The sequence below is a fragment of the Epinephelus fuscoguttatus genome, linkage group LG20 (assembly GCF_011397635.1).
Source record: "Epinephelus fuscoguttatus linkage group LG20, E.fuscoguttatus.final_Chr_v1".
Taxonomy (NCBI): Eukaryota; Metazoa; Chordata; class Actinopteri; order Perciformes; family Serranidae; genus Epinephelus; species Epinephelus fuscoguttatus.
Window position 1 is genome coordinate 24,380,486 of NC_064771.1, and position 111,138 is coordinate 24,491,623.

The 111,138-nt window shown below is 41.7% G+C and overlaps 2 protein-coding genes across 2 annotated transcripts; one reads left to right on the forward strand and one right to left on the reverse strand.

Moving 5' to 3' along the window:
• Positions 1–2,652: 2,652 nt before the first annotated feature.
• On the forward strand, positions 2,653–15,456 carry star2 (steroidogenic acute regulatory protein 2). The gene is made up of 7 exons (XM_049564333.1): positions 2,653–2,768; positions 2,895–3,002; positions 3,080–3,216; positions 3,332–3,490; positions 6,497–6,681; positions 10,278–10,371; positions 14,290–15,456. Exons 1-7 carry the CDS (start codon positions 2,705–2,707, stop codon positions 14,392–14,394), a joined length of 852 nt encoding a protein of 283 aa, XP_049420290.1. The 5' UTR covers positions 2,653–2,704; the 3' UTR covers positions 14,395–15,456.
• A 2,112-nt stretch (positions 15,457–17,568) lies between these two features.
• Positions 17,569–103,150, reverse strand: LOC125881243 (A disintegrin and metalloproteinase with thrombospondin motifs 14). The gene is made up of 22 exons (XM_049564322.1): positions 101,967–103,150; positions 101,195–101,616; positions 83,757–83,913; positions 78,831–79,027; positions 60,832–60,915; positions 54,166–54,322; positions 50,552–50,657; positions 39,782–39,925; positions 39,504–39,636; positions 37,407–37,520; positions 36,921–37,069; positions 34,397–34,569; positions 34,063–34,196; positions 30,397–30,520; positions 29,782–29,862; positions 28,703–28,866; positions 25,854–26,019; positions 25,194–25,326; positions 24,818–25,025; positions 23,313–23,442; positions 19,129–19,236; positions 17,569–19,033 (listed from the first exon to the last, which is right to left on the reverse strand). Exons 1-22 carry the CDS (start codon positions 102,043–102,045, stop codon positions 18,447–18,449), a joined length of 3,750 nt encoding a protein of 1,249 aa, XP_049420279.1. The 5' UTR covers positions 102,046–103,150; the 3' UTR covers positions 17,569–18,446.
• Between the last annotated feature and the right edge of the window lie 7,988 nt (positions 103,151–111,138).

Consider the following 111,138-nt stretch of genomic DNA (forward strand, 5'->3'; position numbering starts at 1 on the left):
ACAGCTGAATCAGGCTTTCATCTTAGGGACGTGCGCATGTATATGCATTTTTCGAACAGCCAATAGCAATGAAATGACTCTCTGAAATGACCTTTATTGGCCAAAGTCTCCCATCATGGCTAGATTGAAAACTGAGCCAAGAGGAGGTGCAGACGTCTATTGTTCTCAGTCCAGCTGAATTATAATATGTTCAAAAGGTTATGGGATTTTTGCCCAATGAAGCCAAAATTAAACTGCCTACTGTGTGTCACATTCAGAGCATTAATATAACATCAAACAACTTGCTATATAAAGATACAGTGGAGTCGTGGCATCCTGAGCGGAGAATGAGGTCACACAACATCTTGGTGTTGAACTCCAAGCTTCTCTGTTTTTTGTTGTGGTAGACTGTCTAGCCATGCATACATGTTAACGCATGTCTACACTGCACTCATTAAATGTCATTGAATCTTAGGTGTTTTGGACTAAAACCATTCAAAGGCATGTCAGTGAGTCTATTTTCATCATGCAGCAGGATCTCCCAGCCATATTTATTGATAAAAATGATTCAAAGGTAACATACTTTCAACTTGGATTCATTTATCGACTACACACGCTTCTGCCAACACAAGTTATTAAGATTTTGGCCACATTTTCACCATTCATCCCACAAACTTTGACAATTTTTCATAATATCTGACATATAAACATATTTGGCTGAAAACTAAATACATTATTAAAGTAATCATGGGATCCTTAGTTACAAAGTACCACTTAACTTGAGGGGACTCCAAAATTTAGTACAGTAATTCACAAAAAAGAAAGTGTTAATTAGATATAATTATGATAAGTGTACAATTAAACGAAAAGAGTGCCACAAATCTTGGATTCATGTCATTCATAACTGGAATTTAACAGTATTAATTTTGTCTGTAAACTGCACAACTGCACACATACTAGGAAATAAATAACACAATTAAAACAGCAAAAAAAAAACCCCATTTAACTATTAACTTATGACAGAAGCACAAATATCAAGAAAAAATGACTGAGAACATTTTAGGCAAGAAATGGGCGATGCAGTAACAGAGTTCTGAGTCATATTTGAACAGCGTTGCCAGTTTAGACAGTTTAATCTGAGTTTCACATTGCATTTGACGGGCCACATTTGCTAAAAGTTTAGGTTGAGTCTTGATTATCCAAATTCAGATACGTCAGTCAACTTGCTGTGCTGTATGCATCACGCAACGTGCGACCGGATTCTCGACCCTCCATAGAAAATGAAGACTTCATATAAGGGCGGCACAGTAATGCAGTGGTTGGCATTGTCACCACACAGCAAGAGGGTTGCTAGTTTCATATAAGTCAATGGCTCCAGTGTATTTCAACCTGGTGAGGTATGACACCATGTAATGGACGAAAAAGATGGCAGCCAGAATGAAAAATTAGCTCCCTTACAGTCACTATGGCAGCGAAGATAACAAAAATGGGGATTTATTTATCTTTAAATTGTGTCTGATTTTTGTAGATCATAACAAACTGGGTATGGAATTAATCTGCAGATGCTCCACTTCAAAACGAGACCAAACTTTTCTATGCATGTCGATTTTAAAGCCACACTAACGCCCAAAATGTGAACTGCAATGGAGGGTAAAGCTCATTGTTTTTGCCTGAGCCACTTTCCGGAAAACTTACAGCCACTATCAGCTGGTTAAAAGGAGTGAGGAGTCAGTGATGAGTGTATAAGACACTCACTCACACAATCAGGCAGGTGTTTTGTAACAATTGCTAGTCACACAGAGATCCTTGAGCATACAGTCATAAATAGGCACACAAAACATTAGGCTGATTGGTCTAGTAGTTCGTAAGATCAGCTGTGGACAGGCAGATACGAACACTCACACGACACAGTCTATGAGGCACAGGGCCATACACATGATCCCCTCTAGGCTTACAACTGACGGAGATAATAAGCAAGAATATATGAATTCAATTCATTGTTGGCTGGGGCTGAAGAGGTTGAGAGGGTCATCCAATATTCACAAGGCTGGCGGCACAATCCCTGTCTCCTGCTGTCTTCCTTCAGCAAGACCCTGACCCCCAATTTTCTCCCGATGGTTATTAATAGATAAATGAGAGGTAAATTGTAAAGCACATTGTCTGCTAAAATAAAAAGGGGCCTTACACATAGATAAAGTCCATTTATGACTGTGCACATTTACAGGAACTAGTCAAATCAAAAGGTAAAAGTAAATCATTCCAAATTACAGTATATGAATAAATATAGCAGTCTGTTGTGAAGTAGTTAATCATCATTCTACTTCATATGTCAGACACTAGATAACTGCAGAAAAATTACAGATATAACAATTTCACTCACCCTGGTTACACTTCCTACAGTTTTTGTGATTATATGTAAATCTAAAGGAGGACTGCTTTAATTTTAGGAGCGTGAGAGTCTCTTTATTTTGGAAATTTGAATCTCCCATGGAGTTTTCACTTCCCTACATGCAGCAGATAATCATAGCGCTTACTGTTAGATTTTCCTCTCTGCCTTGTGTCTGATCCTGTCGTTCAGTTGAAACTCTTGTGGCCTTCGGAAAAGAATTCAGAACAGGTCCTATCTTCCTCTCTGGCCCCTTATCTCTTGAGGCGTCCTTCACAGGCCATATAAAGACCAGAGACTCACCCTGTTACTTTGCTGTCACTGCCAAAAACGGACAACATGCTGCCTGCTGTTGTAAAGCTCTGCTGTGGAATCTCCTACCCACACCTGAGAAGTCTGGCGGGTAAATACGCTCAGTAACCCGAGAAAAGATGTTTCGTTTTATTCCTTTTAATGCAAATGCTGCATTCTGGATAAGGCTGCTGAGCTTTTGTTTCTTTTTGTGTCTCCTAACTGCTCTATCATGCAGGACTTCAACGCACAGCTGTGGCAGTGATAGGCCAGGAGCTAACACACCTGCAGAGATGGGGACAGGTCCAACATCCCACGAGGACACATGCTCCATCAAGGCATTACGGTAAAAACTAAAAACATAATTCTGATCTGGTTTCAGAGTGCAGCTGGTGACAGATTATTGATGAGAATCTTTTGCAGAGCCCAAATCCGAAGACATAAAGCCTGCACCACTGCAAGAAGATCAGCTGTTCTTTGTACAACAAGGCCAAGAAGCAATGAGGAAGGCTCTCTGTATGCTGGAGGACGAACAAGGATGGAAGGTCGAGATCGCAGAGGTAACGCTTGATTGATTTAAGTGCTGTGCTGACTTGAGTGACTGAAGTGCCCAAGTTGATTTGCCTCCAATTTCCACCAGCCTAAGTGATCACTGTCTTCTCCTCTCCATTAAAGAGCAACGGGGATGTGATTTGCAGCAAAGTGATGCCAGGAGCTAGGAAGGTCTTCAGGCTGGAGGCAGTGCTGGAGGCCAGCGTGGATGAGCTCTACGACCTCCTGTTTGTCAGAGTGGAGGAGATGCACCAGTGGAATCCGAGCATACATCATATTAAAGTGAGCAGCTGAATATCTGAATATATTTTATTAACTGCGAAACTAATGATTGACTGGTTATTACTGATTTTATTTGACTGATTAAAAACACAGTACATAATGTGCATACAGTACTAAAATTCATCAGGATACTGCAATAATGTCACGTGACTAGTTTCCATTGCGGCACTGACGTGCAGGCTAGGAGGCAGGTAGGAACAACGTGTCTACAGGTATCAGTTAAATTTAATGCTTTTAAAGACCCTTTCAAGACGTCTTTTAATTTAGGACGAATCATGTTTAACTTATTTAAGCATTGCAGGTCAGTAGTATATGTGGTCTTGTGCAGAGGTAAATGTTATGTATGAATATCATCACTAGAGTGAGTTAAGTCAATCTCCATTTTGCCAATAGGGCAGTGAAAGTATGAAGTAAAATGACAGTATTACATTTTCTTAAAGACTTTACATAGAAAGGCTTCACTCACTTTTGCAAAAAGAAATTAAATGATATATAAATGAAATTAGACACAATGTTTGTAGTATAGTTCAGACCTCACAACTTCAAATTTAAGACGATGTAATGACTTTTAAGGCCTTATTGTTATAAATTTTAAGAAATTTTAAGACCTTTTAAGGACCTGTAGACACCCTGATGAAAAGGGAACATGTATATGCTACTAGTATGACATTTGTTTAAAGGGATAGTGCACCCAAAAATGAAAATTCAGCCATTATCTACTCACCCATATGCCGATGGAGGCTCAGGTGAAGTTTTAGAGTCCTCACATCACTTGTGGAGATCCAAGGGGAGAGGGGGTAGCAGCACAACTCCACCTAATGGAGGCTTACGGCGCCCCAGATTCAAACGTCCAAAAACACATAATTGAAACCACAAAATATCTCCATACTGCTCGTCCATAGTGATCCAAGTGTCCTGAAGCCCCGACATAAAAAGTTGTTTGGAAAAACGTCATTTGAACTCTGTCTCAGTACACTGCATTTTGTGGTTTCAATTATGTGTTTTTGGACGCTTGAATCTGGGGCGCCGTAAGCCTCCATTAGGTGGAGTTGTGTTGCTACCTCCTTTCCCCTTGGATGACCGCAAGTGTTGTGAGGACTCTAAAACTTCACCTGAGCCTCCATCGGCATATGGGTGAGTAGATAATGGCTGAATTTTCATTTTTGGGTGCACTATCTCTTTAAGTAACACATCAAATTAAAAATGAAAAAAGCATAAATGTTTGCTTTTATTTGGTGCATAAGAAGAATCAATACTATAGCCATACAAAACAATTACAAAAACAACATTCAAACTCAGAAACACTAACTTCCTCAGTATCTATTTTTCCAACTGCTTTTTAAAACTATTAAGAGAAAGGGCAGGTTCAGAGGGATAGTCTGGATATTGTATTAGGGATCTTAAGTGCTACATCGTAGGCAACTGGACTTGCTTGAGTACCTCTCATCCAAGAGGCTTCTTCCGCCTTTAAAGCGTGCGTAGGTGTGACACACTGTTGAAAGCCTGTGAATATGCATCAGTCCATTAGAACTGAAGAAACCTCTTGGATTAGAGGTGACATGTCTTCAATAAACTCAAGCATGACCAGTTGCCTACAATATAGCACTGAACATTAACATGACCTGGATGACTGAGAATCTTCACCAAGGCACTACGTCTTCTCAAGCGTCTAATTTCCGTATTCCTACCCATCTCTTTCCTTGCGCCTGTTTAGTCACACTCTGTACAAGTTCTAATGCAAACTCTGTCCTAATCATTTTTTTTTGTGCCATGTACTAAAGGTAATACGCCAACTATGGACCCCACTTCGAAAAATCTCTCCCAATATTTATCCCAATATTTTATTCAACTGCTCCCCTGCGTAGAGAAATGTGCCTGAATATTCTTAAAATACAAAATAGAATAATTTGGCACATACCTTGTAAAATCTTAGATCACAATACGTTTTTTAACTGTTGAGTTGAATCTTCTAAGGGTACAGTTCAACTCTTTCAAATTGTTTCAACTATTGCATGTTCTTATATTGAGATTAAACAGCCCAGTCGCCAGAAATGTTGTACGTTTCTGCAGACCACAAATAGGAGGCTGTGGCTCGAACATAGAGTGGGTTGTCCACTTATCGGAAGATCTGCGGTTTGATTCTCGGCTCCTGTATCCTTGGAAAAGATACTGAACCCCAAATTGCCTTCGATGGCTGTTCCATCAGTGTGTGAGAGTATGTGAATGGTCTAGGTATACTTACCAAATACATTACATTTGCCTGTTTCATTCATACCATATCAAGGTTTCTGAAGTGACGTACAGTAGCATATGAGCTAACTTTGTCATAAGGAGGTGGAGGGGATTGTGGATGACGTGTCACCTAGGCAACATGCCTGCCAAGCTGCAGACCACTGTTTGAGACCATCAAACAACAAAACTGATTGTGATTTAGACACGAAAAGACATTGCTGCTTTTTCAGCTGGGATCGTGCCCCCGAAAGCAGGTATTATAAGCAAAAACATGATCTTTACCTAAACATATCCAAGTGTTATTTGTTCCTTTACTAAACCACACATAACCACAGAACCGTTGTTTCAAAATATCCACTACATAATAACGTACAAATGTAACGTATCCATGATTTGCAGAAAGTACCATGCCAACTTTTTTTTGTCTAGTGACTGCATTGGATTAAGAACAACCCTTATTAGTTTGTTGTGATCATTGTTGCATTGAACCAATGACGTAGTTGATGTCCCTAAAGAAGAAACTTCAGGCAATATTCTTGCCAAAAATAAAGGACCTAAAAAATACCATACAAATACAGTTTAAGCAACCTGGGTTTAATGGAGATTTGTATTTTTTGGAGACGTTCCGAACCATATATTCAGTTAAGCTCTAGCCGTTTGTGTAGTTTGTTCTTATAGCCATAATTTATTGATGTCATGTTATATATTTGCACTTCAGTCCTGCAGTCCATGTAGTGTTTTGCAAACTAAATTTGATATTCGTGTCTCTCCTAGATTCTGAAGCATGTTGGACCCGAAACGATCATCACTCATGAAGTTTCAACCCAGACAGCGGGAAACATGATTGGCCAGAGGGACTTCCTGAGTGTCAGACACAGTTGCAGACAAAAGTCGAGCGTTTATCTTGGAGGAGCAGCGATTCAGCTGGAGTCCTTCCCACCTCAAGCAGGCTACGTAAGGTAAGATCACACGCAGACCAGGCCCAACTCATTAATCATCAGGTGTTCGAATATATTCTTAGACTTCAGAGCATCGTATGAGTATCTGAGTGGGGTAATTTTAGTTTCCCACAATAAGATGTACAAAGCGGAAAAACATCTTCAGCTCCATAGTAATGAATTTCTATTTGTTCTGTGATAATATGCTCAGCGATGACGTATATCAGTGTACGTAACTGTCTGCAGTGATATCTTTTCCATCTAAAAAAAAAAAAAGTTTTATCAGTGGGATGTCAAAAGATTCTGAAGAATGTGAGGACAGAGGAACAGAACAAAAAAGTTAAGAATAAAAGCATGTTTTTATGCCATAATATTTTAATGATACTGAGCAGAGTAAATGTTTATTTTTTCCCAAAACAAGACTTTTGGCTCTATTAAAAGGATTTGTAGCGCATGGCCTAAAGCGCATGGCGCAAGTGTTATCTTCCAATCCCTTTAAAAGCCAGATACGTTGTTTCCTGCTGAGGGTAATGCAGTGAGAGTAGTAATGTCACTACAGCAAATATCACGGGACAATTAAGCAACGAACCTAAAAGCTGTAGCCATGAACTTGGCAGCGGCAACAGAACTAAACCCTGAGCTTCTTAAAATAACTGAGTAAGTTGCATTGCTGCTCCTGTGTAAATGCACACAGAGTCTCTCTTAACAGGGAGTCAGACAGCAGCACCACAGCTCTGCTCTGCTCTCTGCTATGTTCAGATTTTAGAGAATTTCATTCATCTTTTTCCTCATTAATGATTTATTATTTAAGCCAACTGCAAACCATGTGCTAGTCTCCGTGTGTAACAAGCAGAGTGTATGTGTATTGTCAACGCGCCTATGCAGGTGCATCTTACTATTTGAAAAATGCACCCTTTAAATAGCAGGAAGATACTCTGCCATTGACTTCAGACCAGTGCTGTGTCTCAAATCGCGTACTTCTGTACTTGCACTTAATATTTTGAGTGTATAAGTGCATTCACACTAAGAAGTATGGAAAAATGCAGTGCACTATGAGTACCCTGATGGTGCATTCAAAACGGTCAAAAAGTTGAGTGTGGAATTATGGACACTTCTCGCCCTCAACGGTCGCCATCTTGGCTACGTAGCGGAAGGGGAGGAACTACTTTTCAAACTGGAAATGGCGGCCAAGGACTGTGCGACCGTGAACGGCGTTGCATTGTACAAATACATGTGTTTTTTGCACTAAGCACCACTATACTGTTGTTGGGCATAAGCCAGCCAGACGTTGCGCTAGACTTTTTCCTCGCCGGTCATTCTGACCGACAGGGTCATAAAAATCCGGTCATAATCTATTTTTAACGGCCATTTAAATTTTCGTTTTTAAATGATAATAAAGATATTCAAAGACATTTAGTTTTCATTTGTTCATTTTTAATAAATCCAACAAGCAAGTTATAAAGTGTGCATTAATAAGGACATAAACGAAAAGATGAACAGACATCCACACACCCGTGCCATTAGGCTTCGCCCTGGACACACCGGACAGCACTAACGCGTCACTAACACATCCAGTGTGTCCAGGGCGTTATGTAGTTATGACTGCAGGCTCGGTGACACAAAATTAAAATTGTAATGAAGTGAATAGGGTATTGAAAAATGTGTTCGTTTATGCACTGTTGTGTTATTTTAAATTATAAACACGGTATTTTCTCCTCACATTCCTCAGTGCGTGCTGTTATTTTATTTTCAAAATTGGCCGGATTCTCTCGTCTTTTCTGTGTCCGACTTCCTGTTTGGTAAGATCCGCTCGATCCAGCTTGACAGAAGCACTCGCGGCTCGCATGAAAATAGACCAGACGCCGAACTGAAGCGCTGCCCCGCGGGCGCTCCGCTCTGCTCAGCAGCCTGTGTGGACAGTCAGATAGGTTAACATGGGCGCCGATTGAAAACTGCGTCCGCTGCTGGACGCTGCGCTTCGGTTCCGCATCTGGTTTGTCCAGGGCGTTATGTCAATAATGCTACATGAAAGAGATGAATGACTTTTTCTCTGCAGTGTGAAAATGGCAGCCACTTAATCCACTGACTGTGCACTCTGCCGCCAAGTGGGCAGGGGTAGTAATTGCAACCAGTCAAAATGACCGACAGCCTTCAGATTTTCCGGTCACTGTTGTAAAAAACTGGTCAATGACCGAGAAAATCCGGTTAACGCAACCCCTGAAGCCAGCAGTATGTCTATTGGGTTAACGATAACGCGAATACTAATGCTAGTTTGCTAACCAGCTAATTTGCGGAAGTCATTTCTGGTGAGTGCACAACGGCCGTGTTTGGTTTGAGACAACACTACCCTGTCGAAATTTGCACACTACGCCAATGAGTACATAGTGCACATAGTATACTACGTAGAAGTGTACTAACGGAAGTATGTGATTTGAGACACACCTCAGGTTTTTGTTGGTTAATGGCGAAATCACTGTTTGCTGCCTCAAAATAGCATTTCACCAACAATGCCCCTGACCATGGGTGCACACATCGACACATTTGGTACTTCCACAACTTGGGCGCTTGCTGTGAAAATGACAACTGCATTTGTCTGAAACTAGCAATGACAGTTGAGCTGTGTGATGCTTTGCAGCAGGTGTAAGATAGGCCACAGCCATGCTAGGAGCTCTGTGAGACTGTGTTTATGAGCTCCCAGCCATGCTAGGAGCTCTGTGAGACTGTGTTTATGAGCGAAATGCTAACTTTAGCTCAACCTGAACCTTTCTTCCATGTTTTGTGTCTTAGTGACTAATGGGAACAACAATTTTTTGAAACTGGTCCAGTATTGAGCGAGAGGGCTGCAGCCTTATTTTTGCCACTGACAGGCTCAGATTATTATTCCTACTGTATTAGTGTCTGACAACTTATTAAAATGATCACTACTAAGATACATCTTTTGTTTCAGAGTCAGAGCCTTTTTGTTTAACCAGAAACAGCTCTGAAACAGCCTTTACCAAACCCAACAGATGAACCACACCAGTGATTGTAGCATGTATAGAGCCAGATTTTTTCACATCTAACTGGGTGAATTAAGGGTTTATTTTAACCTAACCAGAGTTAGTGATAGTTGGAACAGCAAAATGATAAACCAAGATGTTTTTGAGTTTTAATTTGCTTCTTTTCACTTTGTGTTTTGTCTGTTATGATAATATAATTACTGTTTATTTAAATGGAGTCTGGTGGCAGTAGCCATTTTAGGGCTGTTTATGGTTAAACAAAAAGGACCTTACTCTTAAACAACAATGTCTATCTCTGTAGGATTCCTTAAGAACAATCTGAACCTGACAGTGGCAAAAACAAGCACTTTTAGTGGAGTTACTTAGAGGCTGCGCACATGGCCTAAATAGTTACACAGACAGCTGTGGTGTCACTCAATACTGGACCAATGTCAATAATTGTTGTCTGTTAGTCACTAAGACACAAAATTATGGAAAAATAGGGTCCAGGTTGAAAAATACTGTCCCTTCCCTTTAAGTTTCAACATGAAAATATACATAGTGGACAAGCACAACATCCATCATAAACCCTGGATGAATTCTAATGAGTTTCTAATGACTTTTTTTGCGTGCTCATAGAGCTGAGGATGGACCAACCTGCATCGTCATTCAGCCTCTGGACGAGGATTCAGGAAAAAGCCGCATCACATGGCTTCTTAACATGGACGTAAAGGTAAATTCTTACGTACTGCAGTTGCCATTTTGTGAAGCATAATAGAAAAAACATCTGCAGACTCCAGTATGTGCTATATCCATTTATCACAACATTTCTTTATATGATGGCATTCAGCTTCTTAGATTGGCCATTTTCCGCTGTGCTGTTATCGAGAAACAGCTCAAAAACAAAATAATACCACGCACAACCCATCTGTTTCAAGAAAGCAATATGCAAAAATGATGCGCCCGTTTCAGTGTGGAGCAGGCATTTGTAATTCAGGTCAGAATCCGCTCTATAAGATGTTCACGGTAACTCGTGTTCTCCAGGGATAAATAGTACACACCACAGCAAACAATAATCACTGTGATAGGAGATACACAATTTTGACACAATGACAACTGAGTACTGGCGTGTGAGACGGCCGGCGGCGGTGGGGAGAGCCAACAGCGCAATCAATCAACAGCGAGCTGGGCTGCTCTACAGGGTCACAAGATAAGTTCTGCCACAAATATTTATATTCATATTAAGCCTTTTTTAAAGTTACTTTAAAGGTGTCAAAGGGCTCGAACTACACACAGTTTTTATGTTCAGGGTCAGAAGCCAAAAACGTCAAGAACCACTGGATTTGAACAACGTACTGAATTTATAAGCTTACCGTATGTTTCAGGTAAAATATTCACCTGAAAAGAAAGTAGTAACCTAATAAATAAAGTAAATGTAAAAATGAAGTGGACTAAAATTTACAATATTTTTCTCTAAAACGTAGCAGAGAAGCAGTATTAAGTAGCCAACAGGAATAAAAAGAGCAGTTACTAGAATATTTAAAATTTGATTGGTTAAAATGTACACAGAGTAAACTTTACTGCAGAAAATTTCAATTAGGCTATCTAATAATAAACAAAATAAGGAACTAAATTCAATTTTAATGATTTAAATGTGTAATGGTGTTAATCAGTGTAGCTGTAGTGGAATTAATCTGAAAAGACAGACAGTTAGCCTCAACAAAAATGGCCAACAATAAAAAAGGAAACATTGACACTACAAAAATTCCACTGAAATATAAAACACAGGTATTATATATATATATTTTTTTTTTTTTAATTGTTTTTATTTTTTTTTGCATTCTGTGTTTTTCAGTGACACTATCTGATGTCATATTTTTTAGTGTCCTTTTTTTCCCACGTCAAAAAGCAATAGAGACTGAGAAAAATGATTGAAAAAAGTGTCAGTAAAATAAATAAATTAAATACATTAAATCAAATTAAATTAAATAAATGACACTGAAAAAAGGAGTGGCATGGGGGGGGGGGGGGGGGGGATCAAAAGATTGTCATTGAAAAACACACCAGAATGTGGGAAAAAAAATAAATAAAATAAAATATATAAATAATCTAAATAAAATATAAATATAATAAATAAAATGCTTATTTTTTTTTCACTGCAAATTTGTTTTCAACGCCAAAATGAACTGCCTCTATTAGCTCTCCATATCTTTGGACACTGGGGCGGATGCACCACTATAAAGCCACATAAATCAAACATCTCCTTTAAATTCAAAAGCAGAATAAAACATCACCAATTCTTACAACACATAATAGACCTTCCAAATATGACGAGACATAAAACCAGTAAGGGTGAATCTTTTTTTTAGCCATGACACGGTGTTACTCAAAGCTAGCTATCCTTCTTAACACTACCATAACATTACATAACGTTACATGAATACTGAAATACCACCTCACAAAGTACCCTACGCTCATGTATTGCCACATGTTGCAAAAATGAATTCACCACTCTACCACAAAAGATTCAGAACGTGACAAAGACATGGCTGCATCGGTCTGTGCACTCCACCAGGAAATATGCATGGGTTTCATTACAATATTTGGGGGTGACACTTGTGAAATTGGGGTTTGGGGACCTCCGACAAAACAATGTTAAGCCTCAGACTCAGACATCCTGGTGACGTCTTATTCACCAGTTTGTGCCAATTCTGCATCAAATTATGGTGTAAAAGTCATTTATTTTCTAAAAAATAAATGTCCTCTGCTACCTTCATGTTTTTAGTGGAGGACACCACCATGCTGTAAATACTGAGGGCAATGTGCCCCCTGCTTCCCCCCTAAAATCTACACCACTGGCAGGTGGTGCAACAAACCGGAAACCACTTGCTTCGAGCAACAGCGGTGTGATAACGTGAATGAAACAGAGGAGGAGGAAGGAGTGCGACATCTAGTGGTCAATATTATCAACAGCACCTTTGACAGTTCTTGTACAATGCCACGTTCCCATCCATTACAACCGTCACAGCTATCGTGTTGTCATTACTCACCAGTGTGAACAACTGTGTGTGAGTCTTGGGCACCACGAAGTAACCTCAGTCTGCTCCAGGTCCAGTCCACTTGGCCTCTCTGTCCCAGTATAACCAGACCACTCTTCCTCTGTGCGCCCACTGCGCTGCTCAGACGTCTCCAACATTTTCAGTCACAGTCACAAGTATCCATCACTAGCATTAGCATGTTAGCTACACACCGCGTGCACCTGTTAGTGACGCAGTTACGCAGGTGTGTTCGATTTGCGTCACGTCGCGTGCTCGCCATATGGCGCATTGAATCAAAGCGTAATTAAAGTAGATGCACAAGTACAAAGATGCTAATTTAAACCCATAATGAGTAATAATTCATCATATTGCATTGCTTACTCTTCATTAACTGCTGGCCTGTTGGTAAACATTTATTATTTCCGGTGTGTCACCTAAGTGCAGCTAAGCTCCGCCCTCCTGCGGCCGGCAGCTGCTGATTAAGGGATTGTTCGTTACTTGTGAGGGGTGATGGGGTGGTGCAAAGTGAGGGAGGGATGTCAGAAAACAAATCACTGAGAGGGGTTTTTATTTTGTTTTAGAGGAGGGACATGAAGCTCTGAATGGCTGTCGGGAAATGCATCAGAAGCATGCTGACTGTTGTTAAAAATCCTTTATTGATTCACGCATACACCAGCAGGGTTGGGAGAGAGTTACTGCCCAAAGCAAGGGACTTCAAGTATCTCGAGGTCTTGTTCACGAGTGAGGGTAGAATGGAGTGTGAGATGGATCGGCAGTTTGGCGGATCGTCGTGGTGAAGAGGGAGCTGAGCCAGAAGGCAATGCTTTTGATTTCCTGGTCCATCTACGTCCCAGCCCTCACCTATGGTCATGAGCTCTGGGTAGTGACCGACAGATGAGGTTGGGGGACACATGTGGGGTGGCTGGGCTCAGCCTTAGAGACAGGGTAAGGAGCTTGAACATCCAGAGGGAGCTCGGAGTAGAGCCAATGCTCCTTCACGTCGAAAGGGGTCAGTTGAGATGGTTCGGGCATTTGATCAGGATGCCTCCTGGGCGCCTCCCATTAGAGGTGTTTCAGGCACATCCCATTGGTAGGAGGCCCCAGGGCAGACGTCTGGATGTCTGGAATACGTTGTTTAGCCCTTTAGATGAGTGGTTGAAAATGGATAGATGGATAAACCAATGCGTTTATTTTATACCTTGATATAGATTTTCTAGTTGAAACGCATTGGTTTATCGGTGAATCAATAAAGGACTTTTAGCTACAGTCAGTGCCTCAAATGTATTTTACCATGGACTTTTACCCTTTGCTAAATGGTGCTTCAACCCAGTGCAGCACTCCCTTTTCCTCTTTCAATGATTGTATTTTGTGTTTATTCCTCTTTAATTCGTGCAGTTATTTAAAAATGCGGAATATGAAACCAGGCATTGTGTAACTGATAGAAATATTGCACACTACTTATTTGCTAAATGCCTTTTTTCAATAAACGTATTTGCATATGGCTGGTACATATTAATTGTGCAGCAGCAGTCACATTAGCCAGTTTGTTTCACAAGACTGACAGCCTTCGAAATACAACTCAGGGGATTAACAAAGTTTATTGTTGTTCTCAGGGGTGGCTGCCAAAGTCCATTGTCAATCAGGCTTTGCCCAGAGCACAGCTGGATTTCACCAAACACCTGCGAAGACGCCTCACAGCGGGCACCACCCTGAGCTGAGTGTGAAGCAGCACTCTGTCATCACTCACAGGGGAACACTGGGAGATGGAGGAACTGTGACAGCCCGGCCGCTTGGCAGACGGCTGCCCTTTCAGCGAGAACAGAAACGCTGCTCGGAGGAGACGCTGGCAGACACCATTGTCAGCAGCCCAGTGTCGGCCTGCCAGAAGGACGCTGGCTTATAATAGGAATTAATATCACAGTGTGCCACTCAGACCTCAAGATTCCCTGATTGAGAGTCAGCGCTCGTCTGTTGACACATGGCTCACTGAATATGACTGGAGAACATTAATAAAATCTTTGAATGTGCCTTTTTCTTGCCTGAGTCATTTTCATCCATCATACTGTAAAGACATCTTGAATAGCACATTGATAGCAATACATGAATAGATGCATCCTGTCAGGTTATATACACTAAATCTACATGACTCAATTCAGACTGAATGCATCAGTGATTATGGGGTTTTGCTTCAATGGACCACTCATTTAAAAAGATGTACTCAGTTAAGTTGTGCTTGTCAACCTCCTAATGGAATAATAAGATAAACACAACAAGAGTCAGTGGAGGCTAAATAGAGGAAAGTGAATTGACAAGAATCTCAGTTCTTTCAAACGTGTTTTACTTTGTTCTCCATACCACTTAAAAATTCAATAAATATTAACATTTAAAGCTTTCATTCACGTACGTATATACAAGAACTATACAATACACATAATGATGTTATGAACTGCAATGCCGGAATGGTGTAACAGTATAACCAACCACAGTCTGTAGACTTACAGCATCGCCTGGACTTTTCTTTTTTTTTTTTTTAACAATTGCGACAAACTTTCCATTCAATTCTTGGCTGTTAATTTCTTTCCATAACTTGAAATTTACATTATATACATTATTATCTGAAAAATATATCAGTTACAAAAAGATAATGAGTTTTTTTCTTGAATCTTTTTTTTTGTTTTTAAAGCGTTATGTGACTGACTTCCACAAAGGCAGACAGAAGGCATGCTACAGTGGGGTTGGTTTGCAGACAGTCATGATTTTTTTTTTTTTTTTTTTGTTTTACCAGTGAGGAAAATCACCGATACGTTGGAACAAACAACAAAATAAGAGCACCGGAGACAGAGAAGCGACGAGGCTCCCTGCCAGGAGTGATGACTATGGAGTGTGGAGTGTGCCATGGGAATAATTATAGATTATTATAATCAGTTAGATAGATTTCGTGCATTTCTATAATGAATAAAGCTGTCTCTCCCTGCTTCCAGACTTCATGCTACGCTAACAACCTCCTGTCTGTAGCTCCACAGTTATTGCACAAATATAAGGCTGGTACTGATTTTCTCATCTAACTCTCAGCAAGGAAGCTGATAGCACGTGTCATGTTACGTAATTGCCACCCTCTGCTGAGCCCACGAGTTCCTGTTATTGTTCTGTGGGTTGGATCTCAATGGACAATGGACTGTGAGAGACCTAAGTACAGGGAACAACAGAAAGTTAAATATATTTTTCCATTCTACTTTCAATTTATATCAGTTCTTAAAATCAGAAATTATATTTCTAATCTATAATAATCATCTAAATTTTCAAATTAACCCAGTTAAAGCTGTTGTTGGTTCACATTATCTGTGTAAAACATCACATTCCATTGCCTCCTCCTAGTGCTGCCAATGGCATTTGCATGGTTCCACCACAGCTGGACAAAAAATCAGAGCTGAGGAGTCAGTCATGTCAATCACTGCAGTCAAAGCATCAAACTAGGCGGCGCTGATCAAATATGAACCAAGATTCTGTTTCTGAAACATATTTTAGTGTACTGTTTAGCTGTAAAATGAGAAAGTTTAGCCCCGTTTCCACCAAGCACTATGGTACGATAGGATACAGTTCAGTTTGGTACGCTTTTGTTCCGGTTCCATTTTAGTCCGACCGCCGGCAACTTTTAAGGTGGAAAGTTTACTTGTTATGTTGCTCAATGTATGAGTTGACGACGTGAATTCATCAACGCGCCTAAATTTCACTATGACAACTTCGACCATTGCTCTAGTTTTTATTGTCTCTCTTGGATGACTTACACTTTTAGTAATGAGTGGATCTTCAAGCATTTAAAAAACATATATATCAATTTTGACCAGATTATGTGAACTAAACTAAACTAAGAAGGGCTAAATGCACAGACATGCTATTTTTAAATATCCCATGGAGAGAGACTCTCACTGCAGCCTCTTCTATTTTGCTCGGAAAATGTCGGCGTGCAACCCGTTGTGTGGACGATAAACGGGAAAGAGTTTGCGGTGGAAACACTAAACGGACCTAAGGTCTAGGTACCATGTCTGAAGGGTTACCTTTGTCTCCAAAGGTACCATACCGAAAGAATTGGAAACAGGGCTTTTGTGACCAGGCCGCCATGTTGACAACAGTCGAGCCGAAGATTCAGCACTGCCCACCAGTTGGAGATTGTTGCATATGCCATGAGAGGAACCAGGAGGAGGAGGAGGAACATGTTTTATCACAGAATATCTGTCTCATGCACTACTGTCAGGATTAGGGATGTCAATGGTTAACTGTTAATCGGTTAACTGCCAAAAATATCTCTTCAGTTTACTACACTGCAAACCATCCAGATCTGGTGGGAGATAGACAGCCGCCTAGCCACGTTAACCAGCGTAAATATAGTGCCCAACGCTCACCTTTAGGTCGCCACTGGTTAGCTAACCTTGGCCACTCTGTATAGTGCACCAGCTTAGCTAGAGGTGCCGCTCATTCGGTGATTACTGCTAGTAATGCTGTGGAGACATTGTGCCCACCCTCCGGTCTCCCCCAGAACGCCATGGTGAGTAAGTGGCCCAAATTTTTAGCCGCAAATCTCTTTTAGGAATGTTAACTATTTTATTGCTGTTAGCACTGTAAGCAGTGTCAGCATCGCTAGTGGTGCTAACATAGTTGACAATGTTAACGTGGTTTGCTGCTCAAAATGAAGCCACTTTTTTGACTGGGGCTACCTGTGGGGTGACCAGAGGGTGGTCACCATGTTTTTACAGCAACATAGCGGTTGCCAGCTAGCTCCCACCCAACCTGGCCGGTGCACAGTGTCGAGCGGCTAAAGCTAATGTTAGCTAACCAGTGGAGACCAGAGGTGAAGTGGGCACTTTGTTTTCCTCATGTTAAAGCAATTGGCTGTCTGTCTGTTAACACAGCCAACACAAAATAAAATAAAAGGTAAGACATTTACATCATTTTTTTTTTTTAATTTTACCACCTCTAAATGGATGGCGCTTTGAAATGCAGTGCTAAAGCTAGCTAAAACTAGCTCCAAACTAAAAGGAAGGTCTCCTTGTATTTCACGTCATTCTGCATTTTCTTCTCAGAAATTACCAGATTAATTACCAGCTGATGGGTGTTGGGCTATCAAAAGCAAAATATACTGAAAATGAAGTCCCTAGTCGGGATATAGGGACACTTTCATTAAATATGAGGAATGGTTATTTTATAAACGTTACTAACTATATCTTAAATAACTTAGCACTGTAACACTGAATTATTATTTAACAAACGGCAGGGTCTATAATTATTCAGGTGGCACACTCTAGCCTCCACAGCTGACACGTGCACCTCCAAAACCATGGCCTTTGACCTCTCCTCACATGTTCACAATACAAGTTCAATAGTAGTTCTAATGCACTTGAAAAAAAAACAGGATTACACAACTGTACACAGATAAAAACATGAATGTAGCAATGCAGTCATCACATTTTGAACACGTCTTGTAGTCATTTTAGTTTACAGCACCTGACAACTTTTTTTTTTTCTTCCATTTCATATTTGAAGCACAGAGGGCAGAGCGACACTGTGCACAGATCACTCTGGAGTTTTGATGAGGTAACCATCGCTGGTCTGGTCTAAGTTCACTGGCATGGAAAAAAAAAAAATCTTTGTAAAAAAAAAAGAGAGAGAAAGAAAATATCCGCAGCCTGACTGCGAGTCTATGAGATGCTGCAAAGGGTGAGCTGATGTACGAGACCGTCTCACTGAGCAGCACGTTCACAACATCGCTCACTGTTCATTTCTGAGCTGACAGGGTTCTGTGACTCGAGTCCCTCTCAGATCCTAAATCGTCCCTTCTTGACCTGGCAGCGACTGGGCCTAAAGTGCTGTTTGGACTGTGCTCTTTAGAGGCACCTCCACTGGAGTCTGCTGTGGGCCGTGGAGGCCCTGGAGGTAGAAGAGGCCCCGGGTCTGAGTCTCCTTTCCCAGCTGTGAGGAGGGAGTCGCTGGTGGGACCCTGGGGCGGAGCAGCACCTGTGGATGGCGAGGCTTCAGCTTCAGCTTCAGCTTCAGCAGCAGCAGCAGCTGTGGTTGGCACCGGGGCAGTGGAGCGCAGCCATCTGCCAATGGCTTTAGTGGTTTGCGGCGGGCTCTTGGTCGTAGCAGGTGGAGGAGCCTTGGGTGATGCAGGGTGAGAAGGAGTGGAGGTCTCGTGTTCAACTGAGGCCAATGGGGTGCTATGGAGGTCAGGAGCATGTGTGGCGAGGTTTTCTTTCTTGTTGCAAGACTCACAGCAAAGCTTATTATATCCAGGGATGGAGCAATATCGGGCAAGAACCTCCATCTGACAGAAAATTGATTTATCCCCCAGACATGGCTCATCTGGTGACAAGAGGGGAGAGGACATCACTCAGAGGACTGAAACACAAAAACATTTCTATTGTGGAGGTTTAGATTCATATTACATATTGACTTACTTGAAGAGATTTTGTGAACAGGGTTTTCAGGAGCCCTTTGGTGTACGGCTTCGTCTTTTATTGTGGAGTTTTCCATTGTTTCGACAGTGAGAGGAGACACTGGCTGCCCTGGAGCGGAGGACAAAAGAAGGTAAAAAAAAATCCTACGTATGAACCAGTGTTGTAGACAAGAACACCAGACCAGTGCGAGTCCCTCACTGCATTACACATTTATAATAAAACGTGGAGTATACATACCAGAAAACAAATTCTAGAAAACAGATTCCTCTTAATTCACCAATTTTAGATCAGGACAACACTCCAGTTTGACTTTTTGATATTGGCACATGGACGCTTCGGACAAGACGTCCTTCTTCAGTGTGTTGTGGCAATGTGAGGTTGATTATAGTACCCCTCTTCGACAGTCATGGGCTGGCTTGGCTTGGTTTTGGCCATTGTATTTCCATTACAACAGGGCTACCTTCTTGAAGGTGTGCTCTAACTGATGATGGTTTGTCTCGAGTGATCAGGTTTGAAAGCAGTGGGCTGATCCACGGCTGAAGTCCCCTGTTACTTTTATTACATGTGTTTTTTTCCACAGCATTGCAGGTAAAAGAAGTTTTAAACCACTGTGAGAGGTCTCTGAATGATGATTCAAATCTCCAACTTTCAGGGGGCAGCATGGACACTTACAAACACACAGTGTTGGCACATATTGAAAGGTGACCCTCAAATTACAAGTTCATTTCAGACTCTCAGACTTAACTCACCTCCGTCTGCAGGAGACCAGAAAGAAAGGCACTTTTAAAAGCATCTGTGTGTGTTAAGCTCTGTCGACGGAGGTTATTTCATGTTCTGGGGCCTCATTTATAAAAGAGTGCTTAGGATTCATACTAAAAGTTGGCGTGCGCCCAAAAGCTGAAAATGGCGTGCGCCAAAAAATAATCTGATTCATAAAACCGTGCGCACACACACTTGCACGCAATGTTCTCTTTATAAATGACAGACCTCCTGGAATTGTGCGCACCCAGATCCGCCTCATATTCCCCCCTCTACACGCCCTAGTTCAACCATAAATGGTCATGCAAATCACCTCATGAATGCGATCTGCATATAAATAAGCCGGCATGCGAGTGTTCTCTCGTTGTGTGAGTCACAGCGACATGTGTGAGAAATAAACCAAAAAACGGAATTTCTCCGAGACTGAGCTAGAGACCCTTTAACGGGAGGTGGAGGACTGAAGAAAGATTTTATTTGGTGGCCACAGCAGCGGGATCACTAATACAAAAAAGCGAAATAAAGTGGCAACACATCAACGCTGCTGATGCTGTCAGCTGTGTCTGTGGGACTGCATGGACAGTGCCATCTTGCGCAATTTCACACGAGGGTCACTGCAGTATTTATATGTTTATGGCAATTAGTCTCATCAGACACCCGGCCTGAATTACAGCATGAACTAGTGGTATCCCTGTCCCAAAATACAACGTGTAATTTGAAATACAATTCAAAGATGAAAGTGTAATAGGCGAACACGTTTCTTCATGCCGGTTTTGTCATGAACAGCACATGTCTAAGTAGGGCTGATGAAATGAGTGTAACAGTTGTGCTTAATGGCTGTATTTCGAGACATGATAAACGCACTGGAAATATTTAGCTAAATAAATAAATATATTCCATGCAGTCACGCCATCCTCTCCCCCTCCTGCGCTCACAGAGTGGACAATGAGACGTTAGAGGCAGTGCAGATTAAATAAGTATTTAGAAAGAATTTCAATTCAGGATTTGAGTTGGATTTTACAACGGTTTTATGAAACAATTAAAACTCACTCCAAGTGCAAAATTAGGCTGCTGGATTTAATTTCAATGATGGCGTGGATCTAAGGTGGATATAGCGTGACATTAAATTTGTGTGAGACATCAATAAAAATCTGACTCCACTTCTCCACCTCGCTGTCTGCGGCGCCACTTCCCAGTGTCCTCCAAAATGTGCGCTGAGTTTGCTTACAGGTGCGCACATTCTCCCGCCAAGTTTATTTTTATAAATCCCAACCTTTGCGTGGTAAGTGGCGTACGCCACTTTCAAGCCCCGTTTTGTGGGTAAGCAAGCTTTATAAATGAGGCCCCAGGTCCCCAGATTTTGCTGCAGATTGAGCGCTCTTGTCTCTCACAATACTCTATGCAGAGGCTGCAGCAGACACGATGCAACGTACAGCACAAAGGAGATTTTCCGAGATGACATTATCTTCTCTCTTCTGCTTAGAAGTGGTGAATTTACAATGCAATTTCAGTGCAGTCTTTGGTTTGAAATCTAGTGTAAGCAAAAAATGTTGCACATTCCTGATCCGTTATTAACACAGTTAGATTGTTTACGATATTGAGTAATGCTGCTGTCACACTGAACTTCTCACTGAGCACGTTCAAACTTTAAAACTTCATATGAAGAACTGATTTGACTGGCATAATTCTTAGTCGGGTGCAGCCCTAGTAAGTGTGCTATACAAAATGTCTTGATAGAATAATCAAAAGGCATTACAGAGATGGATTTTATCTGTGGGAATTTCCCTTTGTTTTCTATGAGCAAACAAATACAAGCAAACACTAAGGGGCTTAAATCAACTGAGCCATTTATTCAACACTCCTTTTCTGCAGGCGATGTAGTCATATTCCCACAGCTGTTCTCTTGACTCATTGTGAAATAAAATCCTGAGTCCTCTTTGTCCGTCACTGAGACAAGACTGAGTACAAATGTAGTTAAGTCAGAGATGAGACTAAAGCACCGTTTCCAAGGAGCAGTACTGTTCAGTTCAGTATGCTTTTTATTCACTGTGAAAAGTTGTGGATGATACCAATGGAACCATTCGTACCATCCCCATTTTTGGTCCCCCCTCTGTTGGGGTACCTAGCACACAGATCTGGTACTAAAAGGTGGAGCTGTGAACACTGCAGTCTGATTGGTCAATAGAGGACGGTCACTCTGCTCAGGGCTGAGTTGTGGCTGGTTTTGAGGCTCATGTAACCACTGTTCATACTGTGGAGAGTTTTATTAGTAAACTATAACTATAAAATGAAAGGATGTTTTGCTGCCTCTTGCAGCAGCTGGAGTCTGAGAAAAAATAACTTAATTCACAGAGCTGAAAGCCGGCAACTTTTAAGGTGGAACATTTGTTACTCAATACATAAGCTGATTACGTGAACACCATCGACACACCTTATATTTCACTCTAATAACTTTGACCATTACTTTAGTTTGTATATGACATATACTTTTAGTAATGAGTGGAGAAAAAAAAAGTGTCGTGGAGCATTGTTCCTGTGGGCTCCAGCAACACTAAATCCCTGACCTTGCCTGTGAAGGACTAAATGCACAAACATGCTATTTTTTAATATCCCATCTCGACAGACTCTCACTGCATCCTGTTTTATTTTGTTCTGAAAATGTCGGCATGCGCCTCGTTTATAGATGATAAACGAGGCGCAGACTTGCATCTGTGTCATCGATAACTAGGAAATACAGTGAGTGCTGCACGGAGCAGTGAGTGACAACAACCCCGCCCACATGAAAGACTGCTGTTTGTGCTGGAAACTCTAGGGTCTAGGTACCATGTCTGAAGGGTTACTGTTGGTTCCAAAGGTACCATGCTGAAAGTGTTTGGTGGAAACAAGGCTTAAGTCCTTCAGAAAGCAATCTTGAGACCAAGACTGATCTCAAGTACTGCAAAACAGCTACCACGAGACCCAAGAAAATCTCTCAAGAACCTCTACAGTAACAAAACAGAACTTTCTTTTTGGAGACTTATAAAAGCTGCAGGAGGGTAAAAGTGGAGAAACGTTTTGACGCAGAGGCTGAATATCTCTCAGTTTTCATGAAGTATTCCAAAAGCTCTTTTTCTTTAAAGGGACATTAAGGACCTACTGGTGTCATTCATCATACAAGCCACAGAAGGTTATTCAGTCTCAAAATGATTTCTAAATGGCATCCCTAAGTGATGGTGAGTGGGAGTGCATTATGCAGCAGGCGTTGACCTACCACAAGTTCTTTAAAAAAATGTACAGACATCTGTTCCAGTTCTTCACTTTTTCTGCATCCATAATGAAAAGGAAATGACTCGAACATGTGGAGGCAGTTTCTCCAACAGCGTTAATAAGACAAGCAAACTGGTAAATTGGTCTATATTGTTCCCTAATCACATGCAGGGTGATCTCACCTGGACAAGAACTTAGTTTGCAGATAAGAACTGTCTCCGGCTTCTCGCCCTCACATTCTCCGAGGGTGTTGTCGCTGGCCTTGCAAACCACCTGCCTTTGCTGAATCCCTTCGCCACAGGTCACTGAACACTGCCACGCCACCAACACACACAAATACACAAACACAAACGAGTTAAAACAATAGCAACTGTAGTGACACTTTACTTCAGAATGATGAAATGATTAGTGACACGTCAGAGCCTGCCGCATACACTAATTAAATCTTGACACATGCATCCAAGAGAGTTTACTTGTGTTAGAACATTAAGACTGATATGACATGTCACTGTAAACAGAGTCAGGTTGAGAGTCAGTTAACAACAATTCTTGTTTATTGCATGTTCATGTCAGTTTTCATGTTTTACAATATTCACACCTAGAACTAATAAAGTGCTGCCATCATTCTATATTGTTAAACTTGTCATAAGATCATTGCTATGCTATGAAAATTTGCAAAGGTGTTACTCTACCAGTCTTCCATTAAGTTAATACTGACTGAATTTGAGACCAGGACTAAGGATGCTTTCAGACCTAGAGTTGTCTCGCTTTGGTCTGTATCAGGGACTAATTTTGTTACATAGTTGTATAATTGCCTAGAGTTGGTTCGTGTTGTCAAAGCAGCACTTACAAGCAGACCAGATAAAATACTTTGTGGGAGAAAGTTCCACCTCTTCAAGAAGGTCTTGGTCCGGTTGCTTTGGTGTGCACATGTGTGATTGCTGTGTTCACACCTGCCCAAACAAACTGCACTTAGAGGGCAAACGATTCACTAGCTGGTCGTAAATCCATCGCTAAGTTTGTGTGTAAAGTCCTTCCTAATTTAAAGCAATGAGCAAGTTTCAAACTCGTGAAAGCTGTTCTACTAAATAAGGTTGCAGCGTTAAAACTTAAGCAACATCTTGGTGACAGAGGCAGAGCCGGGGAGTGGCCCTTGGAGCCCCAGATGTTTTCTCAATAGTCCCAAATCTTTACTATTCCCTTAAGAAATCTAATATAATTGATCAAATTTTATATAGCTAGGGTTACAGCTCAGCCGAGGAGGATGTCAATAATGTTTTTATCTCACGCTGTCATGAGCACGAGCCTCTCATCATAAGTACATGCACGCTCTCTTCTGCGTGGTGATGCAATTGGTGGGTGTAGTTTGGTAGAAAGAAAATAGTTCCTACATGAAATTGCTCACAACCAGGTCTGTGGATTATTTTGAGTAACCAGGTCATGATTTCTGTAAAGAGACATTGCTGTTGACACTTTGAGCACCACAAGCTGAGTTCAATCTAGTTCCATTTTATTCGAGAGAAGGCAGACACACACCAAAACAATCTGATAAATAGCACCACAGGTAAAAGGAAAAATATGTATTTTTGATCTTGGGGTGAACTGTCCCTTTAAATCTTCACTTGGTAAACATTTACGTTACAGCAGTCTGAACTTGCTGATACAGCTGGCTGTCATCCGGACTCACCTGAGACCATGCCCCTGTCCTCCACTGGGCGGGGCATATGGTGTGGTTACAGGCCCTCCTTATCTCCGGCCGGTCCTCGAGGCAGTGTTTGCTGTGGACGGGCCTGTTGGTGCCGTTGTGGAGCGCCTGCATGCACTGCACCACTCTGGTTTGGTAACCAAGTTTCCCGCAGGTCTTACTGCAGGGACTCCACTCCTCCACCACCCACCTGTCAACACAGCAGGCTCTTTGAAAAAAGGCTTTCATGCCACACAGCAATTACATTTTCCTCTGCTTATCGAATGGTCCAGAATTGAACATATGCAGGCAAAGCCATTAAAGTTTTAATGCTGCACTAGACTGAAAATATAGCCCTCTATAGCTGGGGGACACTTACGTGGGCTGGCTGCATTCTTGAACATTGCAGCGTTTGCGGATGGGTTTGGGCTTTTTGCTGGTTTCACAAAAGTTTCGATGCACCAAACGGCTGTCACTCTTCCTCCTGCATCCATATTTTGTGTACTGGATGCCTGAAGGATGGAAAGCGTACAAAATCAATCTTCCAGCATGCTTATACAGACATATAGTACAGTTACATACATAAATCAATCATCCATCTCTTAAAAAACTGGGGCTACAACTAATGATCACAGTTATTACTGATTGACCTTTTTGTTAATTACTGTATTTATTATTTCGTGTAAATGTCAGGAAATAGTTCAAAAATGCCCATTTCAACTTCCTGGAGTCCAATGTGATTTTAATTTTGGCTTTTAAATTGAGTGTTTTGTCTGTCCAACAAGAAAAATTCATAAGATATTTCCTTTATAATGACTAAAAACAGAGAAGAATGATTCATTTTCAAAACATTTTCTATGAATCCACTAATAGAGTCATTCAGTCAGTAACCTTGTCTGCTGTAGACCAACAAGAGCGTGGTGGAAATAACCTCACCAACACTAGAATAGATTCATCTTTGCGGTTTTCTGAGCATACACTGAGCTTTGACTCCAGCTCCAGCTTTAATTGCTTGTGATTCAAACATACACTTACTGACCTCCCCCACAGGGTTTGGAGCACTGAGACCAGCTCTTCAGTGCCCATTCATAGGTATCCAGTTCAGCCAGAAGGACATTGTTGTTCATTATAAGCGGTAGAAGGTCCTCATGTATGATGTACTTATACGTCAGGCTGATCTTTGTGTCCTCTTCCTGGGGTATGACCTGCAACAAGGTGAAGAAAGTTTTTTTAAAAAACCAATGAAACTCTGGAAAAAGAAAATAGTGACGACTCTGTATCTGTCCCACTTGAGCCCAGTTGCTGAAAAAAACCCATTGACATCTATTGTACATATCTGAGAAACAGATACATAACATTAATTTGTTTCATAGTATCATATCAATGTTTCTTAAGTAACTGTATGAGCATCAGGAGAGGGGGAAGGGAAATGGTTAATGGCCTGAGGCCTACAAGATACGACCCCTGAGAAGCACTTCAGAGACCAGCTGCACTTTTTAATGACACGTCCGCCCATTTAAAGCAGTTTTTGTGCCGACAACAACTGGGTACTTTTTTAGACAACAGCAGCACATTTGGGAACTGCCCATTGTTCCGACCATATTAAACTCATTGTTCCGAAGTCTGTTCCGAAATCATCATGATGCCCTGTGGTTAAGGTCTGGTTAGGTTTAGGCACAAAAAACACTTGGTTAGGGTCAGGAAAAGATCATGGTGTGGGTTAAAATGAAAAAGAAAGTGACAAACTCATAAACCATGAGCCTGTTCCGCCTCAAGCCGGTCGCCATAGCACCATAGCACCATACGCCTGCCACGAGCCGTTCAGCACTGTGGAGAGTCGGACTAATGGGATGTCGAACCAATGACATGGACCCGCACATTTCACGTGGTAGTTGTGGAAACTGAGAGATTTTTAAGGCAATGTTGGGACATTTCCAAGCAGGCAACAGCAGACCACCGTTCGAGACCAGTCGTGTTTTTTAACGATGTGTAGTGACATCTCCAGTCATGTCTGTGGTGACCACAACAAGGTATTGTTAAGGTATGTATGTTTTATTTTTAACATCAGCACAAAGATGGTGGCCAAGCAGGCCAGGAGTTTCTAGCGGCGGTTGTGGCAGCAACAACTGGGTAGTTTTTAAGGTGATGTCTGCACATTTCCAACACTGGTTACGGTGACAAAAAACGGGTATTTTCAAAGCCAATGTCAGCACATTTCTGGCGGCGATGAGATGGCTGTCAAGCAGGCCTGCAGCAGACCACTGTTTGAGACCAGCTGTGTTTTTTAATGTTATCTAATGGCATTAGATGTCAGTGGTTATGGCGACAACAATCGGGTATTTTCTTAAGCCAACACCAGCACATTTCTAGCAGTGGTTACTGTGACAACAACCAAGTATTTTCTGAGCTAACTTCAGCACATTTCCAGCAGTAATGAGATGGCTGTCAAGCAGGCCTGCAGCAGACCACTGTTTGAGACCAGCCATGTTTTTTAATGTCACATTTCTAGCAGCGTATGTGGTGACAACCAAATATTTTTTAAGCCAACGTCAGCATATTTCTAGCAGTGTAGGTGCCTACAACAATTGGGTATTTCTGAAGCCAAAGCTGGCACATTTCTAGCAGTGTATGTGGCAACAACAACCAAGTATTTTTTAAGCCAACGCCAGCCCATTTCTGGCAGTGGTTGTGGCAAAAACCAGGTATTTTCTGAGCCAACGTCAGCACATTTCCAGCTTGACGAGATGGCTGTCAAGTAGGCCTGCAGCAGACCACTGTTTGTAGACCAGCCGTGTTTTTTAAATGTCACTTCATGACATTTCTAGCAATGAATGTGGCAACAACAACTAGGTATTTTGTAAGCCAATGCTGGCACATTTCTGGTGGTAGTTGTGGCAACAACAACCGGGTATTTTTTAAGGCTATGTCGGCACATTTCCAACATTGGTTGTAGCAATAACAACTAGGTATTTTTTAAGGTGATGTCTGCACATTTCCAGCAGTGGTTACTGTGACAACAATCAGATATTTTCTGAGCCAACTTCAGCTATTTTCTAAGCCAATGCTGGCACATTTCTAGCAGTGGTTGTTGCAACAACAACCAGGTATTTTTTAAGGTGATGTTTACACATTTCCAGCAGTGGTTACTGTGACAACAACTAGGTATTTTGTAAGTCAATGTCAGCATATTTTCAGTGGTGTCAGGACAGCTATCAGGCAGGCCAGTAGCAGACCACTGTTTGAGACCAACCATGATTTTAAATGTCACTTCATGACATTTCTGGCAGTGGTTGTGGCAACAACAGTTGGGTATTTTTTGAGACAACTGTGGTTATGGTGAAAACAACCAGGTATTTTTAATGTTGGCACATTTCCAGCATTGGTTATAGAAATAACAACCAGGTATTTTTCAAGCCAATGCCAAACATTCGAGGTGATCTTTGCACATTTCCAGCAGTGGTTGTGGTGATAACATTTAGGCATTTTTAAGCCAACGTCAGCACATCTTCAACAGTGACGTGACAGCTCTCAAGCAGGCCAGCAGCAGACCACTGTCTGAGACCAGCCAGGTTTTGTAACGTCATTCTGTGACATTTCCAACGGTGGTTGTGCTGACAACAACTGCATATTTTTAAGGGGACGGTGGTACAATGTCAGTGGTGGCTGTGGTGGCAATAAACCAAATTTCATTTTAAACCAAAACATGATGTTTTCCTAACCATAACTGAATGTTTTTTGTGTTTAAACCTAACCACACCTTAACCACAGCGTTGTCACAACATTAATTTGAACAGAAAGAACGTCAAGTTTCAACATATTGGCTACAAACAAAACAGACACATCAATGTAACATATCAGTGGTTTACAGAAACAAACAACGCCACTCACCAGCACTACAATGCCTTCATGCAGAGGACCAGTTGTCTTCAGCATCTCCTTCCCACCATCGTTGGAATACTCCCACTGTAAACCGTTTTCGATGAAGGTCTTTGTTTCAGCTTCTTCACTTTTTGCATTCAGTATGAAGTTTCCAGTAACTTGATTCTTCACAGCTGTCAGTAATGAGTGAAAAAAAAGTTTTTTTAATGCATGTGTGTAGGGGAAAGACTGCGGGCACGTTATGTAGTATTTCATTCATTAAACATCTAAAAAACTGAAAAGAAATTCATGATCAACCCCTTCCCCACCAAACTACTCTGAGATTTTCCTTTAGGCAGGGAACGTGTCAGTATGTATTCTGAGATGTTTGGCGCTGTGGTTAGCCAACGGTAATTTCTCCAAGTTGTGTGTCATCTCTTCTTCCCATGAGCTAATAAAAGCCAGAGAGGAAAAGAGTGGAGAGAGGAGGGAGGGCGATCCTGACTCACCACTGTCAGCCGCACAGAGAGCTATTGTAAGCTGAAAGATACAAGTCTGTCATATCTTTTCATACCTGAATACATTTTAGAGCTTTGTTCTCATTACTTCACACATATCAAATTGCAAATTGCATTTGCAGATAAAGTCTACTCATCTACATTGAGCTCAAATAGAAAGTCACTAATGAATGAGAAAGCTATTTTTCCTTTCAAATGAGCACAATAGCACCTGCGATGTGCAATAATTGCACTGACATCTATAATAATTCACCAGGACAGACCATATAGACTCCAGTGGTATTTGCTTTTGTCTGTCAGATTTTCAGAGTTGAAAATAAAGGTTCTCACATTGATGGTGTTTGTTAGATGCCACGCTAATTAATTTCTTGTTCTCAGTAAAAAAGCTGTTAGGAAAAAGCTTCAGGCACAAGGCACCGTGAATTCCTCGCTTTACAACTAACTACTGCATCAGTGTCAAATTCAGACGCGAGAACACGGCTGGTGATTGACATTCGCAGACCTGTACTGCACGAAAACTTCGTCTTGCACCGATCGGTGCGGCGAGGGTGATTTTGACAAGATGAAACGAAGGATGTGGGACACACTCACCAATTATATGAGGGGAAGTGTCGTTCTCTTCGATCACAATGTGGCGGGCTCCTATTGGAATGTCGAACATCTTCAGCATTCCTAACAAGACAAAGACACACGGCACGGTTAAGCTGGGAGCCTTACGCAGCAGGCACTTATTCTGGGCTGTAATAGCAGCCAATTATTTCTGAATCAAGACAGAATCCTTTGTTTGATGACAGTGCAGGATACCAGCTGTGGTCAAATATAAAAGATTGGAACATGCATGAGGCCTCTGGACTTTGAGTTTAACCTCTTCCAGTACTCCAGGATGACATTACTGTATTTCAGAAGCTGAGTTTTAAAACTAGCGTGAAGATACTGGTATCATTATAAACAAAAAGACCTAAGGAATCCGTTAGTACCAACAACTTAATGCTTGCTTTTCAGGAAGGAGGTTATTTATGACTACAAAACTAGACACAGTGCTGAGGGAATACACTGTTGACGTGCTATGTTCCCCTAAGGATCCCCTGTCCCCCCCCTTAAAAGACAAAAACGGGTCTATGGTAGGGAGGGGCAGAGTGAAAGAGGGTAAATGATGACAGTTGCTGATTCAGCACAGGCCTGAGCGTCCACATAGCTGATAATTACCATTCTTTTTGGGTGTCTTGGTGAGCGTCAGCTTCACGGTGCGACAGTGGGAGTTGTCCCCCTCACACACTCCGCATTTGTCCTCTTGTTTGTAAGAGCCGACCTCCTTGTCGCAGCCTACATGCTGTGAAGGGAAAGGCAAAGACAGTCAATCAAACCAGGGCAACACTGTGCCTGACTTTCATGCAGACTGAGATTACTCCACTGGGAAAATGATGCCATGGGAAAATACTGCATGCATCTGGTTTGGAGGTTTAGGATGATGCATATTGGAAACACACCCAGACATAACAGGAATGTAGCCAAAATACGAGCAGCTGGCCTGAAAAAATAGAAGTCTCAACTTTATGCCCAAGGTGAATAATGAGACAAAATAATGTCTGTGGGTGTTACAGCAGAATGCAGAAATATGCAGTCATTGAATTTCTGCATAACTCTCTCTAAGCGCACTATTTTAATCATCAAAATACACTTTAGTAAAGGTTCAGGCACAAAGGGAAAATGACACTTCCAAACCCAGCTTGCCAGGTGATGTTTATTATGACATATTCTTCCTGTTAAGCCCTGTTTCCACCAAACACTCTCAGCATGGTACCTTTGAAACCAAAAGTAACCCTTCAGACATGGTACCTAGACCCTAGTGTTTCCACTACAAACAGCACTCTTTCATGTGGGCGGGGTTGTTGTCACTCACTGCTCCGTCCAGCACTCACTGTATTTCCTCACTACTGGTGACACAGAGGGAAGTCTGCACCTCAAGCTGACATTTTCAGAACAAAACAGAACAGGATGCAGTGAGAGTCTGTCATGATGGAATATCAAAAAATAGCATGTTTGTGCATTTAGTCCTTCTCAGGCAAGGTCAGGGGTTTAGTGTTGCCGGAGCCCACAGGAACTACGCTCCACAATGCTTTTTTCTCCACTTATTCCTAAAAGTATATGTCATATACAAACTAAAGTAATGGTCAAAGTCATTAGAGTGAAATATAAGGTGTGTCGATGGTGTTCACGGAATCAGCTTATGTATTGAGTAATACCTTGTATATCATCTGCAATACGAGGCTGCACATTGACATTTTCAGAACAAAATAAAACAGGCTGCAGTGAGAGTCTCTCTCCATGGGATATTTAAAAATAGAGGGTTTGTGCATTTAGTCCTTTTAAAGCAAGATCAGGGGTTTAGTGTTGTTTGAGCCCACAGGAACAACGCTCCATGACGCTTTTTTTTTCTCTGAGTGAGGATTAGAATATATGCCATCCCAGTCGAAATTAACATATATAAACACTTGAAGACTCGTTACTAAAAGTGCATGTCATATAAAAACTAAAGTGATTGTCAAAGTTGTCACAGTGAAATTCAAGATGTGCTGACTGAGTCACGTCATTGAGTAACATAACAAGTTAACGTTCAACCTTAAAAGTTGCTGGCAGAGTGACCGTCCTCTACTAACCAATCAGCAAACTGCAGTGTTCACAGCTCCACCTTTTAGTACCAGATCTGTGTGCTAGGTACCCCAACAGCGGGGGGACCAAAAATGGGGACAGTATGGAACGGTTTTATTGGTACCATCCACAACTTGTCACAGTGGAAACAGAAAAAAAGCGTACTGAACTGAACCGTACCGCTCGGTGGAAACAGGGCTTGAGTATCCCCCCTTCTTTCAAAAGCTTTTTTTAAAGTACAAAAATCATCAGATTCTGGCTGAGAATGTGATTTTAGCTGCTGGTTTTGCTCTGATATACTCCAGGAAATGCCACAAAAGAGCAGCATATTTAGTACTAGTCTGACAGAATTTAGCATAATGATCAGCTAAGTTATTTTATAAGATTTTGTTTTGGTTATCACAGTCCCTAAATGGAGGTAAAAATATTTTTTTTCTGGGAAAGGAATCTCCAGACACCCCATTTGCAATTCATTGAACTAGCGTGCTGTCCTTGTGTAAAACACAATGTTAGTGGCAGTGGATGAGAGACTGTGGACAGAGCAGAATGAAATATTGATGTTTACATGTTCATGCTTGCTAAACACATGTACTGATAAAGAACTGGCTACTTACTCACAAGGTTTAACTGCACTTACAGTGACGAGCTTAGCTGCCGTCAGCTCGTTAATTGTTTAAGGGAAAACAAAAAAAACCCCAACATTTTAGCTTATTCATTCTACAAGGCGCTGTATGTAATAATGTGGCCAAAACGGTTACCGCACTCAAATTCAAAATACTGCCGTGAGTCGTGTCCACCCCCCCTCCCCTACAGATTCGAGGTTGCTGGACAGCGGCATGCTGGAGACTGATTTGTTTGCCCATGGGTGGCTGCTGTGGCAGGGCCGCGTCGCTGCGTCCTTGATCTGCGGTTTTCCAGCGGACCGTTGGAACAAGTCCAGCTTCTCTGCTGCTAACGCTGCTGCCGGGATACAGCTGAGGAGGAGCCGGCTGCTAATGCTATGTACCGGGGACACTGCTAATGCTGCTTGCCGTGCTGCTGTAGCTCAGTCGTAACCTTAACTAATGCTGAGACTCCACTGACTGCGTGACTGGTAGACGGCGGTGGGTGGCGCAACAGGCCAAAACACAAATTCAAAACATAAACATGATTTGCGGACTGTAAAAATATTTTTTAAATGCGAATATTCTGGCTGTACTATTGTTGTCGGTGAGATCAGTATGTTATATGAACGTTACTCCTTAGTCTCTGTGACATATTAGGGGGATTTTACGACTATTTGCTTTGGATTTCTTACATATAGCTCCTTTAATTGTTATACACTGCAGCGTTTGTTCTTTTGTTTTTTTGTTTTTGTTGTATGTATGGATATCCTTCTCTGTTTTCTCTGTCTTTATGTCGAGGTGTAGTTTATGTTGGTTGGCTTTGTCTGTTTATATTTGTATGTGCTTTATTTGAAAAATCTAATAAAAAGAAAAGAAAAAAAAAAGAACCAATTAAAAGAACCAATAACATCGGAGCTTGTTCATACTATGGTCTTTGATAATGTAGCCCCAGGGCTCGTTTAATACCGGGTTTCAGTGCCCATTGCTACCGGTTAAAGAAGGGCAAATTTAGGTGGGCAATGCCAAATGTGACTCACACGAAAACCTAGCTTGCTAGCTAATGTTAGCTACTTTGCTAAAAAGTAACACTAAATGTGAAGTTATTGGTACATTTTCATTTTCAGTTGTTTTCAATATCATACAATATCAGCTGGTTAAACATCAATGTCTCCTCTGTCACACTGGGTCAACCATACATACTTCTTTGCCTTGGTTTGAGGCTGCAACTTTGCCAGTCAAAGTTCACCACAGTTGAATTCCACACATTTCAAAGATGCAAATGTTTTATTTGCTCCTTTGCTCGCATTGAATGGAAGTGAATGGGAAATTAATATTTGCCGATGTTAATTCCTGCATGCGTGACTGTGCTCTGAAACATGCATAGAATTTACTGTAGAAGGCAACACCACATGTTTAATTAATGATTGATTTTGTAGCATTTTCCTGTTGCCTTTATTGAATTTATCAAGAGGGCAAAGAGTCAGGCTGACTAACCACACTAGACTGCTTCTTTGCATTAGACTGTATACTACGCATCCATCTGCCAGGACACTATGTCAACCCTTCCTGACTACCCGTGGTCTTTACCCCATGGATGCTATCCATTAGTTTTACATACCAGACACTCTCCTCTGGCGCACACGCTGAAGGGCTCTGAGTAACTGCAGCGGGTCCCATCGTGCATCACCTGGTTCATGAACACCACCTCTCCTGTTTCCTTTGACTTACAGCTCAGCTCACACTTACGGGCCTCTGAAAACACACACACACGCACACAGCTTGGTTCATGCAAATGTATTCAGAATCTGAGAAAAACATCAGAAGGACACAGAGGGAAGATAACACCCACCTGAACCTATATATGCGTGAGAGCAGATGCTTCTGCAAATGTAATCTGTCCACTTAAGCTTTGAAAGAGAGAGCCAACTTTGCTTCGCTCTTTACAGACTCACCATCTGGGTGCTCGTACGGTAGCCAGGTGTGCTTGATGTTTTTGTGGTATTTGTTGCTCCTCTGGACGCACTGCTGAGCACGGAAGTCCTCGTAAGGGCCAGCGCACTCCTCTGTGTTGCACATCTGGTAGTCAAAGGCAGAGCCGGGGCAATCTCGCCCACCGTAGGCAGGCCTGATGAATGAATGACAAAAACAAAACAATGTCCTTAAAGATGTTTTCCATCTTGATGTTCCCAAAGATCCAAAATTTTTCATTCTTAGTATGATTGCAGGAGGTTTTGAAAGAAAGGCTGGATTGAAAAAGTAAAGGAACTTTAGCTATGGAGCCAATAACGTAGATTAAAGGTCTCAAACAAATTTATCAAGTGGTGGAGTCCTAAAATGACCCTTTCAATCCTTTCTATACTCTCTTAAACTACTTATATGTCACACATCTTATAATAACTGACAATTCTCCGTTCATTATTTTATGAGACACCTCTCTTTTTAGGTAGAGGTAAGTGCAATTAGGTCCCTGAATTTTATGGGCAGCTGGAAACTGACAAGAAAAACTAACTAAAAGGTTAAACTGTATTTAATTGGACTAGAATGATCAGATGTTTGGATGTGGGTGACAAATGAACAACACTGGGAGCAACGTTTCAGTGTGTAGTGTGGTAGTGTGATTTTGATGATACACCCCTAGAATAATGACTTCTTCTTTTCCAAACAGGGCATCAGTGTTTCTGTTGGCTGACTGTACATCTTCATAGAGCAGTGGTGTGGTGGTCACTTATGACGTAGGTGTACTACTAGGTAGATGGGTAGGTTAGAAAGGAGGAAGTGGGTATACTCTTCTATATATTTCAGTGGCTTTTTGGCTGATAGGTGGGTACACTGTAAACGGACAGAAAAAGAGGTGGGTATACCCCGTGCACCTGCCTATACACTCCACTAACCACTAGCAAAGGGAGAAGTTTTACAAATGTGGACTGACTTTAACAATAAAATATGCTAAATGAAGTGAAAACATCATCATATAAAACTTAAAGAGGACCTATTATGCTCATTTTCAGGTTCATACTTGTATTCTGGGTTTTAAACTAGACATTTTTATAAGCTTTAATGTTCAAAATATACTCAATTTTCCTCACTGTCTGTGCTGGAATACCTGTGTTCACCCTCTGTCTGAGAGGCTTCATTTAGCGCCTGCCTCTTCAAGCCTCCATCCTGAAAAAAGCCCAGTCTGCTCCAATTGTTCAGCATTTCCAGGTCCTCTGCATGTGCACTTTTAGTGTCTCTGCACCATCATTGCACCCGGTGGATGGATTTTAAAAGGGTATAGTGCCACTTTCTATGGTGAGAAATCACCAATAAAAGCTTCTACACCAAAATATTTACAACCGAACACGTTCCAGCGGGAATATGATCAAAAACTTGGGAGTAATGAACAACTTCGGCAACCAATATTCCTCTGACATTAGCATGTAGCAGTGTACTTGGAGCCCTGGAAAGACTGTAACGGAATATGGCGCCACCTTCTACAGTGAAAAATTACCACTAGAAGCTTCTAAACCATAGACTGTATATTAAGATGGACGATATATAGCTCGACCAAAAGTAAAGCTGCAACATCTCTATCGCCTCCTGGTGGCTGGCTGCAGTACAGGTCATAAAGCGCACCCTCTCCATGTTAGTGGATGGGACATGTGCCAAACTAAAAACTCAAAGTACACATCAAATAAATTTTCCCCAAAGATGGTCTTCTGTTTCTTAGCTTGTAGCTATAGTACATGTAGCAATATACTTGCAGCTAAGGAATGACCATGACAGTATTGCCACAATTTCTACTATTAAACATCACAATTGAAATCTTTTATACCACAATATTTATAATCAGATATGTTCCAGCAGCAATATGATCATAAATCTCAGAAATTAGTAATATCAGCAACAAAGATTACATGTTCTCCTGATGTTAGCATGTAGCTACATGTAGCAGTGTACTTACAGCCGAGGAATGACCATAACAGAGTACAGCGGCATTTTTGACCATGAAAAATCCCCAATAAAAGCTTACAAACCAAAATCTTCACAACCACACATGTCCGAACAGGAATATGAAATCAAGGAGAAATTAACAATATCAGCAACCAAGATTACATTTCCCTGATGTTAGCATGTAGCTACATGTAGCAGTGTAGGTTATGTAATGTGCCTCGAGCATTCAGAACGGTCTGAAGCCAGAGGTTTTTACCTGGGGATTACTCCTACATACGTTTATCTCATTATTTGAAACTTTGGCCATGTTTAATACGAACTTCCGACATTGTAACATCTTACTGTGTATATGACAGAAAAAAAAGGAAAAGCACTATAGGTCCCCTTTGAAATAATCATTAAGTTTTTGCTTTGTTTTGGCTCTTCAGTTTTGCATTCACACTTTTACAGAATATCATAATCAGTTGGATAAAAACACAGAGTGTATAAACTGTTAGGCTGCTGAAAAACTAGCAGTTATCTATTTCTCGCCACTGCACTCACGGAGGGTTGTTGCACTGTCTGCTGCGGGAGCGAATTCCACCTCCACACGTTCTGGAGCAAGAGCTCAACTTTGACCAGGACCCCCAATTCCCATCATGGCCCTGAGGCTCCTGGCTGGATCTCCAGATGCAATGGCCCTTAAAGCACCACTAAAATATGACAAAGACAAGAGAAAAGACTCGCTGGGACAGAAAGAAAGGTCAAAATGTTGGGGTGTCAGTAGCGTAGTGGGTTTGAATCCGGCTTGCGGCGCTTTACTGCATGTCAGTCCCCACTCTCTCTCTGTCTCCCCATTTCACCCTCTGTCCCGTCATTAAAGGCAAAAAGCCCACAAAAATAATCTTAAAAAAAGAAAGAAAAGAAAGGTCAAAATGTCTAGACTAATAATGTTGGCATTTGAAACCATTTCAGGTTTTTTGGTTTCCTCTCTACTTTTTATCTCCACTAAGAACTCCACCGCTCCACCGATTCAGAGACATTTCCTACCTTCCCTGGTGCACACTCTGTTCCATCCACCGGAGGCCCTTTTTTCGTTTTACAAAAGTACTGGTTGTCAGGATGACTGCACCACAGTTGCTTGCAAGGGTCGTAAGTTCGAAACTGAATGAGAAAACAGTAATTTTGAACATTAGTTACTCTTTTTTGGCAATGTAAACAAGCTCATTCATTCAACTTCTTCATGCTGCAGGAGGAAAACTAACCCTTACTGTACACCACTGTCACATTTGGCTAAATTTAACATGTGTTTGATTGTTTTAAAGTCCTGTGAGGAGGACATTCCTGTCCTACTATAGCAGCATGTGTCTCCAGCAGCTTTGATGTATTATAGTATTTCTAAGTGTAAAAACGCAACAAGCTGTGTTTATGGGTTTATATATTCTGTATTTGTGGTGTCTTAACATATCATATTATCTGTTGTGCTGCATCAAAGGTCCAGTGTGTAAGATTAAGGGGGATATATCGGCAAAAATGGAATATAACAAGTATGTTTTCTTTAGTGTATAATCATCTGACATAAGAATCATGGAATTGCTTTATTCAGCATTTTTACTGGTCTCAATCACTGGGTGTGTTTGTTTTGGAGAGGAAGAGACCTCTGCAGATAATATGGCTCCCGGTAAAACCTCCTGAACACTGAAGGAATTCTAACAACACAAACTTTCAATCTCACCGCTAGATGCCACTAAATCCCCCTAAATCTTACACACTGCTCCTTTAAAGAGATAGCTGGGATTTTTGTGTAAGTGTATGAGGTACTTATCCAAACTGAGTGTTTTACCTACAGTAGATGGCAGCCGGCACACCCCCAGTTTGGAGAAGCAGACATGAAGGGGGCTGCAACAACATATTTAAGCCACCTAAAAAAGTCCCCCCTAAAAAAATCTGTATCAGTTTAAGAGTACGCTATATTTAGAATATTTTCACCACTTTACCTTGCTGTTAGACAGCCCTTCTGATGGGGAATGACTATAGTCTTTTCAAAGTCACCAGACTCCTTTGGCAAAAGCAGCTCAGTCAGGAACGCCTTAGTCAAAGAAACTTCATTTCCATTAGCAGTATTATATTTGGAGGCATGGCTCTGTCCTGGGGCCCCTCTGCCTTTCCTCGGGCCTACAGAGAAAGCCTCTTTCATGCGCCTACATGGAAAGCAGAGAGAGTACACCTCTCCGCCCCTCCACGCGTTTGCATGGAAAGCCTTTAGACAGACAGACCACACTTCTCTGCCCTTCCATGCGCCTACATGGAAAGTCTAAGGCAGGGAGAGCAGCAGCAAAGACTCCCTGGGAACAGACCAGAGCAGCATCAATGACAAACAAAAATGACACTGATAAGTCAAACACAGCATGAAAAGGAGGAGCTGGGGTGGTGGTGGGTCACAAAGCAGCTTGCAGAGGAAGCAGCAACAGTAGACAGGCCAGAGCAGTTTAAATAGGGCACCCTGAATGAGATTCACCAATTGGCTGCATAGAAAGGACTCATGTGATCTATCAGCTGACCTCCTTCCATCAATCAGCTGCTCCATCTGTTGATTGGGCTGTTTGAGATCAGCTGGTGTAGCCGGGATGTGAGCTGAGCTTGACACCGTGTCCCGCCTGAACTAACACTATGCTCAATTAATTTTACCTCACAGAATACAGAAGATGCTGGAATGCTAAATAACCTCTTATAACACCAGTAAAACAATACCACAAACAAACTCACTGATCAAGGCAGCGGTAGACCAGGAGGTCCTGTGTTAAGTGAGGTCACATTTGTAAAATAACTGTTCTTGTCAAAGCAGTTTGGTGGCTTTGAAAAGAGCCATAAAACAGTCTGTCTAACAGCAAGGTAAAGTGGTGAAATTATTCTTAATACAGCGTATACTTACATTGACACTGATTTTTTTTCCCAAGTGGCTGAAATATGTTTTGCTGCTGCCCTCGTCCCCAGCAGTATAATGCTGTGTTTCCATGGCAGTACTCCTGCCTGCTTCTCAATCCTGTGGGCTTGCTGACCACCATCTAGTTTAGGTAACACACTGACTGTGGATAAGTCCCTCATACAATCACCATTTTGGGGATTACACTAATGTGAAAGACTTACAGCGGTGCACATTTTATAACCAACACCAAAATCAAAGCGGCACTGCTCATCCATTGAGTAATTTATCCCGGGGAGCTCAGGAAGCTTGGGCCACTTGTGCTCAAAGGGATCATCCAGCAGGCAGTCATAAGAGCTGAAGAGAAGATGGAAGAAATAGAGTCAGAACTGTGAGATCTTTGGAGACAGACCAGACAAGGAGAAGGTTCTACCCAAAGAAAAAACATGTAAGCTATGCTGTGTAAAACCAACATGAGGGGAGTGGCATGATTAGCACATACTGGATGTATCGATTGAGCTCCTGCTTGCTGCAACGTGACCAGTGATAGCGGTGGAAAGCTGCTTGGACGAGCGGAGCCATGATGCTGCCCATACTGGTCTCATCAGCACAACGATTCCCCTGGCCGTCGTGCTCCATGCCGAGCCTGATGGGACAGAAATAGGATTATTGAACAGGAGGAAAGCAGAGTAGAGGAGAATTAAGGGCAGGGTGGCAAACCTCAATACTTATTGATTAAATTATGTCCATTGAATAATGTATCAAAAACACTCATGTAATGATCGTTGGCCTCAATGCTTATTCTCACTCTTAGTACAATAACCTGTTCTTTGATCATATCATTTCTGATCTCAAAGCATAGATTTATTTTTAGATAATGTTCTTCTTCAGAGATGTTTTGTATATTTTGCTGAATAAAAAAGTGCCAAAAACAGATCAAACCTGCAACAGTAATTGCCTTTTACAAAATTCCTTTAGGCTCTGTGTGATGATTACTGTCATAGCATGCAGCAGGATGTTGGATCTCGGCGGTGCTACCAGCATTTGTCATCGCTTTGTATTGAAATAAAGTGAAATGCTGTTTTGCTGAGCTCTCTATTAGCTACACAGCTTCACCCACCAACAGCTCTGTATTACTGAATCCCTGTTGAGCCTGGAACATCACATCTCATTAGCCACTGACACAGTGACAAGGCCTTATGGGAGCAGTGCTTATTAAAGGGACAGCTCACCCCAAAATCAAAAATACATATTTTCCTCTGACTTAAAGTGCTTCTAGCCTTGTAATTCATTCACTTTTATTGTTTTGGTTTGTGTTGCAGAGTGTTGGATGTCTGCTGTCTCTTGAATATAATGGAACGAGGTGGCACTCAGCTTGTGGTACTGAGTAGTTTCATGTAGGAAGAATTTTCGTTCTAGCAAACTACACCCACAAAACATCTCACTGCTCAGACGGAATGGCTGTCATGAGCACATGCCTGTCGCCACTGAGTAAATGTTTGCTGCCTTCTGCGCAGTAAGGGGCCGTACACATGCCACATTTTTTTGCGCCGTCAATTGTTTTCAATGTAGACGTGCAGCACGCTGTTGTGGTGAACATGCATTCCTGAGCGCCCGTTTTTCAGGGCGCAATGGCTGCGCTCTGAGAGTTCAACTTTTGGAACACAGCAGCGCACACTGCATGTCGTTTGACAAGGGACAACCAATCACAGCCTACAGATATCTTTCCCTTTTTCTGTAAATATCAGTCTGTGATAAATCTTGAAAAGTTGATCATTTTAATGCAGGGCTATCAGAGCTTTACATCTGTCCCACAGACGATAGGCCTACACACTTATAAACAGCGCCTGGAAGAAGATCAGCTCTGCACTCAGGATTTCAGCTAAATAGACTATACAGTGCTTCTTAAGGCTGCTTAGCAACCTCAGATGCAACCTGCTGCCGTGCTCTTGAAAGCTGGCACAAAAAAGGCACAAGAGTAGCACACAGCACCTAACCTTGTGTTTTCTAAGTGGTTAAAGACGTGGCATGTGTACGGCCCCCGATACAGCCGGTGGCTATGGTTCAGTAGAAAGAAAATAGTTCCTACATGAAACTGCTCACAACAAGTCCTGTGGATTATCTTAAGTAACCGGGTCATGATTTCATTGCTGTTGAGTTTTTCAAATGCATTTCACCACCTAGAGCCATCTAGTTCAATTATAGACACTTCACACTTAACATAACCATTTCAAATGGGCTCTTGTATTTCCTGATGGTATGTTTCACAATGCAGTAGCTGACGGGAGGTAAACAGCGATTAAAGTTGTTGTCGTAGCAACAGAATAGCAACAAAACAGTCTATAATCGAGAGATCTCTACGGCTGATATCTCCAACACTCTGCAACTCACACTAAAACAATCTAGACTGATAAACTGCACTAATGGTAAAGTAAAGTAAAGTAAAAGTAAAGTAAAGTAAAGTAAAAAATCCTTGATGAAAAAACAACAACACTGAGTTTTGGAGGGGTCTGAATGCTGCAGGCATCTGTTTTTTCTTTGTATTGACAATCAACTAAAATGTTGTGGACAGGGGATCAGAAAATAGCATCCTGTAATCCTGAGTCGGATAACATGTGCATTCTAAAAGTCCAATCGATGAGCAATTAAGGCCTATTGCACAGATACTCAGTGATGGTTCACGCATGTATCATTAGGACGAAAATTGCTACTTGCCAACCCCAAGCATCTGTAGAAATAATTACTATAATTTAATGTTGCATTTTGTCTTCTTTTCTTTAGTACATTTTCTTTTTATATTATATTTCTCTTGTCTCGTTAGTTGTTTTACTTGTACAGTAGGTACTTCACTGGATGTGAACATTGGCTTAAAGTGTCCTGAACATGTTTTGAGACCTTCTGCAAAAGGCTTTCTTCCAAGGACCTCCAAACTAAACCTGAGCTCTTCAATCCGACGCAGTATTTTTAGTAGTGTAGGATTTAGTCAGAGAAACACAGTCTGTGGTCTTATGTGAGATGGAGATCGGCTTTGTTACTGCATCAATACACATGGTGTAATGTGCCATGTAGTTATTACAGTTTTAATTTTTGTCTTAAATTTAGTTTCAATTAGTTTCCAGAGTTTGTTTGCTCATTTCAGTTTAGTTTTTATTGTTTGAAAATGTTTAGTTTCACTTTAGTTTTTATTGGTTTCAGTATTATTGTGTTTTGTGTTTGCTGCGAAGCACTCCAAAGCCTGTAAGCCAGCCACGGAGCTCTGAGGCCGCTAACAGAGCTCTGTGGAGCCACCGATTTCATCTTCAAACAGGAGGCGGAAACACGCTGAAGCTGGGAACCTTTGTCAACTTGCCAGGGAGCCAAAACTAGCCACAGTAGTTTCTGGTCTATTTTCTTTTCTATTTCATTTTAGATCAAAACCACACACACACACACACACACACACACACACACACACACACACAAGCAGACAGAGGCAGAAGATTAGTTCTATGTGTGATTAGGAAAGAGAGCTGGAGCGGAATTGATTTTCAGTCTCCTACATCAGCCACGCACCTTGCTCACAAATTAAACTGTCAGATTCAGATGAAGAGCTGTTGCTAGAAAAATATCACTTCCAGCATGCAATTGGCAGAAATTATAGCCACCAAGATTGGCAGTAATTATAAAACATTCAATACCTAGAAATGGGACGACTGCCCATCCACAGACCCTCCTAAGGTGAATGTGATGATCATGATATGTAAAACAACTGCTGTATTTGTACTTCACCCATATGACATAGCATTTAAAAGCTATACTCCTCCCGGTGCCATTAATGCCGATCATTTCAAGATAGAACCACCACAGCAGGCTCCATAAACACTTCTGTCTGTCAAAAAACAAACTCTATGAAGCATTATTATAATCCACAGATCCATAATATCCAGACCAAATCACAGCGCACAAAGCCAGACAACCTCACTCTAGTGAAATATTTGTCAAAACCCACTTTTACATCCATAGATATCCACAAACTGCCCTGGCATCATTTCAAATTTTCATATTTCTCCACATATCATCCATAATTTCTCCCTTTCTACATATAAACAAACCAAATAGCATATCTCAAAATGGAGGCGAGCTCCTGGCCTTTACATTGACACCTCACTTGAGCCAGTAGAAGCTCCGAAGGTTGTTGCTATATAGATAAAGCACTTTTCTATAACACATCAATGATATTTCAATGGAATAAATTACTTATTGACTTATTCATACTTCAAAAACAGCATCAATAATTGATTAATATGGAGGGATCAAAATAAAATAAAAAATAAAAATCAACCAGCCACCCTCCTCCCCTGACAAGTAAAGAACAGTCCCTTCACAAGTAAAGAACAGTCCCTAAAGTGCGGTGAGGTTTGTGGACCGTTACCTGCCACAAAGAGAGAAATGTGAATGGCTCGTTTCTCCTCTGACATGCCACATACCTGTGTGCCGCCACGGCTCGGCTGTTCAGGTATTTCTGGGCAGTCATGAAATCAACAAAGAGGAAATTATGGACATGGACATGGAGCCGGACTTCTCCGTCGCCGGTAAGCCCTTATCTTGCGCCGTATTTGACAGGAATACGGTGTCTGTGACCCCCGTTCAACCCACAACCGGCAGGATTCGCCTTTCGTTTCTGCTGCTGGTTGAAATCTGTACTCGCACAGCGTGCTCCCGAATGATTTGTTTTGCTTGCGCAAAACTATTTTTAGTCGCAAATGTGAGTAAAATCCTCGCACCGCAGAGCTCTGTGGAAAACAAATAGCATATATAAACAAATCTAACCTACAAGTAAAAAGAAATAAATAATAACTTTCACTGCTTAAAGATATTCAATAGCTCAGCTAATACCTGAAATGTCACTGGATACCTTGATTGCCAACCAGGGCCTGAGCTGAAAGAAAGCATTTCCTGTAGTTTGGAGGTATTTAAACAGCCACACTTCGAAGCTCCACGGCAATTTTTAACCCCTTGTTGCGATCATAGACTGTTAGAATTGTACAGACACAATAACTAAATGGCTAACTGGTTATTTTAAGGGGGAAACGATATACGATATACAGTAAGCTCCTAAATAGACATCTCTGTCTTTGTTGCTTAGTTTCTCACTCAAAATCATACCTCCAGTACATTGTTTTACCGTCTTTTTTGAAAAACGCCTGTACAAAATCTTAGAAAAACATGTGAAAAACATTTATTTTCTATGATATAGTTACCTGCTTTGAATCTCGACAATGTGTGGCTTCATAATAGGGTCCCCTTGTGTTTTCAAGCTAATATCTCCCAGTTGTAGTCATCTGCAGCACACTTTTTCAAGAAAATATCAAGGCTAAGATAAAAAACCAAACACTTTCATATATATAACTCAATGTCAGAAGCACTTACATTGATTCTGTCTGTTAAGAAAAAACACTTAAGAGTATTGCCTTTCCAATTCGACCATGCATTACATGTGATATAAATGGAACAAGAACAGCTTACAGTTTTCTTTGGGAATGCTTTGGATGAGCATTTCAGTTAAAGAAGGTGAATTTTATAGAATATGTATGAGTCAAACTCATTAATGGCATTTACAGTCTTTCATAACTCACCTTACCAACTGAGCGTAATTCTTCATTAGATTAATCATTAGGCTGTCGGCTCACACCTTCAATAGGCTGATGGAGGAGGTCATGAAAACTACAAAGCATTCAGTAGAAGTCTCTATTCTGAATAGGTGAATGAAAGAAGAAATTTTCCTTTCAAGATCTACTTTACAGAGCAGCTGTCAGACTTGCAAAAGAACTGCAAGTGCACATTTTCCACTCACTGAAACATACAAGTTCATAACTTCGACAATCACATCACTCAGGTTTCTGCTGGCTAATGTATTTAATAAAGGATAATCTTGATTTTAGCAATGCCTTTAGCCGAAAGACTGTTTCCACCAAGCAGTAACTTACAGTTCAGTTCAGTGCAATTTTTTTCCATTTCCACTGTGAAAAGGTACTGATGGAACCACTCCATACCATCCCCATTTTTGGTCCCCCCTCTGTTGGGGTACCTAGCACACAGATCTGGTACTAAAAGGTGGAGCCGTGAACACTGCAGTCTGTTGATTGGTCAATAGAGGACGGTCACTCTGCTCAGAGTTGTGGCTGGTTATGTAACCACTGTTCATAATGTGGAGAGTTTTACATACATTTGTAAACTGTAAATATAAAATGAAAGGATGCTTTGCTGCCTCTTGTAGCAGCTGGAGTCTGCGGGAAAAAAATGCACTTCCTTGTATTGGACACTAGAGGCACTGTGTATATTTAGGGATTTACAGACACCAGTCACATACCTAAGTGGAAAAGAGGAGTAGGGTAACTGTTTGCAGTCGAAACACTGAACGGACCTAGGGTCTAGGTACCATGTCTGAGGGGTTACTTTTGGTTCCAAGGGTACCATACCGAAAGTGTTTGGTGGAAACGGGGCCTTTGTTAGTTATTCAATGTCCATTATTTCTTCATAATGTTCTGGCTCTGACTTTATAAAAAGGACGGTGAGCGCAGTGATAGCAGGACAAGCATAATGGACCACAGTTGCCACTTTGTACAGATTTTTACTCTGTTTTTTCTTCACATTAATTTATTTCTTCCGTCAGCCATTAATGTGACCACATAGCAGAGACATTTTGGCCGATATTAAAGCTGTTTTGTTTTGTTCATGCGCTGACAGGCACAGCATGGAGTCTGCCCCCCTTTCCAATGAAGAGGTTCTTAGTGACCAGCTCTTTTGTGCAACGTGACATACAATCAAGTCTCTCTAGCCACTTTCTCTATGTCTGTGCCGCAGCGGGTGTTCACAGACGTCATAAGCCCTTAAAGCTCCATTAGAGGAAGTCTGTGTGAAGTGGACCAGCACTTTAAGTGATAATAGCTATGACTTCTTGCCACAGGCTGCTAATGATTCCTACTGAGTTCAGAGACAGAGTTGAAGCAGACCATCGCTCCACTATCTTTAAATAAGAAGGGGCCACAGAGCTGAAGAGAGGTGGACAGAATCTTTCAACAAACCTCTTTTTTCATCTAACTAAAATGTAAGGAGTCCCTCGTCTGTCAGTATACGTACAGTATGTGTGCAGTCTTTTCAGTTTTCTCAACAATAGTTCATCCGAGTGTCTTCACGTTCGATTGACCCTCACACTTAGTAATAACAAGAAGCACCTCCAGAGCAAAGTGAACACCTGCTCTAAAATCACTGGCTACAACCAACCACTGTGTCCCTCTGAATGTTCAGCAAACATTTCATAAAGCCTGCTCCATCTTACAGGACTCCAGCCAGGTCTTACAAAGGGCCTTTGAACTGCCGCCCTCTGGCTGCCCTATACCACTAGAAACGTAACACTAAAACACTAATACTAAAAATTAATCCAAGTTGTGGGGTATTGTTTTAGCAGGATAAAGTGGTGTTGTGTTGGTATGCTGGGTGCCGTAATCATCGAGTGGTGTAACTCTCTCTGATGTTCTGTCTGTCGGAGGTAGATCAAATGAACAGTTCATAATTGACATATTATCTGAAGCCTAATTTCCGATCTTTGCTGAGCAACAGTTTTGTGTGAAAGCAATTAAAGGCCTGTCCCAAATATAGGCCTGTTGATTTCAGGGATATAAGCAAATAATAGCCCGGGGTACTAACTGAAGTTTTAGGGCAATTTGCCTATATGTTACTGCTACTACAAATATACTTTTAATGTTCAATTGCAGGGCTTTTTAATTGGAATTTTGAACACTGGTATTTTTTGTAATCAGCTATTTTAAATTATGTTATATGATCCATATATAAATCTAATTATATGATGCAAAATCAATGTTTAAACAGAGGTTTTTATGTCCTGTGGTGACACACCATCAAATCATAATATCCTAGAGTCACCCTATAATCGTAGAGAAAAGTTTGGAGAAATCAGAGTAGAATTCGAAAATAATGTTCCAGTAACATATTAAAAGTGGCGTTTACTATATTTGGTACACCTGTACAGTCGAATGTAATCCAATACAACACCTTTGCTACAACATCTAGCACTTGTTTAGCACCTTTCTTTAATTCACACACACATTCACACACTGATAGGTGAGGCTACCATACAAGGTGCCAGCTGCTATTCAGTCACACACCAATAAAACAGCCATCAGGAGCAATTTGGTAGTATCTCAGTATCTCGCTCAAGGATACTTTGACATGCAGACTGGAGGAGCCACGGATTGAAAAACTCATGTTCTGATGAATGGATGACCTGCTCTACCTCTGAGCCACAGTCACCCTACCTGCCAGTCGGCAACATCTGTCTTTATGAAGCTCACAGTGGGCCTCATTCATGCCATTATTAAGAAGAAATGTCTTCGAAAAACCCACTCGAGTAGTTTTCAAGAAGATTCTGACCTTCACCAATATTTTTCTTGTTCAGGATTTGTTCTCAGGTAAGAGCACACGGCCCTGCAGTCTACATGCTAACTGGTAATAACCTGGCACGCACTCTCAACTTACACAGACAAGCAGATTCATTATTATAAAAAGACAGATGCAAACAATTCTGCAGTCTTGACCTTGGACCTTTCTTAAGAACAAATATAAGAAGAAACTACATTAGATCATAGACGTCGGAACTAGGGGTGCGGGGGGTGCGGTTGCCTCCCTACCCACTGCATTACGCTTTAAAAAAAAGAAAGAATCTGAATTTAAACTCAATTTGTCTGACTTACATTTATCTCTTTCATATCATTCATGCATAGATCTATGCTTTTGATGTGATATGCAGCCTGCCTGACTACATACAGTAGCCTTGGCATCCAGGATGTTGTGTCCATCCTGCAAACCCTGCAGCCCCAAACCCGCTCCATGCTGTCGGAGGTGGAGAAGCTCATTAAGCTCTGTCTGGCCCTGCCCATATCTGTCGTGGCATCCGCTCTTTCTCAGCCTTGCGCAGGCTGAAAACCTGGCTGCGCAACACCATGACGCAGGAGAGACTAACACATTTAGCCATTATGAACGCTCACAGTGACCTTGTGGATGAAAGCGATGTCTCGACCCTGCTTAAAATCTTCATCAGCTGAGAGAAGGTCCACTTTTGGAAATGCATGAAAGCCCTGAGTCAGGAGCGCAGACTTTTCTTTTTTTCATTCAAGGTTACAAATAATGCTGTTATGTTCCTTTAATGGCTTGACGTAATTATCAAAGTTTCATTTTCTTAACAATAAAGATGCCGTGTTCATCCATTCTAGTTCTCTTATAACTGCATGTTATTATAAAATAACTTCAAATCAAATCATTAATCATTGATAAGTGTGCGTGCTTCCCCCGCCCCTCCCAACAAACCCCCCACCCCCCACCCTCTCAGAAAATAGTTCCGACGTCTATGCATTAGATAATTGAGAATGGGGCCAAAGTGAGTCACTGCTGCTGCTCCCTGTATGTGCTTATACCCATTCACACACACACACACACACACACACACACACACACACACACACACACACACTCATTTCCTGACTAAGTGGCGCTGCTTACTTATATTATTGTGGAGTATTTATTATGAATTCAGTCCATCTGATGCTTGTTTTATGTTTTTCACCATTTCATCACTACTACAAACTAGTCCATACCCATTGGTAGCTTTGTCACCTTCTACCTATGCCAATCCTCAATGCCTATGTGCAGTTTCACATAGATTGACCACGTCAGTGAGCAGAAAAACGTGGGACAGACAGAATGACTGACTGACAGAATGACACACTGACAGTTTCTGTGATTATGTACAGCATACCATACCATGACTTAGTCATACCAAAAATTAGAAAAAATCAACAACATTGGGCCACAGGGGGAGCCACAGCGATCGGTCACATTTTAGCCATTTTTAAGCATTCTTCTGTTGTTGTAGCGCCACCCAGTTGCCAATTAGAGTTAAATTTCTCCAGTCACCTTGAGGCGTCCTGTTCTACATATCTACCAAGTTTGCACCCCCATTTTGTTTGATGGGGTCAATAATGGAGGGGTCTCCTCAGATTATGTGTGGTCATATGCCTACAAAGTTGCGTGGTGATCGGTGAAACCCTTGAGATGTTATACACCTTTATGTGATGAGCCACGCCCTCCACAATATTTATTGCCTTATAGAAGCTCAGTTTGAGTAAGTTTTCCAACTTTTGCCAAGAGGGAACTTTAGATATTGGTCCCTAGATTATGTTCACCCAGTTTCATGCAGATTGGTCAAACTTCCTAGGAAGAGACCAATTCAACAGCGGAAAATCTATATAACCAGAAGTTATGGGTTCTTGAGGTCGATTTGTTCCTCATGAGGAGAGGCATCTCTGTGCAAAGTTTCATGTCTCTACGACATACAGGGCATGAGATATGCCCATTCAAAGTTTGCGATTACAATCGGTTGCTATAGCGCCCCCCTTTGGCCAACTGATGTAACATTGCTTCATTCGCATCCTCCCATGACCCTCTACCACTGTGCCAAATTTCACATGGATTGGCCAAGTCAGTGAGGAGAAAAACGTGGGACAGAGACACAGACTCACCCACAGACTGAGTTTTCGTCATTATATAGTAAGATGCACCTGTATCCAGTATCTCACTATTACTATCCTCATTCATATTTTAAGAAGCTACAAATTATATTCAGCCACAAAATAAGCCTGAAAAGCTGGAAATTAAAACAGAAGTACAGAGTTGTTGCAACTAGATGATACTCTGTCTCATCTAGTTGCATTGATGTGAACTGGCAGGTTTTTAGAACATTGCAGAATGGCGTGTTGCAAGAAGTTGGGTGTTTGACTCATCTCGTCGGAAACCTTTGGTCTGAACTGGGCTATAGAATATTAGAAACACCACTCAATATAACGCAGAGCAGAACAACACCACCTCAAAGTACCGCCTCAACATACAGCTGAATATCTATGACATAATAGGCATCATAAAAATAGGCTCTGTGGTTGAGCAGGTGTGTTGATGTACCTAATAAAGTGTAGAGTACACACATGACATGTGGTTAATGTACATACTTATGTACACATGCTCATATGTGATGCATCTATTTACTCGGTTGTTTTTCTACCAGCAGAGCTTAATAAGCTCATCTTGCCTGGCTAACTGCTGCACGCACATGCTGAGGCAAACAGATGGTTTGTGTTGTTAGGACAACAAAGCCTCATTACCTACCTTTGATTATAGACTACAGTTACCATACAAAACTATCGGCTTAATTGCCATTACTCACACATGGCCGGTTTCATGAGCAACCACGAAGGCCGAGGAGAAGCCGTCCTCATGGTTCAGAGTGCAGCTCCTCAGTGGGTGGCACATCCCTGTAACTGGAGCGTAACCTGGGAAACAGACAAGACCACACAACCCTAATAATCAAGTACCAGGATGAAGGTCATGACATTCTCATGATGATCAAGGTAGAAAATCTGAGCTAAGGGTATGTAAGATGTGACTGACATCACTGTCATGGTCTGATTGACTCCTGAGCTAAGATTAGCACATGTTCAACAGCAAGATGACTGCTTTGAAAGTCTCTTTCTATGATGAACCAACATGTCTGTATGAATGTACTGCTTTTGATCTGATGCAGTGGGTTGCGTTTAGGCAGCAACACTCTCAAAATAGAAAAAACAAAGCCATTTGTATTTCATACTTGTGGAAAAAAATGTTTATCTTGCCCAGCTGCGGTGAACAAAGAATCCAAAAATGGAGAAGAAGTCTTAGTGAATTTAGGTCACAACAGCAAAACTATATCAAAACATCTGTTTACAAACTCCCACACAACTCGTGAAGTATAACCCAAGTCTTGTTTAGCCAGTCGTATACCCAGGACTTCTCAAACACACAGCCCTTTCCAACAGGGAACTGAACTGGAAGTGAAACTTATCTATACTCTCTGCAAAGCCAGACTCCATTGACAAAACAGTCATTTTATCTCACTGAACACTGGAGCTGCTGGTCAACCAGTTAGTTAGTTTGTGTTATTGTGCGACTTTGGTGAATCCAAACTCACCCTTTAAAATACAGAAGTCACACAATAACACGAAAAAACTTACTGGCTGAGGCAGCGGTAGACCAGCAGCTCCTGTGTTCAGTGAGTTAAAATGACTGTTTTTGTCAATGGAGTCTGGCTTTGAAGAGAGCGTAGAAAAAGTTCACTCTCAGCCCAGTTTTAAATGTTGAGGTTTTAGCTTAAATGCATGTGTTTCAGTAGTATTGAGCATATGACTGGATAAATTAGACTTTAGCGGGAGTTATACCTGTGCGCCAGCTGTATGCAGAGCCTATGCACATGATCTACGCTGTTGTGAGCATTTATACTTATAAATGCTATGCTGTGTCAGTCTGCAGTTACACCTCCAAAACACTGGTCAGCAGTGGGGTTTTTGTGAGGACAAAGCACTTGTCTTTATCTGGACACATTTTCCCCACAAATATAACACGCTAATGTTTTTAGCACAAGCTATGGCATTATACATTGTATAAATTAGCCTAGCAGCTAGCTGACTTTTCCTCTTCTCATAAAAAACCAGGGACAACAGCAACATTTCACAAAGGTAATGTTACAAAATTTAGCTCCATTACAACCTTAAAAGGTTCACTGACAAAACAACTGTCTTATACTAAACATGGTGAAGGTCAAAAAGCCTATGGCATTTTACACTGTATAAATTAGCCTAGCAACGAACAGAGATTACCTTTGCTCATATGAAACCACTTAAAATGCTATTTTGGTGGAGGCTTTATTGTCTTCACAATTTACTGTTTCTTAATAAAAGCGTTTCTACTGAGGGAAATGGTTTGGGTCTGTGTCGCCACGATGTGTACTTACATTTCAAGAGAGGCACACGTCAAGCTACGGCGTAGGGTACAACATCGATTCAACACAGAAGTGAATCCTACCTTAGATAATAGTGCGTGAGTAGTGTGAGAGTAAACAGATGTTTCGATACAGCTTTACTGTTGTTAAACACAACCCCCCTTTACTCCAATTCATCAGCCATTTTCTCTGTTTTCGGGTTCTTCTGTCACAGCAGGCATCTGAGAAAAATGTGTTCTTAATGAATTCACCATAACATGGGGTGAGCTACTGATACACAAATGTTCATTTGGGGGATGTATTATCCCTTTAAAACAATCTAGCTAGCAGAAGATACAACAGACAGTTTCAGCAAGTTGGGTGGATCGAAGAAGCCTGAGGCTCCTGCGTGTCAGTGATATCGACCATCTCCTCACTTTCTGTACAGAAAGTCCCAAAGTAAACAGCAAGCTCGGAAGCCCAGCAGACATCCGCCCCGGGCATTACAACATTTCACACAGTTCACCAAACCTTTAAGCAAAGCACAAACATTTAACATAACTCGATCAAGAAGGTGTGCAGCGATTCAGCTTAGCGCGTTTTGGTTTGGTTCAGAAGCACACTCCTCCCGGCCTCCTTTTGGCGGCTTTCAGATAAATTTTCATGCTTTCTGACCATCAGAAGACTTTTTGGCATGCAGGTAAAAAGCAGAAAATGCAGCAGATAGACAGCCGGTGATGAAGTTATGTTGGTGGTGTTGAAAAAGAGCAAGTCAGTCATAGCAGAGTCTTTTTTTTTTTTGGCTACAGTGTGATAATGATGATGTTTATCGAGACCAGCTTTTCATCCAGATGGTTGATGGTTCTTTTCATGAATGACAACAAAATGGACACGTTTAGTGCTGCGAGTGAAGTAGCAAAACATGAAAGCAGCAGTTGTGGAGCGTGACCCTTTATCTGAAAGGCAGATAAGAGGGATTCAGGAGAATGCAGTTCACATTCCCATGAAGGGAGGCTTTGCACATTGAAGCAAAAGGTGCAGCAGCGGCAGCTAGGGGTTTAAAATAATGGTGGTGGAGTCTGTTGTCAGGTTGATGACCTCACACACTGAACACACTGCGTGGGAAATAAGTTTGTGGCAAGGACAGCAGATGATAAACACTTGAAATCATTCACAGTGCATTTTCAAACATTCATTCAGTGCATCTGCTTTGCAGATTAACTGAACGGATTTTCTTCTACACATCCCAAAGCCACAGTATCTGTGTTTGTATATAGGATCTACCATCTCACAGCTAAGCTTTGACAGGAGAGTGTGATGTCTGCTCGTGACCCCGACACACAGCGTTGGTTCCAGCTCAATACAGTGCAAGGCGCCATAGAAACTGGGCTTGTTTTGAACACAACACAGCGGCAGCTATGGCAACATCCGGAGGTGCGACAGGCAAACCAGGTAGCCTCGGGTTGTCCTCTAAACATGACACGTGTGCTTTAAAAGTTAAAAATATACACAGGTCAATGCATGATATTGAACTTGAGCACAGAGGATGTTTGTTCATTCTGGACCAAGTTTCTCTGGCGGTTAGGCTGCTCGCTTCAAAATTTTGTTTTGAAGGGCTGAAAAGAAGAAATACACAATGAGACAAATACTGAACATGTATGGTATAAACTCCTCTACATGACTGCATACATGTGTTATTAAGGTTGAGTGGAGAAAAGCTCATACTGAACTCTACACAACAGAAACACAACAGTTAGTTTACTAAATGACTAACACACAAACACTTCTGTTCTTTCTCTACATGCCAAAAAACTTCTTCAACAATCTGAATTTTTCAGGGTGGCATCAAGTCAGCAAGGTGTTGGAAAGCTACTCAGTGATATTTCCCTGTGAGGTTGCAGCGGGCAGAATTGGATGTGCGACCTCAGCCGCAGCCGCCACTTTTCCATCGACCTTACCTGGGCAAGACTTGAAGCCAACCCCTTTGTGAATGGAAGCAGATATCAGCACTCAGTCTGCACAGTCCTCGATCGAGAAAAATACAGTACCTTGCATACCTGCGGGACCAAAATCTTGCCTTGTGAGGAAGATGGCGTGATCGTGGTACTCGGCGTGGTCGGGGTCGCGCCGCTGCTGCGTGTTGGCCCATCGACACACCTGCTCCAGGCTGCGGGATGGGTTGCCACGCTCGATCAGGCTTATAGACTGCAAGGGAGAGGAAGAAGGTTTTACCATTCCAACCGTGAGCAGAAACAGTAAACAGTGATTGCACACTTTAGCGATTCCTTCTAAAGGACACCGCCCCTGCTGAGGTGAAAGGAAAATAATCTTCACTGTTACAATTTCAGTTTAGGTGTGCATTTAGTTTCACTTTGAAATTCACCCTCAGCACTGCTCCTGCTCAGGTACTCATAACTGTTACAAAACATCAGACTGGGAGGAAAGCTGGGGCAATAGTCCACAAACAGCGGCTGGTTCATAGTTATTAAAAACTCACTGTAGGTTTTACTGAAAGCTTACAAATTGAGTTAGTAAGGATGCAATGATTGTGAAATTCTTGGCTGTTTAAAAATAACAATAGCATTTTGCTGTTATTTTGTTTTTGTTATTTGTTCCTCCTTTTGTGCCAGGGAAACAAAGAAATCTTACATACAAAAAAATGAATAAATAACTGAACTGTTTTAAAGTCATTCAGCTCTTCATTACACCACCTTTGAATGAGCACAAAGTCAGCCACACACATTCATAAAACAACCTTTAATGTCACCCTTTTTTACAAGAAAAATGTGTTTTAATTGTTTAAATTGTGTTAATTTCGTTAAATAAAATGATGTGAAAAATGTATCGTCAACGACTTTTTTCCATGACAAAAACGAGACAATGACATGTTTAAAATAGATCTTGACCATAAAAACTAGGGCAAAATCCGTTTCATTTTCATCGACGAGATGTGACTAAAATAATCATGGTGGACTATCGAATACTGAAAGCTGAGACCGCTTTGCTTGTAATTATCCTCAAATGCCACCTGAGTGACAGGCTGGTAAACTCCAGTAAAGTCTGCACCAGGATGTTTCGCTAGCCAGCAAAAACCCTCACACCGGAGCAGGAAGTAAACAGTCTGAACTAAGTTGAGTTTTCTCTGACAGAGATAAAAGTTTAAATCACCAACTCAGTGAGAGGACACAAGTTTGAACCTCCAGACTGGCATGTTGCAGATTAAGAAAGAATTCAGGCTTTAATCAAGTTATTCCTCTGCCTCTTAACAGTGAGATCAATAAGTCAGAGTGTACAGCGAACCCGGGGACAAACCCTAGTTGCCTCATATTAGTTATTTGTGGTGTCAAAGTTTTTGAGACCATGAATAGAGATGTTGAGCTTTTCAAATGATGATCAGCAAGTGTGAGCTCATAAATCAAAAACTGCTGGAGAAATGACAGTCTGTAAGTGTGAAGAAATTATTTGCAGCTGTAGAAAAAAATTTTTATACAAACTGTCACCTTGATTCTAATTTCTGATACATGAATTAGCCTCACTGGATTAGTTTAAAGATAAAAATACATATAGAAAACATGATGACTCAAAGCGGGCTGAAAGGTTAGGAATTTTCATCGACTAAAACTATTTGACAAGTTTACATATAAATAGATCATGATAACGTTATAATTTGCCAAATAATGGTTTTTACTGAACAGAGCTTGAACGCATCATAATCTAACTCGGGTTTCAGCCTTTTAATGAAGGTAACACGGACTATTGTGGCTAAAACAGCATATCAACAGAACAAATATCATATTATGTTTTACCACTAGGTGGCTACTCTGCACTGGGCTACTTATAATGATTTGTTAAGAGCTGGCAGCGAAAACAAATGAATCTGTTTACACAGTATTAAATGCTCTGTTTTCCTGGAAGACTTTTACTTTTTTGGATTTGGAATCCATAGCTAGCCAAGCTGTGGAAACTCGAGACTAGCCAACACTTTTACAGTTCAGCAGACTTTAGAGAAAAGGCACCAAGTCGTAGATATAGCTGAAGAAACGTAAAAAAAATTTTTTTTTGTTGTTGGTGTCTAGGCTACAAATTTTTACAATTGGAGGATGTATTTCTTTAAGCCTACAACAATGATGACTGAACATAGCCTCCGTCAGCTGTTTCTTCCGGCCTCCGGCAAGCTAATAGGTAATGGCTAATGGCTAACTAGTTCTCCTCCTGTCGATGTCAGCACAAACATATTTTTACCATCGTAGCATTATTAGCCAAACAACAGGGTCCTGTGACTCAACAATGGTGAGTTTGCTTCCTTTTGTCCCAAAGGCATCCCAATGGAAAGATCTCTGCTCGTCCCAGAACGTTTTCTACTGTCCCTCCGGACGACGGGATGACGGGACGCCGTTTGTCTTGAGCCCTGCTTTTTAGCCTGTGCAAACTAAGGTGACACGACACTGACCACTGCCATCAGTGAATGTCATCTTATTTGTGATAGACCGATGACAGTCAACAAGGCGAATATCGGCCGATATCGATGTTCAGCCGATAAATCAGTGCACCCCTATTAGTTGGTATATATGCCATCTATAATGTAGACAAAGCTTTTATCTGTTTTGAACAAACCTCCTGAGCCTTTGTAAGTTTTCTGTATGGTAATATAGTACAGGCCTGTGTAAATGATATGTAAATGTATGTTAATTCAATTAAATCTTACGATTACTGATTAAAAATCATCAGTAATTAGAGGTCATTGTTGTGTTTGATGAGTCAGCATCACATCCAGTTTTTCACATGGATATCACTCGAGTGTTTCCACTCATTACAGAATAATCAATGGTTTGCAAATCAAAGGCCTCTTCAGTTCGTGTTGCTTAACTGAAATATGCTTATGTAAATTACATTCCTAACGAACATCTTGTTTCCCCGCTGCTCAGCGTGTCCTTAGCAGGAGCCAGATTTGCATTGTGAACATAAAAACTAAGCGTATGTGTGTGTGTGTGTGTGTGTGTGTTTCTTTTTCCTCAAACTGGCTTTGAATTACATGTGCAGACGGATGACTTCCAAGTGGAAACTGTTGCTGGAAACCGAGAAAGCACAACAAAGTGGAAATGGAAAAACTTATTCTGTTTTGTCTCCCGTTTATGAAGATCCAGCCAATTCAAAAACAAAATCTCAGTGGAGGATGAAATAGTGTGTCGACTGGCAACAACACAGCTCATACAGTTTGTGAGGTAAGGATAAAAGGGACTGGTGAAAACATCTGCCTTTCTTCTTCTCTTTCTGCTCCCAGTCCGTGCCGGTGAAATATTCGACACATCTGAGCTCATCTAATGGGCTCTGTGACAACAGCATCTCTCAGCTTTGGCAACCACACAGCAGAGCCAAAATGCAAAATGCCCAGTCTCCAGGCAGCATCAGTGAGTTATGTAGATTAGAAGGCCCTCAGAGATTATAAATCACTGGTGTCTGTCACCATGCATACTTTATCTGCACCTCTTCACTGCTTAATTTGCAGCCTGATAACAACCAAAAACATAAAGGTGACATAAAGTAGCAACAGGTGAATAGAAAAACAGCCTCTAGGGCTGCCCAGGATAATCGACCAAACGTTAGTCGACCAGAGAGGTCGTTAGTTGGCAAGATTTCATATTAACTAGGACCAAGTGGGAATTTAAATTGAAAGGACAGACAGAGGAAGTGGCTCAGCAGTCAGACAGGAGTCACGTTAATTTCCAGGGCTGGTACCTGCGGTTATTCCACAGGCTAGTTAATAACATGTCGGGCAGGAAATCCAAAGTGTGGGATCATTTTGAGAAGGTGAAGGACGAACCCAAGGTGATATGTAAACTCATCTTCATTGGTCGACTACAAACATGACGTATCATCTGAAACACGGAAGTAGCTACATGCCCATTAGCCCACAGCGTCATTAACAGGCGGCTCACTCAGTGTGTGACGTGCACTTGTAGATAAAATATAGGCCTATATTAATGAAGGGTCATTAGTACGGTTTTGTATTTCTCTGTAATGTAGCACAGTTTTAACAATGTTACTGATACTATTCTTTCTCACACCTTCAACTCAAACCATTGTGTTGCCCCGCCCAGAATATATCATTTAATAATCTAATTAATATCATAAACATGTGGGCGACTAGTCGACTAATGGCTCTAAATGACGACTATTGGTCGACTAGGAAAATTCGTAGTCTAGGGCAGCCCTAACAGATTCATCCATGCTTTGATGGAAGCATAACATTTTTGAGTTATTCGTCCATCTGTACGTCCCATTCTTGTAAAAGCAGTATCTCAGGAAGGCCTTGAGTGAATTTCTTCACATTTGGCACAAACGTCCACATCATAAACTGTGAGAACAGAAATTATTGTCGGCTTTTCACATTCCCAGCGGTCCTTGAACACATCATGTGCAAGAAATGCTTGCCATCTTCTTTACCTCGCCCCTGTCAAACCACCACACCCCCAACCCCGTCACCCTTACCCTGACCTCACTCGCCTACCCAGGGAGTCCGGAATGGAACAGGAGACATGAAAAACAGCGGTGGGAAAGGGGGATTAAAAGAAAGGGGTAGTGGGGAAAAAAAGAAAAGAAAAAAGGACCTTTTGATTTCATGAAAGCATACACACACCTCCAACCTCACAAACAGACCCCCTCCCTTTGGGTCTGGGGGTTGTTTTATACAGGTAAAGGAGCAGCAGGTGGTGGCCTCCATCAGTCAGCCGCCTCTCCAGAGTCTGGGGGCGACTGAAGAAGAGGAAGCTGCAGTTTCATTGAATTTTTAATGTGCTGAATTGAATTTGCAGAGGAAGACAGAGGGGTTGGTGGATGACCCTTCACCTCTAGCCTGTTCTAACTCATTCCCCCTTTTTACTACCTCACACACACACACACACACACACACACACACTCAAAATACCACTCAGCACCATCAACATACATTACACCAATATGCCTGTTTGTCTTTTGTGTTATTTGTGATATAAACCTTCCTCTCTACATGCACCTGCACAGCGATGGAAGAATGTCTCTCCATAGTTCTTACGTAATACAGGTTATTGAAGCAAGCAGCATGTACTGAATGTTAAATGACAGTAATAAAAGCCAGATGGGACTGTGTCAGCGTGTATGTACTCTGCATTGTAAACATATGATCTGTCTGTTATCAGTCCCCGACATGGCTGAGCTAATAGTCTGTAGTGTATGTAACAGCATGCAGCGCTGGGTGGTGTTATCATCATATATTATGCATTCTCAAATCACATCTTTTGCAATGAGGTTAAATGTGGCACAAACACATCGCACACTGCTTGGGGCCTCTAACCAGCTGCGGGGCCGACCCAAAATACAATGAAAATGTGATCTTTCCCTTTTTTATTTTGGGGATTCCTTGGCTACTGTTATAAATCCAGTCAGTGTTTTGACATGCACCCAACAAACCAGGCTCCTCAGAGAAACCAGTGCAGTACCTGCAGTAACCTGATACTGTAAACCCACACTTCCACTCAGCAGCACACGCACATCCACAAACTTAATTTGCATGCACTTATTTTAACTGTACTGTTGTTAGACGATACTGTTTTGCTCTGCCTGAGAGCAAAGTGAGAGAAGAAGCTCTACAGTGACAGAAACATGACTCAAGTCTTGCAAATACTTTAATGTTCAGCAGCAGAAACTGATTCATTTTGACTTTGTTCATCACATACTTTTCTTTGTCATGCACATGCTTGCATGTAAAAAGCTGATTAGAAACCCAACTACATATTGAGGTAAGGGATCAGAGAGACCTCAGTCCGACTGAGAGAAAGATGATTTCTTGGCCGTGTGAGAAATCACTCGGGTCTCTCTAATCTCACGCCACAATTACAGAAGCCGCATTTCTAATATACATGCACGACAGCAGGAAATCACATTACTGCAGAAAGGTGACTGCTAAGTTACTATGATACATGGACACACACTGAATGAGTCAGTCTTGGAGGAACAATTCAACATTTTGGTCAAGAAACATTTTCACTTTCCTGCTGCAGATGAGAATATTCACACCTCTCTCCTGTCTGTGTGGTAGGTTAGCTTTGCTTCGCATAAACACTGGAAACAGGAGGAATCACCTCACGTGGCCGGATATAACACTAACAAAATCTTATAACCAACAACACTGAAGCTCACTAAATAATTGTTTAAAAGTTGGGTCCTTTATTTATTTATTTATTCATTTGAACATTTTTATATCATTCTGTAGCTTCCCAGAAGTATTCCGTATGTATTACGTATTCAAATTCAAACATTCAAATTTTGGTCGAAGGCTATTTTCCCACGTCCTTAAACAATAATAATTTTCTCCATGATGACACCGCCAGATATAAACTCTTTAGCCCGCTGAGCCAAACTCACTGTCTCATAGAGAACAGACACAGTGTGCACATATTGCACATAGGGATCTTTTATACATATACATGGACAGGTCACCAGACTATCACAGGGCTGACACATAGAGACAGACAACCATTCACACTCACAATCACACCTACGGAAGAGTTAGAGTCACCAATTAACCTGCATGTCTTTAGACTGTGGGAGGAAATCGGAGTACCTGGAGAAAACCCACGCTGACACAGGGTTTAAACCAGGAACTCTCTTGCTGCTGCCCCAGATGTCTTAAACATTTGCACAGATAGACAATAACACCAACGTGTGACATAGCTTACCTGTCGGTACCCGACCATTATCATGCGGACAAGGACAACGTTGATGTTGGTCCCCAAAGATTCGTCGTGGTAGATCTCATCAACCTGAAAGGAAATGAAAATTATCTGTCACTGATCCGAGGGATGAAAGAAACACAATGATCCCTGAGCCTGCAGAGCAGAAGAAGATAACTACGGCTGCTTCAAGTATGTAAATCAAAGTCCTCAGGTGGCATCAAATGGTTTGAGAAGAAAAAAAAAAAACAGTGACATCTGATTGTCAAGTGACATTATCAAGCTGCACACAGTGAGGTCATGTTTACCAAGCCGGCTGTGTGTGATGTTTTATACCCAGGGTATTAAAAGGCACAGGGAAGAAGATGTAACGCTGTCTGTAGTCGTTTGTGCTGCTGGGAGGTATAAAGTCTTCACTGACCTCTCTCTAGGAGTCAGTTTGCCTTATTAAAAATCTGCTCAAAAAGAAACCAACATTTCTTCTAAACTCCCCAGAGCAGTACAAACACACCTGATCATGCTGGCTGCTTCCACGGATTTAATTTCTTGGATACACAACCTCCCAGCAGCAGGTTGTCAAACCACTGGGGAGGGTTTTTTTCATCTCTTTCAACAAGCTTGGAATCATGATGAAACATGTGGAGACATCTGGCAACCTCCCAATAAAACCAGTGTTGTTATGCAATGGCAAAGAAGCCTGACCCAGAAATGTGTCAACTGCTGTTTGGCTTTATAATAATAATAATGCTTTGGTATGTGGATGCTTAACTCACGGGCCAAGTCAGGATCCCGTTCAAATCCCAATTCCAATTTCCACTTGAGTGTGTTTTATTTTCAAATGGTCTCTACATGTCGGCACTCCTCCGGGGCCCCGTAAAGTCAATCAACTGCTTCACTTTGCGGTTGATAAATAAAGTTCAGAGGAAAATAAGAGATGAATATTTCTTTTTTTCCATAAATCAGTAAGTCATTTAGTCGGGACATGTTGGTAATGGATGGTAATTAACAGACCGGGAGACTCTCGATTGGTAAACATGGAGATATTTAGTTTCACAAAGCACCCTCACATTCCACCAGTGGAGCTGTTACTGAGAGGAAACATATATTTACAACTGGTGTTTTAAAGCACATGGGTCGACGCTGCGCCTGACTGACTCGCAAATTTAACATACGTAATGTTGAAAGCTTAGAAATAAAATTCTGCAACATCTGTGCATGATTTATCGTAATATCCTAATTTGATTTCCTTCACACTCATCTCAATTATTCCTGCAACTTCCAACACAATTAATACTACTACACAAGAATCCATATATTTTCTCACTTAAAGGGATAGTTCAGATTTTTTGAAGTGGGGTTGTATGACATACTTATTCAAAGTTAGTGCATTACTTTAAGTAGAGAGCAGCCAGCACGCCCCCACTTTGGAGAAGCAGGCAGAAGCACTGCCATGGAAGCTAAGCTATGTACCGCTGTGGACAGGGGCAGCAGCAAAGTACATTTTCGCAACCTAAAAAATTTATATTATTTTAAGTGTACGGTATATTTGCAATATTTTCGCCGCTTTAACCTCTCTAACTCCACCAGGACGCCGACGTCCTCGCTCCCCTCCTCCTCTGTTAAATGGTATCTCCCAGGCGCACTACGTCATCAAACCATGTGATGTTTGGTATTGCCAGATTCAGAAAGCTCTCAACTTTTGAAAAATAACTAGACTAACTAGAATTGTTGTTCTTTTATTTATTATTTATTTCGCACCAGAGCAGTCTAAACACAAGTCCAAAATCTCGATGAGTGGTGACAAGTCATGTCATGCCATTTTTCGACGGGAAAAGTTAAAGGATTACTCGCAATCTTATGTGGAGCCGTTAGCGGGGACTTAGCTGTTTTATAAAAGGTAAAAGTCTCACTCCTACCACTATTTTTGGCTGAGATATACCGCCTAGAAAGTGGGATCATAACTTTCACGTTTCATATGACTTTATTTGGTGATATTTTATGGTGTTTCTGTCATAAACAACATCAGCTATCATAATCACACCTGATTTCAATAAGGTAAGATGTTTGAAGCTGGCTGAGTGTTGTTTGATCACTGATAGTGCTGCTTTGAAGCGGAGTGAGCGCTCTTGTCATTTGGAGCTCCGCATGGATCTTTTGATGGAAAAAATACTGTAGAGTGGTTGTAGAGTGGTCATACTTTGAGCAATCTACTTCAAATTTGAAACAAATGTTCATTGATAGTGTGCCTACAGCCCCACAGTGTCATTTACCTGCTCAGATGAAGCCACAGACAGTTATTCATCCTGAAAATCATTTCTTATTTTATTTTAGGCAAAATCTTCATCTTTTTACTGATTTCAGAGGCCCATTACTCTGTCTCTGTATCAATTAGAGTGTTTCTGACACTTTCACAAGGGAGGGAGTTTTCTTTCTGGTAAGACCTCATTGAGACCTCATCGATGCATGTAGTCAGAGCGGTTCAGGGGCTGCAGTCATTTTTATTTGGGTATGTCATTTTAGGCGTTTTTGCTATAAATGGGGGTGGAGTACAACGCTTTAACCTTGACGGGAAACTGAAGCCACTATAGCCCCGTTTCTACTGAGCAGCACAGTACGGTTCAGTTCGGTGCACTTTTTTTCCCTGTTTCCGCTGTGTTACGTTGTGGATGGTACCAATGGAACAATTGGTACCATCCCCATTTTTGGTCCCCCCTCTGTTGGGGTACCTAGCACACAGATCTGGTACTAAAAGGTGGAGCTGTGAACACTGCAGTCTGTTGATTGGTCAATAGAGGACAGTCACTGTAACTATAAATTAAAGGACGTTTTGCTGTCTCTTGCAGCAGCTGGAGTCTGAGAAAAAAATACCTGCACTGGGCCAACTGTCGGCGACTTTTAAGGTGGAACATTTACTTGTAATGTTACTCAATGAGTGAGTTGATGACGTGAATCCAGCAGCACACCTTAAATTTCACTGTGACAACTTTGACCATCACTTTAGTTTTTTATATATACAGTATATAAATTTTGACCAGGTTATGTGAATGGCATATATCACAAGCCTTACTTTGAGAAAAAGAAAGTGTCGTGCATCGTTGTTCCTGTGGGCTACGGCAACACTAAACCCCTGAGCTTGCCTGAGAAGGACTAAATGCACAAACCTGCTATTTTTAAATATCCGCTAGGGTCTAGCTACCATGGCTGAAGGGTTACTTGTGGTTCCAAAGGTACCATACTGAAAGTGTTTGGTGGAAACTTCTGTCGCTTGTTTCAAAACTACCAAACTGACAAAAAAACTGTCATTTCACCTCACAGAACACAGGAGTTTCTGGTCCAACACTGCCTCAATTGGATGGTTTGTGTTGTTGTGTAACTTTGGTGAATCTGAACTATTTTAAACACCAAAGTCACACAGTAACAAACAAACCAACCAACTGAGTCAATGTCAGTTTCGAAACTCATGTGTTTTACTGGGTAAAATACTATTTTTGTCAAAGGAGTCTGGTGGCTTTAAAGAGAGCTATATTATGGCTTCTGTTCCCTGTCACTTAACAGTGGTGAAAATGTTCTAAACATTACATGCTCTCAAATTGATACTACTCTTTTTTTTAAGTGGCTAAAAAACGTTTTGCTGCCACCTCCACCAACAGCAGTACATTGCTTAGCTTCCATGCTGCCACTCATACCTGTTTTTCCAAATTGGGAGTCTGCCAACCACCATTTATTGTGGGGAATACACTGACTATGGGTAAGTACCTTGCTCATTATGCGGCATTAACTGCAGAGTGATGAGGGGGAAAATAATTCAAGGCTGCAACATGAAATGTGAAAAAAGATGAAGGGGTCTGAATACTTTCTGAATGCACTGCTGTTGAACAGAGGAAAAACAATCTTTCTGTGAAACCTGGACATATGATCAGTGATGACGAACTCAGGAGGGGGCTGACTGAAGGGCACAGGTACTCTAATCATGGACGTTCTATAGGGGACACCATGTGCAGGCATAGTTGATGAGTGTACATGGTACCAGAAGGATCAATGATGGATCTGTTACATTATGAAAAATACCTGAATCTTTGATCTTTAAAAAAAGAGATGGTTCAAGTCTGTGCTAAAACATTTGTGGCCCCAAGAATCATTTCAACAAGAAACATCCAATTACAGAGCAGCTGACATACACAGATGTAACCTATTGATTGGCTCATTGAAAAACTCTGTTCTGTACCACTGTGTGGCCCTAACCAACCCCCGTCCCCCTTTTTTGTCCCTTCTACCTGAAAACACTAATTTAAAAAAAGGAAATAACATTTGTGGTGGTCAGAACATTGAAAAATGACATTTTGAAACACTTAATGGTAATGTTTACAAGAAACAATGTCCTGTTTGTTGACTGTCAGCAGTTTTCATTGGTACTATTTCTTTACTGAAAGTGGTGGAGTGAAATGGATCATCCAGAGTGACAAAGGCCACATCCACACTAAGGCAGACTTTATACTTCGGGATCAATAGAGTATTTATCTATTTATCTATCTACCTACTTCTGCGTTGAATTTGACGCTGTCGTCAACGCAGAGCATGCCGTAACCCACGCTGTAGAAACCATTTCCCTCAGTGGAAACGAAGCTTTTATTTACTTTAATTTCACAGATAAGAAACAATAAATTGTGTAAATGATAAAGCCTCTACAAAAACAGCATTGTAGGTCTTGTGTGTGATTAATCCTGGCTTCATAAGAGCAGAGGAAATCTCCACTCGTCGCTAGGCTAATAAATACAATGTAAAATGCCATAAGCTTGTGCTAAAAACATTAGCATGTTGTATTTGTGGGGAAAATGTGTCCAGATAAAGACAAGTGTTTGTCTGTGAATGCTGCAAGTTACAGTGAAGCCCATTTGTGTACTTGTGTTTGAAATTGTGTCTATTAAGCCATGTTTAATGTGTGTTTAATGTGTGTTTTGAACTCTATGGTTTTGAATCAACTAATCTCTACAGCATTTCACAGAAACCTCTGCTGCCAACTAGTGTTTCGGAGGTGTAACTGCAGAGTGACACAGACACACCACGGCACAAGTATAAATCCTCACATCGGTGTATGCCACATGCGTAGGCTATGGCGTAGGGTCTGCCGCAGAAATATAAATCTTGCTTAATACGTTTTCATTTTTCAATGGCTTTTTTTTTTTTTTAAATTTAAAATGCAGACAATCTCTGTACACATGAGCGGTTTAGCACCATTACTCTTGTCCATATCAGCACACCCAAAAATGCATATCACATGACCATTAACATACAATGGGCAAACATGTGCCTATATAAACAGGAAGCAGATTGTCTACTCGAAAGAAAACCCTACTGAGATGGCGAACAGTCAGACCATAGATTCCTTTGCTTGGACCGGCAACAAAATGGTATAAGGTGGTCAAGGCGGTGTAAAATAGATTGACTGTAAAGAAAATACAGTGGCATATTAGAGCATTACCGGGAGCAATATCCAATCCAGAGGACGTCATTGTGATGGGAAAGGAGTACCGACACATGAAGGATAAAATTACAAAAGGTCTGTAGACCTCGCTAAAATGTTGTGGCTTGACATGTCATGACTGAAAAGACCCAATCAGGCAGTAAATATGTGCGTTTGCATCTATGTTTCCATCAGTCCAGACTCAAATTACAACATGGTCAGCAGCGTTTTCAACGTTGTTGTTTCTGGAAAATTCAAGTTGCTGTAACATCTTCATGTTTAAGATCTTTTGAGAACCACAAACAAAATCGCACTACCAACGGGGCGACAGAAATGTCAGCCACAAGTTTGTAATTACCTGAACAAATACATGTGTCTGGGTAAATGCCACCAGAGGTCAGTGAGGGCTACATGGTGTACATGCTTTCTTTTGAACCATGGGTGAACTGACCCTTAAAAAAACCCTCTTCATCTTATCACACCTAAAGGTCATCCTATGAGTCGCTGTTCTCATGTTGACTGTAACATCTGTTGAATTTTCATCACCTTGACCACTGCAGACATGTTAACATGTCAGAGCAGGAAAAAGCTTAGAGTGTACCTAAACACTGATGATTAATATAACTAGTTACACCTTTTCAAAATGTCAGCCCCCTAAAAGTCTGTTGTAAAACATCTGATCTCAACTTGTATTTATAGCTTGTATAACTTGTTTTATCTACATCAGCTCTCACGTGGAACTGTATCCCCCTGACAGTACATCTTTGTAATAACCATCAGCTCTGGAGTCAATGAGGTTGATACGCTGTGAGCATGGAGCTCAATTTTTTTCTTACTGATGTTTAAAGTTTCAGCACAATATAAGATTTCTATATAATACCATTAACATAATGGTATGTTACAGCACGAGTGTGCTTTGTAAAAAAGATTTAAAAAAAGTACCGAGGGGGCGTCAGTGTCTTAGTGGTAGAGCAGGCGCTCCATGTACAAGGCTGCTGCCGCAGCAGCCCGGGTTCAACTCCAGCCTGTGGCCCTGTATGTCTCTCCCTCTCTCTCCCTCCTTCACACTTCACTATCCTATCAATTAAAGGCAGAAAAATGACCTAAAAAATATCTTTAAAAAAAAAAAAAGTACCCAGCCTCTGTTTCCCTCAAGGACTTGTGTCTCATCCGTCTGTCTGCCTCATCTGAACTTTCTACCATTAAAACTCTTTTCAGATTTTCAGATTCATTGTCCTTGGGTCTCCTTCCAGTGTTAATGAGTCTTTCTCTCGGTTTATTTCATGACAGGCCTGTATACAGCCTCTACTTCGGAGACTAACTCTTATCTTTCCCTTGTCTACCCCCCATCTCCAAATTCACATTAGTTCAGAAACTGTTGAAAAGAAATAAACAGTTCAAGGAAATAATATCCCCAAGGCTTGCGGCAACAGGACTAAAATCGTTGTGGTTTCCAAGCTAGTGCAGTCTTTGATACCTTGATGATGCCATTTTACTTTGAGAGACTCGGGCACTGGGTGGGAGCAAATGGAACCAATTTAAATAGATTTCTTCCATTTTATTCACCAGCGTTTAATGTGGCTGCTGGTCAGGGCCAGCTATTAGGGATTATGGACAGAGACAAAATTTTCCAAATCTGGCTGCTCATCCACTCCACCACAACACACATGTTGGCATTGTAACATGGGGGTCTATGGGGATTAACTGGAACCAGCCTCAAGTGGCCATTAGAGGAACTGCAGTTTTTGGCACTTCTGTGCTGGCTTTATTTTTCAGCCCCCGGGGTTATAGCTTGACTCTAATACTAACACAGGCAATATCAAATGGTTTCACACAATTAAATGGGTTTTATGGAGACTGACAACACCACACAGGAATACAGTTAGGCTCATGGAATCCACAAGTGTCTCAGGTGTCCAGTTATACCCAATTTATGCAACTCAAAGACTGTTTAGGGACCCCAGTATGCAGAAATATTCCATTACACCATTTTGAAAATGGCAATGCCACTTTCTCCTCTCCAAAATTTAGCCCAGCTTTGGAGCATTAATTAGCCCCTGCCCAACAAGACAGGTATCAGTGAATGCCTCAGGGCGTGGGTCCACATAGCGTTTTTTTCTCAGCGCCGGGGTCTTTTTTCAATAGTTCTAACGAGGAGAGAGCATACGTGGCTGCCTTTTTTCAGGCTTTTTTTTGCAGCCGCTTCCAACGGTTCTGGTTGAAAAGCTCTTAACTTCTTGTCTCAATTGTGGTTTTGTCTACAAATCAGTAATACTGTCCATATCAGATCAATTTAGCCCAACACTGGAGTTTAGCAACGCTAACAAAAGAAAACATTTTTATCCATACAGTCCTGGCTGCCTTACACTGCCTCCCAGTTAGAATAAGTTTTAGGTGTTTTTAATTACTTTTCAAACTTATCCACCTCTGATCTTTCAGTACAATATCTTTCAGGAACAATATTAAGATATGGAGAGAAAACACATGAAAATATTTTTCTGCTCCGGGCCAAATCCAAAGATACACTGTAATACCTAAAGAAAAATGGAAATCAACAACCTCCCCTTCAGCACAATATCAAAGTTGTTCTTCTTTCTTTTATTTTACTATTTAAACAGAAAACAGATAAGTTAATGTATTTTTCAATGCTTCGTAAATATGGTGAAAAATAAAACTGAACGGTTTTGTTCGTAGCATTTCTCCATTTCAAATTTGACATGCAACATTAATCTACCAAAGGTCATCATTGCAAGACACTGAATTTACAAGAGCCCTGAGGTGAAGTCAGATGTTTTCATTAATTCTACAATAGAGGCGCTGAGCAGCTGTGATGTTATTTGTCTGTAAGCTTTAATCTGTCCAGCTGCTACTGAAGACAGCATATGCAAAGAAAAGCATCAATTTCATTAAAATTACAATCCTGACACAAGTGACAGCATATGAGCATATGAATTACCAAGACAACCAGCCATCTGCGGAGCCGAGATGATAAATGAACAAATAACGAGAAAGAACAGAAATGACAAAGGTTGTTTTTCATTGTCAAACTGGCACGTCAAGTTTCTTTTACTTTGTTTAACTTAAGTTTTGTGTTATAAAATCTGCTGACTGTCTTACAAGACTTCTGAAAATGTATGTTTAAATATGCAAATGAGGCTTATCTAATTAAATATATGCATATTTGTTTACATTTCTAGAACAAAATTCTGAACAGCGGATAAAGCCAGGTTCAAAACTCTTGTTTTATTTTGGCGACATATTAGAGATTTTGCAGAGGAAATTTTGAATATTTCTTTTTATCACTCCATGATTCAAAAAATACTGTTAACAGCCATTAAAAATCAATTTCAGTCATGTTTTCACGAATAAAATGTTGTATAAATCAGGCTATGAATAATGTATGAACAAACCTCTCTTTGAAAACCTTCAGGATATAGACAGTAACAAAACTGGAATGTTTGATGTATGTAAGTGCTACTTAAGTGAGGATTTCTGACTCAGAAACTCATTTTGTTTTTATTAAATTAAATAAATTGTTAGGACACGACTGGTGAAGATGGTAAAAATTCTAACTAGTAGATACCATGAAACTCGTCTTTTAGAAATTTACTTTCCACAAGTGTGCAGTGGTGCCCCCAAGGGAGGACCAGGCGGCCATGGCCCTCCTGACACAATTGCTGACTCCTCATGGGGAAAATTGCTGGAGGTCGATATTACTGTCTTAAAAGAGGCTGTGGTGTGCTTATTTTTAAGATAGCTAATCACGCAAAGGTAATGGTATCTTTTCAAGCTAGTCACCCCAACCAAAGCATCCATTGGTACCAACCAGGTCTGCACTGCTTGTCGGGAAGGGGTCTAAATCAGTGGTTCCCAACTGGTCCATCTCTGGGGTCCAGATTTCTCCTTAGTCATCAGTTCAAGGTCCATACATTCGGCATCATACTTGCGTTTGGCCACGTCGTCCAGCTAGTTTGCCGTCTCTGTCAAGTAGCTGTCACTCACTCTACAGCAGGAAACAGCACTCCAAAATAAAAGCTCTGTGCTGGAAATCCACTGTGCTTCAAAATAAAGTTTGTTTTTTACAAACCTAGAATGTTTGCGAGTCACCTAGGGTCAAGTCAGACCCACTTTTGGACTATGAGTCACCAGTTGGTAACCACTGGTCTAAATAACGTTTCAAAGTTAGGCTAAATTTTGGCGAGGGAACAAATGGCAATTTTCAACTATGGGACCCATTATCTATCTAATAATGAGTTCTATGGGAACCCACGAGTCTCCTAAACTAAACCAACCTATCTGAAGAACAACGAATCATATGTAACACATTAAAACAAGACTGCTGTTGGTATTCGAAATGTGAACTGTACCAGTATTAGTCAATGCACGTTAGATAATTAGTGATATTAACAGTAAAATAAGAAATTAAAATTTTCTGGCACTGCCCAAGAGTCACAACATATTGGCACAATATTTGTCAGTCGCTATCAGATGTCCTAGGTAGAACTGTGGATCCTGATCCACTGACCGCATTCTTTAGTATTAAAGGTTCTGACCTTGTGTTAACCGGTTCTCAACCTCATATGATATTATTTGTAGGGACGCACTGAATATTCGGTAACCGAATATATTTGGCCGAATATTGCAAAAAAACACACATTTGGTATTCGGTGGAATAAGTGAAAAGCAAGGCCGAATAATAGTGACGTGTTTTGATAACGCAATCAAACAGCGTGCGGTGACGGACGGAGTAAAATGTCGGCAGTGTGGCGATATTTTACTCCTGCACTCGCATTTGCAACCAAAAATAGCTTTGTGCAGGCAAAATAAATCATTTAGCATGCTGTGCGAGTACAGATTTCAACCAGCAGCAGAAACGAAACGGCGAATCCCGCCGTTTGTGGGTTGAACGGGGGTCACAGACACAGACAGGAATGTATTCCTGTCAAATACAGCGGCGCATGATAACGGCTTACCGTCGACGGAGAAGTCCGGGTCCAGGTGAATAACTTGTTGTCATGACTGCCCAAAAGTACCTGAACAGCCGAGCTGTGGCGGCACACAGTATGTGGCGTATCAGAGGAGAAACGAGCCGTTCACATTTCTCTCTTTGTGGTAGGTAACGGTCCACAAACCTCACCGCACTTAAGGGACTGTTCTTTACTTGTCAGGGGAGGAGGGTGGCTGGTTGATTTTTATTTTTTATTTTATTTTGATCCCTCCATATTAATCAATTATTGATGCTGTTTTTGAAGTATGAATAAGTCAGTAAGTAATTTATTCCATTGAAATATCATTGATGTGTTATAGAAAAGTGATTTATCTTTTTATAAATGACAAAAGGCACATCTGCCTCATTTTCACTGTGGTATTGTGATACTACTCAGAACCATGATATTTTCACTGGTATCGTACCGTTGGTCCCAATTTTGGTACCGTGACAACACTAATCTGGCGGGGGTTCATCTGCAAAAACTAATGAAAAACTAAACAACGGTATTCAGTATTCGGCCAAGCGTTTAATTTTATTCGGCTTCGGCCACAAATTTTCATTTCAGTGCATCCCTAATTATTTGTGATTCTACTTGCACGTAGATTGATATTATTAAATTGGAAGCAGACATGGGCACCTGACATCGTTCTAAATCCTCCCCCCTTTTAAATTCAATTTCTTTTTTTTAAATTATTATTATATTTTTTTAATGATTTTAAATAGAACAATAGATTTTATCTTTAATTATTATATATTGCAAACGTGTCTTTTCCTATACATGTATGACAAATCACCCTTTGGTATTTTGGATTTCTGACTTTATATTAATATTAATATTTTCTATATTTTTGTATCATAAATTCTATTTTCACTTTTATACTACTGCTACTGTTTGTTCAACTTTGAAAACCCCAATAAAAAGTGTTGGAATAAAAAAGAAGAAACTAAACTATGTCAGTATGTGATTCCTGAACTCTCCATATTGACATAGTTTGCCACTAACCTATATAGCAAGTAGCCTATATACATCAACCACATAATAGAGTTCCTAAACTTCAGTCATGGCTTTTGGTTTTGATGTGCCACTTGATTTTAGTGGCCCCATCTGGCCATCAGTGTGATACATTTCGAGGGCACCACTGCTAGTCTGAAAGAGGACATATAATGGAAGCAAAATAGCCCAAAATCTAAAAATGGATAGCCGTTAGGGAGAGATGTGACAGCTATTTCAGGTCAGTTTTAGGGTTTATTTATATGAACAGTGATGTTCATTTTAAAAAACAGAGGTGTCCTCGGTCAGGCTCTTTCAGTATCTGTCCTTGTGCAACTCACGAAGCTTCAGATATGGTGAAAAGAATAACAGAGTGCTACTACGAGAGTGCGCCACTGAGCTTAATTATGACCATGCAGAACAAAAGCTCTGTCACTGAAGAAAGGCTATCTTGGCTTCTGTCCAAATTTGCTCAGGGTTACACCCAAGGCATTTAAGCAAATATTCCATTCACAGAAGCCCATTCAGGTCAATAAGGGCTGTAAGGAACACTCAAGTGACCCCAAATTCTCCCAGATTTGTTACGAGCTCACATTCCTAGACTGGTCTATACTGACCTATATACGTGTGTTTATGTTGGACCCGAAACACAGAGGCTGTTGAAAAATGAGGACAGCATCAAAAATAGCATCATGAAGGTTCTATGATGAACACTGACACTGCAGACTTTTCCTGACTCAGAGATGCATTCAGCTTTTTTTTTTTTTTTTTTTTTACTTTTTTGTGAGTCCTCCAACCCCACGTATACAGGGATAATCACAAAGCCAGGAGGAGCACACAGAGGGCGGGAATCGGACTGTTGTGGCTGAAAATGAGAATAGCAGCTGTGGGCTACAGGCGCTAGGTGTCCCTGGCTTGTGTACAGCATCACATCGACGTGGACAAAACCTGGTGTGCGCTGTAACAACACAGCCATTGTGCGGCAGGCACCTCAGCAGTCACCTTGGCTTCGCGCAGACAGGATGTTCAGTAATCAATCCCTCGGGGAGAGTTTCTCCAGGTGGTACTACACATTCTGCAGCCACGGAGCAGGGATTCAGAGGGATTTGAGTGGGCAGAGCTCTTTCAGACACAGCAAGCCTGTGGCTTACGAGTGGAACTAAAGAGTTTTGACCCTCGTTTGTTTAAACTGCGCTTTTATTTCTGAAAGTTGCACATTTCTCTCGTCAAACTTTTCCAAGAATGAAGCAGAATATGTAGATATTACTGTGAAGAACTTCATTTCACTTCATAGTTCAGTAAATTTTATTCATGAGGACGTCTTGAAATTATCTCATCCTGCCATGGATCTGAAATAAGTGCTTATCAGAGAGCACTAGGAACTAAGAACTGATAATTATAGAGCACACTCTCGCAGCTACTGCACAGTACAATCTGCCAAGGTCATGAAAATCAGACATTTCTCTTGCAGGAGACATTTGGAGATGGACTGTGTATATATTATCCTAATTAAATAAGCATATCATTCCATGTCAGCAGAGCTTGGAAGTGTGAGTGAACTCCTGGCGCTGGTTTCCATGACTGCCCCGCACAGCTCCCAGTCAACTCTTTAATTGGTCTAGTGCAGCTAATCAGACCACCATGCAGGGTCCAAATGGTAACTGTTACAGAGTGAAACCAGCACCCTGTGAAAATCTGACTTGAGAGATTAGGGCCCATTAAGTAGATTATGGTGGTAGGAGCTGGTGGAACCCGTAATGAATGAGCTGAGAAATTTCTTCTTTTTTTTTTTTTGTTCACCTCTCATCGGTAATCCATAAACAGCTAGAGGAAGTGGGGGTCTGGGGAGAAGTGTGGCAAGGTCTGATGTCAGAGAGGACAAGGAGGGAAAAATACCTCCACAGGTGGGAGTCCACCAAACTCAGCAGCAGCATTTTCATGTCAAAAAGGGATATTTATAGAGCTGCAACGATTAGTCCATTAGTCAAGCATTTATTTTGAGAACAGATTCAATGTTGAGCCTCCAGAGAAATGAGCTTTTGTTTGGTAAGTAAGTTTCTCCTGGCTATTTGGGATGAGAACGTCTGAGCATTTAAGTATAAAAACTAGCATTTTGTTTTGGGGAAAAAAGGATATCCTCATATAGACCCTTTTACTGTTATAAACAGTGTGATATTTTTCAATGGGCGGGGCTTATCTGGAGGCAAAACAGTTCTCCACAGACACTTGCTAGTGCTAGTTAGCAAGTTCTGTGGGCTTGTTTTAGACAATGTAGGACGATGATGTGAGTGGTGCGTTCAGAAATACTCATTCGGAGTGTTATTCAGAGCACTGCACTCTCATAGTGGCAGCAGAGCGCCGAGTGAAGTGAATGTGTGATCAACTTAACCATTCATTCATTTATATAGAAATATAACTCTCCGTTTCTTCGACCAACAGGGCTCTCATATTGGTGTAGAGCACCAGATTTGATTTACGAATGCACCGTGTCAAGTGCACTCACTCTCTGGGACCGCAAGTGTTACCTGAGTAAGTAAACACTGACCAATGGGACCAGACTGGTCGACCCATATGCTCTCACTCAGTGGATGGATGATTTGACAAGATGGCCAGCTTTGTGGTTGATTTTTTTATATATATATTAGGGCATTAACAGAAAAGCCGATTTGTCGATGTGTCGACGTCAGTGGCACAAGTCGACACCCCCCAGGAGGAGTCGACAAGTCGTGTGTTTTTTCCCTCTCTCTCTCTCTCTCTGTGCTTGTATACGGAATGCAATCGCTGCCTCTGATTGGCTTAGGGCTCATTTATGCTCCCTTTACGTACAAAAATGTATACGTCCGTTTCAAACGATGTTACCGTCACTGTCCACGTACTTCCATGCGCCCTTTACGTTGGCATGGATGTTAACTAATATATCCATATATGCCTTGGTCAGGCGCCCCGAACAGTTGGGGGGTTCATTGCCTTGCTCAAGGGCACCAGGAAGTGAACTGGCACCTCTCCAGCCACCAGTCTACACTCCATATTTGGTCTGGACGGGGACTTGAACAGGCGACCCTCCGGTTCCCAACCCAAGTATGGACTGAGTTACTGCCGCCCACTATGCCAATCTTACAAGGAGGATGATCCTCCAGTTTGTTTTGCTACTGAAGCTAACGTTAGCTAATGCGCTAAAATGTTTTGTTGACGGGTAGTGGTGGCTGGTTTGTGATATAAGTTCTGAACCATGACTCCTTCTATTCTGGCTCCCAATAACACAACAAGACAACTTTTTAAGACTCCTATGTAGCCTACAGCCCTGTGGTGGAGAGTCGTGTCTTGCCTCCAGCTAACAAACTGACGTCATTGTGACGTTGGCCCTAAAAGGGTTTATGGGTATGTTGGGTTTATTTTAATAGTCACAAATGTGTAATAAAGTATAAAGCTATATATTTTAGTGCCTGAAAATGGTTGAACATTTGTTCAATGTTTTGTAAGTGGTCACTGTTAAAGTCTACAACTGTTCATTTCAATGCTAAACCGCAAATAATGCAACAAATCAAGAAGCCATGTGATATGGTCATTTTGTGACTCTGTATAAATTTTCATTGCTCTACACTCCAAAACTGACCTTAGTGTCTGTAGAAACAATCTGTCTCACCTGACTGGCCTGTGTGAATGCTGCGAAAATATAAAACTAACTGGCTGATTGAGTGGTGCAGGTTCAATATCCTGGTCCTTAACACCACCAAGACCAAGGAGCTGATCAGCAACTACAGGAGGAATAAACCGGACATTCAGCCATTAAGCATCAGCAGGAACTGTGTGGAGAGGGTCTCTGATTTCCAGTTCCTGGCTGTCTAGACTGAGGAGGACCTGACCTGGAGAGCCAACACCACAGCGTTGATTAAGAAGGCACAGCATGGAGACTCTACTTCTCAAGATGTCTCAGGAAGAACCAGCTCACCCAGAAACCACTTGTGTTCTTCTACCACTGCTCCACAAACAGTGAGTTAACGTACTGTATATGTGTGTGGTATGCCAGCTGCACAGTAGCAGACTGAAGAGCGCTCCAGTTCCCACTGCCTCAAAAAAGCCCAAAACACTTTCAAGGACCCATCCCACCTAGGACACCATCAACTGCTGCCCTTGGGCAAGAAACACAGGACACTTTAAACAAGGAAAAACAGGTTAACAAAACGCTTTTATCGTGAGGCAATAACTGCACTTAATGAACTCACAAAGGCTTGAGTGTAGAAATATGCTTGAGTGCAATATCAGAGATTTGTGCAATAGGCTGAATGCCCTGCATTTGTGTTTTTCAGTGTAATATCATTTGCTGTTTTACATTTAACTATATAGTTTGTTATTGTTTTTAGAAGGTCTTTTTTACTTATATTTGCACTGAGGAGGATGGATTTAATTTCGTTGTATGTGTTAATCTGTTGTACAGTGTCCTCAAATGAGTATATCCTATAAACAGTGTCTTGGCTTGTTACTATTGCTAGAATTGGTCAAATTTGTGTAACATTTCAAACTACAAGTGTATTTAGGTATTAATAAACCATTTCCAACTTTAGGAGCTTATCCACTTTTGTGTCAGGACTGGCTGCGGACTGACTTGGCAGAGTTGGCTGCCATCTTGTTTTTACATGAATTAGTGTGCTGTGCTTTTGCTTCAACTACATTGCACAAACAAATGTCCACAAGTGAAGACAACAGGTCTAAGTTGCGAAATAAAATATAAGGTGCAGCAAAACCAAAATGTAATGTCTTTATATGAGGATGCAGGGTCTCAGGTAGTTACATTATTTTTAAAGAAAAAAATGCCAAATATTCATTAATTCAAGCTGGATATTGTAATTTTTGAAGCTTTTCTTTGTCTCACATAGGGATGCCAATTTCAGTTAATTTGCTTTCGACAGCCCAGCATACATTAATTGGTAACTAACCAATTAATTTTTAAGAAAAAAAAAAAAAAAAAAGCAAAATGATGTAAAATACAAATAAAAAGCCCTATCCATTTAGAGGTTTCGATTTTTTTGGCCTTTAATTGATCGGACAGTGCTTGTGTGAAAGGGGAAGAGAGGGTAGATGACATCCAGCAAAGGGCTGCAAGTCGGAATCGAACCTGCAGCTGCTGTGGCAAGGTTGTAGCCTTTGTACATGGGGCCCCCGAGGTTTTGAAATTTTAATGCTTTGTAACATACATGCCTTGTCTTTTATTTTCTGTTGACTTTGCTGTCAGACAGACACCTACCTGCGTTAACAGGCAGAAACGTGATGCCCACTGCCCTCCAGCTGCAAACTCCAGAATCCTAGGATAGCAAAGGAATGGCCCAATGTACTCTGCCTCTGATTGACTACCCTGACTACCCTGACATTCTTATGGCCAATTTCCACCAGATGCATGTTGGCTGCGTCTCCGCTCCGACACGGCAGCGGAGCCGACAAGATTCAATTCTAGTCAATGTGTGTGTTTCCACCGGGTGCGGCTGTGCTGCGTTCCGGCTCCGTCTCAGCTGCGGCACTCCGGAGCCCTCCGCAACAGATACGCAGGACTTCTATTTTTGCTGGACACCGGAGAACAACACAGCAATTCTGCACAAAGCAGATCGTGCGGGGCAGGAAGTCATGCACAGAAACACAATAAAACATCTGGTTAATTTTCAAAATAAAATACTCAGTGTTCACGACGGATCAAATTTCCCTGCACTACACCTTAAAAACTATGTAATGGGCAGAGGCAGGCCTGAAGTCAACAGGTCAGAGGTTTTCAGACGTCATTTCACCCCGTGAACACCATGGACGAGGAGATATTAATCATGGCAGTGCACTGAGATGTCTTCCGGCGGAGCTGCACCGCACCGCACAGCAAACGCAGCCGGTGGGTATGGACGGACGGCGGAGCACGCATCGGATAACCAGTGATGCCGTTCCGCAACGGACACACATCCAGTGGAAATCCGGCGTTACTCTAACCCTAACCAATCCTATAACAAAGGCAATGAGTACTAGCCAGTCATAGCAAGCTAGGGTGCTTCATTCCTTCGCTATTTGCAAATTTTGCAAAATTCCGGTCTCCACTGGTTAGCTAATGTTAGCCTTGGCCACTCAGGTGGGAGTCAGCTACAGGTGGCACTCATTTACAATTACAGCTGGTCACACCGCCCTGGTGGCAGAACTAAAATGAGAGAACACAGATAACAATGACAGGGTTCTCCAGCTCAAAATGTAGCCTCTTACTCACCAGGGTGATCTTGGAGGAGACAGGAGGGTGGGCACAATGTTCCCACATCAATGCTGTTGGGTCAAGACAGTGCTGGTAGTGGTAATCACCAAATAGGCAGCGCCACTAGATTCAAGATGTCACCTTTGGCTTTTTCAAACGGTGGTGGGTATTTTGTACAATTTACTGACATTTAAAACACAACTTTAGGACAACCAATTGTTCATTAAATCAGTAAGTTTGACAGCCCATTGCTCGAAAAGGAAAATTATGGTTAGTTGCAGGTCAAGATATTTCATGTTGGGTGGTGAGAATTTGATTAGATTTGATTCAAACACCAGAAAAGACTTACTATGTTCATGAGTGTGAGAACATAATTCTGCACATGCTCCTTGCCATGGAAGCGCACCACTGAGTCGTCCACAGCCAGCAACACCTCAATGTTGTAGTCATCCTTCTTCGCGTGCCTCCTCTTGCGCTCAGACTCTGACAGTTTATGTTCCACGAGATCCAGAGCCGCAGGGAGGTCTGCGATCCCGAAGTCTGCCACTGAAAAATATGAACAGCACATAAATAAGTCAATGACTGTGGGAATCTGACACGTGTGATATTTCTTCTCTTATTTCGGCTTTCGTGGAGTGATTTATGTTTGTGTCAGACCCGACGTGAAACAAACTTCTGTCTCAGGATGCGCAGGAGGAATCCTTTGGGATTATCGACAGGCCTGCAGACTCTACATTTTCTAAGCCACTTGATCTCTAGTCAAAATACTCCCCTTAGACTCATAAATCGTTGGCCTGCGGAGTGAGAAGTGTATTTCCTCTCAGCCCCACATTTAACCTAACTAGTGTGTGCATTCATTGCATGAATCCCAGCTGAGTCACACCAATTCCAAACAACATTAATCCATGTCATAAAGCACTTCAGCTGTTTTGTGTACGTGTGATATTCATGCACAATATGCAGTCTATCTACGGCTGTGCTTGGCAGAGTTAAACGCTTACTGAAAGACGCAATTTGTGAGAATGTTACAGATTCAGGCTGCAGCAGAAACTGTGAGATGGCCCTGATCTCTGGAGATGAGTCACGCGGAAAAAAAAAATAAGTAAGATGCAGTGATCCATGCACTTTGAACACATTCAATAGGCTGAAAACTGAAGTTCTATCACGTGAAAAAAAAACATCATAAAAGCTATAAATAGATTTGTGTTTAGCAGCAGTTTTTTCATAGACGTAATTCCAAGTTTCAAATGTCTTGGTATCTGTATGAGCAAGCAGATACATAAACTGATAAATAATTTCCTTGATGAAAGTAATAACTTAAACTAGCATGAGTTCAGGCAGGACACAATGTCAAGCTCAGCTCATATCCCAGCTACATCAGCTGATCTCAAATAGCCCAGTCAACTGATGGAGCAGCTGATTCCTTTCTATGCAACCAATTGGTGAATCTCCTTCAGGGCACCCTATTTAAACTGCTCTGGCCTGCCTACTGTTGCTGCTTCCTCTGCAAGCTGCTTTGCAACCCACCTCCACCCCAGCTCCTCCTTTTCATGCTGTGTCTGACTTATTGGTGTCATTTCTGTTTGTCATTGATGTTGCTCTGTTCTGTTCATGGGGGTCTTTGCTGCTGCTCTTCCTGCCATAGAGGCAGTACACATGCAACAGCTGCATCCCGAGATAAACCAAGTTCAACTTTTGGAATGCAACAGAGGACACTGCCTGTCATGTGACCTGGAACAACCAATCACAGCTGACAGATATCTTTACTTTCTTCTGGTAAGTCTGTGATAAATATGAAGAAGTTGATCATTTTGGTGCAGGCTACCCAGAGCTTTTCATCTGTCCCACGGACGATAGGCCTGCACACTTATAAACAGCTCCTAGAGGAAGATCAACTCTGCTCTCAGGATTTCAGATAAATAGGCTATCATACAGTACTTGTTAAGGTTGTTTAACAACCTCAGATGCAGCATAACTCTTGAAAGCTGGCTCGCAAAAGGCACAAAAGTATGTGCAGGGTTCCTTAGGCTTTCCATGTAGGCGCATGGAAGAGCAGGGGGGTTTGCGCTCTCTGCCTCAGACTTTCCTCGTTTGCATGTTGAAGGGCAGAGAGTTGTGCTCTCTCAGCCTTTGACTTTCCATGCAGGCACGTGGAAGGGCAGAGAGGTGTGCTCTCTCAGCCTTTGACTTTCCATGCAGGCACGTGGAAGGGCAGAGAGGTGTGCTCTCTCCGCCTTAGGCTTTCCACATAGACACGTGGAAGAGGTTTTCTGTGTAGGCCTAGGAAAGGCAGAGAGGCCCCAGAACAGAGCCACACACTACATATATTACTGCTAATGGAAATAAAGGTTTTTTTGACTAAATTGTTCCTGACTGAAATGCAATTGCAGAATGTGAGCTTGGCATTTTGCTCTAAGCCATGAATTACAATAAGCTTTTTTAAAAGACGGTAGTCATTTAAGCCTGCCAGATACAAATTGAGACATGATACATTATCTCATGCATACCAGAAAATCAATTGGATGAGGTAGTTTAAGAAGTACAATGCAGAAAAATAAGAATGAACACAGTGCTCTGCAAAAACCATTCAGACAACTGGCTCTGGGCAACTCTCCAGAGAAGCTATTTATTCTGAATTACTAAAGCTGCAGATAAACAAATAAATAGAAAACAGATGACAACTTGTTTGCACCAGTGACAGCAGAGAAAATTAAAATAAATGTGCTCAACAACTGACAAAAACTGGACTATTTCTAATAAGCAGGAAAACAAAATAATTGCAAAGCTGTAATTGTAATTAATACCACATATTTTTTAGCATAATATGGCTAAACATTACATGAGAGTGGCAGGGTGAAAAATAATATTTGAGATTAAGTAAAATTCTGATTGCTGTGGCTGTGGTAGGGTTACACAAGAGTCTGTCTGCTGGTGTGCTAAAAGCCCCGTCACCTGTTTTAAGCCTCGCCTGGGACACAGGTTCTCCCTGCGGGACGAGACACAACTGTGAGTAAACATCTCAAAAACCCATAAGGAAGGGTAAAAAAGCTTTTACAGCAGACAGGACTGGTTTCAAAAAGGCCACAAATACTGAACACTAATGCTTCTCTCTGCGACTAACTTGTTAAAGCAGGGTTTTTTCATCAGTGCAGAAACAGTAATGGAAAAGGTAACACCCAGGTGTATCCTTTCATAGAAGAACCTAGCATGTAGATAAAAGTGAACATAATGCATTTCACAATGGCAAAAAAGGAGGCTTAGTAAATGTGAATGTGGCTTGATGCAAATTGAGCTAAAAGGTTGTGGAGTGGAATGAAATGATGCTGGGAAATCAGTGAGTATTGTGAGAGTCTCCTTCCAGATGCTCAAGCTATTGTTGTTGCAAGGAAGGGATAGAAAAGGAATTCATGGTGGATCTGGGTCATTATACTGCCAAGGAAAGGTCAATCTCCCCCCTTCACCAGCTCCCCCATCCTCCCCATCCCCAGTTCTATCACTGGAGCCCAGAATTCCTCACTCCACCAGCTGGTTAAGGAGCACTGCATCTGTTCAGTCTAATAAACACAGAGCAGTGACAGGAGTTTAAAAGTTGCAGGGTGAAGTGTTGGTGAAGTATTAGCTCCCCACCTGCAATAATGTGTACTTACATTTATGATTTAAGTACAGCTTTAGATTTTTGTGCGTTTGTTTCCAACACCGGTTTCCATTTTTTCAGTTCCGTCGGTGAAGCAATCGGCAGGCTAAAGTGTGCTTTCATTATTGTCTGTGTTACAATGTTGTTGAAAAAAGGGCTACTGACAAATCATTGGTAATTATTACCAGTGTTGGGGGTAACGCATTACAGTGATATATGACTTTTTAGCAGTAACAAAGTGATATAAGGCCATACCAACAGGATTTCCAGTAATATTATTATTACATTTACAACGTATGATCCACACTGCTCCACTTCCATCAGTGAGCCACCAGAAAAAAACATCCCCTGAAGGTTGTTGGGTGTTGTCACATCATTCACCACCTTATAGAGGGGTGCCCTGACATTGTCATGACCAGTGTGTTTCCATTCATATAGCTAAGTAGCTAATTAGCCGGCATTAAGTGCATTTATCTGAAGCTGACAGAAGACTGATGAGAGTAAACCAAAACAGTAATGTTGTGGGCTGTTTTGATTTGATTTCAACACAAAAAAAATACTGTGGCACAGCTTTAAATAAAAGCTTCAAGGTGTCTCCTGTTTTGTTCCTGTTATGATCTTGATTAGTGACCAGAAAAATAGTTTTTGCAGAACATCATGATGTCACAGTGAAGCTGACCTTTAAGCTTTTGGACCATGTTATCATTTTATCCTATTGGACATTTGTGTAAAATGTTGTCATTAGTAGCATATGAATTCTAAAATTCCAAGGGGATGTATGTGCTAATTTTGGAAAAATTCCTTTTATAATAATATTTTCAAGTGCACGAATGGAAAAAACAAATCTTTGTAAAAAAAAAAATTGGAAAAATTCCCTCAAGGCCTGAAAATGAGACAGACACAAAGTCACACAGACCTTGCCCTTTGACCTACGACCATCAAATTCCAATCAGTTCATTGGTGAGTCTGAGTGGATGTTTGTGCCAAATTTGAGTAAATTCCCTCGAGACATTCTCAAGATATCATGATCATGAGAATGACACAGACAAGGTCACAGTTACCTTGACCTTCGACCACAAAATTCTAATCAGTTCATGCTAAGTCCAAGTGGACCTTTGTGCCAAATTGAGGAAATTCCCTGAAGGCGTTCTTGAGATATTAAGTCACAAGAATGAGAGCGATGGACAGACAGCCTGAAAACATAATGCCTCTGGCCACAGCTATCACCGGTTAGGAGGCTTAGAAAAAGGTTAGTAGAAATCCAGAAAGTATCACAAAACAGTTTGAGTTTCTTTTTCAGCTCTGGTGTTCACACAATGGCTTCCTGAAACTGCTGGAAAGATACACTGAAGTTACAAAAATGACACAGCTGTGACTTGAGTACATAATACCACTGCTGCTTTAAATGCAGCTGAACCACTTGAAATGATGGTGCTTTGTTCTATTCTATAATGTGCTACTGAACAAATAGTCCTTGCCATTATAAACCTCCGGTGCCCTTACACAAATGCACTCACTCACATGTGCACGCCCACATATTCTCTCTCTCTCTCACACACACACACACACACACACACACACACACACACACACACAGTGCTTTTTGTTTCCACTGACGTCAGACTCCCTCTCCTCGCCTACCTTCATTGTGGAGGTCCTCCCTCCGCTGGCCCGTCTCCCTCTTGATGGCCGACCTGCGGTAGACCACGTGGACCCGCCCCTTCACTTCCACGTCCTGTTGGCCCTTCTCGAGGGGCTCGATGAAAAACTCCCCATTATCAGTCCGGATCAGACCTGCCTGGAAAAAGAGGGCTTGAAATTAGTGCGTCCCGCCTCCTTCAAAGGATAGTAATTCCACTGGAGACAGTAATTACAGACTGCCTGATCAATTGGAAGACTCGGAGAAGGGCTGGATATGGGGAATGACGCAGGTAGACACAATCTGGGGGCCCTCACCAATAAGGCTTTCGATGAGATTTATTAAGTGTCACCATCTTGCTGAACAAGATGATGAGCAGCTATGTCTCTATTCAGTCTTGTGTTTCTCTTTGCTTTGTTCTGTTGTGAATTCAGAGCTCTCTTAGAGCTGTGCTCCACCTCCCGCAGCATTTTCTAACACTTTCCAAAATCCTTTTCAGCTATCCACAGAGAGCAGCCGGGATCTTGCTGCTTCCAATCAAAGGTAAACATACAGCCAAGGGGATATTATGAAGTGCGCAATAAGTTTGTGCCCATGGCATCTTTATTAAAGTCTAAACATTTCTTTTAGCAGTACTGAGTTATGGGGAGGGGGAGAAAAATCTCATGCCTGTCTCTTCATGTGTGGATATCTCCCTGACTGATCGTCGAACGCCAGTGAAAACTGGCCACTAGTGACAGAGGCATAGAGGAACTTTATCTCCAGGTGGATGACAAAGAACCAGAAAGATGTCTCCGCAGGATGCATTCAGTAAAAGGAAAACACACTGTGAAATCTGGTCAGCATTTTCCTGCATCCGCCTTTTAAGAATCTGAGCTGAAGTGATGATTGGCACTGGCGTTACACATAAAAGAGCACAAACATTTGCACACACTGATTTCCATAAAGTAAACATCCTCTGCTTCAGGCCTCTTTGTTGTATACCTAATGTGACTGAAGGTAAATATTTATATGGACTGCATATGGGAGCCAACATTCAGCTCTGATTCACTGCAACAATCATGATAAAAGCATGTGAGGATTACAGTACAGGTACAGATACAGTACAGGCATGTTCTCAATGTAAGAGCTGTGAGTGCAAGCCTGATGTGTTGTTTACAGTCCTTCTTTAGGCATTCCTAGAACTGACCAATTACACAAGTAATCAAGTTATTAACTTAAGTGGACACATTATATTATGTCAGGGCCATTATGTTTCTGAATCACGATGCACATATTTTTGCCGTTATCTCACTGCTATTTTTGGTTTGCAAAACCAATTTGTTGATTACAAAATTTGTTGCTGCAATGTACATAATTGTCCATTACCTCATCAGGTTATTGGCTGGTAAACCTGCTGGGAAGCATTTATTGTGTAGCAAGCGTTCATTGCCACCTACCAGGAAAAAGGTGATGTGGCGGATAATTGATGCTCTTACTTTAAAGGTATACTATGCAGGATTGTCAGTTACTGTTTGTAAACACACTTGCCAGTGAAAATAAAAGTAAAAGACAACCCCAGATTAACTTGTTTGGTGTTTCGCCTGCTGTGTCTCCTGCTGTTTGCGGTCAGGTCACTAGACTTGCTACCTTTTTATAAAGCCCCTCACCTGAGCGCTGTGGCGGTGCCCATAACCATCCCAAACACGGAAAATAAGAAGAAAACAAGAAAATACAGGAAGAGGGCAATATTAGGGCTGCCCCCTAATGGTCGACCAAACGTTAGTCGATCAGAAAGGTGATTAGTCAGCAAGATTTCATTGGTCGCTTAGTCGCAGAACAAACAACAAAAAATATGAAACTCAATCAGGAGCTGCGCCTTGTCAAAATAAATCAAAACCTATATGACAGGACCATGTGGGAATTTAATTTGAAAGGACAGACACAGGAAGTGGCCACGCTCAGCAGTCAGACAGGAGTCACGTTACAAACCAATCACAGCTGACAGATATCTTTCAGTCTAATATTCAGTCCGTTAGTGCAGGGCTACCCAGAGCTTTACATCTGTCCCAAGGGACAATCGGCCTACACGGCCCAACGCCTGAGCCTGACCTCGCATTTTCCAGGCGGTTAAAGACTGCCCCCAATTTCCAGGGCTGGTACCTTCCAGCGGTTATTCCACAGGCTAGTTAACAACATGTCGGGCAGGAAATCCAAAGTGTGGGATCATTTTGAGAAGGTGAAGGACGAACCCAAGGTGATATGTAAACTCATCTTCATTGGTCGACTACAAACATGACGTATCATCTGAAACATGGAAGTAGCTACATGCCCATTAGCCCACAGCGTCATTAACAGGCGGCTCGCTCAGTGTGTGACGTGCACTTGTAGATAAAATATAGGCCTATATTAATGAAGGTTCATTAGTACGGTTTTGTATTTCTCTGTAATGTAGCACAGTGTTAACAATGTTACTGATACTATTCTTTCTCACACCTTCAACTCAAACCATTGTGTTGCCCCGCCTAAAATATATCACTGAAGCAGCCACACCCTTGAATATGCATAACTTTAAGCCTTAATGAAATTAAAAAAATCACCCCCGCACAGTTGTCATAAATGCTCGAATTAACAAAACCTATTTTTGTACAAGGTTGTAAACATTTCGGCTATAAAGTTGGGCATTTAAACATGGGGGTCTGTGGGGATTCACTGTTTTGGAGCCAGCCTCAAGTGGTCATTTGACGAACTGCAGTTTTTGGCACTTCCACGTTGGCTTCATTTTTCAGCCCCAGAAGACTTGGATACAACACATCTCTCTGCTCTGTGTGCTGAGCTGATGGAAAATCACACCTGCCAACAAGCTGTGAGTATGCAAAGAGATGTTCTTGTCTGACATTTAGCTCGACTCACTGTTTCCTGCCAGCCAGTATGTGCATTCAATTTCAGCAACTGTACCAAGCTTTTAACTTCATCCATTATGTATCACCATTTATCCTTTGTTGCGTTGTGAGAGTTGAGATACGCCTCAGACAGGTCAACAGTCTGGTGGACAAATGTTGTGACACTGCAACAAAATTTATTCGAATCCGTCCAGAGAACATTGCTCCCTCATGTTTCCTGTCACACTCTACCATGAGCTGTGTCCAATCAAGACAAAACGCACTTCAAGAAAACGATGAAAAACAAATAAATGGGTCATCAATGGTGGACAGAGACAGTAATTAACTGCTTTTGAGTAGCTGTCAGTTAAGCAAGAAAACACAACCTAATGTGACCTCGACAACATGTAAACAATGTGACATCCTCGACTAATGAACCACACAAATCACACATTTCTTCTTTGTGCTGCCATGTTGCTTCTATTAAGCTTATTAACACAAACCATGCTTTCTGAATACGCTGCACAGTGCAGTTTATTTCTCATAATTCAACTCCTGACTAAGAAAAAAAAGAAATCCATCCAGCCTATCATTATACTCATGAAGAAGGCACACCAACAAGACTTTGGCAAGAATGTGTGTATTTACAGCTGCAAAAAGAAATCTAAATATAGTGCCATAAAGACAGCGTTGTGCCTTAAAAGAACAACAACTCCGAATCCTCAGCATGCTGTCACTCAGGACTAACAACACAAATAGTGTGAACTTAAGCGTGGGCACTTGACAGTAAGGGCAAAGAGGAGTGTAAGAATCTGTCCAGCCCCTGACCAGGAAATGCCAAGTAAGACATGCTCGGATACTTCCTCTGTGGTCTCTTATTTCAGGAGTGGGTGGAAAGAGAAGTTAGGTCTGTGAGGTGGGGGAGAGCAGCAGCATCTGGAAGGGCCTACAGAGGAACCAAATGTAAACATGTGTACACTGTATGGTGGAGTCAGGGCCAGGGAGGGGTGGAGGTTTGCTGTCAGAGGTGGTAAATGGACACAAAGCTATGACATTTAGTTTAATTAATAAATACCTGAAAATGATTCCAGCCTCTCAAATTTGAGAGTTTGCTGCTTTTCGCCATTTTTTTTTATCTCTTTAAATTCAGTACCCTTGAGTTCTGGACTGTTGGTCTGGCAAGAGAAGCATTGTGACGATATCACCTTGGGCTCCACTGTTTTATGGTGTTTTGTAGGCTAAACAATTCATTGATCAATTAATAATGGCATTTTTGGGGTGAATATTACATCTACATTATCAGCTATATGTCAAGGCATAAATTATGGCATTGAGTAGTTTGCAGATATTCCCATCAGGCTACATATAGCCTTAACAAACTCAATCAGTTTCTATCTCAACAACTATTGGATGGATTGGCATGAATTTTGGTTCAGACATTTTTGTTCCCCTCAGGATGACTTGTATTAACTTTGGCAATCCACTGTTTTTTGATGCACCACCATCATCGGTTCTTTAACATTTTAATTTGTCTTTGCCAGATAGAACAGTAAGGATGAGCCCAGCAGTCCAGTTGCCAAAAGAATATGCTGGCATTGTGTGGTTTTGCATTCAACACATACTGTATATGTTACATCCAGTGGCGGCTGCTGGTCTTTCAAGGAGGGGAAGCTCATTTTCGGCCTACATCATAAAATGTGTCCGATTATTTATACGTAAATTCTACCCTCTGGGGCTGCTGCGCGAGGCTAGTGTGACCGCTTGTGAGTGCTTTGGGATGGTGGAGGGGCTCACAGCAGCACCCGCTGCTCGTTGGGGACAGTAACTGCAGAGCGACAGAAGTCAGAGTCTCCAAACACGAGTACAGTCTCCAATAACACCAAAACAAGATGCTAGATTTGTCGCTAGTCGTTTTTAACAAAGAAAAAGTCACTAAGAGGATTGGAAAAGTCTCCAGATCAACTTGGGACAACGGAATGAAACTTGAAAAATGCTCTGGTGGGTTATATTTCAAGATCGCTGATTCGCTCATTTTGCTGTCAATCAAAAAGGGATTCAGCCTCAGACAGATCATCCAATCATCATGCAGAAGCCCAGCGTCCAGGCCAGCCGAGGCCAGCCCACTGCCCCATAGACCCCCAGAGATGCTGAGCGTCCGATGGGGAGGACAAAACCGAGCATTTATCCAATGACTGTCTAGTTTCGCTGCAGTGGAACAACCCACTCTATAGGTTTTCATAGCGATTCACGTGTATTTTTCCATTTTTACTTTTTTTCTTAGACTCCAAGCGTGGGTGTTTTGTAGCAACCAGTCAATGTTTTTCCAGTGGTTACTCAAAGCTTTGATGTTTTGTAGTGACCTTTCACTGTGTTTTTATAGACTTTTTAGGCTCCAGATGTGGATGTTTTGTAGAAACCTGTGTTTTTCTATGATTTTTTAGACTCCAAACGTGGGTGTTTTATAGCAACCGGTCTGTTTTTCAAGTGGCTTTTTAAGCTTCAAACTTCTGTGTTTTATAGTGACCCATCAATGAATTTCCATCTGCTTTTTCGGCTCCTAACATGGATGTTTAGTAGCGACCCATCAGTGTTTTTCTATCATTTTTTTGGCTCCTAACATGGGTGTTTTGTAGCAAGCCATGAGTGTTTTTCTAGCAGCTTTTTAAGCTCCAAACTTGAGTGTTTTACAGTGATCTGTCTGTATTTGTCCATCTGTTTGTTTGTTTTTTGTTAGGCTCTGAAAGTAGGTGTTTTGTAGCGACCAGTCGGTATTTTCTTCAGCAGCTACTGAAGCAACATTTTTTCTGCTGACTGGGTCATCCCCAGAGGAAATCACACCCTAGAGGTCAGCAGAGGTTAAGTGATGTGGAGGTCATCAGGTCGCTCTATGTGATGTGAATGTTCATACACCTAGAATTATTATGAGATCTGCAGGGCTCAGTGGAGGACACTGAAAAACACTCTAGAGCTGAGGCAGTGAGGGATCCAACGGCGTCACTGACACTGCACAAAAAATGACAAGTATAGCTAACCCTTAAGCTCACCACTGCACTAAATTCCACATATCTGTAAGAGCAATTTTGAAGGTGGGTATTTACTGTATGTAATTTCAGAGTTTCTTTCTGCTCTGCAAACTAACAGTTGGAGTGTCTCACCTGTTCAGTGCAGCATGCAAACAAAGGCAAGGAACAAATGAGGCGAGGGCTGGTAAAAGAAAATGCTGTGCATAAATAAGGCTGTAGCGTTAGTTTCAGAAGTGAAAGGGGAAAGAGTGGTGTAAAAAAAAAAAAAAAGAATCAATTGAGCAAATAACAAATTACCAATAAAGTACTTATTGTGGTTCCCACAATAATTGTAATATAACAAAAACTAAAAATGCTATATTAACATCTGTATTATAATTGTTATTTTTGACTCAAGTTCTGGCATCTTTTTTTAAACACAAAAAAACCCAGTTTGGAGCACCAGATTCAAGAGTAGTGCCTGCAGATACTCATTTCAGGCTGCACAGTGCCCTAAAAACCTGTATTTAGCCTGAGAGGCGAGACCTGGGAATTGTAGGACACTCATTGGTGCTTCTTTAGCTCGTTGCTTTACAGTGACTGAACACATCTTCTCTCATCTGCATTATAGCAGGTGGCAGTGGTGGAGCCTCGGGGAGGTCTGGGTGCATGCTCCTTTGGGGAAGTTTTTTGTCATTTAAGGCAGCAATATGCACTGTTTTTCAAGATATTTGAGATAATGGAATACCTAAAATCTGGACATGGTTTGGGATAATGTTAGGGTTTGGTAACAAACTTGGTACTTTTAAGAGTACCGACCGAATTAGGTCAGCATGACCAAGTACAGATTCATGTTGAAACATTAGATAAATTTCAGGACCTAGGAGTGCACCCGGGTGAGATTGCTGGGTTCGGAAAGTACCGCAAATCCGCCCATGGAACTCTGTCGGCTTCCCAGCAAGACAAAACTATCACTGCAGAGCAGATCGTTTCAGGGAGCCTACTTTACTTTTTTGTTGTTGTTGTGTCCTTGTGTATCAGTTTATGTCGCCTCTCTAAATTCTGAGATTTTTCCGGATCTGTGAACGAAGAGCAGGCAGAACTCTTCTGTTTTTTTCCCTCAGCAGCAGTTTGTGGAGTTTTGAGTCGCAGGAAGAATAACGGATCGGTCGATCTGATCAGATCTGACGAGAGCTGATAAGAGCTGATCAGATCAGATCCATGAATGAGAGGAGCAACTGTGAAAGTTTTATTTTCACTACACCTGACGTTCTGCTGCTCCATCTGTGCCAAGAGTACACTCTGTGCTTCGAGAGTGTGGAGCAATAATCAACCAAACGCTATTAATTTTCCAACAGTGCACATAATGAATGGTCCAGCTCAAAAAATCAAAATGTAGCAGCAGATGTTTTAACTGTGGCGCGCCAACACAACAAAATGAATGTGTGGGAAATCCTGTAGCTTTATATGTGGTTAGAAAAGAGCAGAGGAGCAGAATCGCTTGCTGCATGCAGCGTGTTCAAAAATGTAATTCTTATTATTACAGAAAGAGTAAAGTACCAAGAAAAGGTATCGTTGGGTACTGGTACTGAATTTGAGGTACCGGCACTGGTACAGGTTTTGATTTACATGTGAACCCAACCAGAGATAACATTGTAGTGGAAAAACATCATCCTCTAGAGCTAACATCTATTTTGTATCTAATTGTTCTTCAACTGTCTTCATCATTCTGACACAACACAACAGATGTTAAGGATGATAATTTTCACTCCTGCCGAGTGTCAGCGGTATGCCGGTTTAATGGTATGAAAAGTGGCGGTTATCATACTGTGTACTATTGCATATCTACGGTATAGAAAAAAAACAACACAACCTTTCAGAGACTTTCATCTGCACGTTTTCATCTCCTTTCCTCATTGACTGCATGTCAGACTTTTTACACAAACAACCCTGTCCGCCCGCTCCGTCTTTGGTGACTGGACAGTAGGAGCAATGTTCACAGAGACTTGAGTAAAAAATACCAACATGAAAATAAAGTGAAGGAGACAAACAGGATCTCTGGCCAAGTTCTTTCTCTTTCTCTCTCTCACTCACTATATACGGACAGCGTCACAACACACCACTGGCATAAAGTTGTTGCAATCTAACGGAGATATCCCTCACAGTGTATTGACGACAAACACAATATAGAAATGCAACAAGTGCCACAGGCCATGCTTGAGCTGCAACGTGCAAGGAAATCAAAGTCCAGCCGTCATTCCAGGGGCTTAACCTGTAATTTGTGGCAGATTGTTTAGAAACATGTAATTTCGGTTCCAGGCACGCTCTTTGTTGATCCACAAGCGAGACACAGAGAGGGAGAGAGCAAAGACGTAATCCACTGTCAGCTTCTGAGATCAAGGTATGCATATTCATTTTCCTGAGGTCACACAGTCTAGTGTGTGAATTTTAGTCACATCATCCCGAAGTTATCTGACCTTTATAGAATATTCATAGGATACCTGCAGCATCGGGCATGTTGATGGTGCTGTATGAAAGCTTTTGTAGTAAAAACCAGGAAGATCAATAAGCCGGGGGAGTAAATCATGGCTGAGAGGTGCTGGACTCAGCAGAGTCGCAGGTCTGAAATAATTGTATGAGACAGCTTGTGGGAGCCGGGGATTACTACTTGAGTCCTTTTTATCAGCTTTCACATCTCACCATGCAGAGCTGCAAAGGGCGAGCATAGCTGGTGATCACCATGAGGATTATACTGAGAAAATTAGGTGTAATAACACTGGCACTCATCTGCAAGAGACTGACATCGAAGGGGAGAGAAATTATAATAATTTAGCCATTAAATGGAGCACTTCATTGAGGTTGAAGATTATGAGACTGCTGTGAGCAGCTCAGTGTTTGTTTTTTTTTTAAAGCTCACCAGGTTAAAAGGATAAATGCTCATATTATTATCATCATTTTTATCATTACTGTGAGGAGTAGAATATATAGCATGTAGTAAAAAAGAAGAAGTAGTGGTAGAAATATTAACTGTGGTAACAGTAGCAGCAGAAGTAGTAAAAAAAGAAGAATTAGTAGTAGTTGATAGTAGTTGGTTGCAGTAGAAGAAGTGAGTAATGTAAGTAGCAGATAGGAAGTAGTAGCAGTGGTAGTTGTGGTAGTAGTAGTAGTAGTGGTGGTGGTGGTAGCAGAAGTATTAGTATGAGCAATAGTAGTAGCAGAAGAATGGTGACAGTAGTAGCTGTGACAGTAGTAGAAGTAGAAGTAGTGGTATTAGTAGCATTAGTAGTGTAGAAAAAATGGTTTTAGTAGTCATAGCTGAAGTAGTACGTAGCATAAGCAGCAGAGGTAGAAGAAGGAGTGCAAATAGATGTGGTAGTAGTAGAAGTATTAGTAGTATAGAAGTGGTATTAGTACTAGCACTAGTAATGGCAGAAGATATGGTTTTAGTGGTGGCAGCAGAAGTAGTGAGTAATATACGGAGCAGAATAAGAAGTGGTAGTAGTAGTTGTAGTAATAGTAGCGGTGGCAGTGGTTGTATTAGCACAAGCAATAGTAGTCGCAGAAGAAGTAGTTTTAGTGGTGACAAGTGGTAGACAAGTAGTATGTTGTATCAGTAGCAGAAGGAGAAGCAGCAGTAGTAATATCAGTAGTGATAGTGGTAGAAGTAGTAGTAGCGGTGGTGGTATTGGTAGCACTAGTAGTAGTAGGAGAAGTGGTTTTAGTAGTAGTGTTGTCATGAGAACCAATACTTCAGTACCAAGTCGATGCCAACACGCAAAAAATACGTCGGTACCTGTTTTTTTTTCCGGTACCGTAAGTACCGAAAAACAACTTTGCCCTCAGCGGGCTGTGTCAATTCCTGACGGATCTGACGGGGGCAGTATACATGCGTCAGTCTGTGCTGAGGACGAGCGCCGAAAAAGAACACCTGTTCTCCATCGTCTTTGCTAGAAACAATGGCCTCTACAAGTGCTAGACCTTAAATCGGGCCCAAAATATCCAGCCCGACCCCACTCGAGCCCGTGCATGTTCTGTCCAAGCCTGGCCCGGCCTGTCCCTCTAACCGTAATTGTGAGCCAGTGCGTGGTATAAACCCGATTTTTTTAAGGATACGAACGTGGACACTGAAGGCTGACTCTCGTCTTTCTTTCCATGGCAAGCCTTCGTCATGTGCCGTTAAGTGTCGAGGTCCCCGTCTTTTTGCTGTCATATACCAGCATCGTGCTGCACTTGGTACACTCGACGAAGCCGACACACACATTGTCACTGTCGATCACTCACTCACTCACTCAGTGGCGCCGTCAAGGGGGGGCCCTGATTTCTGTTTTTTGATTTTTATCATGGTTACGAATGAGTATCGAGAATCGTGGAAATTCACTGGTATTGGTATCGACTACTGAAATTCTGGTATTGTGACAAGCCTAGTAGTAGCGGTATGAGTACAAGCAATAGTAGGAGTAGAAGAAGTAATTTTAGTGGTGACAGTAGACATAGTATGTTGTATAAGTAGCAGAAGTACAAGCAGGAGAAGAAGGTGTAGTGGTCGTGATAGTAGTAGAAGAATGATAGTAGCAGTAGAGGCATTACTAGCATTAGTAGAAGTGGTTTTAGTGGTGGCGGCAGTACAAGTAGAGTATAGTGAAGTAGTAGTAGGAGAACTGGCACTAGTAGCAGTACAATAAGCTGCATTTTTAGCAGTGGTAGTAGCAGCATAAGTAGTAGGATGTGTAGTACATAGTGATATATATTATGCAATATTCAATTGATATTGTGTGCATTCAGTTTCAAAACTGTAATGTTAATGTTTTAAATGTGTGTGTGTGTCCTGTATCACAGTGTGTATTTGAATGAGCACACACACACACACACACACACACACACACACACACACACACAGTAACACATGTTTAGACAGACACACTGTAACTGCTGCAAATAAGGATTGGACTGAGAGGAAATAAATCACATTATTGGCTGAGATGCTGGGCTTCCACTGATGGAGCTCTTAATTTAGTGCCTTTACCTCGGTGCCAGCAGAGTACTGGAACACCGGAGGATACTGGAATACTGGACTGGGACCAGGCCTGTGCAGAATTCCTGAAAACATGCATGAATAGAACAATTTATGCAAGCATTTTCCATCTCCAATGGATGGAAAACTGCCCCACCCACCCCCCCCCCCCCCCAAAAAAAAAAAACGTAAGCCTGCTGACTGTTGCTAGGTGGCTCTCGCTCTTTTTAACTGATGGACACAGAAATAGCGCTCTTCCGACTGCGGTTATCCAGCACTCGTGTTTCCATCACACATGTAATTCAATCAGCCCGTCATCTGCGCTAATACCCAACACATGAGCAGCACTGGTATAATCATAGCCATCACTCATCGCTCCTCAACAATAGCTCCGGCTCGTCTGGAGCGCACAGCTGTTGCGATCTCGCAGGCGTTACAGTGAGAGGGGAAGATAGTGCTGACATGCAGGTCAATCAAACATAAACTGTCTTAAAATGAAACTGAAAGTGCATTTAGCGTTTATTCTCCTTGCAACCTCAGCTGACCATCTAGTTGCACTCTGACACCAAATATATCATCAGATTTATTTGCAGCTTCACTGTATGAGTGTCTTATCTGTCATGAGCTTGGAATGCCATAAATCTTGCGCCTCCGGGCACATGGCAGGAGACCAAGTTAACGCAATCTGTTGCTGGTGATGTCATGCCCCGCTATTAGCACGATCGGCCTCAATGCAGAGGATGCACTGATAGTAAAGCTTATCATGGAAATTCAGCCGTAGTGAAGTAACCAAATAATCAAAAAAAATGTAAAGTTTAGGAGCCATGATGACAGCTGGCGTGTTCTTCAAGTCTGAGCACTTTGTTTCCAGGAATGCGCATGCAACTGTGATATACATCTGCTCCTCCAATACGGCACGTGTGTGTTCTCTATAAGGGAACACATCAAACACACTTTTGAAGCCGGCGTGCTGGCGGGGACATAAAGACACACTGCACAGTGTATCTAAAAGATTTGGCCCGCATGCGTTGACTTGAGTGCATGATTCAGATTCTTATTCCTTCCAAACTCGCTTCTTTCATCAGACATCTCCTCCGTGTCCTTCCACATCAAGCAGACACTTCAGACTAAATAATTTGCCTGCGAAGTGTCTGTTCACCTTCAAATGCCTTCTGCGTGCACAGACAGGTCTATGTTTATGTTGGCTTTGATGCAAGGAAATGCATGGATGATATTCCTAAGAGCCCGCCGACATTCAAATCACACACGCAGAAAAAACAATGTCTCTCACGTGCACTGAGCGGTATCTGGCCATGCAGACAGTTCTGCTTGAGTGGTCTGAGACTTCTGCCGCCACTACAGAGGTGAATGCAGTGTTGTTTGTGATGCTGAGAGCTTTTAAATTTGGAGAGGCACAATGTCCCACAAACTGCGTAACACACTGACCTCAATGACATCAATATTACCTGGAAAATGTTTTCTCCTGAAGGTAAAACATAATGAAAACTGTCCAAAAAAGCATACACTTTCTTTCTGATTTGGAACATATGGGTTGAATAATTAATATAGCACAATACTGGCAAACGTTAAAGGGACAGTTTAACCCCCAAATGATCACTTGTATCAGTTACTCACCCTACACTATGTTAAACTTTCTCAAAGCCAGACTCCATTGTCAAAAACAGCAATTTTACCTCCCTGAACACAGGAGCTGCTGGTCTACCGCTTCCCTCAATCAGTTTGATTGTTTGTGTTGTTGTGTGACTTTGGTGAATCTGAATTAACTCTTTAAAACACTAAATTTACACAATAACATTTAGGGTGCTTTCAGACCTATAGTTGTCTTTCCTTGGTCTGAATCAGGGACTAATTTTGTTTCAAAGTTGCATAATTGCCTAGAGTTGGTTCGTGTTCTCATGGCAGCATTTACAAGCGGACCAAATCAAATGCCTTGTGGGGAAAGCTGCTCTTGATGGGTCCGAATTTCCATGTGGGGAAAATCCAGGAAGTTAACAAAATGTTGGAGAAGAGTACAGTTACGAAACAATGCAACACTTTCTACACGGGCAGATATTAGGTTTCACTACCTTGAATGACAGTCCTTAGCTTTCATAAAGCCATGCATATTTCATATTTCATTGAATTTCTCAGTTGTATCTACAACTAATGCAGGGTTCATACTTGTGCAGCAGACCCTACACCACAGCCTACACACATCGCCTATGCCATTGTGAGCATTTATACTGGTGCAGTGGTGTGTATGTGTTTCTGCAGTTACACCTCCAAAACACTAGTCAGCAGCGGGGTTCTGTGAAGTGCCGTGAGGTTAAGTTGATTCAAAACACACATTAAACATGGTACACAAATCAGCTTCACTGTAACTCGCAGCATTCACAGACAAAGCACAAAGTCTTTATCTGGACACATTTTCCCCACAAATACACCATGCTAATGTTGTTAGCACAAGCCTATGGAATTTTACATTAGCCTAGTGGCTAGGGGACTTTTCCTTTACTGATATAAATCCAGGGACAACAGCAACATTTAACAAAGGTAACAGTACAAAATTCAGCTCTATTACAATTCACAAGGTTTACCAACAAAACAACTGTCTTACACTAAACCCGTTTTCCAAACAAATACAAAATAAATACAATAAATTAGCCTAGCAGCGAGTGGAGATTTCCTCTGCTCATATGAAGCCAGGATAAATCACACAAAAGACTTAAAATGCTATTTTTGTAGAGGCTTTATTGTCTTCACAATTTATTATTTCTTATCTGTGAAATAAAAGTAAATGAAAGCTTTGTTTCCACTAAGGGAAATGGTGTCACCTCACAAAAATAGACAGGAGGTCTGTGTTGCCACAACGTGTGGTTACATTTCTGGGGAGGTGCACGCCAGGCCACGAGGTAGGTACAGCGTCGACTCAATGCAGAAGAATGAATTCCTTCTGAGACGTTGACATGAGCCATGTTTGTAGACAAGCTGGCACAAAAGCTAGCGGAGCAGAAGCTAACGCAAGTAAGGTGCTCTGCTTTCTGTAGAACATGGATAATAACTCCTCGCGTCTCTACTCAATAGCTCACACCTTCTAAACCATCGTTGCTGTCTGTGTTAGGCCTTGATAAAAAACAAAGAGCACTGTGATAAAGGCTGCTTTCTTTTGTGTTGTTAGGACTACATAACAAACATTGTATAAAAACCTTTTATATTGACCTGAGTGAATACACATTACAGGAGAGTACAGTATAAGGCCACTGCATTGCTTTTTGTCTTGACTCACTGAAGGGCAGCCACAGTCACCTTCCAGGAAATTACTTTGTGATCTGGGAACACAGCGTGGCATTGTCCACACACCACTCTCTGTTATTACACAAAGAGCGAAGGACTAACTCTGTGACACCGATTTAAGTCAGTTTTCTTAGCTTCAGCACAGTTTTTTGTGTTAATACAGAGAAATTATGAGAGCAAGAAAATGCAGCAATGACGTCAAAGAGGCGTCCATTGTACCTTTGTGTTGTGCTGATGCAACATCCAAAGCTCAACTGTCCTGAAACACCCATGAAGGAGCAGAGAGATGAAACTGTGGGCTTGTTAAAGTTCTAGCTGCCAACAACAGACTTCAATCTAAGACCTGCACTTTCCCACTTGAGGTGTCAGAGGGTGATCATTTAGAAAAGGACTCATGACTGAAAGTGTGTGTTTCTGTCTCCTGTGTAAAGTTTCAAATGCTCCTGGGTCAGAGGGTTATCTTCACCACCATTCACACTCTCTTCTGTCTGAACAATACAGACAGCTGGGTCAGAAAAGCCGAGGAGTAGCCTCACTTAGGTCAACCTGCCAATTTAAACTAATTTGCTCGACTGCAAGCATCCATTAGCGGCTCGGCTCACCTCCCACTCGCTCTGCTCTATCACAGCTACGACACAGCTTTAAAGGCCACGATAACAACAAATGAAAAGTAAGGTGGTTGTACTAGGGAAGACACACAAGGCTCTAGAGGAAGAAGTCAGCTGGGGTTGTGGCTTATCTTTTTGAATTTACCTTGGGCTAAATAAAGAGCTTCTTAGGTCATGCTGGATCCTATTCCAGTGTAACAAAACATTTGCTAAACTCCTTAGAGATCAGTTGTGATAATTAATGTTAATTCTAAAAAGCAATAAAAACAATGCATGACATAACTATGTATAATGTGGAAAGGGTTGCTCATGGTATGAGCCTACAAAGAATTATCACCCAACTCTGCATTTCTGCTCAGTGCTTTAGCATCTTCCAGCGAATTGTTTTGGTTTTACAGCCCACAACTTTACAGTTTTAGCTTTCTTGCTGTGTTCATCAACAGCATTGTCAGATGTAGCTGCAGGGTATTTTCATGCACAAAAGCTCCAATCAAACAGCGCTAACTTTAACAACCAGCTGTTGAACACTATGGAGCATTTAGCAGCTAAAGAGAGTTGGTGGTGACCAAAAACAGAGCTAAAAAGAAAGTGAATGTTGGAATATCCCTTTAAAAAGGCAAAACCAGTTAGGGGGTATTTCCGGGTCTGCCCTGGATTGGTTGCATCATATCTTGTCAAGAGAAGTTTGTCGGTTTTGTGGGTCAGTTTATGTCAAATTAAGGCTGGGCGATATAACGACTATGTACGATAAATCAATATATTTTCAAACAACATATAAATTAAGACAACATGGTTTATATCTCCGCACAGCTCCGCCTTACTTACTCACTCATACGTTCTCGAGCAACACTAAGAGAGACACAGAGCTACTCCTCTGATTAATCTGTCTGCAGTGTGACATAGGTCTGTAGGTTGCACATGCTACACTAACACAGTCTACGAGATGAATGAAATCACCACAGCACATGTGCCGTCCAGCACTGCGATGCTAGTTTGTGTGTGAGGTGGATCATATTGTGTCACCGTTCTTCTTGGTAGTTGCAGTCTATTTGATGACATGAAGACAGCGCCTGGATGCAGGCAACACGTCTGTTTAAAAACTGCAGCAACAACACAGACATTTTATATACAAGACGTATGTAACACGGACAAAGTGTCTCTGGTTCCTTCCCTCCCTCTGCCTCTCTGTTGATGTGCTGTGCATTAATGCTATTAATAGCCTAAATAAATAAAAAGATTTAAATTATTATCATTAGCTGTACAGTACCTCTGTCTTGTGGTGTCCCACAGAGTTCTGTTTTGGGTCCAGTGCTGTTCACTTTATACATGCTACTGCTTGGGCAGATCATTTGCTGTTATAGTAGCATCTCCTTTCAATTCTATGCCAATGACATTCAGTTATGTTGCTCCTTTAAACCACATGATTTTTAACCAGTTGATCATTTTTATTTAATGACTGGATGCAAGCTAAAGTTAAGTTAATGACTGTCCCTCAAACACACTGAAAGTCAGGGTGACTGTGCTTTTTAAGATGTTGCCCCCAATCTTTGGAACGCTCTCCCTTTTTATTGCATTTTCTGAAACAGCTTAAACTGTTTTTTATTCAGACAGGCTTTTAGTTAGCCCGTCCCTGCAGCGAATTACCTACTTATTTATCTCCGTCCTTATTTATTTGCTACTGCTGTGTTTTTCTCTTAACAGCCCTGTGCTGTTAAATTGGTGCTGTCTATTTTCCTACTAATGTAAAGCACTTTGTGATTTGGGATCTGGGAGAGATGCTGTAAAACATAAACTTTACCTACAGGTCAGGTGGCCAGAAACACAACTTCAAATGACGGCTACTACTGCTCTGCATGTACACCATATAAAGTGATGCCAGCATTGTATTGACAGCTTGTTGCGCTGCCCCCAAGTGGGCAAAAAATCAATTGATGTAGGTTTAAATAGCACAGTTAAACTCTTCTACTGGCTACATGCCATGCACACGCTGTTTTTCTGTACCCAGCCAAAGACAGTTTGTTAAAGTAAGATAATATGAAAGGATTCAGATTTGAAAATTGACACAAGGTCAATATCACAACCCCACAGCTCCTGTTTCTATTCTCATCCACAACCTTTCAAGCCTGCCAGTTGTTTAAAGCTTGCCTCCTCCTCTTTTAATTGGTCAGAACCACTTTGTTCCAGCCCAATCATTGGAAACTCCTGACCAACTGAGGAGCAGGATCCAGACGCTCAAACTGCCACATGTGCCTGCTGGTGTATTCAGGAAGGATTCTGGCAAAAACTATGAGTGTTTGGAAGATTCTGAGCACACAAATGGACAGCATAGATATTATGCTGCCTGAGAAGTCTCTCATCAAAGAACCAAACTACAAACTTGGAGCCACATCTCAAGACTACACAGGGTGTGAATGTCTGATGTCTTAAAGATGCAGTAGATTTAAGATGGAATGCTTTGATGTGTGTTTTATGTAAGGATGTGATGCACATGCAAGCGTAGGTCATAAAATATGTGAAGTGGCCATTGTCAGGAACATTCTGAAGATCAAGCCAACCCACAACACTCCACATTCTGCCTGACACTCTGCCAAAGAAGGGAAAGCATCTTGTCTCTCAGCTACATCTCTCTGTCCAGACTAATATGTCAAGTATGCATTGACTTACCAGTCCGTCACAGTTGCTGATAGCCACAGAGGCCTCCGGCATGTCGCTCACATCTCCGGTGAAAACACAGTCCCCGTGGATACGCTCCTTGGCCTTTTCCACAAAGTCCTCCTGCCATTCCACGAAAGCCCCCGGGGCCACCAGCCGCCTGTTGGCCCTCAGGCGGAGGTGCAGTTCCTTCCCAAACACAGTGACGTTGAAAAACAAGTGCTGCGCCGAGGCAGGGGTGAGCGGGGGCATCTCGGGGGCACCGCGGGCCACCCTTCTTCTGCTGCCAAACGCTGAGGCGGCATCAGCATCAGCAGCAGCACCACCTTTACCTCCACTTCCAGCAGAGACCACGTGAGAAATGTACCGGCCACGGGAGTCTGTGCTGAATGGCACGATAAGACCATATTCACTTAACTTTCCAGAGAGTTTTTCTGATGGGACAGATAGTGTCAAGTGAGAATCACATTCACAGACCTATGGCAAGCTCTTATGGAAAAAGACTATAAAGCAAAGATGGGTGATTAAAAAGACATGCTGTACCATAGAGGTCAGAACATATGTCATACATATTATTACATAAAGCACAGAAAAGCAGGAGTATTATCAGTCAGATCCTGTGGATATAAAAAGGGATCCAGCAGTTTAACACAGTGTCAGGCTGTCAGACCTATTATGTGGAGCAATCAATTAAATAGGCCATCATTTTCTATCATTATTTCTCCACATTTAGACTCAAGAGTGTATTTCTAAACAGAGTGCAACAAAAGGGGAAATAACTCACCATGCGTTTCTGCAGCGACAATATGATCCAAAAAGACTTGACTGAGTGAAAAGCATATGAATAAATACATACAATCCATAGCGAGGGCTTTAGTGTGAGAGCTGCCACTTCAGCGCTGACTTTTCCTTTCTGTTGTAAACTTTGAGCAGAGTTCTTTCCTCCTGAAAAAATGCACGACTGCAGGAGAAAAGTCCTCAGAGCTGAGCTCCAGCGAAGCAGCCGGGCATTTCTCAGCGTTCCCCCTCTAGACGCCGAACTGACGGATACTCACAAGTTGTTTCCAATCTTTCGGCCTGTGCTGCTCAACTGCATAGACCAAGACTGCCCCATCCATTTAGGGAGCTAAGGGGGGGATATCTGGGGTGCTGATGACGACAACTCCCCGGTAGAAACCGGGACGGTTTGAAGAGGTAGCCCAGTTTTTTTTTCCTCCTTCTTCGTCCCTCTCCTTCCTCTGATAACTTTTTTTTTTTTTTTTTTTTTTTTTTTGCAAAAGGCAGGAGCGAGTTAACGCACGCCTACGCTGAGAAAAAAAGTCGGAAGAGTTCAGATAAAGTGTGCGGAGACAGAGTGTCCCGGTGGTGAAACATCTGCCGGCCAGTCGTGCACCATTACGCACCAATGGTTCGGCTGCGGGACTCTCAACTGCTCAACTTGACGCCACTACCAGCCGACAGTGGGAGCGCCTTCTCTCCACTAGACAACCACACATTTAGCCAAGCGACTTTTTTCTCAGCTCAAAAGACAGAAACTGGAGACGTTATATCATCATGTCCACTTCCACAGCTAATATTCACCCTTAAAATCTATTTCTCCTTCTACACAGGGTGGAATGTCACCCAGATGCGTCCTAATAATAACTCAAATTGACACCAGTGCACAAACATGTCAGTGATAAATCAGGGATGGCAGAGGTCAGAACTTACCAATGCACAAAGTGGGAGAGAAATCAACTTGATTATTATCGGATTATTATCTAGAATTGGGTTACAGGCTTTTTGCACATCACGGAAAGGCACCCATGACAAAAATATATGTATGATAGGCTGAGACACTGTTGCCATCCTGGATGGTGTTCAAAGATTAAAGGATACCTTCACATTTTTTTCAAGCCTGTCTTAAAACAATGCTAACTTGTTCATACTTGCATTAAAACAGTTTTTGGTGGCTGCAATTGTTCCCTTGTGTAGATTTTGTTCAAGGAAATTCATTAATTCATACGTTTTTTCATTATCCTGTTAGGGGTCACGGGGGGCCGGAGCCTATCCCAGCTGACGCTGTGCGAGCTGTGTCCAGGGTACACCCTGGCAAGGTCACCAGACTCTCACATATAGAGACAGACAACCATTCACACTCACATTCACACCTACGGGCAATTTAGAGTCACCAATTAACCTGGGTTCGAAACAGAAAGGAACCCCCTTGCTGTGAGGCAACAATGCTAACCACTTTACCACTGTGCCACCAAGGAAACTCAACTCGAAGTTAATATAAGGCTGCAGCATTTGGCGTAGATAAATCCTCCAAAGCTACAATAATTAGCCCTTTTTACACAAATGAGTAGCAATAGAGCCGTAATGACAACACATTCTCACTCTGACCTCGTCACATGTTGACATTTCGTCATGGACTTTCCACATCCACATATGACATAAAAGGTACCCTGGGTGCGTTGGTTGTTGATGTTCTGGGACACTGTGTGAAGTTCTGTCTGTTACATGCATTGTCTTCTTTCAAAATATACTTCCATTTTCACAGGAAATCTAATGTTTACATACAGTCTCTTTCAATATTAATGGACTACGTAGGTACAACATCACAAATTGACGTAATTTTTCCTTTAACAACTAACGTGGTTAAATTGGGGTAGGGTCGAGTTAGGAAAAAAGAACAGGGTTTGGCTTTAGAATCTTATGGGACACAAACACCGCTCTCTCATGTGAAAGTCCATGTTTGTTGTACAGTGTGGTCACCCACTGGTTTGTGGACTCCCATTTTGGAGCCTTAAGTTCGGTATTTCAGCTGTTGCCATCTTTTTGGGGCCAGAAATTACCATATTTGGGCGAGAGGGTGCCGTTGCAGAGGAGCAAGGGGTGGATCTGACTGACAAGCCGAGGACACTATCACTCAAAGCCACCCGTCCTTAATTATTCGTAACTTTAAGGCTTAATAAAAAGTAAACAGATGTCATGAAGGTTAAAATCAGCTAAAGAGACCAAAAGAGTTTTTTGTGCCAGGCTTTAAACATGTTTATTTCTACTGCCATTTTAACAAGGGGTGTCTATGGGGATTGACTGGCTTCTGGAGCCAGCCTCCAGTGGCCATTTAAGGAACTGCACTTTTTGGCACTTCCATGTTGGCTTAATTTTTCAACTGCTGAGATCGCCACTTAAGTGTGACATATAATTTAAGCTTTGGGCAGCACTTTATAAACAATGACAATGGCATAACATGGCAGCAAGAATCATTTAACTTGCTCATTATGCGGTTGATCTTGTCCTCTGCTCGGATGTTAAGGAGCTAGTGGACCTTTGAGTTAGCTGCTGACTGCTACGTGCTGCTTTTTGAAACACCTAGTGTTGGGTCGCACACAAAACACCTCATCAAAACATCACATCGTCCCATCTTATCAGCTGTCCCTGTTACACACATGTGGATTTGGTGCTGTTACTACCTCTGCTGCTGACTTAAAGGCAAGATAACTGTCACCGCATTCAGGTAAGAACGGTGAGGTGGATAACAGTGCAACATTCCCGCCTTGAACAGGCAGTGTAAAAGAGGCTTTTTTAAAATGCAAATTTCCCTATTTGTGTCACTTACTGTACTGTCTACCTCAGCCCAGTGAGGAAACTGTGTGTGTAAACATAGAGAAAGAATTTCACACTGAAATTGTTTCCATCTCTTCAGAGCCAATACAAACAGGAGGAACATTTACAGCAACCAAAAACTGTCAATTTTTTTTAAGATAAACATGAAAAAATGTGCAGCCACTTGTCTATTTAGAGCCACATAAAGTGCACCTCAAGGTAAGGTAAAAGTGTCACATCATCATAGAATCAGATTTAATGCAACCACTCATTTTTCCAAGTCGACTGCATACAGCTCTTGTATCAACAAAGCACGCCTCGCACGATCCGATTTAATGACCTCATGCAGCTTGTATCTCAAGTTTTCATAATCGGGGCTAATCCTGCAGATGTCACTGTGAGCATATGTTCCATTTGCAGAAATGGAACAAATCCAACACCATCATTAGAGGCTTAGAAGGTGTGAAAACTCTACAGCAGATTTCATCAGTGGAATGACAGGCTGTTAAAAATCTGGATGACTGCTCAAGCAACCAGGAGTTTTTTTTTGTTTTTCTCCTGGCCCCGGCTCACCCTGCTGGAGTCCAGACTTTGTCAGACATGACCACGCAGAGACTGAACCAACAACTGTGGAATCCAGAGGAAAAGAAGGGGGCTGGGGTTGAAATGAGTTTTGACTTTCAGGTTTTTTGAGGAAAAAAGGTGTCTAGACGGGACACTCTTTTCCCTCTGCAGTTCCTTGACTGTGTCTGCGCACTGTCGGTCTGCGCGACCTCCCCCCATGCTGCAGCTATACTCTCACTCTGTGGCTAATTACCTCCGTGCTCGCAGGATGGTCAATGTAGAGCAGGTGTGTTTTGTTTTTTTTTGGTTTTTTTTTTTAATACAGTCATCCCCCCAGGGCGGCAATGGGAGGATTGGATGGTGATCCAGAGTTGTGCATTAATAAGCGATGGAAACTAACCACAGCATTAAGAGATGGAAACCATTAACTGCCTTGTAAGAGGTTTTATGCTCTTTTTCCATCCATACTGTTTGGAGTTTTTTGTTGTTGTTTTTTCTTCACTTGTGTCCAAAAGCCAGGATGACATTCCACAATATAGCATAGTATTCAATTAGAAGCCTTCTTTTTTCCCTTCTAAAATGAATAGCTCCACTCACAGTCTGTGGTTACGTCCACACACCAGAACAATTTTCTACTACAGTGCGCGCATTAGAACACTCTGTCCTTCACAACAGGAGTGTAAGAGCGAAACTTTAATACACTCCCGTCTCAAACAGAACCCGACCATTGAGTATTTTAACAATAAGCCGCAAGACATTCATGTGAGGTAGCCAGCTCTCTTCAGACATGGGATTTATTGATCTATAAAGACTTGAAAATACAACAGCAGTTGTTCTTTTTCCTCTCAAGCGCCACAGAGACACGCTGCAAGCTCTATATTTCGGCTTAGATGACTTTTAAATGTGTGTGAATCAAACAGAGACATTATAATCTGCTGAACAGTAGTCCAGTCTTTGAGGGTGGAGCTGCAAAAACACACATACACACACAAAAAAAAGAAAAAATCAAGCTTCTTCCACTGTTTCCAGCAACGGGGAGAAGTTACAGTACAGTGTGTGGAGCTGCGGATGCCTCAGTGTGTGCTGTAATGTGGTCTAGCCATGCCAGCGTGCTGAGAAAATATGTGACTTTTCATCTCTCGAGATGCAGGGAGATGTAAAGCAGCTGCTGGTCTGCGCGGCAGCTTGAGGGGGAAGAGAGGAGCGTCTGTGTGTGCCAAGTTACAAACCAGCGACTTGGAGAGGTTGTTATTGTGGTCCTCTGACCCGCGTGGACAGAGGGAACTGGGATTCGATGAGTTTCACTTGACCTTCTTTAAGAAAATGTGATTAGTGTGTGAAGACTGTGGGAGTCTTTCCTGTACATGGAGCTGCAGCAGTAGTCCTGGATGTATCAGTGTAATTGCGTTAAAGGTTTTACTTTCATTATGTCCAGTGCAGACATTCAGAGAGAGTTAGATGCAAGTTTTTCCAGCAAGTCTTCCAAACTAAACAACAAAATACCTTGTTAGTCCACCCCTGCCCTCTAGAATGACACATAGACTCCAATCCAACAGCACTGACAATAAGATGACATAATTTCCCTTACAATAAAAGCATTTTGTGATGTGACACCTCTATGGTTGAGGTCTGGGTTATGTAACTGGGCTATGTTTAGAGAAAGATCATAGTTTGGATTAAAATAAGTACCTTGTCAAGGTTAGGGGATCTTCACGGTTACAATAATAAACACTTTCAAGGAACGACTGCAGTCACGCTTTGAAAAACAAAAAAAATGTTGACGGTCTGTTTGAAATGGGAAACAAACAGTTGTCTCCCGTGCTAACGCCAGATGTTTTGTTGACCCATTCATCCACACCGACCTGTTTCCGCCTGCTTCCACTCTCTGGTCTAAACTAATCATAGACTGTGTAAAAGAAGTGGATGTACCCACTGTGACGTTACCCATTGGTTTGTGGACTTCTGTTTTAGAGCCTGATCGAGTTTGGCATTTTGGCCGTCGCCATCTTGTTGATTTTTTGGAGGCTGGAAGTGACCATTTTTGGACGAGAGGGTAGAGCTGTGGAGGAGTGAGGAGTGGATGTGACTGGAAACCTGACACTGTAGTGTTAGCAACTTGTCAATCACAGTGTAGCCACACCTAAAAGCATACTTTGCTTTGTTGTGTATTCTACTCTCAATGGGACTATGATTTTCAAAATGAACATCATACCATATTGAAGGGGACTTGAAACCATAAAACGGTGACTTCACTTTTTCAATGTGATCTCATCTCTACTCATCATAATTCATTGCTTGGGCAGAAGCCCGTGTTGCTACAAAAATGATGACTGACTTGGGGTCAGCAGTGAGAGGGAGTTGGCGTTTAGGTTCAAGCAACAAAACTACTTGGCTAAAGATTGAAAAGACTGCGGATTAGGGCTGCAATGATTAGTCGACTAATCGATGACTAATCGACTATAAAAATAATCGGTCAACTAATCGGTTTGAGTCATTTTTCATAGAAAAGTACTACAAAAGTACCCCACAATACTCTTATTGCAGCTTCTTACGTTCAAATATTGGCAGCTTTACACACTCTCCTATGACGGTGCACTAAAACCCTTTGGCGTGAGTACAAAACAAGACATTAGATGACATTATTTTGGGGTTTGGGAGAGACAGACCAACATTTTCGATAAAATGATTACTCGACTAATCGAAGATATAATCGACAGATTAGGCGACAATGAAAATAATCGTTAGTTGCAGCCCTACTGCGGATGTCGCAAAAACAACGCCTGGCTCTGAGCGGCACAAACGTGGCGGTAAGAAGAAGTTGGCGATTAAGTTAAGGCAACAAACTTATGGTCAAGGACACTATAAGGAAGGAAACGTTCATGACGACAGAGACAGCATTCGAGGAGCCAGACTTTGGTGTCAGTTCTATAAGAGTCAATGTGGCAGGCACAGGTCACATCTCTGTCCAGCAGCTGCATGTCAGCCTCTGATGGACAGAGACATGATCTGTTTGGAGACAAGTAACAAGGAAAACACACACATTTAGATAAAAGACATCAGTAAGCATCAATTATACCCCTTTTCAACAGTCATAGCTCCCCATTTGAAGGTGTAGCTACCCACAGCTACCCATTTGAAGGTGTAGCTACCCATAGCTACCCATTTGAAGGTGTGTCTTAAACTGATGATGGCTTGTCTTAACAGCAGTGGGCTGATCCACGGCTAAAGTCCCCTGTTATTTCTGCTGCATGTGTTTTTCCACAGCAGGCAAGGTAAAAGAAGTTTACCTGATGGAGGCGAGCTATTTAGAGGTGCAGTAAGAGCCTGTTTTCTGCAGCTCTTCATCAACATCTCACTGTGGCTGTTTCTGCTTTCACTTTCCTCCCTGCACATTATTAGACTTGTTTTTATTGAAGAGAAGCTGCTAACAAGGGTCTGCTAATTAGTAAAACGTTTCATTTCCTATAGATTCTTCACAGTAAAAGTCCCAATACACGATTGTTTGGGGTGGAGAAGGAGGGGTGTCCAGCGGCGAGACATTACCGCTACCCGCTTGAAGGCGGGCGGCCCGGCTTTTGGGCCTACTCCTGAGAAGGTCCATCTCCAGTGCGGCTTGGTGTGGCACAGCGTGTCTAGATTGACAATGGAAACACAACTCGGCGCAGCATGGCTCTACTTCGCGCCCGAGAGTGACAATGGAAAAAAGGTAGTATCTTTAATCAGATGGAAGGGTTTTCCAGTCAAAGTTGAAACAACAAAGACATGATGGGTTAAAGTGTTATTTGCAGCGCCCGCCCCATTGACTCCAATAGAACTGACACCAAAGTCTGGCCCCTTGACCACCATCACTGTCGTCATGGCTGTTCTTTCTTCACAGTTTCCTTGGTTATGGTTAGGAAAAGATTGCATATGCCACTAAAAAACACCCAGCTTTGAGTTGCACAAACTGTGGCCTCACATGTTGGTCTTCTGTGTCAAAGTCCGGTGTTTGTTCCCATCCCACGTGGTATATTTGACGCACTGAGAGAAAGACCACGCTGAATATTCAGACCAGGAGGCTACGTCCACTTCTTTTATACAATTTATGAAACTAAACCAATTTAACTACCTCCTGCTCTCAGCAAGAAGAGGAAGATATACTTTATTAATCCCTAAGGGTAAATTCATTTTTTATCACTCTGTTATCATATACACACACATGCCCAAAATACACACATGCACTAACAGGGCCTATACAAGCAATGAATGGAGGGATGTCAGAGCGAGGGGGATGCCTTGGACAAACAGTTGGGGGTTCAGTGCCTTGCTCAAGGGCACTTTGGCAGCGCCCAGGGGTGAATTGGCACCTCTCTAGCTACCAGTCCACGCTCCACACTTAGTCCGTACGCCGATTTAAGTTGGAGACCCTCTGGTTCCCAAGCCAAGTCCCTATAAACTAAGCTACTGCCGCCCCCACAAGAAAGCTAGGAAGCATAATACCCAAAATATCAAAACTATATTCCTTTAACTCTTACCAAGTTAATTTACTTGGATTACCAAGCAGGCAAAAGGCCTCAAAATGGCGAGCTTATGGCATATCAACGTGTACTGCCCCTTTGAGGGAGAGGGCTGTTTGTACCTTTTGTCCTTTCCGCCTTACTGTAGTTTAGCTTTGTACCAGGAAGTACAAAAACTAGCTAATGACTTGTTTTCTTTCCGTTTTAATTTCTTATTATGACCCTAAAGAACATATATATGTTAACACAAATTTACATAAGTCATTTACTTACCTTAAATGCTTCCCTTAAAGCGTGAACACTTTTCTGTCACCTGTAACAAACATAAAAACGTCACGACGCTAATCGCGTTAGCATGTCAAAGGGTTTTTAAGGCGACGTTAGCATCATGCTAATCGCTAGCTCAAGTTGAATGCTTAGCCGTTGACGACATTAGTTTTGACCATGTTTGTCTCTGTTAAAGGAGACAGAGAAAATGTCTAATGTACTCTTTATTTGTGTACAACAGCTTTAGAGTGTATTTTTTGTTATTTGAATCATTAAAAAATTGAATATGTAACACTTACAAACAATAAAACCTAAGGCAAGTCCTACATTGTTACCTTGTGGCTCCATCTTGTAGATGAAGGTAGTTTGAGATTTGAGATTGTTGAATTGGAAACAGCACTTGACACCAGTCTCACCACTACTGCAGGTCCACTGACTGTTACAGAGCTTCCTCTAACACCCATTGAGCAGTGTTGTTAACTAGATAGTTAATTTAGCAGTATGCCACCATGTGGTCATTTACAAATAAAAATGTACCATATTGCCTCATCTTGATTCATGACTTGTACTATATGACAAGCTGCTGGCTTGACTTTTGGAAGAACTTTTTGCCCAACACATTTTGGCCAATTTTCTCCAAATTTGGCACATTTAAATTTGTGATTTGGGGGCTTCATTACAAAAATGACTGGATTGTTTTGCTGTCACTGGCTACAATCGAAAATCTTGCAGGATGGACATCATCTGCCATAACTTGTACACAAAAACAACTTCAAAATTGTGATGCATGATTAAGTTAACTAGGCATAACTCAGTGGTCATAAGTCTGACCCAGGGTTGTTTTCTGGGAGCAAGTTCAAGTGAACATGGTGGCCAGATAGGTCAGCGACTCACATTGTGACCTTAACGACTCTGAAACTAAGCGCTCACATGTGACCCCTACGACTCTGCAAGGGTTCACACCCACACACGTTTTATAGACTGCAACTTCGTACCACTTATCTGCCAGAGTGAACAGAGCTGAGTTTCAGCCATGTT

Bases quoted from the DNA above. Each gene is read 5' to 3' on its own strand.
- star2 (XM_049564333.1), top strand. From the start codon at position 2,705: ATGCTGCCTGCTGTTGTAAAGCTCTGCTGTGGAATCTCCTACCCACAC. The intron at 3,217-3,331 runs GTAACGCTTGAT...TCTCCATTAAAG, and splicing joins GGAAGGTCGAGATCGCAGAG to AGCAACGGGGATGTGATTTG. The intron at 6,682-10,277 runs GTAAGATCACAC...GCGTGCTCATAG, and splicing joins CCTCAAGCAGGCTACGTAAG to AGCTGAGGATGGACCAACCT.
- LOC125881243 (XM_049564322.1), bottom strand. From the start codon at position 102,045: ATGGATTGTATGTATTTATTCATATGCTTTTCACTCAGTCAAGTCTTT. The intron at 37,521-39,503 runs GTAAGTCTTTCA...TTTCTCATTCAG, and splicing joins GTTATAAAATGTGCACCGCT to TTTCGAACTTACGACCCTTG. The intron at 34,570-36,920 runs GTGAGTGCAGTG...TTCATTCATCAG, and splicing joins AGACAGTGCAACAACCCTCC to GCCTGCCTACGGTGGGCGAG.